The sequence below is a fragment of the Pteronotus mesoamericanus genome, unplaced genomic scaffold, assembly GCF_021234165.1.
Source record: "Pteronotus mesoamericanus isolate MK-2021 breed Mesoamerican mustached bat unplaced genomic scaffold, CSHL_Meso_final contig_291, whole genome shotgun sequence".
Lineage (NCBI taxonomy): Eukaryota > Metazoa > Chordata > Mammalia > Chiroptera > Mormoopidae > Pteronotus > Pteronotus mesoamericanus.
In genome coordinates this window covers 584,583-728,761 of record NW_026555124.1, presented here as the reverse complement: position 1 = coordinate 728,761, position 144,179 = coordinate 584,583, and the positions used below count along the sequence as shown (strand labels likewise).

Sequence of the window (144,179 nt, the reverse complement as noted above, 5' to 3'; positions counted from 1 at the left end):
GAGAGAGAGAGAGCATCTTTGCTTTACCCTCACCTTCTGTGGCTGTGAACCCCAAACCCCAGGCCTGTCATTGGAAACACAGAGGGAAAGAAGGTGTTGATGAACAGACCCTCTAGGGGCTGAAAAGTTTATCTGAATAAATGGTAAAGGAATTGGGGCTGCAGAGAGAGCTGAGCTGCAGAAAAGCTGCTTATTTGTGTTAACAAAACAATCAAACCTTTCCTTAGATCCCTTTATGGCAGATTAAGAAGACTTTGGGGGATCCCCGCATACCTGTCACAGAGCATTTGCATTTCACACTGCAAAACCCCTTTAGATTAACGACCTCCCTATCTGCAAGATATTCTTGTCTTAATAGTCGAGTTATGTGTAATACCAATCCCACCAAGATTAAAGAGGAAAGAATTTCTGGTACAAAATTTTGCTAATGACTGACAAAGACATAAAATCTTGCTGCAATAAATTAACACATGTCTTCTAATATGGACCTACTGATTTACTCAAGGCAAAATTACTCCCGAACCACACACCTGGGCATCGTCGGCCTCCCCTTAGAAATGGAAGGTTTTATATTTATGCTCAGCTGCAGTGAACCCTGAGGACAGCCATCTGGCGCTGCAAGTACCAATAGCCCTGAAGTGGTGAGTGGCATTTCTGTAATGCTGCAATCAATAATCCTGCAGGCGTTGTGCAGTGGAGAAGAAAAGGACACCTCCTTAGGCCCATCATTACCACCTAGGCACTCCACACTCCCCTTTACTGCCCTCCATGCATTAGACATTTTTACCCAATTTGTGAGTGTTACCTGCCTGAAAAATAGTGCCAAATTCTGTGGGTGTTCTCTCCTGGTTGTATAAAGCAGCACAGTGTAGGAGGAGGCCAGAATAGCCTGGGCCCTACCCACGAGGACTCTGACCCTCTGCTGACTTGGTTCAGATCCCAGTTCTACCACTTATTATTCACACGGCCTCAAACAACTGACCTCTCTATGCCTCAGCATCCCCATCTGTAAAGAGTGAGAATTATACCTACATACGTCATGTAGAAGAGTTCCTGGCAGAGAGTAGGACATTAAAGGACAGGTGTAGCGCTGGGCTTCTTCCTTCTAATTTTTCAGCCCAGACCTTCATGAAGAGAAAACAGTTAACCCTCAGCACTCACCAAAATGTAGCACTCTTCGTAATTTTGAAGGCCATGAGCTACACAAGCTGCCTCTCTATTGAGGCATCTATTTCAGCCCGTGCACTGCAAGGAGGGTGCTTCACATCACTAATGGGTGAGCTCAGCCACCTGCCCAGCCTTAGGCTGTCCACACACTCAGAGGCTCTGCCCTAGCAGGCCTCTCCCCTGTTGCAGCATTTCATACGCTCCCAAGTACAGGTAGTTCCTGCAGACTCAGGTGCTTCACAGTTTTGTTGCTTTTTGGTTGCTAGACCTTTTTCTGATGTTTATGGCGTTCTGTCCATCAGCTTTGTGAACATGAGTTTAACTGGTTCAAGCCATAGCCCAGGAGAGTGGCCGCCAGGGGCAGTCTCAGAGGCTGGAACTTCAAATGTGATTAACTCAAAGCCCAAGTCTTCGTATCTGGATTTACCGAATTGGTCCCGACAATGATGAGGATTCCTGATCCACTCCCACCCGTCTCCGCTGCTCAGGTCTGGACTTTAGAACCCGAAGGCCCCTGACAACCCCCTGCTTCCCCCTCCCTTGATTTTGACCACTGAAGGAATATTGGAGTCTGTGATGATGGAGCACTCAGCAGAGCTGTGAGGTAAAATGCAGTCCTGTATATCATGGTGACCAGTACTCCCAAAGCTTCCTCACGGGTGCTTTATGGACCCACCACAAGAACCTCTGGCAGTAAGAAGGGACCAGGCCTGAGACAGAGCTGGCTCCCACCAGTTGCCTTTTGGAATGTAACAACTGAATCGAGAGAGAATGTGGAGGTTAAAGATGGGCACCTGTATCTTGGGTATTAAAGGTTAAATTGAAGTCTCCACATCTCCCTGCCACCCCCACCCACCACACACCTGCATGGCACCAGAAACCACACACCATCCTGACATTCCTCTGCTAGGAGCTGAATCCCTGAAGACCTTCTCTTAGGGGCCTGGGGTATTGCCAGCGGCGTTAAATCTGAACAGTTCCTCAGGACTAAACTGGTAGTCTTATACAATGGGCTCATTCGGCCCCAGGGGAAAGAACTGGAATGCCGTCCCCACTCAGACCCCTCCACACTCCCCCTCCTCTACTGCCCCCTCAACTTGGGACTGTAACCAAGCAGATGGTCCAGGGATATGGTTCCTGGAGATTTTCATCCTGCTTTTCAAAGGTTTGTCATTGCTATCACCAGAACACTGCATCAGCATACTCTATGTTTACCAAACTCCTGCTTAAGAACCCAAGTGACTTTAAGGCCCACGACGACAATGCTTTTTCTAGTCACTTTGCTTTAGCTCGCTGTGTGGTAAACAGAATTCGAAGATGTCCCCCAAGATTTCCATCCCCTGGTGTACATGTCCTGTATAACACCCTCCCTGTCAGCATACCCAGGACCTGTGAATATGATGTCAACTCATTCCTGCAAATACAGTATTCCACCCTGTAAAATGCACACTCACATTTTTGGCCCAAACTTCCAGGAAAAAAAAAATCTTCTGTTTTAATTTTTTAATTCAATTGTTTATTTATCTATATTTAGATTCTTGTTTTTTGTATTGTAAAGGAATTTTAGCATTTATTTTTTTAACATATTATGGTACAAAAAATTTTATGTAACAAATAATACGACCGATTATTGTATTCCAGGGTAATTATTTTGCATATGGATATCATTATTGCTTTCTAGAGTTACACCTTTAACGCATAAGCATAAATAAAAGAATGAAACATGTATATAGATACAGAATTAGTACTACCCATGTATAATGCACATCTTTATTTCCCCTCAAAAATGTGGGCACAAGAGTGTGCATTATACACAGTATTTTGCCATGTATAATGCTCATTTTTTGGCCCAAATTTTTGAGGGAAAAACAAGGATATGCATTATACATGGGTATAATTAATGGGTATAATAATCCCATGTATAATGTGTACAAAACCATGGGCGCACATTATACACAGCAAAATACGCTGTGTATTTGTCATTGCTATCACCAGAACACTGCATCAGCATACTCTATGGCAAAGGGACCTTGCTGATTTAATGAAGGTCCTAATCAGCTGGCTTTGCTTTGAGTTAACCAAAAAAAAAGGCCGTCTTGGATAGGCATGACCCAATCGGCTGAGCCCTGAAAAGAGACAACAAGAAGCAACAAACACTCTCCTTTTGGCCTCACAGAGAGCAAACAACCATGCGGTACACTGCCTAGGATTGGGCCATGTGGACCTGAGAGGAGCCCTAGGAACAGAAAGCAAGAAAAATGGGGTTCAGTCCTACAACCACAAGGAGGTTAATTTTGCCAAAAATCTGAACATGTGGAAGAAAACTCTGAGCTCCAGATGAGAGCGTGGCCCTGCCACATCTTGATTTCAGCACTGTAAGACCCCAAACAGAGGATCCAGTTATCCTGCGCCCAGACTTCTGACCTACAGAAACATTGAGATAACAAATGGGTATTGTTTTCAGTCACAAAAGTAGGGGTAACAATAGAAAACTGATACATTCACCCTGAGGCTTCTTCATATCGCACTATTTTAAGGTAGAGCTTAATGCAAGCCTGTTTCTGTTTAGCTTGGTCCTCTTCGGCCTTTTTTTCCACATATTTCTCATATGTCTCTCCATTTTTGCCTTTGAACTCTTTTTGTCATTTTACCAATATGCTCTCAAGTCTTGCCTTATTATCCTGCTTTGAAACAGTTGTTAATTACTCAGTCCATTTGGAAACCCTGTGTCCCACACCACTGTGACCTGCTAGGTTCTCTGGTAGCCCAGCATCAACATCTGCATCTCAGCACAAGTTTGTTTTTCTCTACTTGTCTTCCTGTCTACAACATTCCCCAAGAAGTGCTATTATGGAGTCCTCAGATTTGGAGATTGTGAAGTTCTCTTGGCTACATCTCTTGAGGATATCCTGGGGCTGGTGTGCCTTGGAATTCCATGTGGGATATAAGCGGCAAAAATTTTAACTGATAGCCTCAATTAAAGTGAAGTCTTGAGCACTGTAAGGAGGGCTTTGACTAAGTATCAGCTGAATGAATGACACCAAACATGCATACAGTAAATGTCTTCTAATGAACCAGTGGCATCCACATAAATGAGGTTTTACTATGTTTGATTTAGTTTGATTTACTATGTTAGAGTCTCTCTATGACTAGCACAAGAGTATGATTAAGAGATTGTAAATGAATGAACAAATGAATGAATGAATGAAGCATTTTACTCAAGCAGCAATGGCCCTAAGGGTCAGTAAGAATGGTACCTTATTAAGCACCAGCTTTCACAGTTCTTTCCCTCTTGACTAAATTGTGTTACCCATTTGAATAAAATTGTCAGCAATATTAGTTTTGCTCAGTTGTTTCAATAAAAAGAGCTCTTTTAAAAATCCCATTTAATTGAGGGGGAAGATATGCTAACTTTTTTCTGTTTATGCCCATGATAGGGAGAATAGCTAGCCATCCAATAAGATCGTAACTGAGACTCTGGAGATGATAGACACATCCACCATGGAGCGCAAATCACCTTCAGGAAAATAATTGGATGCCTGGATATTGTCCCTGCGAAACTCAAATCCAGAGTGGTAACAAGCAGCTTGAAATTTCTTTATAAATATTTTATAATTCTCAAAAATTGGAAACGATCTAAATATCCATTGATATAGGATGAGTTAAATAAATTATGAATACGTCTGAATGGAGTAGTATGCAGTCATTAAAAATAATGGTAAAGATCTATATTTATTGACATGAAAAGGGTTTTATGATATTGTTGAGTAAAATAAAAGCATGTCAGAAAAATAGAACTTACAATATAAGTATAAGAAAAAGTAAAGACAGACAAGAAGACTATGTAATAAAAAATGCTAACCATAGCCCTCTTTGGGGAATGGAGCTCACAGGTGGGGTGACCAAATTTTCTAGTTTGCCTGGGACAGTCAAATTATAAGAGCACTCCTGTTTACTCTCAAAAGTACTCCTATTTATATGATTAAACATGTGGCCACACTGGCTATTGTAGTTTTATTGACACTTAATTCTTGTATTTTTGCATTCCAGCATGGCCTTCTTCTTATCATCCAGAAAAAAGCCATTTTCAATTTGGGGGAAAAACATTTTAGTATGTTCATTTCTCAGTCATTTAAACGGACTATCCCTGGGTTAATTTGAAGTACTTGTGTATGTTTCGGCTCAATTCATTGATGCCCCCTAAACACTAGGCTCTGTGCAAGGCATGGGGGACCCTAGACTAGATTAGTTCCCTGTTCTCCAAGCTGCAGAGTTTGGCACCACTGGCCACTGTCTGTGTACCAAGCTAATTGACTTACGTGCATTATCTCCTTTAAGCCTCGCCACTCAGAGGAGGTAGGCACTGTCATTACTCCCCTTGTGTAAGGGAGGAAGTATCAGAGAGGTTAAGCTACTTGCTCAAGGTTGCACAACCAGAATTTAATGCCAGGAAGACTGTTCCTAATTGTCAACTAGAGTATAAGGTCTGGGGGCAAGTAGCAGACACAAATAGGTAAATACAATACTGTGTGGAAAGTCCCATGATAAAAGTATGCAGAGCGTAGTGAAAGTACTGAGGCTGGGCAGATAACCCAGCCCAGGATGAGGGCAGTTCAGTGTTCTTCAAGGATAAGCAGAAGGAGGAGGTGGAGAGAGTAAACAAGGGCAAATCCATGCAGAGGCAATAGAATGAATATTCGGTATTGATGGAGTGACAAGCAATATGGAGTTAGTGACCTGTTGTGTGCAAAGGGGAAGTGGGGACCAGGCTGGCCCACAGAGGGTCTGGTGTGCCTGCTAAGGAGCTTCACCTGTGCCCAGGAGACAATGGCTGCTTGGGAAAGATGCGAACGGGTCCCTCCTACAGACTGTGCTGAAGGCCACATGGAATGTGAATTGTAGGACTAAGGCCCTGCTGGGTGGGTCAGTGAGCCCCCACTACCTAGTGCCAGGAGGGTTTACTGTGAAGCTATTGAAGTTTCAGGTTCAGGGCCCAGCAGAGTCCCCTTCCAAGGCCTGTTTCTAATTTTGTCTTCATCATTTCGTAGTCTTTCTCTTATAAAGCCCCCTCCCAAAACTGTTTAAGCTTCTGTTCCCCAAACCTAGATCTGTCCCCTGTGAATAGTGACTGTTTTCTTGTGGCAGCTTCCAATTCCCAGCACGTTAGTAAAACTCATCTTCTTTAAATTCCTCTTTTGACTTTAGTTTCTCTTCCTCTTTTTTTATAGAAATACATTGTTTTTCTTAATATCCTACTCTATTCTTATCTTCTTGTTTTCGTTTTGCCGCCTAGTTATATTTGTTACTGTGAAACTTCTGCTGCATTTCATACCATTCCTCTTTCTCTGCTGTACCTCATAATATTTTAAAGTGTAAACAACAACAGAGTCTGGTGAACTGGAAAGAGGAGAATGCTGTGTCGACCCCATCCATCAGGCAGCAGGGCCTTTTGCAGGCAAAGAGCCCTGTAAGGCCCTCTCTGCCCCTTGTTGCCCAGCCTCTAACCAGCTTCTCAACTCTCCAGGTTTCTTCTTTCCCTCTTAACACCTTTCCCCACATTTTCTGCTCATTTACTTTTCTTCTAGTTCTTTTTACTTAGCCTTTGATAGGCCTAAAGTTACTGCTCCAGGTCCTGTCTTTCTGCCAAAATCAAGCTTTGTCTTCTCAATGTGGCAACCATCATGCACTCTAGCAAGCTGGTGATTACTACAGGGTTCCCAAAACAAGAGGCCATTTGGGATGGATGCTAGAGAAGGAAACAGAGAGGCAGAGTCCACATGCAATACGTATGCTCATATGCATATTGACTGCATATGCAAGTTAATATGCAAATCTCATCCCCAGATCTCCTGGCTCAAGTTTGCTCTGAATGCCCATCCTCAGTGTTGAAGCACCCAAATTTTATCATTATCTGTGTCCTTTCCACCCTCCCCAGACCCATACCTTCTGAACCTTCTGGCAGCACCTGATTAACTATTTAACACCAACGACCATATGTCCAACAATGCAACCAATTAGGTGTTCCTATTAGCAGATTAGTTAATATGGTGACCTTATCCATATTTCAGGATATAAACTCCTTGAGGGAAGCAGCTAGTTTTTTGTTTGTTTGTGTGTGGGGTGTTCTTTTGTTTTGGTTTGGTTTTTTGCTGTCTACTAAAACTAAGTAAAAATTTTGTTGTCTAAATGAAAATCCAGTGAGATAGTATGACCTCAAAATGCACCTTTCACCACCTGTGCTCACACGATTCCGCACACTTCCTGGGCTGTCCACCCATCTCCCTCTCTACCACTGGCTTGGAGAATGGGGCTTCCTGTGCCTACTGCTCCATGCTCTCACCCACCAAAAAACCAGGTCAGAGAGCAGAAGAGACATGCACAAAAATGCCTTAGTAACAAGTTCTAGGCCATTGAGTCTCCCAGCAGGGTCAAACACTGTTTCACTTCTGAGTGCATTTTTCACCCTCCCAAGTCAAAGCAGCCAAACAAATGACCACAGGTCCACACTCACAATGTCAGATCAGTCAATAGCAATTAAAGGTCTTGCTTAAAAACTGGCTGGCTGGTCCACAGAACTGGCAGGATTCTTGCTCGGGCTACTGAAGATCAATGTCAGCATATGTATCATGATGCCAGATTGGTTATACTTAGGAAGATGTGTGAGCAGAAAGGTCATGGTGTCATCTAGAGAAAGTCAGCTGCTAAGCCTTCCAGAGACATCATGGCTTGGATGGTCCTGATGAATATATCCCCGTCCAACATCAGACTTCCAACCTTAAGTATTTGAAAAATGGACTTGATCAATAATCCAAGAGATGATCAGACATTCAGTACTAAATTCCAGATAATTAAATTCACAAGAGACTAAAATATAAATACGGACACCGGTTTATTCTTTTCGCATGGGTCATCTCTAGAAGCCAGTTCCCTAACCCAAGTTCCACCCTTTCTCTGTTTCATGCTGAATTAATCATCTGAAGGTTGCTTAGTGGAAAAGAAGTAGAGCTGGGTCAAATCATAACTTTATTTTTAACTTCTTGAGAAACTGCCAGTCTGTTTTCCAAAGTAGCTACACCATTTTACATTCCCACTAGCAGTGTATGAGAGTTCCCATTTCTCCACATCTTCACCAGCACTTGTTTTTATCTGATTTCTGATTATAGCCATCTTGCTAATCTTGAAGTGGTTATCTCATGATTTCCATTTCCCTGACATTGAGTGTTTTCATGCACTTATTGGCCTTTAGTGTATCTTCTTTGAAGAAATGTCTATTCAAATCATTTTTAATTGTGTTGTCTTATTATTATTGAGTTGTAAGAGTACTTTATATGTTTTAGACACAGCCCACTTATCAGATATACATTCCTTATGTAAATGGCACTGATTAAAATATTAAGTCATTTGATCTCCTTCCCCTTTACACTGTGTTTCCTTGTTTCTAAAACTCAGTATTTTTTTTCCACTTTAATATTTCAGGCACTGAAATAATTTTGTTAACAATATGTGTATGTGTTTCTTTTCCCTCTATACCCAAAAGCTAAAATTAAAGCACTGGTGTATCTTGCAACCCAGGATGACTTGTTAAAGGGCATCTCACTGGGTAGCTATGGTTTTGTAGACAGAAGACGAAAGAACCAATGGGAAGAAAAAACTGAAAGAAGCAAAGACCATCTTCAGATGTAAACTATGAATTGTTGGGAATGGAGTGTGGGAAATATTTTTGTTAATATTTCTTATTATAGAAAAAAATTTAAATGCTTTTTTTTTTGTCTGGTACAAGGAAGCCCCTAATTAGGTACCCAACTACCAAGAGTTCACCAGAGATCAGTGGCTCTTGTAGTTTTCATTGATCAGAAATGAAACCACAAGGTGTTAACAAGGAAGTAGAGACTCTAGGTTTTATTTCAACAACCTTCTGTGCACTGGAAAACGATAGAAGGGATTCCTTATAAACTAAAATGACAGATCTGCCAAGCCACAGTTAAGAGCTGTTTTTACTACACAATATGAGCTCTCATCTTGTTAAGGTTCTTCTTGGCGTTAAGAATAGAAAGTCCCACCCCCAAGCAGGCTTGGATACAAAACGGTGGTATGGTGGTCGTCATACAGAGAAACTGCCCAACTGACTGACCACCAGCACCCGTAGAGTTTTGGCAGACCTCAGGGCAAAGGCCATGAAACTCCATCTTATGCTCCTCTGAAATTAGGGGTATATGGCCTCCCATGGATCAGTAACCATAATAAAGGGGACGTTTACTGAGAACTGGCTATGGGTCAGGCACTGTTCTGATCATTTTACATTAGCTCATTTAATCCTCACAACAATCTGTGAAGCACAGACTTTTATAATGCTCCTTTTAGAGATAAGAAAACGAAGGCACTGAGAGATAAAGTAACTTGCCCAGAGTCACACAGTTGGAAGCGGTAAAACCAGGATTCAAATCAAAACAGTTCAGTTCCACAATCCATGCTTTTAACCACTGGGCTTTGTTTTCCTTTGACCAAGGGTCACAGACCAAACCTCACATTCCAGACAACTGCACACAAAGAGGGATGAGGTGTAAACTGTAAATGAATCTATATCGGTCCTTACTTTAGATTCTTAATGCTGAGCAGGACCTTCAAGATGATCTAGTCCAGCAGTTCTCACAAGAAAGTCCACAGACCCCTGAGAGGCCCCAAGACCATTTTGGGAGCATCTGAGAGATTAAAGGTTATTTCATAGTAATACTAAGACACTGCTTGTCTTTTTCACTGTGACGACATTTGCACTAATGATACAAAAGCATTGGTGAATAAAACCGCTGCTGCCTTAGGATGAATCAAAGCAGTGGCACTGAACTGCAGTGATTGTCATTGTATTCCTCATTGCTGTAGAGTAGCAGTTTAAAAGAAAAGAGCCAGTGTCCCTTAAGAATGTCCCTCACAAAACAGTAAAAGTTATTAATTTTATTAAATCTTGGCCTTTGAGTTGACATCCTATGGGATGAAATGGGAAGTATAGAAGGCACATCTTCTGGGTTCCTAGTACAGTGATCCTGGGCAAAGGCACTTGGGTGATTGTTGAGCTGTAAGCCGGACCTGCTGATTTCATCATGCAACATCATCTTTATTTGAAAGAACATCTGACAAGCTGTGGTTCTTCCGACTAGGGTAGGAGGCAGACATCTTCTCAAAAATGACTAAGCGAGCCTATTACTTCAAGAAAAACAATTGGCGTATTTGTTGCAAATGATAAAATTCAGGCTTTCAAAAAAACTGCTGAAGTTTGGAAAATCTGTACCATAGTGAGCTTGACAGGTTCCTAATACTTAAAGGCTTTTCTGGTAGATTTGTAGTGACGTTAACAAGTGTGATTTTTTAATGTTGTATACTTGGTATTGTATATTTGATATTGTATAATGGGATGTGTCAACAATTGGAAGATCTACATGACTCAGTAAACCAAAATGTTCTAATTGATGAATATATGATGTTATAAAACCCATTCAAAATATAAGTTAGACTGATGAATTTTAATGAAACAGTCTGAAAACTCTTTGATACCATTTCATATCCCACATTTCTTAGACTTCTCCTCACTTTTCCAATGATATATCTCTCTAAAATTGGATTTTCTTTATATACTTCAGCAAAACAACATATCACAACAGACTGAATGCAGAGGGGACATAAGAATCTGGATATCTTCTGTCTAAGCAGATACTAAAGCTATTTTCAAACAATGTAAAACAATGCTATTCCTCTCAATACTTTTTAGTTTTGAATATATAGTTACTTTTTTGAAAAAAAGTTATTTCTATTAATATGCAATTTGTTTATTATTATTTTTACAGAATTAATAAATATTTTAAATGTATTCTTTTTAATAGTTAATATGATAAATAAAGACCGAATAACATTTAAATAAATGCTCCTTGGAATTTTCAACAATTTCTAAGAGTCCTGAAAACCAAAAGTTTGAAACCCTCTGATGTAGTTCAACATTTTCCAACCATATTCCAGTTTTTTCTTTAGAAAAAAAAGGGGGGGTTATATGACCTATATAAGTTTGAAAACTCCTGCCTTTAAAATAAATGATATACAGGGTCCAGTAGAAGTAAAGCCTGCTTGAGTGTGGTTGGTAGGGTAATAACATGGGTATAATAATTTATGGTTTTAACTTGAACATTGCACCTAAAATGTCATATGGTGTGCTTGAGTGTGATATTGTTATGTTACAGAATTACATGCTTATGATTTTGTAATAAAAGATTTTGTAATAAAAAGGCGTTATTTGTGCTGAATCCTGCATATGGCCCTGGCTGCTGTGGCTCAGTTGGTTGGAGTGTAGTCCGTAACTGAAGGATTGTGGGTTTCATTCCCATTCAGGGCATGTGCTTAGGTTGTGGGTTAGATTCCTGGTCCTGGTGTATATGATCCCCAGTGCAGGCATGTATGGAAAGCCACCAATCCATGTTTCTCTCTCACATCGATTTTTCTCTCTCTCTCCCTTCCTCTCCTCTTTCCTCCCTCTCTAAAAAGCAGTAAAAAAAAAAAAAAAAAGTCCTCAGGTGAGGATTAAAAAAAAGTATGTATATGTAAAATACATTTTATATATATGCATATATACATATATTTCTATATTGTAGAAATCTTAAGAACCCAAATTATATGCTAATGGACATTGTGATGCTTTAGAGGGAGATGATGGTATACAGGTTTCCCCAAATGTACTTGATTCTCCACTTCTTTATTCATGGAATATTTATTAACATTTTGGAGAACCAGTTTTCTTTGAACCACATTTTGAGAAATGTTAGTTTAGTACTATCTCCTCATTTTGCACAGAAAACTGAGTCTCAAAAAGCGACTTGCCATAAATAACACTACGAATTAGCGGCAATGCTGAGATTAGGACTCAGGTGTTCAGACAGCTAATCTAGCCTTCTTTTCTCCATTATAACCCTGGGGCCTCCCCAAACGCACCTTCACTGGAATGGATTACAGCAGGAACTTCAGTTTATTTGCACCAACCAGTGCTTTTAATCTGCTGCCTTTGAGAGATAATCCTACAAAATGTAACAGAAAATAGATTTCAAAACAGACAGAGATTACTTTTTATTGGAAAGGGATTATCTCTGTAATCCAATTAACTCAGCAAGCCCTGGAGAAAATATAGGCTTTAGATTAGCAAGAGGGGGTTGGGGGAGGGGCTGAGTTAGAAAAAGAAGTTAATTCATATTAACAGGTTGGAAAATAAAGTGCATTTACACTTTCCTTAAATTCTAATCATTAATCTTTGAGGTGAACCAGTAGCTTTGGAAAGAATCTTACAGCCATGAATCCGATAGTTTTAATGCTTAAAATGCTTCCCTGCAGATGTGCAAGTTTGCTTGGAGAGCTGAGTACATTACTCCTTCCTAAATGATAAGTTTATAACTCACTATATTTCCCTCTACTTATTGGCTGCCAGGAAGCTATGAGTCAGGTAACATGTACATCCAGATAACCAAATAAACATTATGATCCTAGAGATGGCTCCCAAATTTCTGGAGATGGGAGATTATTTATGTCACATGAGATTTGCTATATAACCTTTCACCTCTCAGTGGGCCATTTTTGCCATCTCCAAATGAAATTAACCAGCCACTTCCAAATACCCTTAACAATCTTCCCAGGTCTCCAGGCAACTTTCTGTCTAAACTCATGGTTGCAGCTGCTGAAAATCAGAGCAGTGGCCAGATTGTTATTCTGCCTTCCTTTTCAATATCTCCTATGCTAATATGATCAATAATTATGCAGAGGGCAATAATATTAAACCACTTTTATCCCCTGAAGGAAATGCTTATGTGCTCAAGACAGCCTGCATTTTCTGAGTATATTCCAAAATCTCTGAAGATTTTATTCATGCAAGGTAAGTTTGACCTTCAAGTAAACTCATCTATAATTTAAAGTGGCCTCTTTGACTCAAAATCTTCTCCATTTCAATGCCAAATGGATCATCAGCTGCTCTCCAAGTAATATTCGCTCCAAAGGAAGGTTCCTGCTACTGATCGATGCGCATTTTTGCATTTCCACTCAGAGACTTAAGTTCTGCTCTCCAATATGTGACTGTGGCTTAATTGATGGAGGAATGCAAAGAGATTCGCAGGCGGTTGACTACTGTCGACTCATTGACTTCCCTCAGAGAATTCTTTCACTTGTCTTTTAAATTTTCCTTTCTTGTCAAAATTGCAGGTGCAGATAAATGCTGGAATCTTATTTCAATCAGAAAGTGCCAAGAACAAGAAAAGATGGAGAATTTTGATTGTCGCTGAGGACAGAGCCTCAAACAGCTGGAGGCCTTCCATTCTCTTTTAGCTTCCATCCATACACAAAAAAAATGCACTAAGGATTTCACGCAATTTGTGCGGAAGATGAGGAAATTTACACTGAAATGAAGAACCCCTCTCCCAAAATAGCACTAACCTGGAAGAGCACTGCTGGGGGAAGAGACACCTTGAATGTGGTAGGTTCACCCTTTGGGGAAAGGTCAAGGGGATGCCCTGGAGGAAATTCCTGTGCAGCAGTTAGCCGATAATGCATTTGCCTTTCCTTCCAGGGATCCTGAGGGCCAGCTCAGGGATTTTCACCTCAGCCAGACTTTCTCTCTCAGACAAAACAAATGTGTGTTTCGAACAACTTCTGAGTAAACCTGGAAATGGTTATGAGGAGGAAAAAAACCAAACCAACCCAACTCTAACTTAGCTGTCATTCAGAGCCTCTCCCCCGGGGTGGGTGAAACAATGTCTCAGGGCCCACCCAGTGCCTGCTCATTAACCTGCTGCCGCACAGATCTGAAAGAGTCTGTTTCCAGCTGTCTTCCCACCAGTCTGGGCCTGGGGCCTCCGCATCAGAGACTGTGTTTGAGAATTTATGAATCTCCAGCCGCCCACCCAGCTCCTGGCATGTAGTAGGTGCTCCATAATGATAGAAATGTAGCACCTGGTGAATATTTGCTCATGTGTGAAAACACCAGAATCCGTTCCTAGGCCACATTTTTATCCTTCCCTGTTTCTGGTCCTAATCTCTTCCACGCCCCAGCCTTACCCATTTTCCCTCTGCTCTTCCTCTACTCAGACCCACGCTGTCCAATACGATAGCCACTGAGCACTTGAAAACAAAATGTAATATTGATTATATGTTGAAATGATCATATTTTAGATATATGGGGTTAAATGAAATATACCATTAAAGTTGATGTCACCTGTTTCTTCTTCTTTTCTTTTTTTCTAGTGCAGCTTCTAGAAAAGTTAAAATAATCCATGTGGCTCATACTTTACTTCTACTAAACAACAGTGGCTCAAACCTTACTTAGCTCCACTTAGGCCAATCGGTCAAATGGTGACCCCATTGACTTGACCAACATAGTGTCTGTCCAGCCAGACCTGAGGTCCTCCTAGAGTTCCAGAAAGTGCCAGAAACAAGTAACAGGCCACTTCCAACTCTCTCCCCCTCTAGTCGGCCACACCGCAAATGCAGCGAGTGCTTGCAGCAGGGCGTGCTTTGCTGCCCTCTGCTGGCAACAGCCCAGTTCCTGCAAAGTCACCAGGCTCTGGCTTCTCTGGCCTCTCCTGCTATGCTCGCGGTCCCGGTGCTTCTCTGCTTCCCACTTCCCCATCCTTAGCATTCGGTTTTCAAGAGTAGGAATAAGAAGAAAAAGGGAAACTGCACCTTTTCAAAAGGAAGTTGTATTCTGGAGAATGCACGGTTTGTTTGTTGGTTTGTTTGTTTGTTTTTAAGATCCCTATGTGTGTCCTACAAAAACACAAGTATCTTGTATTCTTCATACTTCCCTCAGGATTAATATCACCTGGGGCATTTGCAAAATATACAGATTACCAAACCTCTCTGCTGAAAATGCTGGCTCCATAGTTAGAGATGAAAGCTCAGGAATGTGTTTTTAACGGCACCCCTGGTCATTCTTGTTTCCCAAGAAATCTGAAAACCGTGGCTATGGAGCAGAGCTTTCCACACTCGAAGGCACTCACTGACCACCAGGAGTCTGTTAAATGCAGATTCTGATCCAGAAGGTCTGGGCTGGGGCCTGAGACCTCATACTTGTAACAGGCTCCCCAACAATGCTGGTGCTGCTGACCCATGGCCACGCTTCCAGGAGGAGGTGATAGATACTTAGGATCCACGCACCCTCCCCCTACCATTTGCCCTTAATAGCACACCTGTTCTTTTTAGAATCGCTATGAGGTCTGCTGCTACCTACCACTTCCACTGAGACGCCTCCAAAAAGCCTCAAATTCTTATTTCCTTCCTCTGGAAAAGCAAGGATGCCCCCTTTTGACAGCTCAAAATATTTTCTGTAAAATGCCAGGAGAGGAACAATAGGTATATTTTCTTCCAACAAATTCCCCTACCTAATAGACTATTAATTCCTGTGTATTGAAACCATGTAGGGATCCTGGACACTTAGGCTGAAGAAGGGTGGGGTGGGGTGGGGGGGCAGGGCAGTGACCCAGTGCCACCCTTTGAGGCTGCGCCCTCTGAAAGATTGCCCCCAGAATGGACCACACAGGGGAGCTGGGGCTTGGGAAGTAGGCTGCTGCCTTTAAGTAGTGTCCATGGTCCCCACTCTTTAAACTCAGTTTCTGCCTTTCTTTCTTAACCATTTCCTCCTTGGCACCCGGCAGACATTTTTAGTGCTGTCAGATGGGGCCCTGTCCTGGTCAGGTTGCTACTGCCCCCAGCGGTTCCCAGTGACTCTCCGAAAGTTAGGCGGTGGGGAAGTGAATGTGGAGTGCCTCTGTTGTACTGGCTTTGGTTAAACCACGAGTGTAAACTTTCTCTTTCTAATGGGGAATTTTGGATTTACCCAAAGTTATGCTTGAGTTTTCCAAGACATCATGAGACTGCATCATAAACTGTGCAATTTCCAGACAGTGAAATTGCGTGTTTTAATCAGAAGCCTTTCTGGAGGGGGACCTTAAATGACAAAATGTTACATACGCGTTAAGAGGTAAAAATTATCTGACCATTCTGTTCCTAGCATAGTTTCCAAGGCTTAGAATGAGTCTAACATATATCCACATACCTTATATGCTGAACATTTTGGGTGGGGGGGAATTTGTTTGTTTTGTTTGTTTCAAGGCCAAGGAAATAATCTGTCTTCACAGTTAATACCTTCCCACCCTCATCCCTGCATTTTCAAAAGATTCCTTCCATACTTAGCCACATAGCACGCATTAAAGTCAAATTTCCATAAATGAGGAAGTCACCGAATGCCTAATTACACATCCAATGCTGGAAAAAAAAATATTAAGACTGCATTTACATTGCCAGCTTTCCTTTCCCATTACACAACAGAAGATTTATCCTTTCATCTAGTATGTGAGCATTGCTCTTGCGAGCTTGTGGTTCCATGTAACATATATTAGTATATCATTCACTATTAGCACCAACCTTGACAATCTAGAAGTTATGCCTCTCTCAATGTTATATATAGTCTTTCTTCTGAGCTAGAAACAAACCAAACCAAAAATAATCACCAAATCCCACATCCTGGCTGTCACTTACCCAGACAGAATGACATTGCAACACCCCAGGGCCCCACAGATCTCTTGTGAGCTGTGTGGATTCCTGCCATGGGCTGCACCCACTCAACTATCAAATGCAATTCACTGGCAGAAAGCCCATTTAAACCTTTATCCAGTGGCATGTTTGGGTTTTTTTCTGGACAGGTTGCTTCTGCCTGTGGAAATAAGTGAGTGCTCAGTGATCAGTCATTGCCTAGGGATCAATCTTAGGTCACACCAAAAGTGACCCAACAAAATGTGCAACACACATGTATGCACGTTCACCTATATTAATTTCCAAATGCTTAGACCTTAGAACATGTATGCAGTTTAATCAGAAGCAAAGCCCAAAACTCATGCTCTCAAACTCCAAGGTCAGAAAGTAACAAAAGAAAAACTGCAACCTTTAATTGGGCTGCTGCCAAGGCCTCAGGTGTGTGGGTGTCGCCTACTTTTTCCAGATGTCAGCAGAGAGGCAGGATTTGATAGATAGATAACGTAGCCCTCAACTCTTGGGAACTGCTACTTCAATGCCTGGATCACCTACCGATTCACATTGCTAGCGGGTTCCCAGTGAATGCAGCTGACAGACTGTCGAGCTGAGGCAGCTACTCTGGGGAACGATTTGCTGAGTGGCCCGGCAGAAGTCATCATGTCACGCAGAGCCTCAGCAACCTGCTTGGGGCGTGATCCAGCTTCCTGGGCTCCTTGCCCTGCGCCTCCCGAAACTGCACCAGGATAAACCAAGTCCTGACAATTCAGTGCCCAGACACTGACTTGTGAAGACGGGCTGGACAGGGAGGCCTTGGGGCTTTCTGCTTCTCGTAGCTACTGTCACAAATGCTCCCAATTCTGACTCTCCAGGCTCCTAATGAGTTTTGTGTTTGCAAAAGTGGAGGTAAAAGGTGGAACCCCCAGGACTTCCTGGGGTTCAAAGGATAGGAAAAAACCTACTGCTGATGAATGGCCTTGGTCAGCATGGCCCCTTAGAGCCTTGGCATCAGCTTGTAGCCCAGTTACTGTATAAAGGAGAGGCCCTGGGGCCAGATTTGCAAAGTCTCTGGGACTCTTCTCAAACTCAAGGCTTATGCCTCCCTGGAATGACAGTCATGACCCCTGCCCAGAGAGCCACCATCACACCAATTGAGTAGCATTGATTTTTCTTTCGGGGGGGAGGACGGGCAGATCCCATAACTTATAAATTCCCTGCACTACCCCAGTCTCTGTTTATCACTGTGCTTCTCAAACAGTTTGGTCTGAGGACCCCTTTACACTCTTAAAAATTATTGAGGACCCCAAAGAGCTTGAGTTTATATGGGTTATACCTATCAACATTTACCATATTGCACACATTCCATTACCCACCAGACTGACATCATTACATGTCAAATAGCCTCTGGAAAATGCCACTGTACATTCATGACAGTGACAAAGACAAATAGCATCTTAATATTTTTGTGAACATAGTTTTGACCTCTCAGACCTCCTGTAAGTGTTTTAAAAACCCCAGAGGTCCATGGATCACACTTAGACAATCACTGACCGATCAAATGACTATTTATTATCTTGTCTGATATCAGATTTACTCATCTATTCATTTGGTTCCTTGGTCTCCACCTGCATATAAGCTCCATGAAAGCAATCACTTGATCTTCTTCACCCCTGTAACCATAGTTTCTAAAACAATGCCTGAGATATAATGTGTGCACAATAATATTTCATTACAGCAATGAATAAATGACTGAGGTAACATAGCAAGATGGACCCTCCCAAGACGAGTGCTGGGAATTCTCAGATAATACAGTAAAACATGTTGCACAGCACCTACCACATGGTCCACATTCAATTTCCGTACATTCCCTCATGGCTGAGAGGGTGGCAGACTGAATCCTCCAGGACCCCAACAGCCATCACAGGCCAGGTTATGATCGGGGATCTAGGGTTGTTAAAAGCCCTTCCTTAAGGTAAGATCCCAGAGAAATCCTGGCTATTTCTCAGGCACAGATAATGATCCCAAACAAGAGCACAGCAGAAATCCCTCCTTCCTTGCAGCAGGTTTCACTGATTGAACTCAACTGGGGTCCAAGTCCTTCAGTGCTGACTAAAGCTGACTAGAGTCAACCACTGCTCAATCTCCACTCCACTCTGAAACCTAAAAGAGAATTACCGCTGCCAGAAGATGAAGTCACCAAGTTCTATTCTGAAACAAAAAATTTTAAAGTCAGTTATATGGGACATTTACTGATTGGCAGGCATAGCCAACAACATCCCTACCTCCTGAATGTCCCTCTGCATTGCCTAGGTCCCTAGGTCTACAGGACAGGCAGGTGATCATGCTTCCGTCGCCTCCCTCTGGTCAATCAACACCATACAATGTTTAAAAACATTTTTTTTTAAATACAGGAAGGATGTATACTCTCACCACAGTGTTCCATTAATCAGAAGATGTGAGTTTTGCTCTATAAACTCAGGATGTAGGAAATAAAACATTGATTTTTTTTTTTTTTTTAGCCACTCTCCCTTCTGTCTGGTGGGATATTTGGCGCCAGGTGTTACAGCCACTTTCTCCCCCATGGCAAGCCCAACAGTGGTCACCACTGAGAAGAGCTGCCTCCAGGGGCATAGACAACTTAGGAAGTAGGTGCCTTTCTCAGGGGATGGAGAGTAATGGGGGAAGAGGGTTTATCTTAAAAAAGACAGCCAGAGAAAGCCAGTGTGGCCAGAGTAGAGTGAGTGTAAGGTCAAGGAGGAGGGTGAGGCCACTTCATGTCAGCCTCATAAGCTTTGTCAAGGAGGGGACTTCATTCAAAGTCTGAAAAATGCCATTGGATGGTTGTGAGTAGAGGGGTGGCATTGTTGACTTGCTCTTTGTATACTGCACTCTCGCTGCTAAGTGGAGAATAGACTGTAGGTAGGTGCCAGAGGAAAGCAAGAATTATGGCAGAAAGACCAGAAGACAGGAGGATACTACAGAGGTCCAAAGGAGAGATAGGGATGACTTGGACCAGCAAGTGGAAGTGATGAGAGGTTGTTCCACCAAGATATATTTTGAAGATGGAGCGGCTACAACTTGTGGTTAGACTGATGTGGGTATAAGGAAAATAGAATAATCAATGATGATTCCTGGTTGTTCAACCTAAGTAAATCTAGGTAAATGAACCAAGATGGAGAAGATGGTGGTAGGAGCAGATTTAAGGGATAAAATGAAATTCTATATTGAAGAGGTCTAATTTGAGGCGCCAATTGGACTTTGAGTTGGAAATGTCAAATAGACAGATGGACTTATGCAAGTATGGAGCTCTAGGGTGTAGCAGAGATTGGAGCTAAGATACTTATTTGGAAGATAATGGTGGGTAGACCTCCTCACTAGGAGGTCATAACTCAACTTGTGTGATCCTATCTTTTTTTTTAAAAATAGGCTAAGAATTGATAGGAAAAGTATAATGATAGTTGGGACAACAGAGACAGTTAAACCATCTCTTTATACATTCTCCTTTGTCCCTATCTTTAGCCCTAATCATCAGTTCCAGGAGCACAGGAAAAGTCCCTGTCAATACGGTACTTCAAAGATATACCTTTCTGGGAATATCATTGTTCACAAGAGAAGGGAAATGGAGCCACTGCTGGAGGAGAATGTGAGATCAGAAGGTATTTTCTGTACTGGGAAATATTACTGGTTAATAGACTTGTAGGCTGAGGGGAATGACCCAGTAGAGAGGGGACAGTAATGATACAGGAAAAGAAATCATCGCAGGAGAAGATCTTGGGGAGGCAAGAAGTGAGGGACCAGTGTGTAAGTGGTGTCTGTGACAAAGTGGGATACTCATTGTAACTACCAGGGAGCAGAGCATGTGTGGCCACCAGTGCAGGTATGTTTGAAGATTTTGAGGTCATTCTCTGCTGATTGTTTTTATTTATTCAGTGGGGGGGGGTCAGAACCAGGCCAATAACTAAGAATAAGAAGGGGAGAGCTGATATTGACAGTTTGACAACAGAGGAGAAGGTATAGAGTAGTCATTTCAAAAGAAGAGACTAGCCTTGACCCTGGCAATGGATAGGGCAGCTGGGCAAGGCTGTGGGCTCTCGAGATTCAGCAGAGTTGAATCAATTGTGGGCTTTTCTTCAGTCACATCCAGCGGCTCAGGGGCAGGCAGGGCGTAGAGGGAACGATGGGTTTAATCAGAGCTGAGATTTTGTCAGGGAAATATGGAAGAAGAGAAGGGCAGGTATATTGAATATTATGTAAAAGTGGTTTAAGGGATGAACCACGGAATCCAAATTGAGCAAGGTGAGAAGTACGGACACAAGGAGGTCTGTAGGGAAGTGGAAAAGTGAGGTGAGGTTGGTGGAGCAGAAGTCCCAGGGAGGCTGAAAAATGCTGGACCTCATAAAGACAATGTGTGGGGGGCTTCCCATAGATTTCCCCCGCATTGTAGCACACTTGTTCCCACTGTTCTTGCTGTGATTCCCTAGCATTGCTCCACTTCCTACCTTTCTGTTAGGTCAAATTGAAGTTAGGTTAGTAGTCTCTGCCATCTTGGAGGTATGCCTGCCTCAATTCCTCTGAGGATGAGATTCATAGCTTCCCAGACCTACCTCACTTTCACTAGGGAGAGAGAAACCTATTTCCTTTTGTTCATGATCGTTTTTCTTCTCTTCTCTTGGTTATCTTCCTTCTTACGTCCATCTCTCCCTCTGTGGGTCACCTGAGGCCCAGCAGAAACTTCTCTCCAACCAACCCACTGACTCCTTTCCCTATAGTGCCTCCAGCACCACAGTTGTGTCCTAGTTTTCCTGTCGACTATTTTTCTGTGCATCAAATTAGAATAATGAGTAGGTACAGGTAAAGTTTACAGGAGAAGGATGTGGCTGCCATCCTCTTCACGGGGAATAATTGGCAGTAGTACTAATTCAGTCTGTAATAGCACATGCAGTCAGAGGGAGCGCCTTGCTCTGTGTGCATCTCTTATGACAGCATAATTATTTGGGAACCTGTCTTGCTCAAGAAGATGTCTAATGCAGGGCAATAGCTGGCTCTGGCCATGTAATTAAAAGCCCCAAATTCAAAAGGAAGAATGGATTACTAATCTGTCAAAAGGATGGGAGGGATTTGTTTCAGCACAAACTCAGAATCTCCCCTGGCTCCAAATTTTTTTAATCTGCCGTAAAGTAATTATTTTGTATAATACCAAGACTTTTATTTTAGCAAAGACCATTCACTGTGTCTTGAAACCCATTCTCTCTTTTTTTAAATAATAATACCCTTAAGTTTTAGCTGGACACGTGACCGTGGCAATAAAAATTATATTTTCCAGACTCCCTTGCAGTGAGGTGTGGTCATATGGCTAAATTCTGAGAACAATGGGAAGTGAATTTTGGTCACACTCTTAAAGGTAAGAGATGTGCCAGCCCTTTACCCTTTCCCCTGCTTCTACCCTGCTGCTTGGAATGGCAAAGAACCAAGAGAGAAAGAGTCAAGGTCCCTGACAACCCTGTGGAGCAAAGCCACTATACCTGTCCTGTACCACCTTTGTAAGAGAGAAGTAAGCTTCTCTCTTGTTCAGCCCACTGTTATTTGGGGGCTCTGTTACATGCATCTGAAATAGTATCTTAACAGCCTCACTCATCTCTTTCTTTAGCCAGGTATGTGTCAAACACGTACAACATGCCTAATTCGTGGTCTGAGCTTCCCATTCTTCATTCCATTCTTGAATATATCATTGATAAAACTGTCACTTTGGTGATTTTCTCCTTACTAATGGAAATTTAAAAATTATTTCTAAGATAAGGACATTTCTTCTTCCTGAATGTGTTGTGTCTACGAATGTAATGGCTAGATCCTATTCCCAAATTTCTGGTGATAAATGAATGTCTTTAGGTAAGTCAAATAGCAAGTGCTGTAGTAATTGAACAGTAATCTTTGAATAGTAACCTCTAAACAGTTGTGTTTATTTCTGAGCATTCTAATAGAAATGATTTCCTTTTCAAGATGCCATCTTGCCCCTACCCCATTTGTATTGTTATTGCTAAACCTCCCAATTTTAATTATCATTTAATTATCTTTATCTACAGTTGAGTGCCCCCCCTTCTGTTGGAAAGCTTATTTTACATAAACCAAACCATGGGTAATTACCTATCAAAAGCAGATTTATCTAAATTCCCACTGAAACCAGATGAGGCAGTTCCTTTAAGTCATAAAATCACTCAAAATTAGATCCAGGAAAAAAGGACAGCATTGAATTTATAGAACCAACAACATTATAGTTACCATAGGGAATCAATTCTTAGCCATGTTGGTTTCTGTGGGAGTATGGAATCTTAAGTCTAGATTCATCATCTAGGATGTATATTGTGGCAAATACTATAAGTGGATTCACTCACCCTTTTTTCTTACCTTTACTACAAAGGCCGCTGGAAAAAAATAAAACCTTGTGTTCTCAGCCTCATCTCATCTGCTTGCAGTGAAGACACACCCTGATACAGTTTTGGCCAAAGAGACATATGTAGAAATCTCCTATTTAAAACATGAATTGCCAGTATTTCCTCTCTTAGGTATATACCCGAAAGAATTGAAAGCAGGGACTCAAACAGATACTTGTATACCCATGCTCATAGCAGCAGTATTCACAGAAGCCTAGGAGGGAAACAATCCAAGTATCCATCAGCAAATGACTAGAGCAACAAAACATGGTGTGTACACCCAATGAAATATTGTTCAGCCATATAAGGAATGAATTCTGATGCATGCAACAACAAGGATGAACCGTGAAAACTTTCTGCTAAGTGAAATAAGCCAGACACAAAAGGACAATACTGTATGAGGTACTTAGTGTAGGCAAATGCATAGGGACAGAAAACAGGACAGAAATTGCCAGGAGCTGGGGGCAAAGGCAAATGAGTTGTTGTTTAATAGGTCCAGAGTTTCTACCGGGGGTGATAAAGAAGTACTGGAGATGGAGAGTGGTAGTGGTTTTACGACATCGTGAATGTATTTAATGCCACTGAACTGTACACTTAAAAATGGTTAAAGTGTTAAATATTATGACAACACAATAAAACTATGAATTAAAAATGTATGCCTATTTTGGGGGGGGTTATATATATTTTTTTATTGTTGTTCTAGTACAGTTATCCTAATTTTCCCCCATGGCTCTCCCCTGTCCCGCCCCCCCACCTCCCACAGTCAATCCCCATCCTGTTGTCCATGTCCATGGGTCATTTATACCTGTTCTTTAACTAGACCCTTCCCCTCCTTTCCTCCTTTATTCCCCTCCCCATCCCCCGCCCCTGTCACTGTCAGTCTGTTCCTTGTTTCCATGCTTCTGGTTCTATTTTGCTCATTGGTTTGATTTGTTCATTAGGCTTCTGTTATAGGTAGGATCATATGGTATTTGCCTTTTGCCACCTGGCTTATTTCACTTAGCATAATGCTCTCTAGTTCCATCCATACTGTGGCAAAAGGTAGGAGTTCCTTCTTTCTTTCTGCTGCAGAGTACTCCATTGTGTAAATGTACCACAGTTTTTTGATCCACTTATTTACTGATGGGCATTTAGGCTGTTTCCAGCACTTGGCTACTGTAAATAACGCTGCTTGTATGCCTGTTTTTTACTTAACAAATTGCAAGTCTGGATCTCTCAATTCTGCATTTTGCTTAAAGATTCAATATGCTACTGATTTTAAATAGAATTCTAATCCTATTCTGCATTGTTATTGCTAAACCTCCCAATTTTAATGATCAATTAATTATCTTTATCTACAGTTGAATGCCTTCCCTCCTGTGGAAAAGCCAGTAAAGGTGCCTTTAAGGCAGCTCATTTTTACTCCAAGGCTAACTGGAGATAGAATCAATAATTAAAAAATAAATAAAACCCAGAGGATTGTGGCTCCCTAAATACTGTTTTGCTTCTCCACCTTGAATACTTGGAGGACAGATGGTATATAAAAAGGAGGAAAGATGTACAACTTGGTGCTTAGTAGTGATGAAGAACGGAGTGCTTTCTAGAGGCAGGACATGCCCATGGTGATGAACAAGAAGGAGAGATATTCTTTTTGTTTTCTAATCCTCATCTGAGGACATTTTTTCATTGCTTTTTAGAGGGAGCGGAAAGGAGAGAAGGGAGAGAGAGAAACATCAATGCAGGAGAGAGGCATTTTTAGTTGCCTCTCGTATACTCCCACACCAAGGATCAAACCGGAAACCTATATATATGTGCCCTGACCTGGAATTGAACTCATTCTAATCAACTGAGCCACACCAGCCAGGGCAAGAGATATTCTTTACAGAAGTTGGAGCCGTTCCTCTATTTGGGGGTGTCTTCCCACAATATTTTATCCATCCATTTGGGAAGCGTGTCAATGAGGGGCAATGTCAGCCAGGAGATGGAGCGGTCATCATGGCCTGAGTATCTATGCTCAGGTGCTCTCTCCTCCTCTCCTCTGGGTTCTGTGTCCCTGTTTAACACATGATTCTTACTTGGTAATAATAATAAGCTAACATTTGTCCAGTGCTTGTTATGCCAGGCACTGCCAGAAGCATTTTATACACACTAGCTCATTTAAATCTTACAATATCCCTGTCAGGTATTATTTCCACTTTACAAATGAGAAAATTGGTGCAAAGTTTGGATGATTTGTCCAAGATCACACAGATAAAAAGTGGCAGAGCCAAGATCAGAACTCAGACCCTCTGGCCCCAGATCCCTTGTACTTAACCCTGACTTTATGCTGCTTCTTAGGTCCCATAGATCATTGTTTCCACTAGGTAATATCTCAGTCTCCAATTGTGCTTTAATTTCAAAATATTTTTAACTAGTACCCTCTCTGACATCACCATGGATTGTTTACAAAGGAACAAAGGTAATGTGCATCTGTGTGTGATTATACAAGTCAAATAACTTTCTATTTCAAAATTATATTAATTAGGGTAACATTACCAGCTATTATGGCTACAACCCCCAATAGGCAACTCTTATTTGCCTAACACAATGTAAGTATAATTCTTGCTAAAATGAAGTGCAAAATAGCTGTTCCTAGTCAGATGATGACTCTTGCAAACAGACTTCCATCTTATGGCTTTACCATCTTAGAAACTTGTGGCTTTTAAGGTCATCATGCTTTTCTGGATCAAGAGGAAAGAGAAAGAGTGGGGTACCGATCTGTTAGAGGGTATGAGGAGCCAGGCCTGGAAGTAGCACACCTTATATGGGCCATTGACTACAACTCAGTCACATGGCCACACCTAACAGCAAAGAAGGCTGGGAAATGTCAACCAGCTGTGTGCCAGGGAAAATGAGAAAGCAAGTCTTGGGTGAACACATGGCAGTGTCTCTGCCCTAAGCCTTCCCACAATGCATTTTCATTGTCAATGTTTTTATAGCTCTCCTGAGCTAGAGATTTAAGTCAATGCAATGTGTCATGAGCAAATAGGAGGCACCACACTAAAAAGTGGAGATTTTCCCTAATTCTCCTCTAGATTACATCTATTATTACCTACCCTTATGCCTTTTTTAGCCTTCTAGGTTTTAAAGCTACAAGTAATATGGGACAGTTTGAAGCTTTCACGATTGCTCCCATAGACAGGAATCAGCTAAGTTCTGATACAGTCAAACACATATGCCCCAGCTATCAGCACTGTTGTAAGGCTTGTACCTTAACATCCTTGTGAGAAAACATTATCTTCCAACAAATAAGATCACAATCTCAACCTGTAGGAAACAGAGTTGTAAGTTTAGCCCCTTCTCTGTTTAATTTATATTTTAATAGTCTGGTATGACTTTTAGGTTAACCAAATGCATATTTATATGTCATACCAGCTAAAAAGGGGATGGTACTGGGGTCTCTATCAAAACTAGGAATGACCCCAGAAAGCAATTGGTCTGCATGCCTATTATCAAATAAAAATATATTTATTCCCTGCAGTAGAGTAAGATAATAGTTAAGCTGTAAGATCAATTAAGATGTGGCTTTTAAAACACATTAGCAGTGTAAGATGACTTTCAAAGAAAAATCCCATTCCTTAAAAATCTAGCATGATATATCCATAAATTTAGTTGGTACTTGCTATAAATACACCTCTTGCAACTATGCCAAAAATATGTATTTAAATAAGGACAAACAAGCAATTTTTAAAACTGAAAAGGGTAACTATTATGTTCAGACAATATTATTATAGGTGACTTATTTAATCTTTTTAAAACTTTCTCTAATATTTCTATATTTTAATAATTTATTGCCAAACAAAAAACCAAAAGGAAGAATCCTTTCCTGTCCTTAAAATAAGTACAACAAGTCTTCCATTCTTCAATGAGAAACAGTCACCATTTGTATCTACTTTGGCAGTCTGAGTAGTTCCAAAGTGAACTGAAGGACTTTTAAAAGCTATAGTTTCCCAATGAGAATGGATGAAAATAAATTTTTTAGAGACTGACAAAAGAACACTTTCCTAGAGGATACACACACACTGGTTAGTCTTTTCTGAACACTGAAGATACCCAAAGCCTACTATCCTGACCAGCACTTCTCATTATTAAGAGGCTGAGAGGTGAAGATACTCTTGATGTAGAGAATATTCTATTTGCAGAACCTCCAAAGAGATCCTTTCTTTAAATATTCACTGTGTTCAACGTTCCCTATCACCTCAGGGATTTACTGAGAACTCCAAGAAAGTCTGCTTTGCATCCTTAGGCAAAGTTTAGCCATTTCAGGGAGTTGGTATATGTGATGTGTTTTCCTATGGACAATATGATTCTGTCCCTGAAAATCACTTTTTGTCTGCAAAGTCTTTCAAACTGCCTCAACATCCTTGAGATCAGTGAGTATCAAAACATATCACTTGAATTCAAGCCCATGATTTTTTACATTTATTAAAACATTTGTTTTTATGGCCATATTAGGTGCTAGGGAGTCTTTACCTCACCTATTTAGATGTTACTTAACACCCCAAAAGACTTAGGGGCATTTGAAGCTTCCCCAAGAGGCCAAATCAGGCACTTTGGGCTCTCTCCCTCATTTATTCTGGTATCTTGAGCTGAGACATGTGCAGAGAATTATTATAGTTCTCCATATCCTGTGCTCATAATTCAGTATTTATTTCCAATAAATCCTTTGCATATATAAGTTACCTACTAGCAGATGATGCTTAGGATGAATAACTATGTCTTGGTTATAAAAAAGCATGATGCAGAAGAAGAGATAGGAATTCACACATGATAATGGGTCAGGAAAATGTCCCTACTTCTTGTTGACAGACAATTCTCCATGAGTCCCTTGTGTTTCTGCTCAACCTATGACAGCTTTTATTCCAGATTATCTGTTCAAGCACACAGTCTTTGAAATAGTGTCTCCCTCAAGGACAGAGGGAAGATTTGGTTGTTGTCCAGGATAATAAAAATAATGTTTCTCTCCAGGGCAAAGTTTGAACAGGTTTGCAAGCAACCCTGTTGTAAAAATTGGTGGTTTCCTAAGGTCATGGTCCCTCAGCTTTGATGTAAACTCACTGTATGTTCAGCATCCCCTGTGGGTCTTGGGAGGCAAGGAAAATGCGTGAACACATGAAGATCATGTTGACTACTTTATCATAGGTAGCAAAATCCCTTGTTTTTGACCCAGAAGCCTCATGTCTTATTCTAACATCTAGTAAACTGGCAGACTATCATATTAGCTCATAAGGATAAAATATGAAACCCATCACCATTCTTGACTCTTCTAACAAGAGGTAGCCCACTGCTAGGATGAGGATTCTCCTTAACCATAGTAGAAGGGAATTTAAATTTCACAGGCAAAACAAATAGGTAAGTATTAATGTGTGCCGTCCAGTCTTAATGTACTTGTCTTTGGTGACTTGCTATAAAGAAACATTCCCTGCATTTACCAAAGGACATAGTTAATATCAACTCCACACAGACATATTAATAGTGTTCTCTGAATGTCTTTAACAAATGTAACGTTACTATAAATATCAGCAATGTGAACTGGCTACACACTTACTTTTGAAAGGAGATTTCACCTGAGGGAGCTGGTCTTATTCTCATCAAATAAATCTGAGTTTGTCCAGGAAAAGATGGTACTTCAAGGAATGTACCCATTATTCTAGGGACACAAGAATGATTCAACATCTACAAATCATCAATGGGATCTATCATATTAACAAAATGAATAAAAATCATATGATTATTTCAATAGATACAGAAACAGCATTTGACAAAATTCAACATCCATTTATGACTTTCAAAAAACTCCACAAAGTCGGTATAGAGGGAGTGTATCTCAACATAATTAAGGCCATATATGACAAGCCCACGGCTAACATCATACTCAAAGCTGAAAGTCTTTTCTCTAAGATCAGCAACAACATAAGGGTGATCACTCTTGCCACTTTTATTCAACATAGGGTTAGAAGACCTAGTAAGGCAGTTAGGCAAGAAAAAGAAATAAAAGGCATCCAAATTGGAAAAAAAGAAGTGAAAATGTTACTAGTTGCAGATATCATGATAATATATACAGAAAACCCTAGCAGGTGTATCCAACCTTTTGCATCTCTGAGCCTCAAAGGAAGAATAAGAGCTGTCTTGGGCCACACATTAAATATACAAACACTAACAAAAACTAATGAGCAAAAGAAAAGGTCCTAAGTAAATTTATGATTTTGTGTTGGGCCACATTCACAGCTATCTTAGGCCACATGCACCCTGTGGGTTGCAGATTGGACATCCATGCAAAAATTCATCAAAAACTGTTAACTAATAAATTCAATAAACTTGCAGGGAACAAAATCAATATTCAAATATCTGTTGTGTTTCTATACATTAATAATGAGAAATAAAGAAAACAATCCATTTACAATTGCACCAAAAAAAATAAAATACCTAGGAATAAATTTTCCCATGGAGGTGAAACACCTGTATATTGAAAACTAGAAGACATTCATGAAATAAATTGAAGAAGACACAAATAAATGGCAAGATATTTTATGCTCATGGGTTGGAAGAATCCATATTGTTAAAATATTCATACCACCCAAAGCAATCTACACATTCAATGCAATCCTTATCAAAATTCCAATGGCATTGTTCAAAGAAATAGAGCAAATAATCCTAAAATTTACATAAACCACACACGCACAAACACACAGACATGCATACACATACAGACGCGCGTGCGCACACGCGCTCACACACGAAACCCTTGAACAGCCAAAGCAATCTTGAGAAAGAAGAACAAAGCTGGAAGCATCATGCTCCTTGATTTCAAACTATGTTACAAAGCTTAATGATAATTGAAACAGTATGGTATTGGCATTAAAACAGACACATTGATCAGTGGAATAGAATAGAAAGCCCAGCATAAACCTGTGTATATAGTCAATTAATTTACAACAAAGGAGCCAAGGATATACAATGGGAAAAAAGACAGTCTCTTTAATAAATGATGTTGGGAAAACTGGACAGCTACATGCATATGAATGAAAATGACCACAACTTGCACCATACACAAAAAATAAGTCAAAATGGATTAAGACTTAAATGTAGGCCCTGAAACCATAAAATTCCTACCAAAAAACACAAGGAGTAAGCTCCTTGATATAGGTCTTGGTAAAAATTTTTTTATCTGACGCCAGTTTTGAAGAAACAAAAGAAAATATAAATAAGTGGGACTACATCATACTAAAAAGCTTCTACACAGCAAAGAAAACCTTCAATAAAATGAAAAAGCAACTTACTGAATGGGAAAATATTTGCAAATCCTGTATCTGAAAGGGGCTAATATCTAAAATATATAAAGAACTCATACAACTTAATAACAAACAAGCCAATTAAAAATTGGAAGAAGATTTAAATAGACACTTTTCCAAAGAAAACATACACATGGTCAACAGGTACATGTGTATGTCTTCTAAAGATGCTTAACATCATTAATCATCAGAGAAATGGAAATCAAAACCACAATGAGATATCACCTCATACATGTTAAAATGGCTATTATCAAAAAGATAAGAAATAATAAATGTTGGTGATGATGTAGAGAAAAGGGAACCCTTGTGTGCACTGTTGGTGGGAATATAAATTGGTGCAGTCACTATGGAAAACAATATGATGGTTTCTCAAAAAATTAAAAATAGAACTACAATATGAACCAGCAATTCCACTTCTGGGTACGTATCTAAAGAAAATGAAGTTACATGCACTCCCATGTTAATTGTTGCATTATTTATAGTAGCCAAGATGTAGAAACAACCTAAGTGTCCACTGATGGATTATTGGATAAAGAAATTGTAGTATATATATGCAATAAAATATTATTCATCCATAAAATAATAATGGAATCTTGTCATTTACAACAACATAGATGGATCTTGAGGGCATCATTCTAAGTGAACTAAATTAGATGGAAAGAAATGTAGACCCCTCTTATAAGTGAAATCTAAAAACAAACAAAAAAATAACAAAAAGCAACTAACAAGCCCATAGAAACAAAGACTAGATTTTTGGTTACCAGACTGGTATGTGGGGAGAATTGGTAAAGGGGGTCAAAAGGTAAAAAGGAAAAATAAAATTAAAAAACAACAAAATTTTTTTTAAACTGAGCAACCAAAAGAGATATCACAAAATCTATGCATAAAATATTCTTAATATTATTTTTTAAAAGAAAGAGGAGGAAAGTTGAGATGTTGAAAAACTACTAAATCAAATAATCTTCAACTAAGAAACAATAAAATATCTAAAGACCATATGCAGATATCTGAGTTATAAAATGAACCATTAATGCCATGCCAGCCATACCTAAGGACATTCTGTAATTTTAAGGAAAAAAAATCAATTACTGTCTATGTAAAATGTTTTTCTAAGACTGAAAGAACTAAGAAAACAATTCATGATAGAATCCAGCCATCTTCAAAAGTAATTGAATTTTTATACTGACTCACAAACCTGTGTTAGATAACTTTGACCTACACAGATCACCTAGAATGTAGATGTATTTAATATTTTGCTATTAATAACCACCCAGGAATATTTTAGGAGAGAAATTTGTTTTCAGTGCCTATGCATTCTTTTTAAGGATAATACAACTCTTGATTATTCTAAAAGATGTATAGTTACATTAAATCACATATTTATAAGACATTGTTCTTGCTTAATCTGAAATCTATTATGTATCTGCTGTAAACTAGGAAAAAAGCACATTTAGCAACTTTTAGTTTGCTCTTTACTCTCCTGCTTTCTACTAAAATGATGGAGCCTTATAGTACAGGTGTGCACTATTTCTTATCAGTATTATCATTACCAATGAGAGGTTCTTTAATGTCCAATATGTTTTGGGAGAGGAGTTATCTTTAAAATATACCTTTTAAAATGGACATTGAATTCAACCCAAATTGAAATTTCTTAACTTTTTCTTTTCTTTCATTTTTCAGAAATATCTCCCAATGGATCAAACCCATTAATACTAATAAAAGCTCAAATTATAATCACACTGCCATGCTGAAATACATTTTTACCTGTAGTATTTGCAAAGATAAACAAATTTCAAAAGACACTGTGCTACCAGAGTACATTAAAATAAGCACCATCATATTTTGCTTAATACAAGAGTAAATTGATACAACCTCCACACAGAGCAATTAGGCAATATCTCAGAATTTTAAATGTGAAAACTCTTTGGCTTCTAGGAACTTATCATACTTGTATATCTGCAGCATGACATGTACACAAGGTTATTCACTGAAGCATTGTTTGAAAGAGCAAAGGATTGGGACAACCCAAACACAATGCAATATTGTACCACCATTAAAAAAGAATGGCACATATCTATATATAATAATATGGTATGATTTCTAAGCAAGGTGTAAAGGAGTCTACATAGTATGATAGCATTTGTTTGAGAATTTTTTAATGGTATCTATATACAGGAGTAGGTAGACATAGGTTTATAGCTGTGAGTATGAGAAAGACACAGTTTATTCTTGCAGTATCATTTATTAATTAGTATATTACTTATTATATTATTAACCTACTTTTGCCCAGCCTTATATAATACTTATATACATTAGTCCCCTTTTTATCTGCAGTATCTGTGGGAGAAACATTCCAACACCCCTCAGTGGAAGTCTGAAACCTTAGTTAGTATCTAACCCTTTTTATATGTTTTCTGTATATATACATTCTTTATATATAGGTTTTCATATCTGCTGTCCACAAATTTGATGTCTTTTCCATCTTAACCAAGCACTATCATGCACTATGGCTATAACTTTTGCAGTTTGAGGTGAGACAGCAAAATTTCTTTTTCCTTCTTCACAGTTTCACAGATAAAGTATAAGTTTCATTCTTACCATAGATCTTAACCATAGTATATGATTATTTTTTCTTTTCTTATAAGTTAGGAACTTTCACCTCTTCACTTAAAGGAAGCAATTTATGCCTTCTCTTTGGCATATCCTAATGCCAGCATCACTGATGTTGCTCTTTGGAGCCATTGTTAACTAAAACAAGGGTTACTTGAACACGAGAACTGTGATACCCCGACAATGGATCTGATAACACAGGCAGCAACTAAATGACCACATCGACAGCCTGGAGATGGACAAAGGCATGATTCGTGTCCTGAGTGAGATGGCGTGAGATTTCATCACAGTAACTCACAATGGCGTGCAATTTAAAACTGTGAATTGCTTGTTTCAGAAATTTTCCATGTAGTATTTTTGGACCACATTGACCATGGGTAACTGAAACCTCAGAAAGCAAAACCACAGATAAGGGGGGACCACAGCAGTGAATCGATTTGTGTAGCCTGAACTACACTTCCCAGAATTCCTTTCCATGTACATTTTCAGTTAGAGTGAGCCTCAAGAGACAATTGTGCACAAGATTTGAAAGGCAGAACGTAAAGCAGCAGCCATTTTCATTTTTATGCTTACAAGGTGGAAACAGGCATTTCTGTAACTAACACATATTGCTGCTGACCTGGTGGCTAATCTCTTTGGCATAGGGCAGCAGCCAGGCCTGCAACTGCTTCACTCACCCCTTGATTCCCCTGCAGCTTCTCCAACTCTGGGCCCAGGTAAGTGTTCATTTAGTTCTGTGAAGGGTACCAGCTTCTTCTGCAGGGCTCCACACCAACACAGAGGCAGTGAGAATTGATAGATGTTCCAATTTATCCTTGCAGATTCCAGCTTATGCTCATGGGTTCCAGCTTGCTCTTATTTTACGTCCATCTTCCCTCAACTATCTGTCCTGAAAATTTTAAGCTCTAGCACCAGACATAAAAATAGCCAACTTCTGCAACTGCATAAGATTAATCCCTATAACAAATCTGTGTGTACACATATATATACACTACACATATATACACACATACATACATGAATACATATATATACATAGTATATACATATATACACCTGTTGTGTGTGTGTATACCTGTTACATACATATATATATATATGCATACTCATACTCATATGCAATGTCTAGGACAAATAAGAAATTGGTCTTAGTAGTTGAATCTAGAGAAGACTAGAAGTAGGATGACTAGGAAGGGGGAAGGAAGGCATATCATTTAGGCTTTTAAGTGTTGTACCATATGGCTCTATGACCTGTTTAAAAAAATAAACATTTCAAATGTTTAAAAATTCCTTAAATTATCTTCCTTGAATTTTCATGTAGAGATACAGAAATATTTACCCTTTGTTTCTATTTCTTTAAATAGGGTATGATTTGTTTTCTATATTTTTAAAGTTTTGCATATCACAGAGTACTTAAAGTTAGGGGGAAGGGGAATTTATATGGTTTCTCTCTCTAGAATCAGCCCTGGGCCAGAGTGCACAAAGCTAGTATATTTGTCCTCATGTGCCCGTTGTCTCTTGTTATTTCTAACATCCTCCGTCAAAGGATCCCATTTATGGGACCACCTAAGACTTACAGTACTTTAACTGGAAGATACTTAGAATGCCCCAGGAGTACCAGTCCCTCTTAAGACCTATATGTGATCGGCACAGATAATCAATTATGTAATCAGCATGAAGTACACTCTGTCAAAAGAAGCTCATGTCTGAATGGTTCGTTCAGTCCTCCTCTGACCAACCACACTGCTTACAGTCACAGTTCCCTGGAGGGTTCTTTTACTCAGAACTTTGAAAATAGAATCAGTTTAAAGAATCAAAATAAGACTTGTGATAATAATTATTAATGACTAAATAACCCAAAAACTTTCAGTGGTTCTATAAATATTACTCATTTCTCAGTTATATAATAATAGAAAATATTGTTTATCATATTATCAGGAATTGTGCAAAAATCTCAGCATGCTCTGGTGAATCATCCTGAGGTTACCATCATTTACTTCATTTTACAAATGAAGACATTAAGGCTTAAAGACATTGAAATTTACCCAATATAACCAAATAAGTATTACAGTTGAGATTTAAACCCAGACCCACCTGTGAGTCCAGAGCCCACGCTGTTCATTGGTCCACAGAACTGTCACTGTAGCCCTGCGAAGAAGGTAGGGTGAGTTATTATTATCTCCACTTTACAAAAACTAAGGACCCAGAGGCGATGTAATTTACCAAGGTCACATAGCAGAAATTAAAATAAGGATGCCTGATTCTATATATCACATTCTGGTTTACTTAATCTCAGCTGATTATAACATGTGTACAGGGTGGGGCAAATGTAGGTTTACAGTTGTTGAGATGGAAAATAATACAATAATTAATAAATAGTAATACAAGAATAAACTCTGTTTTGTGTACCCACAACTGTAAACCTACGTTTGCCCCACCCTGTACAAGAATGCATTCTTGTCTGACCATGCCTTCCTTACAGATTAGTAAATTCTTCTGTGAACAGCTGTAAGTAGCTGTTGTGTTCCCGAATGTATGCTTTGCTTTTGTTTGTTTGTTCGTTTTTTGTCCCGGGCATGTGTTATCTCTTTCCAGGGCTTCTCATAGGGCCTTAAGGTTGGCACAGAAGTTTTCAGACTTCTGCAATTTCCTTGTGACCCTTCTCTACTCCTACTGCTACTTCTATAGACTCTTCTCCCCTCCTCCTTACCTCTAGGACATATTATCTTTGGAAAGGTTTGCTTTCTTAAAAAAGAAAAATAATCCCTGATGGATGCGCAAAAATGCAGGAAGGAATGAAGTGCCCTAGAAAAGGTAAGTATGTGGGTAAATGTGTATAAAGATTAGCTGTATCAAACAATATTTGACGTGGTTTGAAATATATAGAACATATATAGAGACAACAGGCCATGACGCAGGAGAGGGAGCTAAAAGGAATTTAAGTGTTTTAATGAAAATAAATGTGTTCATATGCATTTCAAGGAATATCAGAGAATAAATTATTGTCAGAAATAAATTATTAAACACATCTCTATGGTAAATTAATGAAAGTAGTCAGGATCCAAAGTACATATATCTAATATAATTATTTTTAATAAATTATTTAAAGCATAAGTAAATCTATATGCTGGTTCTCATTTCTTAATTTATAAAAATGAAATGTAAGATGTAGCTAAAATAATAGAGCTTTCTAAAACAAGGAACAGGAGATTCTTTTAGTGAATATGTGCATGTATATGTACTGTACTGTTGGCTTTTGGAAATACATGTTTTTAAAATTATGTATAAAATTGAAAAACAATTCCATATATATTATGCTATAACGCTGTGTAGTTAGTAGGAAAAGAAAATCCTTTGAGCAACTGAAGCAGTTCAGGTTGACGATACTGATCCTGGCCATTGCCATGTATCCTGGGAGTACTGAATTTTTCAAGTTACACTGAATAACACCTGCGAATAAATTTTATATGACTTCTTTTAAATTGTCTTGTGTCTTTCAATAAACTTGTTAAAACTATTTATACAAAATTATTTTATAAACATTCTGATTACAGTCATTCCTTATTTTATTTCACTGTATAAATTGTTTTAATGAGTTCTACTTCCTGCTATCAAAAGAACACTATAGCCCAAGCTGGTGTGGCTCAGTGGATTGAGCACCAGCCTGTGAACCAAATGGTTGTTGATTCAATTCCCAGTGTAGGGCACATGCCTGGGTTTCAGACCAGGTCCCCAGTAGGGGGTGTGCGAGAGGCAACCACACACTGATGTTTCTCTCCCTCTCTTTCTCCTTCCCTTCCCTTCTCTAAAAATAAAATAACTAAAATACTTTTTAAAACATTTTTAAAAAGAATACTATAGTGTGCTCGCTGCTGGGGTAATTTACTTTTAATAGTGTGTACAGTGCTATAAGGTCCTTGCATTTTCCAGGATGGTGTTTTCTTTTCTCTCTTGGGATGAATATTAAGAATAACTGAAAAGCTGGAGATGAAAACCATTTTTAGCATTCATTTCCTTTCATCATTCTCTTTGCTTTATTCTCACTAGTCTCTCACTTAGTCAATTATTAGAGGATGAAGAGTTAAATTAAGGAAAAGTTCATTAAAGCAGGAATATGCCTTTTTTTCTTCTTGAAGAGTGGACAAAGGGCAGTTATGAAAGAGGAAATAGAAAAGAAGCCACAGGAGTCACTGGGGAAAAGTGCATATGCAAGTTGAAGATTCTCTTAACTATTAGTATCCCAGTACCTTGGCAAATTCTTTATATAATAACAAGGATATACATACCTTAGTTTGAAGACCACTGCTCCAGGGTATATATTAAGAGAGGAATTATAGGGTCACAAGCTGTACACATTTTCAACTTTACTAGATATTGACAATTGCTGCTAAAGCAGTCAAATCAGTTCATACTCCCCAGCAGCAGTATTTCAACATATATTTTTATTTTTTTAACTTTTTTGTTTTTATAAAGATTTTTTATTTATTGTTATTTTTAGAGAGAAGGGAAGGGAGGGAGAAAGAGATGGAGAGAAATATCAATATGTCGTTGTCTCTCACACACCCCTTACTGGAGACCTGTCCCACAACCCATGTGCCCTGACTGGGAATTGAACCGGCAACCCTTTGGTTCTCAGGCCAGCGTTCAATCCACTGAGCCACACCAGCCAGGGCATATTTTGATTTTTCATTGGCATTGTTTTTTTGTTTGTTCATTTGCTTTGTCTTTCCCTGATTATTAAAATGGTTGAGTACATTTCCATATGTTTATTGGCCATTTACATTTCCTCATGTGAATCTTTTTTATTATTTGCCTTTTTCTTATATATAAGATATATTTATATATTCTGGATACTCATGCTTTGTCACTTATATGCATTTTTCTTACACCAAAAAAAAAGAGCATAATAATACCTTCCTAAAAACATGTTAAATTAATTAATCCTCAAAACATCTCTCTAAGGTTAATATAATTAAGTCCATTTTTCTAAAGAAAAAACTTTTCTAGGTTATATCAAATTGTTTACCATAGAGGATGTACCAATTTTTATTCTGTCATCAGAATATACATGTCTTTTTGCTCCACTTGAAATTATCAGACTTTTAAATTTTTGCCAGTATGATAAGTGTGAAATAAAATCTCTTTGTTTTTTATTTTGTATTTCCCTGGTAATGAATGAGGTTGAACATCTTTTCATATGTTTTCTCTATTTTTGGTTCCTCTTCTCTAAAATGCCTGTATGTGTATTTTGCCTATCTTTAACTGGGTTGTGTCTTTCCTATTGATCGATAGGTTTTCTTTATATACTCTGGATACATGTGACAAGTAGCTTCTCTTAGTCCCATTATGCTGATACTTGATGGAAACAAGTTTCTAATTTTAATATAATTTGTTTTGTTTATGTTTTCTTTTTAGCTTATGCTTTTCTTAAGTTTATTACCTTCCTTTAATTTAAATCTTTCTATGTAACAAGCATACCAGCAAGAAATGCTTGTAAGAAGCATAATCAAATCTAATAGCTTCTTGTCTTTTAACATGTATCTAATTTGTTTATATTTGCTGCTATCAGTGATATATTTAGACTTATTTCTAGCATTTTATATTTTAATTTACTACTTGCAATTCTTCCTATCAGCTCTTTTCCCTTCTTTTCCTGTCTTGCATTAGATTGATAAATTTTTATAAATGTCCTGTAATGTTAGAATCTATAAATTGTGTATCTATTTGTTTAGGCTGTCTTAACTTTAACATGTATTTTAACCATAAAGTTTTAATATACTCTAAAATTATTCTACATTTGTATCCTGTTAAGGACCTTAGTGATGCATGAAACAAAATTGGCAAAATATTGATTGCTGTTAAAGCTGGGTTATGGTAAACTGTTTTAAATGACTTAACATATTTACCTACCCAATGAATATACAACATAATTATACACACAAATGAACACAATGTTAGTGAGGAGAGTTTTAGTTTTTATCTTTTTAATTAAAACATGCAAAATTTCATTGTATGGGGAGGTTTCCAATCATATAAACACATTTCCAGATATACAGGGTCCGGCAAAAGTAAGGCTTGCTGGAGTGTGGTTGATAGGGTACATGAATGTCTCGCAAGAGACGGACAGCAATTTGAACACTTCACCTAAAATGCCATAAGGCATGCTTGAGTGTTATATTGTTATGTTACAGAATTACATGCCTATGATTTTATAATAAAATATTTTTGTAATAAAAAAGGGTATTATTTGTGTCAGATCCTGTATTTTATCTGTGCCTGTCCTCATTGTTTTTTTAGTCAGTTTGTTTGTGTACTACATACTTTTCCTCTGGGTTAAGTTCTCCTCTTGATTTAAAAAAACAATATTCTTAAGTTTCTTCAATAAGAATCTGTGTGAAGTTTTATTCTCCTTTTTTTTTTTTTTGGTTGAATGATAGTTTAACTGGGTATGAAAGTCTAGGTTGATGGTTATTTTTCCTCAATACTTTTGTAATATTACTTCTTTCTCTCCTGACATTGTTATTGTTGACGTGAAGCCATCTGTCCATTAAACTGTAATTTCTTCATAGATAATATATCTTTTCTCTCTGGCTCCTTTAAGATTTTCTCATTATCTATGATGCAATGTACCTATTATATGGATTTGTTCACATATATACTGCTTGGTCTTTGGAATGCACTTTAATAATGTACATCTTTCTTTACTTTTAGAAATTTTTTAATTATTATCTCATCAAATATTGCTTGTTCATAATTTCCTCCTTTTTTTCCTTCAAGAACTGTTAATAGATATGCCTAAAGCCTCCTAAATGTATCCTTCACATCTCTAACTGGTCACTTATAGTTTTCTTTGCATTGGGTGCTGGGTGAATTTCTCACCACTATTTCCCAGTTTACTAATTCTCTGATTCTTTCTGATCTGTAGTTTGTCCAGCAATTGACTTCTCTTTATAAAAATATGTTATTTCTGGTTGTTTTTTATTTTATTTATGGACTTTAGAGAAACAGATGAAGGGAGAGAAAGAGACATAGACAAACATCAATTTGTTGTTCCAGTTATTTATGCATTCATTGATTGTTTCTTGTATGTGCCCTGACTGTAGATTGAGCCTGCAACCTTGGTGTATGAGGGCAACTCTCTAACCAAGGGAGCTACCTGGCCAGGGCTCTCCTTTTTAAAAAATCGATATTGTTCCTTAATTTATCCTTTTGAAAAGGTGATATTTAAGTTGAGAAGTGAAAACCAGGTAAAGTGGCAGGTGTAGAGCATTCTAGGCAGAAAGAATGCTTTGGGAACTGAACATTGTAACTTTTTTTGGAAACCCTGTCTGTTCCTTAGCCAGCACTTATTTTCAATTTGACCTATCTTATAGGCACAGCTGATTACAACCCAACATACTGACTGAAGCTAGAGGCTTTTGTTGCAGTATCCATCAACTCACTACCTAAATTTAAGATGTGAACAATATGATGCACTAAACTTCTGAGTAGCTGACTGAGTCGGTATCACTGAGTAAGTGCACACACAGAAGTAATACAGATGTGCACATACAGAGTAAGTGACATGCAGACACCTCACTTCCATTAGGTCAGTTCAGCCATCATGTATCCTAGGAATAAATGTGGGCATGAGTTGATGAGTAGCAGACCACACGTTGTTAGTTGTTAGTAAAAAAAATGCACATTTTATTTTTAGTATTAATCATATTCCTATGGAAAACAATAAAATAATCTGATAGATATTAACAGAGCAGTTAAATTTCATCACTTAGAACCACCTTGATTATATATAAAAATGCATATTGGGCATTGAAAATCATGTGGCAGCACTCACAAAGATGTGAAGCAGAGGATTCAGACACTCCAAGCTATGATTATGCTAATGTTTCATAATATGATTTGACTTGCAATAAAAACACTTAATCCTGGTTAAATTTGAAGATCTCTAGTTAACTGTAGCTCTCACTCCCTGTAGGTAGGGAAAGTATTTGGGTGTCAGTGGTAGTAGACAACCCTGATGTTATTTTCCTTGTGCCACATCACCTTTGATGATATAGTCAATCCATTTATGCCCCTTCTCTCCCTCTTTACTTCCTCCATCTAGCCAAGTGCCAATCTTAAAGCTGCCTGTTTCAACCACAATCTAGTATTGTATTTTCTGACTGGAAAACTAACATATGCATATATCTTGCATCATCTAATGAAGAGAGATTTACCATCATCCTGCTAGACTGTTACTTCCCTAAGCTCAGGGTGCTGATGCACAGGTAAGTAAGGGACTCTCCTTGGTCTAACATAGCAAAGCACAGTAGGCTCACCGACTCTATGCAAGCTGTCTGCCAACCATGCAGTCACAGCAAATATTTTCCTTTTATGAACTCAACAGTGTCACCTTTGTGTAGCATTCATCTTCTTCATTTCTCATTGTGTTTCTTCTAAAGTAAAAAATATTTAGATCAAAAAAGGCTGACTACATTGAGCTTTAAATTTGAAATTCACTTCTGAAATTTTTTGACGAAGTACGAGTGATGTTAACTTTTTCACATTTTCACATTGCAAAAGAAGAACTATCATATTTTAGGGTTTGGCCAATTCTGGTTAAGTCTTCTTTTTGGATGAGGCAGTTCAAATATGGAAGTCATATTCATGAAAAGAGAGAGCTCTCTCCAATTTCTCCCCAGGAGAAAGCCAGTCCTTGAATATGATGTGCACTTTCTTCAAGAGAACAATATCCTATGCAAGTGGAAATGTTGTTTCAGCAAAGAACCTGTTGTTCTAATTCAATATCCTATTTTAATTCCCTACCAAATGCCTGTATAGAGAGAATGTTTAGTGCCAAGAAAATCTATGGTCTGATGAGTCAACAGGTCAAATCAGCTTTATGAAGTCAAATTCTCATTTTAAAATACTTCTTCCATTTGTTTAGAAGCAGAGTATAGGTATAGATAATGTCACCAAAATTAATTTTTAAAGTAAATGCAAGCTGTTGAGATAGAATGAAGATTGTCATTAGTGAACTTTCCATGGCTTTTGATGATGCCCATGGCCTACAAGGGCTGATACCCATGCCCCCGACATCTCCTCCAACCACCACTCATGCTTTGTGCCGCTTGCTAATTTCCTTTTAGTTGTGCCGGTCTTCTGTTAGCAATTAGAGCAGGCCAAGCTCTTTCCTATATCTGGGCCTTTTCACTTGTTGTTTTCCCAGCCAAGAGCCAAGAATATTTCTCTGCCTCTTCCCATCTTAATTATCACATCTTCAAAATATCTCCTCTGACCACCCTGTCCACAGCAGTTCATCCTCCTTAGTTCCTGCCACAACACTGTTCTTTGTTCATTTCCTGCATAGTTCTAATTATAGGCTGAAACTTCCTTATTTACTGATTATTGATGTTCTGTTCCCTGCGCTCGAATATAAACCCCATGAGGGCAGGAATCTAATTTATCTTATGCACCACCCCAGACCTTATGTGCCGGGCACAGAAGTATACTACCCAATGGAGTCTTCCTACTGCAGCCACTTCAGATTTAGAAATATCATCAATGTGATTCAAACAATAAATGCCCATATGCCTATATGGATGTCATTCAGAATTTACTGTAAAATGGAATTTAGATACTCTGAAAGTCACAAACCCTAGCTTTAGGACTATGAGATTTTTAATTCATTTTTGTTAATTCTGCATAGTGGCCACTAGAGGGAGACATAGCCAAATACTATTAAAAGTCTCAAATTCTAAGACTTTTCTCTCAGAACCCTCCTCTCAGTCTCCCTGAAAAATGTCATCCAACTTCTTTTTAAATAAATCAGAAATTACAGTGGAGAACTCACTACCCTATGGGACAGACTATCCTATGGCTGGGCACCACTCTTACTGAGAAAGTTCTCTTTCTTGTTGATGTTTATGTATCTGCCTCTCCTTGCCTTCTCCTTGCCTAAATTATTAAGAAACTGACACTATCTTGGGCCCCAGTCTGAGCCTAATTATCTAGAATGTTATTTGGAAACTTACAGTTTGCCAATCCCAGCATATCTCACACCCTTCTCATCCTTGGCCATCACTCCAGATAGAAAGTGCCTGTGTTTTCTCTCTTTTGACCCATGGGCCCACTGCTCCCTCCCTCAGCCTTCACACTAACACAGTTTAATGCGCTACCTGGATTCATGCTAGGACACCAGCAGTTTCACCCACCACCACTACAAATAGCAACACAGTAAAAGGGCAAATAATGTCCCAGTGTTGTTATGAAAATAGTTTCAACTTCAAAGATCTCTTAAAGGGCCCTTGGGAATTCCCAGGGACCTGAAGACTACACTCTTTGAGGACTGCTGAACTAGGCTATAAAGCAAGTCTCAACAAATTCAAAAAAAATAGGTACCAATAATACAGACCATAATCTCTGCCCAGAATGTAGTTAAAGTAAAACTCAATTACAAAAAATAAATAAATAAATGTTTCCTAACATTTGGAAATTTTAGAACATTTGTAAACAATCCTTTGGTCAAAGGAGAAATTGTAACAGAAATGAAAAACGTATTTAAAAGTAGAATGATAATATAACTACAACATAACAAAATTGAGATGCAGCAAAAGTAACACTTAAGGGAAATCTGTAGGCTTAAATTATTATATCAGGAAAAAAGACTAAAAATTAATTACCTAAATCCTCAACAAGTTGAAAAAAGCAAGAGAATTAGACCAAATAGCACAGATAATATGGATTAAAAAAAGAAATTGAAGAAATACAGGGGGGAAATGACATGAAGAATTTGATGTCAAACCCAGAAGTTGATTCTTTGTAGATACAAACAAAATGGAAAAATACAATAAAAAAGTAAAATATACAAACATGCAACAAAATAAAAAGCAGAATGGAGGGGACAGAGCAAAGAATAAGTAAACTGGCAGAACCATGGAAATTTACAAATCTGAACCACAGAGAGAAAATGGACTGAAAAAATGAACACAGCCTCAAAGACCTGGAGGGTTATCACAAAGGATGTAAGTTTTGTGTCATTGGAGTCCCAGAAAGATAAGAGAATGAGGTCAGGGCTGAAAAAGTATTAGGGGGAAAAAAAGGAGTTAAAGCTGCCCAAATTTGGCAAAAGACACAAACCTACAAATCAATAAGCTGAGCAACCCCCAAACAGTTAAACAATTAAACTTCCAAAAACTAACAGCAAAAATATCTTGGAAGCAGCCAGAGAAAAAAGACATATACCAACAGAGCGAAAACAACCAGAATGATAGTGGACTTATCATTAGTATCAATGGAAGACAGAAGAAAATGACACAATATTTTTCAAGTGCTCAAAGAAGAAAACTGGCAACCTAAAATCATATCCCTAGTGAAAATATCCTTCAGGAATGAAGGGGAAATCAAGACATTCTGAGAAAGGAAAACTAACAGACTTGTTGGCAGCAGACCTTTCCTAAAAGAATGGGTAAATGAAGTTTTCTAAGCAAAAAAGAAAAGATTAAAAAAAACGAAAGCTGGGATATCCAGAAGGAGGAAAGAACATAGTACACAAATATGTAGATAAATACAATCAGAGTTCCTTCTTTTCAGTCTTCTAAATTAGTTTTATGGTTGAAGCAAAAATTAAAATGCTGGTGTGGTTTTAAATGTATGTAGAGAAAATATTTAAGACAATTACATTATAAATGGAGGAGGGTAACACAACATAAAGATAGGTACAGTTTCTGTACTTCACCAAAACTGGTAAAATAACATCACTATACTTTGATGTGTGTATACTATATAATGCCTAGAACAACCATACAAAAAGATACACTAAAAAATACTACATATAAATCAAAATAGAACCCTAAAAATATGTTCAATAACCCATGGAAAGCAGTGGAAAGTAAATAGAGAAAAAAAACACAGAGAACAAACATAAAATAAAATGGCATATCAACAGTATATAGAACAACTAGACAGAAAATAAGCAAGGATTTAGAAAATTCAACAACATCATCAACCAACCAAGGAGCTGATCAGTATGTATAGAACACTCCACCCAACAACAGAATACACTTTCTATTCAAGTGCCCACAGAATACACACTAAGATCATCCATATCCTAAGCCATAAAACAAACCTCAACAAATATAAAATAATTGAAATCATACTGAGTATGTTATCTGACTACAATAGAATATTGAACTAAAAATCAAAAGTAGAAAAACAACAGGAAAATCTCCAAACACATGGAAACTAAATAACACAATTCTAAACTAATCCAGGGGTCAAAGAAAAAGTCTCAAGGGAAATAAATGCATTGACCTGGATGGCATCTGCTTGCCAGCTCTGAGGGAGCAGGGCAGGGGGCCTCAGAAAACGAACAGTGAGCACTGCCAGCATTTTTGTCTTGCAGAAAGCTGTCCCCCCATGCTCAGCTCCCACCCTGATACCAGACAATTCAGTCCCTCCCCACATGTCCCTGGTACCTTTCAAGCTGCTGCCCTGGCACTGGAGCTCAGAGGGAATGAGTCTAACAAACATGGAGTAAACACTCTTTATCCTCTCTCTCCCACTGCATATAGTCATAAAACCTGGACAGAATGTATGCAATAGCTATTTGAACTCTGAAAAATAATTAGTAGCAGAAAGATCAGAGGAGACATTGAAATACCACTGAACTGTTGAGACATCAGCAAAACTACCTTAGAAAGTAGGGATTTACTGTGTGGATCCAAGACAATAAAGATATTTTCTATTTTCATAGGAGAATGAGTAGGTAGCTAGATAGTAAAGAATAAAAAATATGAACAGAAGACTCCCTTCTCAATATTTCAAGGGTTCTCAGGCCCTTGGGCTTGGGCTAAATTACACCACCATCTTTCCTGGTTCTCCAGATGGCAGAAAGCAGATCATGGACTTCTCAGCCTTCGTAATGAATAAGCCAATTCCAATATACAAACTCTCTATCATCTTTTTATATCTATGTATCTCCTATTGTTTCTGTTTCTCTAGAGAACCCTAATACATGTACGAATTGAGATCTTGGGAGGATAAAGAATTATTTTATTTATCTATAAAAGTTACCTACAAGAAATTCGTGCTGTTTCATGAGGCAATATTTCTTCCATAAAGGAAAGAACACAGACTTCGGATTTAACAAACCTGGATTTAATTTAGAGCTCAGCTATTTTAATAAATTTTATACCAGGAAAATTTTTTAAATACATTGAACTGAATGAAAATACAACATATCAAAATTTGTGGAACACAGTTAAAGCAGTGCTGAGAGGGAAATTTGTAGTACTAAATACATACATTAGAAAAGAGAGAAAAATCTCACATCAGTGATCTAAGCTCCCACCTCAAGAACCTGGAAAAAGAAGAGCAAAATAAACCCAAAGCAAGCAGAAGGAATGAAACAATATGAATAAGAGCAGAAATAGTGAGGATGAAAACAAAAAAGCAATAAAGAAAATCAATGAAACTAAGAGTTGGTTCTTTGAGAATATCAGTAAAAATCATATTCTAGCAACAAAGACAAAAATAAGAGAGGAGACATGTATTACCAATATCTAGAATGAAACAGGGATTAAAAGTAAAACTTGAATCTATAAAATTCCTACAAGAACACATAGGGGAAAAGCTTCTTGATGTTGATCTTGAAAATGATTTCTTGGATATGACACCAAAAACTTAGACAACAAAAGTAAAAATAGACAAGTGGAACTACCTCAAAATTAAGTTTCTGTACAGCAAAGGATACAATCAACAAAATGAAAAGACAACCTATGGAATGATAAAAATTATTTTCAAGCCATATACATCTGATAAAGGATTACTATCCAAAATATATAAGGAATTCCTATAACTCAATAGCCAAACAAAGGACTCGATTTTTAAAAATAGGCAAAGGATTTGAATTTTCTCCAAAGGTATACAAATGGCCAACAGGTACATGAAAAAGTGCTCAACATTGCTGATCATCAGGGAAATGCAAATGAAAGGCTCAATGAAATATCATCTCATACCCATTTGGGTAGCTATCATTAAAAAAATGAAAAATAACAAGGGTTGGCAAGGATATGGATAAATTGGAACACTTATACACTGTTGGTGGGAGTGTAAAATGGTGCAGCTGCTATATAAAACAGTATGAAGATTCCTGGAAAAATTAAAAATAGAACTATGATATGACCCAGCAATCCCACTTCTGGGTATATATCCAAAAGAATTGAAATCAGAATCTAGAAGAGCTCTCTGCACTTTTATGTTCACTGCAGCATTTTTTACAATAGCCAAGATATGGAAACAACCTAAATGTCTATTGACAGATAAATAAATAAAGAAAATGTGGTGTGTACATATAATGGAATATTATTCAGCCTTAAAAAAGGAAATTTTGCCATATGCAACAACATGGATGAATATAGAGAACATTGTGCTAAGTGAAATAAACCAGTTACAAAAGGGCAAATACAAATACTGGATTAATCTATTGATATGAGGTGTTTGAAATAGTCTAACTCATAGAAGCAGAGAGTTTAATTGGGGGTTGTCAGGGGGTAAGAGGAAGAAAAATGAGGAATTCTTCAGTGGGTAAAAAGTTTGTTATGCAAGATGAATAAGCTCTAGAGATCTGCTGTATAACATAGCACTTATAGTTAACAATACTATATTGTACACTTTAAAAATTGGTTAAGAAGGTAGATCTCATATTAAGTGTTATCACCAAAAAAGGGGGGGGTGAGGGCATAGAGAACCTTTTGGAGGTGATAGGTATGTTTATGTTTCATGATTGCATGCATAAATCCAAACTCATCAAACTGTATATATTAAATATGTGCAGTTTTGTATATAAATTATACCTCAATAAAGCTGTTAATTAAAAAAATAAACAGTGAAATAGGATATCACTACAGACCCTTGCAGACATCAAACAGATCATTATTCTAAACTCTACACTCCTTAAATGTATATAAAAAGAAGGAAGTCTTGAAAAAACACAAGCTACCACAATTCACTCAATATGAAATAGATCATTTAAATAGCCTTATTATGATGAAGAGAATTGAATTCATAACTTTATAACTCATAGAAAAGAAATCTCCAGGCCCAGATGGTTTTAGCGAAGAATTCTACCAAACAAATAAGAAGAGTTAGCATCAACTCTACACAGTCTCTTCCAGGAAATGCAAGAGAACATTTCCTAATACACCTTATGGGGTTAGTGTTACCGTGATACCAAAACCAAAGATGCTACAAAAAAAAAAAACAAAAAAAAAACTACAGACCAATATGTCTCATGAACTTAGAAGCAAAAAATCCTTAACAAAATATAAACAAATCAAATCCAGCAATGTACAAAAAAGAGTTACACACGATGACCAAGTGGAATTTATTTCAGGTATGCAAGGCTGGTTCAGCATTTTTTAAACACTCACTGGAATCTACCATGCCAGCAAGCTGAAAAATAAAACTTACATGATCATATTAACTGATGCAGAAAATCATTTGACAAAATTCAATACCCATTTATGATAAAAATAGGAATGGAAGGAAATTTCCTCAAATTTATGAAGAGTATCTACAAAAAACCTACAGCTAGCATTACTGTTCATGAGGAAAAAAAATGTGTGATTTCCTGCTAGGAAGAAGGCAAGATGTCCTTTCTTACCATTCTTATTCTGCATAGTGTTAGAAGTTTTCAAATAATGATTTATCTTATGTCATTCTCTCTTGGATGTGATTAAATACCCATTGTTGAGCTTGAACACTTGTAAGTTGTCCAATACAGAGATGCTGCAGGTGGTCTGTTAAGGTAACCAAGGAGGGAAAAGTTTTCACAAAGCTCACTTCTCCCCACTGTTTGTTCTAACAGGATATGTCTAGAATGCAGGGTGTGCACTTAGCACCTGGAAATCTACAGGCTCCAAGAGGCCGAGACAAATGTTCAGACAAGTGAAGGGAAGGCCATTATGATTTCCTACCCAAAGAGGTTAACGCAGCCATGACTGTGGCCACTCAAAAACCCCGCCCCTGGAAAGGTAAAATTCCCCCCCCCCCCCAGATTTTCCATTTCTTGAGGTTATAATTTATATTTCAAAGGTTAAAATATTCCAGACACTTCAAATCATTGTTTAAACCAAGTTAGATTCAAATAATCTTCAAAAGTTAACTAAAGAATCCCCTTGGCTCTCACCAGCTACATAGTCCTGCCTGTAATGCTCAGCTAAACAGATGTAGTAAGTCTCTGTGCCTGTTTCCACACCTTTAAAGTAGTGATCATAACAATGCCTGTCTTATAAGAACTTGGAAGGTATTAAAGGAGCTAATTCAGGCAGAGCACTTAGGACAGTGTTTGCACAGAGCAAGCCTCCAGAAGTGCTCCGAGCCTCTGCCCATGGTTATTAGGGGGATCGGACTTTCTGAAGGACGTGGAAAATACTGCTTTCTATAAATCCCACTCTGTATCCAGACATGATTAGCCCACACTATGGTTGCTAATCACTATTAACTAAAAGCTGATGAAAAGGAATATTATTTGGAGAGCATGCCAGAGATCACCCCACTTACTGCCTGCAACTGCATCCATTCATGAGTTTTTTCTTAATTTTGTGTGGTTTTTTGTCTGATTTTCATCACCTGCCTGGCCCCCTGAGACATTTGATATTTTGCTAATCTTCTGCATTGGAGAATTCCCCATCACTTCAGCCAAACGGCCATGGTTGATTGGCTGAGAGAGAGTCTCAGAGGAAAAGGAATAAAGGAAAGATTTGAGCATTTGCCACCACTTTATAAGTCACTTACTTAAAAGTTTCATATGTGCAACCTTAAGACTAGGTAGAGGAGGGGCTGAGGTGGGTGTGGCGGAATTCCAAAGATACTTCAGGTTATCTGCTGCGCTGGATGCCTCTGTTCTCCCTCCTTATCCTCTCTCCACCCTCCCCACCACGTGCTGTGCCAGAGACTACATCAACAGGCTGCTTTGCTTGCTGGCTTTCAGTTGGGTTCAGCCAAAGGTGGGGGTCACTGGCAGGAGATGGAGAGGCAGGAGAGAAAAGTCAGGGTGTTCCTTTCCCAGTAAAGTGACCTCAAATGTCTCTACTTTGGTCAGTGACCTAGTCTATACAGCTTTCTATCTGTGGTTTCCTGTAACCACTCCCTCTCACGGCTCCTACAAACCCAGAAGTGGAAATAGAACCTGCTATTACAAGCCCTGGGTAATGCACCATCCCTCGAGGTTTACCAAGACACAGTGGACAACTTTGTAAGTCATCTCTGTAAAATAATACAAATATATATATATTGGTCTGTACCCCTAGTTTCTGACATAGACCTCTTAAAACCCTTGTAAATAGGGCTGCTAGGAAAATCTTTTTTTCTAATACTTAAGTCTTTGACCCACCCCATCCCCCACCACCCATTCCTAAACCAGAACTCCTAAGACCTTTCTACTTTCCTGCATGATGAGTATCTGACACAGAGCTCCTAAATCCCTTGGAATTTCCCAGGGGATCAGAAGGTCTTTCGTTCTAATGAAGCAACTCTTGTTGGGCTCCTTAATGGAGGCTGGTCACCAGAAACACCAAGCCTTGATTAGAAGCTTGGAACTTTCAGCCCCACCCCCATTCTCTGGAAAAAGGGAAGGTGTAGAAGTGTAGTTAATAATACACTGTGGCTATGTGATGAAGACTCCATAAAAATCCCTGAAGTACGGGGTTCTGGGTGGGTGAACACAGCCACATGCCATGAGGGTGATGTCTCCCAGCTCCTCAGGGACAGAAGCTCCTGTGCCCAGGACCCTTCCCAACCTCGCCCTGGGTATGACTTCATCTAGCTGTTCACTTGTAGCCTTTAATATATCCTATGTAATAAATTGGCAAGAGCAAGTAAGCTGTTTTCCTGGGTTCTGTGAGCTGCTTTAGCAAACTATTGACCCTGAGGATGAGGATATTAGAACCTTTGATTTTTAGCCAAGTCAGACAAAAGTTGTGGGCATCCTAGAAACTAATTACTTTCAACTGGCATCTGAAGTGGGGATCTTGTGGATCTGAGTCCTTAACCTGTGGTGCCTGTGCTAACTCCAGTTAGTTCAAAAACTGAATTGAATTGTAAGACATCCAGCTGGTGTCAGAGAATTTGGTCAGTGTGGAGAAACCCACAAACTGGTTATGTGTGACAGTGAAGGAAAACCCAGTCAGTTTTTCCTAGACATTCCCTTATTAAAAGCTCTCCAAATATCTTCATTTAATGGTGCCTTCTATTTCCTAGTACTCTACCTGACAAATATGTTTTTCACCTTTGAACCTAACCACTGGGTAAAGTATAATTCCTGGTACCAAGGGCCAGGGTCAGTAAGGGTAGTAAATTCAAACATCAGTCTGAAAATCCTCAAGTGTACAGAAAATACAACTTTTTCTACTTTTCTGTATCCCAATTTAATTTCTATTTCAGCCCCAATCCTCCAAGGTGGCAGAAACATAAGCTAAATCAGTTCAGGGTCACCCCTGACAATTAAAGTACAATTAAGTGTAACAATAGAACTACACACTAGGAATTTGGGAGCCGGGAAGAGGACACCTAACAGTATCAAAGGAGGAAAAAAGGACTCTCAGGAGCCGCCTGGAGAAAGTGTTGTGTGAGATGAAACAAAAGGATGAATGGAGGTAAGCAAGCAAAGAAAGAAAAAAAGAGCGTGCTAGGCACATGGTATAGCCTCAGCAAAGGCACAGCGGCAAGAAATAGCAGAATGCATAGAAGACTACAAGCCATCCCATGTTGTTGGAGTATAAAGCTCAAGATGGAGAGTGGACAGGAAAAACAGCGACCAGAGGCACCATCATGTGAATCAGCATCCTCCATGACAAAGACAAAAGATTCCTCAAGGAGCCTAAGAGCCAGGATGTCTACCTAAGGCTGTTGGTCAAGCTATACAGGTTTCTGACCTGAAGAACCAACCTTCAACCAAGTGGTGCTAAAGAGGTTGATCATGAGTTGCAACAACCGGCCGCCTCTGTCCCTTTCCTGGATGACCCAGCAGATGAAGCTTCCTGGCCAAGAGGGCAAAAGTGCTGTGGTCGTAGGGACTATAACCAATGATGCGTGTGTGCAGGAGGTGCCCAAACTGAAGGTGTGTGCACTTCGCATGAGCAGCCATACTAGGAGCTGCATCCTCAAGGCCTGGGGCAAGATCCTTGCCTTTGACCAGTGGGCCTTGGGCCCCCAAGGGCTGTGGCACCGTCTTGCATTCTGGTCCTCAAAAGGGCCAAGAGGTGCATGGGCACTTGGGCAAGGCCCCAAAAGCCCCGCACAGTGACACCAAACCCTACATATGATCCAAGGGACCAAAGTTCCAGAGCCCAAGAGGCCAAGGGGCCACCCGTGGCTACAAAAACTATCTCCAGATCCTGCCTTGTTATTAAAAAGATTTTGGATGCTGAAGGAAAAAAACAAAATAAAACAAACAAACAAAAAAAACAAGGACCAGATATTGAAGGGCTCTCTTATATCAGGTTAAGGAGTAGTCCCCAACTGGGAGGTCCACACACCCCTAGATGTGCAGGAGAACATTCACTAGAATACAGGAAGAAAATGTTAAAACTTTTACTTATTTTATTTTTGTGTATGGTTTATAATATACATACTATATTAGTGTCATAGGACATGTTATGTAGTAAAAAAGAAAATATTATGCATACCCTGAAGTTTCAGTTCAACCTCAGAATTCAACCAGAATCTGCCAATTAACTTAGGCTCTGACCAAGTGCCCACTTTTGTGTCATTGGTGACATCCCTGAACTCTGTAATTAATGATCTTGTAAAAGCATAGATCACCACCCTATTTAGTCAGTGTAACAGCAGCAATTACATAAACAAGGCACAGATTTGGTTTCACTGTTAGTATTAGAATGTTTTCTAAAAAGAATGAGCATTTTCTTCCCTTAAGCAGCCTGAGATGATCTCTGAAAATGGTTTGCTATTCCCTTGACCCAGAAAACCCCACAAAATCTAGAGGTTCAAGTCTTCGTGTTTAAGAACAGTTGTGAAACTGCCCAGGCCATCAAGGGTATGCATATCCAAAAAGCCACCAAGTACCTAAATGATGTCACTTTACAGAAACAATGCATGCCATTCTGCTGTTATGATGGTGGCATTGGTAGTTGTGCCCAGGCCAAACAGTGGGGCTGGACACTGGGTTGGTGGCCCAAAAAGAGTGCTGAATTTTTGCTGCATATGCTCAAAAGTGCAGAGAGTAGTGCTGAACTGAAGGGCTTGTATGTAGATTCACTGTCATTGAGCACATCCAGGTGAACAAAGCTCCCAAGATGTGGTGCAGAACTTAACAGAGCCTGTGGGCAGGTTAACCTATACATGAGCTCTGCCTGACACATGGAGAGGAGCCAGCTGAAAAAGAGCAGATTGTTTGTAAAACAGAAGAGGAGGTTGCACAAAAGAAAAAGATATTCCAGAAAAAGAAAAACTGAACAAGAAGTTATTAGCATAAATGTTAATAAAAGAAAAATAATAACAAAATAAAATGAGTGAACATGCTAGATGCAATTTTGATTAAATTTTATGTGTTTTATTAGTGAAAGTTCTACCTGTTGGATGAAATATATATGAATGTATATTCATTGTTGCAATAATGTTAGTGTCAGTAAAATGCTACAATAATCAGTGATGACTATGAAGCTAACAATTTTACATATACGATCAGTTTAAAACTTCTAAATTGTTAAATAAACAGGGAAATAGATTTGTACTTAATATGAAGATTTAGAAAGAGTGTAGGAGCTGGATAAATTTATGAAGAATTTTATATTGTTTTTGAGCCAAACTATTTATAAAATTTATTGAATAATATAATGCAAAATAAAAAACACTCTATTATATAATAATTCTAATATTTACAGAAGTATTTGGTGTACTATCCTGTATTCATAACACATGATAGTAGGTTAGAGGTGTGTTAAAGTTTTATTATTTTATTGTTTATGCTATTACAGTTGTCCAGCTTTTTTCCCCTTTGCTCCCCTCCACCCAACCTGCTCCCCACTTCCATTATCCCTTCACCATTGTCCATGTCCATGGGTCCTTCGTATATGTTCTTTGACTAATTCCTTCACTATCTTTCAATCAGTCCCTATCCCTCCCTCCCCTCTTACAGCTGTCAGTCTGCTCCATGATTCTATGCCAGTGATTCTATTTTGCTCATTAGTTTATTTTGTTCATTAGATTCCTCTTATAAGTGAGATTATATGGTATTTGTCTCTCACTGACTGGTCTATTTCACTGACTGGTCTATGACTTAGCATAACAGTCTCCATTTCCATCCATGCTGTTGCAGAAGGTAGAAATTCCTTCTTTCTCTCTGCTGTGTAGTATTTCATTGTGTAGATATACCAGTTTTTTTCCTCCACTCATCTACTGATGAGCACTTAGGCTGTATCCAAATCTTGGCTATTGTAAATACCACTGCTATGAACATGTGGGCACACACTTTTTTTGGAACTTTTGTTTCAGGATTCTTAGGGTATATTCCCAGGAGTGGAATTGCTGGGTCAAAAGTCAGTTCCATTTTTAGTTTTTTGAGGAAATTCCATACTGTTTTCCACAGTGGCTGCATCAGTCTGCATTCCCCTCAACAGTGCACCTTAGGGTTTCCCTTTTCTCCGCATCCTTGCCAGCACTTGTTGTTTGTTGATTTATTCATAATAGCCATTCTGACAGGTGTGAGGTGATATCTCATTGTGGTTTTAATTTGCATCTCTCTGATGACTAGTGATGTTGAACAGTTTTTCATATATCTATGGGCCATATGTATGTCCTCCTTGGAGAAGTATCTATTCAGGTCCTTTGCCCATTTTTCAGTTGAATTAGATTTATAAGAGTTCTTTATAAATTTTGGAGATTAAACCCTTGTCCACCATATCATTGGCATATATGTTCTCCTATGTGTTACAGTTTTAATTATTTAATTCCATTTTGGCCATGACACTTTCATGAAAAAAATACTTACTTGGATGTTCTTTACATCATGTGAACATGAAATCAGAGCATAATGTCAACTTTGCCACTTCAAAATTTTACTCCTATATCAAGTACCACAATATCCAGATAAGGTTTCATGTCTTTCTTACAGTATCCATTAAATATGAGGTCATAAACTTAATGTGAAGGGGGATTGTATAGATTAAAGATTTCTTTTTATTATTGCACATTAATTTATTAAGGTTATCTGGACAAAATCTTTATACTTGGCTAAATTCTGAAAGCTGCCTGTGGTCAAATGTTTTGGTGCAAAAGTAAGAACCAGAAATCCTGAGTCTTATTCCTAGTTCTAATTTTACACAGAGCACTTAATTTCTTCAATGCTTGCTTTTACATTTACAAAGTGGGACTAATAATTCTAGTCTGCAAAGTACTTTCCTCAGGAGAGAATCATAATTTGAATGCAATTAACTGCTTCTAATTTTTCAAACATAAAATTCTGATGTTCACCTAATAGTAGAAACACAATGTCTCAAACTAATTGTTTCACAAAAGTGATTATTTTTTTAAAGCCATCAATTCATTTTGAGGCAGCTTTATGAAATGGAGATTAAATTGGAACTAACTCAGATAAAAATAGTATTCTTTAATATTAGCCATAACAGCTCGGCCTTATCTCAATAGGAAGGTTGTGCAATATAAGGAGGGTGAGGGAGGAGGTAAAACAACAAAGAGTCAGTTCCTACAAAACACTCCATGGTTTTAATAATTATTGGTATCCACTACTCCTGTAAATTTTCTCAGAAAGCAGCAGGCAGAAATATGCACAGTCCCAGCATAAAATTAATGAACTCATGACAAGAATACCCTGGACATAATAAGAGATTCTACATTGGGGTGTTAAGTGTCAGACTTTAATATTGAAGACCAGCTTTAGGGCCATACCTTGATTTAAATAGAGACTAACAGGGAGGTAGATCATTCAGGTGACACTAGTTACAAATAAGATGCTTTTGTTTGCTCATTGTTAAGCCCTTTATCCCACCTCTTCAGTGTCTTTCACATTGTTCTCTAAAAGGCCAGGGAAACTGAGGGAGAAAAAAATAATTCATGTATTTATCACTTCCCCTTAGAGAGAAACAATTATTTTTATAGTACAGTAATTTTTAAATTTTATTCTCCCTTTCTATTTTAATGTGAGTCTCTAGTTTAAGCAGACTCATAAAATAATAGCCATAAAATCACGAACTATGTCTATAGTCTCAGAAATGGAAGAAGCTAAGGCTTAGAACATACCCAAGTAAAATTCTACAGTCCTCGTGCAGGGTTTTAGGGGCCATAGTTCATAGAATCATTTTATTTAAAAAAAAAATTTATTGAAGTATAACATACAGAAAAATACAGAAGTCCTAAGTGTACAGATTGATAAATAATAAAAAGTGATCACAGCCATGTAGCCAACAATCAGGTCAAGAAATAGTAATCCATGAAAAAAACTAATTCAGGGTAAAAATAAGTCAGAATAATGGTTCACATTGGGAGTTTTCATCTGGGAAGGGACACATCTGCTGGTATGGTCAAAATGTTTCACATCTTGATCTAAATGACGGTTATTATGATAATTTACATATTTAAATATCATCTTGTACTTTTAAGATCCATGCGTTTTCTCTTCTTGTTATAATTCAATAAAAAATAAAATTTCTTAAAGGATTGGTTTTGCCTGTTTTTGAACTACATGTAAATGGAGTCATATCACGTATGTTCTTTTGTATCTTGCTCAACATGTCTGAGAAATTAATTCATATGGTTGAATATAGTTGCAATTCATTCATTTTTATTGCCAATAGTGTTCAGTTGTGTGAATATGCCACAATTTATCCATTCTACTTTTGGGTTATATCTAGTTTGGGACTAATATAAATAATATTTCTGTATATGTCTTTTGGTATATATGTGCATACATATCTGCCAGGCATATATTTTTTTCAATGTAGTTGTATCAATTTACATCACTACCATGAATGTATGAGAATTCTCACTAGCTCCACATCCTCACTAATAATTAGAATTGTCAGTCTTGGTAATTTTAGTCATTCTGGTGGGAGTATGTAGTGAATTTTATTGTTTTTATCAGTGTCCTTGATTGCTAATGAATTTGAGTGCTTTTTCATATATTAGTAGTCATTTCATTAAATTTCTTCATATCTTTTGCCCATTTTTAAATAGTTTGTCTGCACTTGTCTTACTGATTTGAAAGAGTTCTTTATATTCTGGGTATAATTCCACTGGCTTGCCCTTTCACTCCTTTAATGGCGTCTTTTGGTGAACAGATGTTGTTAATGGTAGTTTGATCCAAGTTATCAATCTTTTCCTTCATGATTAGTGTACCTTTTGTGTTCTGTTTATGAAATATTTTTCATCATGATCATGAAATTGTTTACTATGTTACTTTCAGAAGCTTTATACATTTAGGTCTGCAATTTCTTAGAATTTTCCATATGATATGATGTAGGGGTCAGGCTTCATTTTTTCCATATGAATATCCAATTGTACCAGAACTATTTATTGAGTGGGGAAAAGATACCACCTTTCCGCACTGCTCTTAAATGTCACCTTTGTCATAAATTAAATGTCCACATGTATATCTATTGTCAGTCACTCTATTCTGTCCAATTGGCCTATTTATCTATTCTTGCATGAGACTATGCTGTCTTAACTGTAGATCTATAATAAATTTTGATACTCGGTAGCAAGTCCTTCTACTTTGTTCTTCTTTTTCAAAATTACCCTATTTTTGGCTTTTTGCATTTTTATATACATTTTTTAATCACCTTGTCAAATCCACCAAAATAAGGAAACAGAAAGCCTGCTAAAATTTTTATTAGGACTACATAAGTATTAAGGTCAATTCAAGGATAATTGTATTCTAGTGTATGAACATGGTATTCTCCTCCCTTTATACATTTGAGAGTAAATCGAAGACATGATTCCATTTTACCTCTATATAGTTCGATCTATACTTTGTAAAATCAATGATATTCTCTTATATAACAACAGTACGTGTATCAAAATCAGGAAATTAACATTAATGTAATATTATAACCTAATCTGCATGCCTTATTTAAATTCATCAATTCTTTCACTAATATTACCTGTAGCAAAAAAAAAAAAAAATTGTGGTGTGTTTTTTTTTTCTGGTCCAAGATCCAATCCAGGACCATGTATTGCATTTAGTTGTCAGGTCTCTTTAATCTTCTTTCATTTGGAACAGTTTCTCTTTGTTTTGGTTTTCTTTTTAGGAATGCAGGCCAATTTGTACAATATCCTTGATTTAAGATTGTCTGATAGTTCTTCATGATTAGATTAGGTTATGCATTTTGAACAGAAAAACCCATGAAAGTGATATTATCTCTTTCTTGGTGCACTATTTTGAGGTATAAAATGTCCAGTTTTTCCTTTGCCATTAATGTTCACTTTGCTCACTTGGTTAAGGTAGTATCTGCCACATTTCTCAACTGTAAGGTTACCTATTTTCCCCACTTGATGTGTTGGGAGCGGGGGTGGTTGATGCTATTTTAATGGTATTTTTAAACTGTCATTTTCTGATTGTTGGTGGTATATAGAAATTCAGCTGATAATAAATAGTATATTGTTACCCTGTATCTAGAAATCTTGCTATATTCCAACCTCTTTATAATTTTTAGTGCTTTAACCCTTTTAAAATTTTTTTTATTTTATTTAATTTTTTCAAATACATTGGTCTCTGCCAACCCCCCACCACTTTCCCTTGCCCCCTCCCTCCTTCCCTCCCTCAGAAAAGAATAAAATTCTTTTCATTCTAATAATTTATCAGTAGATTTATGAATTTTTTAATATATACAAGTATGTCAGTTGCATATAATGACCAATTTTTTCCTTTTGCTCTAAGCTTTACACATTCTACTTTGTTTTTTGCCTTTTGTACTCGCTAGGACAATATTAAATAAAAATGATGATAGTGGGCATCTTTATCTTGTTCCCAACTTCAATGGAAAGGTTCTGATATTATTTAATATGTTATTTGCTATAGCTCAGGTTAGGGAAGATCCTTTCTATTTATGGGAATTAGAATTTTTTCAATCATGAATATATGTAGTATTTTACCAAATACTTTTTCTCCATTAAATTGGTTCTACTTTCCCTTTATTCTGTAAATATAACTAATTATATTGATAAACTTTTTAATGTTAAATCAACTTTGCATTTCTGGAATAAACCCAATCTAGTCATTCTATGGTCTTTTCTAGGTATTTATTTTTAAAACAAACTGCAGTTACCCCAAATGTTTTGTGTTTTGTTTTTTTTTAATTCAGTTTCCTTTTTCCAGACACTGGCTACACAACAAATCACCAAAACTTAATGACTTAGAACAACAATATTTTTGCTTCTTATGTTATTTATCTGTAAAGAATTCCAGAGCAATTCAGCTGGGCATTTCTGCTCAAGGTCCCTTGTGAGGTTGCAAGTCAGGTTGGTTGGAGTTAGAGTTGTTTCAAAGGTTTTCTTACTCTCATCTCGGGGACCTAGGCTGGAGAGGCTCCAATAGCTGGCTATTGGAACACCTTACGGATGTTCCACAAACATACCCCTCTAACTCTGTATGGTATCTCCAGCATGGCATCTTCAGGATAGCAGGACTTCTTATAATAGCAGATCAGAGTTCCAAAGATGTATGTCCTGAGAGAGAAGCAGGGGTAAGCTGTGTTTAGGGACTTTTATGATCTTAGCCTTAGAAGTTACACAGCATCATTTCACCGTACTATTGGTTGAAGCAGTTACAAAAGCACATTCAGTTTCAAGGGTTGGGAATATAACCCTATCTCTCTCTTTTTTTAAATTTGTATTTATTGGGGTGATACCGGTTAACAAAATTATACAGGTTTCATGTGCCTAATTCTATAACAAACCATCTGTACACTGTATTGTGTGTTCACCACCCCAAGTCAAGTCTCCATCCATCTCTCAACAGAGGAGTGTCAAATCACATTGTAAGGAGAACATATGAATTAGATATATATTGGCAAGGCCATCTTTAGAAAATGCATCCTGCCACAGCACCATCCCACAAGTCCCACAGCCACCTTACACACTCATTCATGTCTGCCATTATACCCTGCTCCAGCCTGTCTACATTAGGTGCTATACCTCCTTTTTTATCTTTACCCCCAGGAGAATAGCCCACCTTTATTCACTGTCCTTCATGTCCAGACACAAACCAGAGTCCCACAAACTCACTCTTAAGGCCAGTCTCTCAGATATCATCCTTACAGTTTTGGAGCGTGAGGAAAAACCCCAGTGGGCTGGGGAAATAGGTACCACAGGTCACCCAGGTTAGAGGTCCTGAGAAATGCCGCTGTGCACTTGGGACAACTGGACAGACCCCTGAATGCCTCTTCATGACAGTGTGCCAAGAACGAAATTCGTTCCCTAATGCTTCAAACAACTCCTTAGTGAGGGCCTCTTCCTGTGTTAGGAGCTGGTAGCGCAATGATAAAGGAAGAAGGAACTCAGTGGAAAGATGAATCTGTAACCTTGTCAGAGCATGATCCACAGATTATAGGGAACATTAAAGGCTGTTAAGCCAAGAAGTAAGGTGATCAGGTTTGCACCTTAGAAAAATCATTGTTATGTTAAAGCAAAGCTATCCCTGTTCCTTACTGCCAGGAACAATGCATCCTCAGTGGCACTGTGTATACAAAATCTCCACTACAATGTATAAACCTGAGGGGGATTTCTTTGATATGAAGTGTCTTGGAAAGGGAATCATCAAGACGTAGCTTTTTTATGTACATGTCAGCAAGCACAAACTCAAGAAACCATACAATAGAATGGAATTTGCAGAAGATAGAATTAGGAAGATGAGTAGCAATGACCTCAACTTCTAATGAATTTACTCCAGATTCTGGATTATTCTTCACCACCCTGTCTACGGGCTAATTTGATTCCTGAGCTATGATAAATGGGCATAGCAACATCCTTTGTAAAATACTTCGAAAATGTCTCTGATTTATTGAAAATGCCATGGATGCATGCAGCAAAAAACTCCTATAAAGTCATTACAAAGGTGCTAAAGTATTTTTACAGTAGCCTTTTGTGGAATTCAGAATGGTAGCAACAATTCCTGGTAGGACTGTCTTCCTGCACCATAAGCGATATTGGACAAGGAAACTGTATACCTGATTGATTCAGGAAATCAAAGTAATAAAACTGCCAGCAACTGCAAGGCCAAGTGATTAGAAGGCTAGTTGAAAATTTAAACACCCTTTTTACTCATTAATCTCCAACTGCTAAAGACAAACAAAAAGCAAAATTAACATGATTGTAAACTAAGCACTTGTGTCCTGTGGCTACCACGTTGGCCTGCTGAGAGGGAATGAGTTGATCAAAGCCAGTGATTCCGCGGAGAACTGTGGGATTAGTGCTGCTTCAGGGAGCGCACAGCCAGCATCCATTACCCAGCCTGTTTCAGGAACAGGTGAACACCGTAATTAATCTTGGCTTCAATTTGGAAGGAAGCAGGGAACCTACCTGCCCTGTCCAGAGTTTATATGTTAATCTCCCAAGCTCTGGGAAAAAGTTTTTAAATTGACATACAGACTTCTCCTGCTCTTCCGAATGTATAGAGAAGAAACAATTGGGAGGTGTTGCTGGGTTCCCTAACTTCAGGCAGTTAAGACAAGATGCCTCCCAGGAAAGCTGTTGATTGCCACCTTGCTTGATTTGATGCATCTCAGCGCGCAGGGCAAAGGCTCTTCCAATGAAGCTAGCAGGTTTTTCAATGCAAGAAAATACTCAGAGATGCAGGGGCCTTACCCACAAACATGCACCATAAAAATCCATGTATTTAGAATTGGAGTTGCCTTCAGGGGAAAACTCATCTAGTCAATGGGCTCTTGAATTGCTTAAAGCTTATCCAGGACTTTACACATTATTCTAGATACAGAAAAATGAATAGGCATGTGCCTTGTCCCCACCTTTGAACGAATATCATATTTTTTTTAAAAGCAATAAAATGTACAAATGAAATAGCTGCATCAGCGATAGAAATTTCACATTAGGAACACTGACAATTTGTGCTAAAATTTAATGCTGAATGAACTGGGTACCAAAATAAAACCAAATCACAGAAGGCAATCCTTCTTCTGAGTGGAGACAACAATTTATGAAAATAAGTAAGAGATGCTAGAAGGTGGCCTCTGACCCCCTAACATGGAGTGGCAAAGGCCACTCCATCATTGCAGGTGGTTGAAAGAAAAGCAGGTTGAGAGGCCCCTTCGGAATTGTAACACTTGGGTGCCCCTACCTCTTCCACACCCTCAGAGATGGCCTGAGACCCCAGGGGGGCACAAGCTAGCCATCCAAGCATAAAGCTGTAAAACGTAAAGTCCTTTTCCCAGAGACCCTACATGTTACTAGACATGTGGCTTCACTATGACAACCTTCCCCATTCCACTCTGCTCCACTCCCACAATTCTGTAACAAAATACTACATTTCTGAAATGCAATTACCGCCAGCTTTTTCCCCCATTTCATCTGGATTTGATGTCCTACTATTAAAATTTTAGTCTATCTTAGTCAGATTGGACTGTTATAGCAAGATACCAGAGACTGGGTGGCTTAAACCACAGAAATTTCTCACAGTTCTGGCGGCTAGAAAATCCAAGATCAGTGCCAGCCGATTTGTGTCTGCTGAGAGCCCTTATCTTGGTTTGCAATAGCTGTCTTCTAGTTGTCTCCACACAGGGCTGAGAACAAAGAGAGAAAGCTTTCTCATGTTTAATCTTATAAAGGTACTAATCCCATCATGAGGACTCCACCTTCAAGAACTAATTACCTCCCCAAAGCCCCATCTTCAGATTAGAATTCCAACAATGAATTGGGATGGAGGGGTAGGGCTACACACAAACATGCAGTCCCTAATAGAACCCATATCAATTTCCGACAACTGGACAGGAATCATTGACAGCAAATTCAACCATTCTAGTGTTGTTCAAAGCAGGTAGGGACACTGCATAGCTGCCACCAATCATGCAACAGGGCTTGGGATGAATTCCACATGGTCGTTCAGCTTGAGTTAAGAAGTAGGCCTTTAATGGGGAAATTTACAAGGAAAAGATGGCTTGGTTTCAGATCTTCCCATCATCCCAGAGAGAAGGATGCTATGGCTAGGTGCTGTGTGTGTTCCAGTGTAAGGAGTTATCACCTGAAGAGACATATTCTTAGAGTAAAATTGTGAGAAAGGAGCCTTGTCAGATTGTGAACAAAGAGACTATTTAGAGCCAGGGCAACTAAGTTTAGATACCGGCTGCCAAACACCTAGGGACCCCAGGGGCCCTTAGGAAGTTGCAGCCCCTTTTGGTAGGGGCCATCCTGGGAAACTAAGTTTGAGCATAACCTCTCCTGCTGGCAGAAGGGGAGACCCTAGCTCCTCCTGGCATTATATGTTGGCAACCCCAGTGTTAGCTCCCAAGGTCATTTTTGGGTGATTCTACCTAAAGCGCCATATTCTTCTAATCATTTTTAATAAGTGTTAGTTGTAACCTTCTAATGACCAATGTGAATAATACCATGCTACAACAATCTTCCAGGTAAAGGAAAAGTTTTGAGTAAATAAAAGGTTGTTCAGAAATGAAAGTTTCAGTGGAGTAGCAGTATAACATTCAGATACATCCTAATATTAAGTCAGAGGGAAAAGGCAAAATGGAGATAGCCAAGCAATTGAGGAAAAGGAGGAAGAGATAATGAGGTGAAGAAATATATGACGGAAATATATGTCCAGAAACTTTTTCCGGACAGACCTCATATATTATATATTATCTACAACAAAGAATACCATGTTACTGTTAAAAAGAACAAAGTAGCCTGCCGCAGACTGGGTGGGTAGCTTAAATAACAGAAATTTATTTTCTCACAGTTCTGGAGGCTAGAATTCACTCAAGGTGTCAGCAGGGTTGGTTTCTTACGAGGCCTCTCTCCTTGGCTTGTCGATGGCCATCTTCTCCCTGTGCCTTCACATATTTTTCCCTCTTTACCCATTTGTGTCCCCATTTCCTTATAAGGACACCAGTCTTATTAGAATAGGAGACCCACTAATGACTTCATTTAAACTAAATTATCTTTTTAAGGACCCTATTTCCGAATACAGTCACATTTTGAGGTACTGAGTGTTAGGGTTTCAACATGTCAAATTTAGGAGGACACAATTCAGTCCATAACATTTACTGCCATGGAAAGATATTTATGATTCTTAGGTTTAAAAAAAATCAAGGAACAGAACAACATGTACAGCATGATTCCCTTTCTAAAAAAATTTAAAAAACAATAAAAGCAAACCGTCTGGTATATGCTCCCATGCAGTTTGGGGTATATTGAAAACATTCCGTAAGAACAGATATTCAACTGTTAATAATGGCTCCCTGAGGAATAAAACAATGAAAGGGGGTGGGGTACATATTTCCACTTTTTTTTTTTTTTACAAGCATGGGTTAATTTAATAATTGGAAAATTTCAGCTCAAAAAAAAAATACGGCTACAATGTCAATATCCCTTCCTCCCCTCCCAAAAAAGGGAAATATGTTCTTCCTTGAAACAAAGTGTCCTTATTTAAATGAGGGTAGGGGCCTGGCATTCAACCCCAGGTAGATTAACAAAGAGAAGAAAATTGGGAAGAAAAACAACTAAAACCAACACTTTGACACCATCTTAAACATTGGGGAAGAAGAGACACAGGACATACACAATTGTCTCTGTCTGCCAGCTGAGAAGAATGAGTGACTTGGGGTAAAAAAAACCAAGTGTTAGAAAATAAAATGATATTTCTTCAGATTCATATGTTTATACATACTCTTCTCATTTAATTTTCTTGCAAATCCTATTATCTTCATTTTATAAATGAGAAAAGGGCTTTTTACAGTTAATTTTCTTGAGGTTGCACACCAGTATGGAAGCAAAACTAGAACTCAAATTTGGGTCTCCCTCACCCTGAAGCCCATGCTAGCTTCTACTCCGCGCAGCCTGAATAGGTTTTGTCTTCTTCCTGTCACCTGCACCCAATCTCTACTCCCAAATCTTGCTAATTTAGGTAGCATCCCCTCTCCCAAGTTTAGGTGGCTCTCTTTAGGCCCCCCTAAATCCCCTGACTCCATTTGTATCACAGACCATAAAGTAGTTTAATGATCACTGTGTATGATTTTTCTCCTCCAATGTACTGTGAACTATTGAGAGCAGCAATTAAGTATCACGCGTGCCTGATGCATGGTAGGTGCTTTAGTTCTGCAACAGAAAGGTATCATTTATATTTGATTGTTTCCTGAACTTCATAAGGTTAAAAAATATATCTGGTTTTATGAATATAAAAATATAACTGGTATGCACCATTAAATCACCGGAGCCTAACACATACCTGGTACAGACTAGGCTTTCAATAAATATTTTTGAATAAATGAATAATTCTATAAGTAATCTCTATTTACTGTGACTCTGAGTCACATTCCAAGAAAAAAACAGCCTCTTGACGTCCTTTTTCTTGTAATGATTTAGTATTTTATATTATTTCTACACTTCAACATTTTAAAATTCGTCATTATTTTCCCGTTTTCATCCTTACACTCACATGGAACATGATCTCCACTATTTGAAAGTGTGAGATTTTGATTCTGACTTACATTTATCCTCCCACTGCAAACTGCTAACGATTCCTTTTAACCTCCTTCGCTTGACTGCCACAGTGTCCTGAACGTCCTCAATAGGAGGACGGGGGAGGTACTTAGAGGTAAACAATTAGCCTCCATTTACAAACTTGCTTTTCCCTAGGGTAATTGTAAAGTTACACGTTCCTGGATGTGAACCGCTCGTGACAGAATCTCCTCAAGAAGTGGACTGATAAGGTATGACAGGACTAAAGATAGAGAATAACAGAAGAGTTAAAACAGTATTTGCTAGACAAAGTTCTGATCTTTTAAAAATATATGATACAGACCCTCATTAGAGAAACAAGAAAAACATATTCCAAATTACCTTCCAAGCAGTTTGCCTGGATTAGGTCCCACAAAGAAGGGGACCAAGCGCCCTCTCGCACGAACGTTTGAAGCCTGAGGCTGTGCCCCTGTGGGCGGGGCCAGAGCCCCCTCACCGCGCGCGACCTAAAGGAGGGGGCGGGATTGGAGGCGGGCCCGGGCTTCTAGGGGCGGGGCCGCGCGGGCGAGGGGCAGGCTGGGAAGCGGCGCCATATTGGCGTCGGCCGCGCTGTATTGTCATAAATAGAGCCGGTTATGTAGTGTTTTCACTACTCGGTTGGGTGCCTCGGCCGTAGTGAGTGAGAAAGTGAGCGAGTAAGCGAGTTACAAGCGACTGGAGGAAAGTGGACAGAGAGAGAAGGGGAGAGCAAAAACGGGACTCCAGAGCGGGAGACACTCGCCGGTGAGGGAGACGCAGGAAGCGATGAAAGAAACGTCTGCGTAAGTGGTGGGGGGCGGCGGTTGAGGTTGAGGCGGCGAGGGGTGGGCTGAGGTGGTCGGCCTGGGACTTCGTTTACGTGCGCTGTCCGGAACTCGCCGGAGTGGTCTCTTTCCCCGCTCCGGTCCGGTTGGCAAGGGTACCTCCCCTACACCCAGCAGCTCACCTGGCTACCCCCTGCACAGTCGGGGACTCCAGGAGTCGCCATCTGCCTTCGGCTGTCCCGCATCCAAGGACGCCCCTAGACTAGGATGCTGCGGGAGAAAGGCGAGTGTGTCCGTGGGGAGAAATTGTCGGTCACTCTCCTGCCCCCAACACTGTCTGAACCGGTCTCTTCTCCTGCCTGCATTGGCGCAAATACCATCCCCCTACTTCCCCCTCCTCCCTTCCGGACCCGCTGTCTCCAGGTCTTCAGGAGTGAATGACCTATCCCAGCTCGTCGCTCTTCAATGAAGGCTGTGGCCTTTTCGCCCTCCCCAACCCTCCCCACCTACCCATAACAGAACCTACGGGTCCGTACCGCCTGCTCACACTTTGATAAGTCACAAACGGTTTCCATGCTTGGCAGAAGATTTTGTTGTACCTTATTACATTTTGGTTTGTTAGGAAATAAGGGGGAAAATGTAAAGAATAACAGAAGCATCATTTGTGTGGACAACATCCATCTCTCCCAAAGCATAACATTGTATGTGTCTGTGTAGACACGTATCTTTATCTAAAAGAAATCAGTCCAAATACATGTGAAGGATTCTCTTTCTTCCTAATCTTGTCAAATTCACCTCTCTCCCCAGAGTTCCCCACAGTCCTGAACCTAATGGTTATTGCTGCATGTTTTTTTTAATCCTATTATTACATACTGTGTATATGTCCATAATAACTGGCATTGTTTCTGAGCTTTATATAACCAGTATCACACTTGTCATTCTGCATCTTCTTTAGTGCAGTACAGTATCTCCGAGCTTTGTCCATGTTAATATTTTTAACTCTAGTTATTAAGTCATATTAACTATTATATTGTATTCCATTGCCGGGTACACCCTAATACAGTTCTTTTCCTGTTAGTGACTATTTTAGGTTGTTTCTAGTTTTTAATGTTACAGCATGGCAGTGAACATTCTACATGTTGTGCACTTACACAGGAATTTCTTTAGCAGGCTTACCTGTAAGTGAAATTTATGGAATGTATGGATTGAAGGGAATGTGGAATTCTGTTGCTTGCTCTCCCCCCACTCACCGCCCCCCCCCCCCCCCCCCCCCCCCCCCGCCCTGTCCAGAGGATTGCGGTTCTGAAACATAGACTGGGAATTTTAGTGCTAGTAGGAACTTAAATAGCCAACTTTTTTCAGCATAAATATAAAAAAGCAGCCCCACAATCATGATTAGTGTCAGAATTGTAGTTCTGGAAGGGAGCATGGAATGGTGGAAAGATGTTATGTTGGGTTTTGGAGTTCAGATTTTGACTCCTATCTTTTTGGATCTTGAGTACTTACCTGTAAAGGGGCACTCAGGGTTATTGTTAAGGTTAATTGATTGATCAAATATAATTAGTCTGTTCCATCCATTTACCATGCACAAACTATACCAAAATGCCTCTCTAGCTGTCTTAGAGGTAAAGGCAGGAGAAGAGACTGGTTCAGCAAAATAAATACCAGAAAAAAGTTAAAAGTCACTAGCATTGATGTTTCCCTTTTGTTTCTTTGAGTCATTTTGGAAGGTATATAGACTATTTTATCTTTCCTTTGATTCTCCCTTCTAAAGAAATTTTAACCAAAGAGCATGTAATAAGCCAATGTTTTGACCAGTTAAAATTCAAAAACAATTAAACAGTCACTGTTGTATTTTTGTGTGTTCTTGTTTGTAGGGCTAATTCATTCATTTAAAACTGTTCTTTGAGATTACATTCTCACTATAGGTGTTAATGGTCCTTCATGAAAGGATGGCTAAGATGTGTGATAGGGTTGGTTGGTGATTGTGTTGTTTGTTTTCACCTTCCCTTTTCAGTATAATTAAGTTTTACCAACCCATATAGGTCCCAAATTTTATTTCGAAATTATTAGTCTGTAAATCCAAAATCTCAGATACTCTATTGTGCTGTATTCAAGACTATAATTTACTGATGGCTAGGACCTTTTTAAGGATAACATATCCTGTAAAGGGTTGCCATTTAGCATAAAGAACTTGATAATTATTCAATGTGAAATTGGCCTGAGTACCAGTCTAAATGAAGGAACAATTAACTAGAGTCACAAAATGAGCCAAGCAAAGGATGTTAATTTAGGTATCTCAAAGACAAATCCAGTTGTGATTTCTTTTTAAAGACTATTTCACAAGGACCTTCTAATGGAATGTTTTTATTTCTTTCCTGAAGAGGGGAGAAACATTGTTTTACTTAGAGTTTTTTTCCAAGTGGCTGACTGCTTTCTCAGAGATTGAATCTAGATGGTACTTGACTTAAGTCTGTAGGGTATAGTGGAGGTGGCCCTGGCCCAGCTCCCATTCAGGCTCTTTGCATTTGGCTGAGTGGTGTTGGCACAGTTGCCCCAGTGCCAACACATGCTGCTTTTGGCTTGAAAAGACATCCTAACCATGCAAGCTGGAGACAGTATGAATAGCCTTTCATCAATATAAACACAAAATAAACCTTTTTTCCTTTTTAAAAAAGTGCCTGCTCTGACTGCTAGTACTAATAAGTAGACTTTTAAGGTAGCTAAATTAATGAGTGGATTGAGAGATTCAGTGTATCAGTATGATATGATGCTTAACATTTTTTTCTGCTGTTTCATTTTCTTGAACAGAAACACCGTGCTGGACAGCCAGCGTCAGCAAAAGCATTATGGAATCACCTCTCCAATTAGCTTGGCATGTCCTAAAGAAATTGATCATATTTACACACAGAAATTAATTGATGCCATGAAACCATTTGGAGTGTTTGAAGATGAAGAAGAATTGAACCATAGGTATGTCACTTAAAAAATGCAAAATATTTTACAGTATGTTGTTTAATGATTCTGCAGACATATATCAGGTAGCTACTGTGTCCCTGCCTAGGAATTTAAAAGGAGGAGGAAATGAAGAGAAATCTTGACCCTCCTGAAGCTTACATTTTAGGTGGAGGTTAGGGAAGGAGACTAACAATTAGACAAATAAGTAAAATAAATCATGTTGCATGTGATGAATGCTGCTGAGAAAAGAGTAGTGTAAGAAAAATAAAGCTGGAAGTGGAGATTGTCAGTGAAGGTTCCATTAACAACTCAGGGAAAATTTGAAGGTACAGGATGGAACTATGTGAATAGTTGAGGGAAGAGCATTCTAAGCAGAAGGTTTGAGGTGGGAGTATACCTGCTTTGTTTAAGGAATATATAGCAAGGTAGCCTGGGTGTATGAAGCAAGGTAAATAAGCAGGGAAATATGGCCTTAAAGAAAGTGAGGTGGAAAGGTGTTTGGAGGGGAAGGTAACTTAGGACATTGTAAGCTGTTAAAGAAGTTTTCACTTTTACTCTGAGTGAAATGGGAAGCTGTTAGGGCTTTGACCAGAAAATTGACGTGATTTACTTATGTTTTAACAGTCTCAGGCTCCTGTATGGAGAATATTCTGAAGTGGGATCAAGTCTGAACTGGGGAAACTAGGTAGAAGGATATTCTAAGAATCCAGGGAGGAAGTGATGGTGGTCAGAACTAGGGGAATGGCAGTGGCTGTGATAAGAAGTAGTAGAATTTTGGACATGTTTTATAAGTAGAGTTTGTAATGACTGTGGAATGCAAGAGAGAGAAAGGGGGAGAGGGGATCAAGGATGATGCCAAGGGTTTTGGTCTCAGCCCCTCAAAGGATAGAATTTCATTACCTGGGGAAGGCTGAGGGAGAAGCAAGTTTAGACAGATCAGGAATTCAGTTTTTCATGTTATCTTTGAGATACTTAAAGTCTACTTTTCTTAATGTGGATTTGGATATGCCATTGAGTACAAATTTATTTTAATATCAAATAGCTTTTATTAAGAATATACATCATAAAAATTAGCCAGTAATTAACTTACCCTTTTTAATTATCCAAAGATCTATGGCTTTCAATGAGAGAATGCAAATCTCTATTATTACCACATTGAATTGATTTTATTCTATAGTAAGGCCCAAAAAGTTGACAACTCATTTGGCCTTTGCCACCTTATTGAAGGTAATTTTGACTTTATTAGGCTTTTTGAATTTTGAAAATAGCTCAAAGACCCAAATACTATTATCACATTTATCGTCTCTTTGGAACTCTTAGGGACCTAAGAATGCCAAAGAGATGTGCCATGTATCAGCAGATGTGATCGCATTAACATGTGTATAATATGCTTTTACCCTAACAACAACACGAAGGTACTGCCTATATGTTTAATTATTTTTAAAAGTATTGTCTGTTTGTCTGTTTGTTTGTTTGTTTTAATCTAAAGCATGCTATTTTTTATTATAGGCTGGTTGTTCTTGGTAAATTGAACAATTTAGTAAAAGAATGGATTTCCGATATTAGTGAGAGTAAGGTAAGACTTCAGACTACAATGAATTTGTAGTTTCTTTACATCCTGGTCTTTCGTCCTGGTTAAGATGCAGGAGTTGAGAATAATCTTAAATACATTAAAACTGGCTCTTTGGTATACTTAGTAATAAATTGGTCTAAAATTCAGACAGTTAAGTCTCTCAAAAAAATGAGAATTTACCCCAGAGGTAGCCAATGTCTAGCTAAAATTTCACATAAATGTTTTGCAGGACTCATAGTAGTGGGCCACAATTTAAAAATAAAGAGATTTTACTTAAAAAGCCAGATTTCAGGCTTCTTGTGAAATTCCAGGTCTGGCAATACTAGGCCTGCCTTTGTGGAAGGCAGGAAGAGGCTTGAATGGAATTGGTCTCCTGCCCTCCAGGAATGTCTCATAGTTTCCACCACTCCCTACCCTCTCAGAAGAAGCAGCTGTCATTTATCAATCAGGTTCTGTATTTCTTATGGGTACCTCTCATTTGCATACCTGCCTGGCCCCTGAGACATAGGAGTTTGCAAACCCTAATTTATAAGTACACAACTTTTTCTCCTGTGGTAGCCTAACTGTTTGTCTCCTAAAATCGACCACATTTTTCTTACTTTCTTAGTTTTTTTAATGTAATTGAATTTTTATTTGGGAATCATCACTATGAATATTATTTTACTGTCTGTACTAAAATGAGGTAGGACATGTTCAACTGGATGGTACTATTTACCCCCTAAGAGGCCCAAACTGTTGTCTTTTAATTTTTTGTTTGTTTTTTATAGTTTTCCCATCTTGCCCTTAACAGCCATCAGCTGTAAGTTAATGTCTCATAGCAGTCAGTGCATTTCTCTGCAAACTCCCTTTCTAGTCTTTAATCTGCATGGGTTTAGAAATTACATAAACACCTATTAGACTTCTTTTCTTTACAGCTTTTATCATTTCTTTCTATACCTATGATACATATTTAAAATTGGTTCTTTTAAACAAAACTGTGAATAAGGTTGTAAGAGAGCCTGCTAAATCTGTAGTCACTGCATTTAAATAAATGGTCTTTATGCTGTTTACTTTTGTTGTCATATGAATATTGGCTCATTTCTGAGCTCTCAGCAGGGTTAGCAATAGTTGAAGTTTTCATATAAGTTGAATTCTGATCAGGTTAAGTGCTAGTCATGAGTTATAAAATTTATGTTAGTTTCTCTGCTACTAGGTGATCAACTCCTTAAGAGAAAGACCTGTCTCATTCACCTGTACAACCCCAGGACAGGGCTTAGGTATTAAATAAACATTAGGGAAACCTGTTGCCCCCCCTCTAATCAGCTGTAATTAGAGTGGGTGTGCAAACCATATACCCAACTTGCTAGAATTATTTTGTAAAAGCAAAGTAACAAGGTTCATAATTTCTTGTGTATGGTCTTTATGTCAGCTACTGTGGCTGTGCAGAGGTCTTTGCTTCCATCCCCATTCAAGGATGCATTCAAGATAAGCCATGTTATTATGTGCAAAAAGAACTAGATTAATTTGTTGGGAGATGCACCTAATTTTCTTACTGCATGGTTTATTTGCACTTAAAGGAAAAATCAGCAGAATCCTGTTTCAAAGTCAAAGGTTTCTTTTTTAACTAATAAAATTGCTTTTTATTTCATTTTAATTACTAGTGCTTTAATCTGCAAGAACCAGTAGCTGGTTTTTATTTAATGGTTTATGCGTAAAACCATTGTTAAAAACTTGAAACTTTGCCACAATCTGTCTTTTTTCTAAAGCTAAGTAAATAATTTTAAAAAGTTTAAATTGGTTTTAACACCTTCTACTGCATGGATAAGGTAATTGGTCATTTTCTGTATCAGTTATATTTCCCTTTCATTTATTCATGTTTTAGTTTGTAAAATATCTGAAGGACTTGAGTTTGATCGAAGATAATTTGAATATTCTACACACAATTGACATATTTAAACTTTAAACAGTCCAGAACTACAAATCATTTTCTTTTTAATCATTCTGTTTTTTAAATGTTTTTATTTTATTTTTTTGTGTAAAGTATATTTATTTACATTGTCTCTTTTGAAACAACAGCCCTTTGAGAAGACTGAAGTTGTAATGACTTACTTCCTGTTTTCCTATCTTGCAATATTTTTAAGGCTAATGCTACATAATATAGTATAATTAAGAACTGAATGTGTTCTGGCTGGTATGGCTCAGTGGATTGAGTGCTGGCCTGCAAACCAAAGGGTCGCTGGTTTGGTTCCCAGTCAGGGCACATGCCTGGGTTACAGGCCAGGTCCCCAGTAGGGGGCACTGGAAAAGCAACCACACATTGATGTTTCTCTCCCCCTTTCTCCCTCCCTTCCCTTCTCTCTAAAAATAAAATAAAATTTAAAAAAAAACAAACTAAACTAAATTTAATGCTAATTCATCCCAGTTTAATAAAGAAACTGAAATGAAGCTCAAAGAGATTAAATCACTTTAAAAGGAAAGAAATAATGTAGAGAAATAAGTGAACCTATATTTTGAACAATAGACTTAAATATTACATTTATTATTTCATTTAACAATTATAACAAGGCCACAGAGAGGTTTCCTATCACCCGTAGTCATTTGTTTATCTGATGTTGCTTGTTCCATCTTTTTCTGACTAGCTCTTTCCATATTTGCTTCTAGTGATGCCCTCTTCTCACCTCTTGGCTTCCATTGTATCCTGAGTTCTCCTGGTTTTCCAGTCTTCTTCTTGGATGTTTCTACTCAGTCTCCTTCATGAGCTTTTCTCTCTTTTGCCATATTTTAAATGACACTATTCCCCTGGGTTTTATCCTTGGCTGTCTTCTTTCTTGTGTATATCACCTCCTATTATTTCAGTGTTGATGGTTTCCAAAACAATATCTTTAAACCTGATTGCTTCCCAGAATTCATGCATCTGTATTCAACCACCTACATGCTATCTTTTTTCTTTTTTACTGTTTTTTTGTTTTTTTCCGTTACCACTTATCCCCTTATGTCTCTCTTCCCCCAACCCCTGCAATCACCACACTGTTGTCCATGTCCCTGAGTCCTTTTTCCTTTTTGCTCTATCCCTCACCCCCTCTCCCCCCTGAGCTGTCATCCTGCTCTATCTATGAGTCTGTCTCTATTTTACTTGTTCAGTTTCTTCACTAGATTCCACATATGAGTGGAATCATGTGGTATTTGTCTTTCCCTGACTGGCTTATTTCACTTATCACAGTGTTCTTCAGGTCCATCCATGCTGTCACAAAGAGTAAAATTTTCTTCTTTTTTACAGCCAAGTCGTATTTTTCTTTTGTTGGTGACACTATTACAGATGTCCTCATTTCCCCCTTCCTTTGCCCACCTTCGTCCATCCTTCACCCTCACCTTTCCTCTGGCTGTCTCCACACTTGTCTGTGTCTCTGAGTTATGCATGTATGTTTTTTGGCTAATCTCTTCACCTTTTATCATCTAATCTTCCTCCCCTTACCCCTCTGACAGCTGTCAGTCTGTTCCATGTGTCCCAAATCAAATCATTTCATTAGGTTTGTGGCTGAAATATTTTACTCTGCAGTTCAGTGTGTTACTTTTTCATAAATCATGCAAGAATCATATTCTTCAAAGTAGGAAGGTATGAAGGAGGAAGGTAAACTAAAAGATCCTGGCCTCTGTATCCCTTTGAATCACGCGAATCATCCAATTTACCCACTCTGGCTATAAAATTATTTGTGATACCCTTGAAACATTAATATCCATTAAGCAGAGGAAGTAACAAACAACATCCTATTATACATATATTGTTATTCAAGTTATTGGCAAATATTATTCTTTGGAACCTGTACTGGGCATTTTGAGGAAATAATAGAAGTTGGAGACATAGTTCTCACCTTCCAAGGAATTTAAATATAGTCAAAGAGATAGAACTTAAACATAGAGGAAGAAAGGTCATTAAATATGGTATAAAAGAGGTTAACGATAATAGTAAAAGAGTAACTGAGGGGAAATAAATAGCTCATTATGGAGGGGAAGATAATTAGAGAAGTCTTCATAAAAGAGGGGGAACTTGAAGAGAACTTTGAAAAATAGATGGTATTGAGAGAACCAGAAAGGGTGGGCAAGCATTCAAGGCAGGGAAAACAGCGAATGCAATGGTAAGGAGACCAGATTATGGGACATGTTGGCAGTTGGAGCTTCAGAAGAGAATATCAGGAGAAAAGGCTAGAAAGATCCATAGGAGCATTGTGTGTAAATCCTTAGGATCCAAGGATTCTCACCTCAGTAGTCAGGGAAAAATGCATTGGCAAATTTTGAATAGAAGAGTTATATTGAGTAATTTCAGAACATCAGTCAGTGAATTTTGTACAAAGTGGAGTAAGAGAAAATAAAGACTATAGGACAAGAGGATAGTTTTATGATACTATTAAATAGCCTAGAATTGGTGTGGTAGTTGAATATAAAGGAGATGACATAAGAGATGATATAAACTAAGAATTGTAAGCCAAGAAGAATGACTGTAGGTATGGGCAGAAAGGGAAATGAGGAACAGAAATAAAGAAATCAGGAGAGATACCTGGTTTATCATAGAACTTTTTGCTCATTTTAGGCATGGATATTGAATTGATCAAGAATGTCCAAGTGAAAATATCTGATGGGCAGTTAGAATTGGCTCTAGAGAAAAGTGAAAAGTAGCATTATAATTCTAGTACAATCAAAAGGATGTTAAAGTTCTATTAGCGCTCATAAAGAAATCATGTCGAGATGACCTCTTGCAGAAAGGTTGCTGAGCTAGAATTGAGAAATTAAGCATATCTGTCACAAAAACCAAAGGGCAGATGGGATTAGTCAAGAGTATGATAATGTAGAGAGCTGAAGGCCCATTTATTTGGTAAAGTTCCTTGTGACTCTTGAGATTGTTGGAGCCAGAGACAGGCAATTGTAGGGGACAAGTAGGATCACATGATAAGTAGTTTTTCTTAAGATAGAAATGTGCACCTGTAGTGGGCATGAATTTGTATTGTCTTCCCTCTAAGGATATCCTCATTACTTTAAGCTGTAACCAAAAGACCTCTGAATATTTTTTACAAATCTCAACAAAGTTGACAAATACAACATACATCTCTAGCATTTGGCCAATTTTTTGCTAAATAATTTGAACAATTGAATCCTTTTGTTTAATTTTATTTTAGAATCTCCCGCCTTCTGTTGTGGCTACTGTTGGTGGTAAAATATTCACATTTGGTTCCTATAGGCTTGGAGTACACACCAAAGGTAACTGCTTTTCTATGTTCTACTGATAAGCACTTCCAACAACAAACTTTTATTTGTTCATAATTTAAAAATACAGAAGAAAAAATTCCCATTATCCCACTCTTCAGAGCTAATTATTGTTAACATTTTTCTATATTCATTACATACTTTCTTGTACATGTGTTTGTGTGTACTTAACAAAAATATAATATATCATACATTCTTCTGGATAAGAAATACTTTGAATTGCAGGAGCTGACATTGATGCACTTTGTGTAGCTCCAAGACATGTGGAAAGATCTGATTTTTTTCAGTCATTTTTTGAAAAATTGAAACATCAAGATGGCATTAGAAATTTAAGAGTAAGTATCCTCTGGTATTTAATATTTTGACTTTGTTAACAAATAGCTGTAAAAGCTAGGGCTTATGATTGTTAAGATATTTCCTAAGAAGTTACTGTATCTTGTTAAAATAATGTATAATGACTGAGAACATGGGCTTTATAGTTTGACAGATCTGGATTTGCATCTAGAAATCTAGCACGTATTAACTCTTAGATTTTTGATCAAGTTACCTATTATCTCAGAGCCTCTTTGCTCATTTGCAAAATGGAGAAGGGGTAATAACATTTTTATAAGGCTTCTTTGAGGATTGATGAGATAATTTACACATAAATAAAATTCAATTAGTATTGAATAGTAACTCTTTATATGTGTATATCTAGCCATTATGTCAATAAAATTTAAGCACCATTGATTCATCAAATACTGGCCTTAGCCCCACAGATACAATGGTGAACAAGACATAGTTTATGGGAGGGAGACTGGAGAACTAACTGAATGAATACTTTTAATACAATCTGAGGTGCTAGGATCAGATGAAATTTAAAAGATCTTTGTTATTTGGATGTCTGGAAATGGAGGAAATTAAAAATTTGCTATGTTGAGGGGTTAAGGAAGGCTCAGAAAGACATTTCTTTTAAATTCAAACTATATTGACTGTACTATTTTTTTGGTAGATCAGTTATGAGTTCTGATTGTATTTTAATTTCTAATAGTGCTCTTTGTAAATGATCAGTTTTCAATTTAATCTCCACAAATAGTTAAGTCTTAGGTGATAGCAGTTCTGTGTGCCAGTTTATAATGTATATTTTTAGGAGGAGAATAGGTTAGATAACAGCTGTCATAGACATTTTTTCTATCTTAGGTAACACAGTCACAAAGTAGAAGTACTTACCTAGAATGTGAAACTAAGTACATTTTCACTTTTTCCGTTGAGGCAAAATAAATTTGGGAACAAAGGTATTCATATTATTGGCAATTAGGAAGGGTGTAGAAAGGTTTATACCTTATATATAATTGTTTTCTTATTTTCTAGGCTGTAGAAGATGCTTTTGTACCGGTTATAAAATTTGAATTTGATGGAATTGAAGTAAGTGTTTTAAGTATTTTTCTGGCTTTACAATTGAACTATTTAACCCATAAGGGATTTTTTTTTAGTTGTTTTTTTAAATCAGACTTTATTAATTTGAAGAATCAAATAGCCTTTAAATAGTCCCTCATCTTTCTCTGTCCTTTATCTATTGACTTCTTTCTCATCATGGAAAATGAACCAACTTCCATTCCTACCCCATTCATCTCATTTCCATGACCTCCTAAAATAGTAATATTTTTATAATTTTGCCTGAAACAATATTTAGTGTTTACATTATTATGATCTTACAAATAATGTTCAAAACTGAGCACAAAGTATCTAGATTACCTTTTTTTACTTTGTGGCACTTTGTTTTCTTAGGAGGTAATTGCTCTGAGATTTGTTTGCTTGGGCTTTAAATTTAAGACTAATTCAAAACCACCCTGTCCTTAGTTGTCTAAATCACCTTTAAATAGATTTAGATTTCTCAGGTATTCTGTAATCATCCTGAAAAAATATCTCAGTCTTCTCACCTATTCCAGTCCACATTTACCATTCTCTGTGGCTAATATGCTAATATAGAGCTGTCATCCTGACATCTTTTTTTTTCCCCTCCACTGTCATCCTGGAAATTTCTTTTTGCCTTTCTCTAGAGTTTTCTTTCTTGACTCTCATTTTAGTGGCACTCATCCACTAGCTTCCTGAGAAAGAGCACATGTTTTTGAGATCTAGCATTTTTAAAAATGTCTTTATTCTTTTCTCAAGGGAAATTGGTAGTTTGGCTGAGTAAGGTGTTCCACATGGAAAATAATAGTTCTCAGAATTTTGACAGTCTTGCTTTCACTGTCTTCTAGCTTCCATGTTATATTGAGAAGTGTAATGCCATTTTGATTCCTCATCCTTTGTATGTGATCTGTTAATCTTTTTGGACACTTGCATGATTTTTTTTCCTAGTCTTCACAGTTGTAAAATTCATGGTAATATATATTAGTCTGTGTCTTTTTAGTCAGATGCTAGGGTTTGAACTCGTATTCTTCAGTTCTTGGAGATTATATTGACTTCTGTTGGATTTCCTGCCTTTGTTTCCTCTCTCCTCTCTGGAACTCCTAATATTTGTGTATTGGACCTTGAGGATGCCCCCTCTTTTTTTATTAATCTTTTCCATGCCATTTACTGGCCATACCCACTTTTTATGGGTTTCTCATCTTCCAAAAATTTTTTTTTCCATTTCTGCTGTCATATTTTTAATTTCTAAGAATACTTTTTTATTCTCTAAATATTTCTCTTAACTTATGTATGTATTTATAGCTTCTGTTCTTATTCCCAGGTTACAATATTTTTTTGTCTTTGTTTTCGTAGATCTGCTGAGTCTGTTACTACTTTGCCCATCTGCTTTCCAGCTTTTGTAATTTTTGCTTTTGTCTTGTATTTTTCTTTGTCCTAGTGGATTATGTCTTTAAAAACAAAATAAAACTAAACAAAAAGAAAACAAAATTTTGCTGGTATTTTAGAGTTGCCAAGAGGAGGTGAATGTAAATGCGTGTTGGATCTGCCATCTTTATCTAGAAATTCATAAGATTTAAAATTTTTTTAAATCAAATTAAAATGCTTTTGTTTAATTTGAAGATTTAATTGCCCTCACAAAACTTTTCAGTGATTTCCCATGTGAGATTGCCTACATAGGCTTTTTGAAGTTTTGGTAGAATTTCCAAAACTAGTAATTACAACTTTTTACATTTTTGAAGTGGGGAGGGGGAAGAATGGACTAGAAGGAGAAAAAAAATAATATTTTTCTCTTTTTTTTACATCTTCCAAAGATCGATCTAGTCTTTGCAAGACTGGCAATACAAACCATATCAGATAATTTAGATCTAAGAGATGACTCTCGACTGAGAAGCCTTGATATAAGGTGTATTCGCAGCCTAAATGGTAAGCTTCTAAAAAGACATCTGAGCTACCTTCCTGAAAAATTTTTAACAAATTGAGATCTTTTTGTGGAACTTTTAATGGACTTCTTTAAGGAGATTGAACTAACAGTTTAAAAATGATGGTGTCATTTTCTTCATACAGGTAATCTGATTACATTTAAGCATCTTTAAAAGAAATTTGTTTGAATGTTGTTTATGTTTTTAGTAATGGTTCTCAAACATATTGGTCTCAGGACCCCTTTACACTCTAAAAATTTAGTAAAGACCCCAAAGAAAAAATCTTCTGTTTACATGGATTATATCTAATGTTGACCATTTAACATGATCAGTCTTTACCATATCAGAAATAAAAACTGAGAAAATTTTGAAGGTTTACTAGTATTAGTTCATTTTAAAATAACCATAGTGTATCCATTATAAGTGAATATAAATACATTTTTATGTGAGCAGTGGCTTTTTTTGCATCTTTGCAGATATTTTGATATTTGACTTAATAGAAGACAGCTAGATTTTCATATCTGCCTTGTAATCAATCTCTTACAATATTTTGTTTTGATTGATGCATAGGAAGAGAATCTGACCTCTTAAAGATGTGTAATTGGAATAGGGAGAAGTGTTTTAATAGATTTTTCAGATAATGGTGGATATTCTTTGATACTACACTAAAACTTGACCATGTGACAGTTTTTTTCTTTTCCACAGCTTTATTGAGGTCTAATTATATACTGTAAAATTTATCCTTTTTATGTGTACAATTTAATAGTCTTTAGTATATTCAGAGTTGTGCATGACAGTTTAGACAATTTTAGAATATTTTCATCATTCTCAAAAGATCCCTCGTACCTATTTGCAGTCATTCCCCTTTTCAAACCCCTGGTCCCAGACAACCACTAATATACTTTCTATTTCTATAGATTTGCCTTTTCTGGACATTCGTATAAATGATTTCACACAATATGTGGTCTTTTGTGTGTCTGGCTTTTTTCACTTAGTACAATGTTTGTGAATTTCATCTCTGTAGCATGTATCAGTAGCTTGTTCATTTTATTGCTGAGTAAAAGTGATCTTTTTTTAAAGGTTAGAATATTGAAGCTAAAATCCTGTCAACTTTTTATACTCTATTACATTAAAAATCCATTGATCTGTCTTATTCTTTGACTGGATCTTTTACCTGTGCATGATTTTTTACTGTCATGCCTTGATCTTTTAGAAAATACTGGTTCACAAAGTTATTTGGCTCCACTAAATGTTAATTCACATTTCATTATAAAATATCCAAAAAAATCACATTCATTAATATCACCAATTTTTTATCAGAAAAGGGTTTTTTCCCCCATGTCAGTAAATTTAGAAGTCTTTTAAGTATCAGAATGCAAGCTCACAGTAGCAGACACTAGTTGTCCAAAATTCTGATTTTTACTTGGAAGCTCAAATTTATTATAGTCAACAAATTTTGTCATTTGTTTTCCTTGATGCAAGACTCAGTTTGTTTTTAGAAAATATATGCTACATATCTAAGTGTGAATAACTATAGTTTGCCCATCAGTCATTCCAAGTAAAACTGGTATTTCTCGATGAAAGCAGGTAGTTGAACTTACCTCAAACATTTTCATATATCTGCACAGTTTCTTTTCCTGTCTTCTAACTGCAAATGTGGGGCAGTAAATATAGGTCGTCTGCTTAGTAAAATGTTGCCACAGCTTTGATTCACTGCTATGGTACCAGCAGTTTTCCTCACTACTGCCCTTTGTACCATGAGTGCAAATGTTAATACAGTGAAACAGGCAAAGAAAGCCTTAATGTAATTACAAAAATATTGGGTTGGCCAAAAAGTTTGATTTATTTTTCTGTAAGATGGCTCTAGTAGTGCTTAGTTGTCTATAACTTCATTCAAAACAATTTTGTTAAATTATATTGTGACAATTGTCATATCAGCATGCATTTAAAAAACAAAAAATGGGTGAATTTTTGTGTAGCCATTTTAATATTGAAGATGGAAGAAAATAATACAACATTCTCAGCATACTATGTTTTATTATTTCAAGAAAGGTAAAAACAACTGAACTGCAAAGAAAGATTTGTGCAGTGTATGGAGAAGGCGCTGTGACTGATTAAATGTGTCAAAAGTGGTTTGCAAAGTTTCGTGCTAGAGATTTCTCTCTGGACAATGCTCCATGGTCGGCTAGATCAGTTGAAGTTGCTAGCGATCAAATCGTGACATTAATTGAGGACAATCAATATTCTACCATGTGGGAGATAGCTGACATACTCAAAATATCCAGACCAGTAAAGTTATTGGTGAAAGTGAAAAATGTGTCTTTTATTTTATGGGAAAAAACTCAACAAACTTTTTGGCCAACCCAGTAGGTTTGATATAACAGATTCCCAGGGGTCCACTGACTGTATTTTGAGAATTACTGGTTTATAGTATCTGTTGTTTAACTGAATCATTGTGTTTTGCTGTACTTCCAGAGTGCAACAGTAAAGCACAGTGTTTGTGGATAAGGTTTGCATTAAAGCAGTAACACTTTTATAACTTGGGGTCATTTGACTAACAGTAAAGTCAAATGTGGAAGAAAGCTAAAAAGATAGACGTGTCTCTTATTTTAGTATTGGATTGCTTTACCTATGTGCTTTTGAATTCCAAAAGCAAAGTGATTTTTCATATATAAGTTCTAAATTTTGAAGACAGAAAATGAACCCTGACATTTTATTACCTTTGATATTTTTAGCATTTAAGAATCTGGAGGTTAGAAAGACATTCAAGCTGTTTTTGTTGCATAATGAAAAATAAATGCTTTATCTTTTTCAGGCTGTAGAGTTACTGATGAAATTTTGCATTTAGTGCCAAATAAAGAAACTTTTAGGCTCACACTAAGAGCAGTCAAATTATGGGCAAAACGTAAGTATCCCAACTCTTTTATTTTTTAATTATAAAATCATAATTTTCAGATGCTAATGATAGAAGCAAAGATGAAAATCCCTGAGTATATTGATACTGGGGGATTGAGGTCCAATAAGATTGGAGAAGCAGTTTCTTTTTCAGGTGCAGTGGTTATGGTGCTATAATGTGTGACTTTGCCTCCTTCTCCCTTGGGTGAAAACTGAAAAACACCCAACTGTCCATCCTAGGTTTCAGCCAGGCAGTCAGAATGAGTTAGGGCTTGAAGAGTGCAACCCTCCCAGGTCTTTGAGCTCTCTGTGGGCAGTACCATCTTACTTATCTTTGTCTCCCCTTCACCAGCAAAGCTTATGGTAGATGTTTAGTAAATTTATTAAATGAAGAATCTACAGTGATAGTTTTAACTTGTTTTTACATTGTAACACTTTTCTAATAAAACCTGGAACTGCACTAGTTGATATATTTATATATGACATGGTTGACAGCCTAGTCCTGAGTTGGCAGAGCACATGTGTACAGTTTGTAACTACAGAAATAGTACTATACTTCTGGCACCAGGTTTTACGTAGTTTAAAACGGTGCTTTCCAATGAAACTTTCTGGAAATGATAGAAATGTTTCCTATCTCTGCTGTCCAGTACAGTAACCATATGGCTACCAAGCCCTTGAAACATGCAAGTAAGGAACTGAATTTTTAAATGTTATTTAATTTTAATTAATTGTAAAAGAATTCTAAGAGAAATGAAAAGATATGTTCACACAAAAACTTAAACACAAATGTTCATAGCAGCATTATTCATAATAGTCAAAAAGTAGAAACAATCTCATGTTCATAAATGGATGAACAGATGAACCAAAAATGGTTTATCCATAACATGATGTATTATTAGGCAGTAAAAAAGGGATGAAATATTGATATATGTTACAACATATATGAACATTGAAACCATTATGTTGAATGAAAGAAACCAGTCATAAAAGACCACATATTATAAAATTCTGCTTATCTGAAATGTCCAGAATAGACAAATCTATAGAGACAAAGTAGATTACAGGTTGCTTAGTTTAGGAGGGTTGGTGGGCACGTAAGAGGGCTGTGACCGTTTAAGGTCTCTTTTGGGGATGATGAAAATGTTCCAGAATTGATTGTAGTAATGGTTGCACGATTAAAAGCCATTGAATTTTATACTTGAAGTGGATGACTCTTACAGTGTACAAATTATTTCTCAATAAAGGCTGTTACCAAAAGGGAAAAAAAAGATAGCCATATGTAACTTGTGGCTGCCATGATATTGGATAGTGCATGTCTAAATAGAGCTTAAGTGAGCAGAATTTGTCCCTTAGCTCAGTTACCTTGTTTGCATAGTCAGAATAAAGTAGTTTGCAGTGAAAGGATATCAAACGATTTGTCTTTTCGTTACAGATTAAATTAAATACCATGTTTTGTTCATTCTGGGATACATATTTTTAATGTTTAACATATCTGAAATTGATCATTTGTATTTTTCTCTTGCTTGTTTACTGGGATATAAATTGAAGGGATCTTAGGTTTTATGAAATATGGTAATGCTTTTTTATAGATTGCTGTAAGAAACAATCGTACAAGAAATGAGTAGTATCAATGGTGTGCTGTACTTTATGGGAAATACCCAAATTATACAAAATACTGAAGTTAGTCCCCGACTTTATACCTGATTTTAAAATGCCCATGAATATGATTTCTAATGAAATGTTTTTTCTTCCCTGCTTATACCCTCCACATACTTTGCCTCTTTTTTTTTCATTTCTTTCTCAACCATAAATGTTGGGATGTGGGAGATTCCAAAGTTGTATCAGTAGAGCCTAGGTGGGCAGTCAGAACTGAGGCAGGGAATGGGAGTGTCTATAATGGAAGGCAGAGTAGCTTATGGTTTACTAATAAGACTATGGGCCTAGCATCAAGGTCTGCTTGTTGATTTTAATGTTTCTATAAGGGAAAGGATTTCTAATTAACAGTCTTAGGAAGGAAGTAATCCTGTTCTTTACTGTTGATTGACATGGATACTAGGTCCAAACAAATAATTAACAAATATATTAATTTTATAGGACGTGGTATTTATTCCAACATGCTTGGATTCCTTGGTGGTGTCTCTTGGGCAATGCTAGTTGCGAGAACTTGCCAATTATATCCAAATGCAGCAGCTTCTACTTTAGTTCATAAGTTCTTTTTAGTTTTTTCCAAGTGGTAAGTATTCATATGCATACTTTCACTATTTACTAACCTCTGCCTATATGTCAATTTGTTTGGAAATTTAAAAGCTATGCATAGACTCATAGACTTTTTCTGTTGTCTAAGTCCTTTTTTAAATTAGAACTTTAAGCCCTGGCTGGTGTGGCTCAGTGGATTGAGTGTTGGCCTGTGAACCAAAAGGTCACCAATTCAGTTCCCAGTCAAGGCACATGCCTGGGTTGAGGGCCAGGTCCCCAGCTGGGGGCATATGGGAGGCAACTGATGGATATTTATTGCCGTTTCTTTCTCCCTCCCTCCCCGCTCTAAAAATAAATAAATAAATAAATAATCTATCTTGAAAAAAGAAAATTTAAAAACATCAAAGTTGTGGCAACAGTGAACACCAGATGGCGCCTTCCAGGGGTCTGTAAATGTTGCACCTTTAGCTTGAGAGAGTGGTCACAATCCTAGCGAATACTAGCTATGTGGAGGTGGTTTAAGATGTCATACGTAAAATGGAGTTGATAATCATAGCTATTGCAGCGATTTTTTAGGAGTATTTTCAATAAATATTAGCTGTTGCTGTTATTATCAGAGTTAAATCCATGAAAGTAAATGAAAAGGAAGGGAAAAATTCAGATTTAAATCAAATGCAGCTAATGGGCAAGTATTTGCCCTTTCAGAGAACACTGCTTTAAAATAGGCAGCCTTTAACTTTGTATACTTTCTTTCCTTTCCTATTTTTTTAATACGAAATACCCCAAAAATTTGCTGTGTGAAAGTTGGAACGAAGTCTAATGATTTTAACATTTTGTGTAGTTGCTGAAGTGAGGTCCTATGTGAGTTAATTTTCTTATTCATGTTAGGGAATGGCCAAATCCTGTGCTGCTGAAGCAACCAGAAGAAAGCAATTTGAATTTGCCTGTTTGGGATCCGCGGGTATGTGACTTGCTATAAATTTTCATTAAATCTTTTATGAAAAGGACAATTCTCTAAATTACAATCTAAAGATAATTCCTCTTGTGTGCTCATCTTCTGTTTAACTATAGTCCTTTCTCTTCCTCTGCTGTGTTTTTGATGCAGATGATGTGTTTCTCCAACGATAATCCAAATGTTATGTCATTAGAAACCCCCATATAAAACTAGATGAGTGGGTGTAGCAACCAAAATGTCATAATCCATTGTTAAAAACTGCCTTACAAATAATTAGTTTCTAATAATAAAGTACTGAAGTATATAAAAGATTTGCTTTGCAGTGCAATTTAAAGCAGATTCATTGTTCCAAGATAGCATAACTCTCACTCACCTTGCATTTTAATTTGCTTTTAGAGTAAGCGCTCATTTCTGTGAGTAACATAGAGAAAATTGTCCTTTGAGTTGGTGCAGAAAGAGGATTGAGAGCCATTGGACCAGATAATACTTTCTGCATCTATGATACTATATTTCCTTGTTCTAAAAGACCATTGTTTATAAGATGTACCAAGAGTTTAACAGTTTTTCAGGGGAAAAATAAACTTCTGCAGTTTCCTTTGACTGTCAGTTGCATCTGACTTAAGAAATAAATATAGTTGGGGAGTGGAAATGTGCTTCTTAGAAATGTGGAAATGAAGTATTAAATTTATATTTCATATTCTTCAGTCTTTTGGGGAAATCAAGTAAGAGAATAGATCATTTATTCTGCCTCTCATCTCACAGGTAAATCCATCAGATAGGTATCATCTAATGCCCATAATCACCCCTGCCTATCCACAACAGAATTCTACGTATAATGTGTCCACATCAACTCGAACAGTAATGGTAGAAGAATTTAAACAAGGTAAACCTGTTGGCCCTATTGCCCTTTACATAGCCCCATGTTTTGGTTGATAACGATTTAATTCTGTATTGCAGTTATGCCTATTATTTCTTAAAATTTTTTCAAATGTGTATTTATTTTTCCAGTAATTGGTTTTCCAGAATTTATGGTAATATTAAGGCCAAAAATGGAGCCAGCCCAATTTGGTTGAAACTGATATTTGTGTTCTGAGAAAGAACATAATAAATGTACATTATTTTTACTCAAGAATTTGGTGGAGTTAGAGGTTTGGGGGTAGGATAATACAGTAATACAGTAGATGATAATATGATGGTCAGTGTTCAAAATCAGTCTCTCAGTCTGCCTGTCTCTCTTTCTCTCTCTTTAAACTTAGGTCTCGCAGTCACAGGTGAAATTCTTCAAGGGAAATCAGATTGGTCCAAACTACTTGAGCCACCAAATTTTTTTCAAAAGTATAGGTATTTGAAATTTTTCATTTTGTGTATGTGTGTAAAGAAGAGAATTAAACTTAGAAAGTTAATATATGCTAAATGACAGTTGGCACTTACATTTCAGATAAGGTAAAGAATAGGTTAACAGAAACCTAAATGATGAGAGAATTTCTATTTTGTATTAGTGTCTAACCCTGTGTTAGTAGTGGGTTTTTGGTTTTGGTTTTTAGTGAATTATTTTTTAATTGAGGGTCTGGTATTAATTTTGTAAAAACAGAGTGTTTTGATTTTCATAAACTATGTGCCTGGATTAGTACTTTTGTTCACTAGGAAGGAGAAGGAAAAATTAATGATAGAAAAACAGACACTAACCATGTTTACGGCTTTTTTTTCCCTGATTGTTGCTGGAAATTCTTCATAGACATTATATAGTACTGACCGCCAGCGCATCGACAGAAGAAAACCATCTAGAGTGGTAAGACTTGTATTTCAAGTTCTGTACCTACTGTATGGTGATAACATTTATATGGTGTTTTATCATTCATTTATAAAACACTTTCTCTATTTTCAAAGTTATTAACTCATTGATGACTGTTGTACATGACCCTGGAGCATCAGTGTCTAAGAAATGCCATCAAATTAATGTTTCAGAATCAGAAGTGACACAAGATAATATGTGAACAGATCTTTGCCTTTTGTCACCTTTCAAAGTCAGGGGTTTTTTTTCAACATTTGATTTTCTTAACGATGCCTTTTTGTCATCTATTCATTTTTAGAGAGAGGGAATGGGAAGGAGGGAGAAAGAGAAACATAACTGTGAGAGAGAAACTGATCAATTAGGTTGCCTCTCGCATGCTTCCCCCAACTGGGGACTTGGCCTGCACAGTGGTAAGACTGTGCCCTGATGGGTAATTGAACAGGCAACATTTTGGTTTTCACACTGATGCTTAATCCACTGAGCCACACCATCTAAGGCTCAAAGTCAGTTTTAAGCAAAATTAAAACTTAATTAAAACTAGAAGGAAGAGACATTTTATGTATTTTTATTGTTTATTTTTAAACCTTTTTAAAGATTCTATTTACTTTTAGAGAGATGGAAATGGGGGGAGAGAGGGAAACATCGATGTGTGAGAGATACATGGACCAGTTGACTCTCACACGCCCCCAACGAGGGACCTGGCCCACGAGCCAGGCATATGCCCTGACCAGGAATCAAACCCATAACCTTTCAGTTCACAGGCCAGCATTCAGTCCACTGAGCCACTCCAGCCAGGGCTTATTTATTCTTTTAATTTAGGAGATAGTAGTATGAAAGGTTTCAGAATTTTTTAAGCCTCTGTCAACAGAGAGGAGGTACTTTGGTCAAGGAGCAGTGCATTCTTCCTGGTGCATGTAAATGTATTTCCTTTCCCTCTAGTGTACTGACATCCATAGCTCCATCAGGCAGAGGCTGTTAGGCCACCAGAGAGGATTGTGCTTTCCTCAAGTCTGACTTCTGGAAAAGGAGATCAGAACAATACTGTCTGTCTTCTGCTTCAAGGGTTTAATGCTTATTTCATTGACAATAAAAAGGACCCTAAAGAGAAACTTTTCACTAAAACAGAGTGTTTCATTAGTCTAGATCGGGGGTCAGGAAACTATGGTCTGGGCCAAATCCAGTCTGCTGTCTCTTTTTATAAATACAGTTTTATTGGAACATAGCCACACCCACTGATTTATATATTGTCTATGGCTGCTTTTCTGCTACAAGGCAGAGTCAGACATTTGCAACAGAAACAGAATGGCCCACAAAGCCTAAAACATTTATTATCTGGCCCTTTACAAAGAAAGTTTGTTAGTCTCTCATTTAGATTACTCTGAAGAATAATTCAGTGTTTTGTATATCTGCTGCTGAAGCACACACAGTTATAATGTGTAGGCTTTCACTAGTGCTTAAAGAAGAGTAAAAATATTCTTGTAGGTATTCCTTCTAATTCATAAAATCATTAATATGATAGCTGACAGCAGTCATTTCTTAGGTGAGGTAGAAAAGTTGTAGAAATCTGATGAAACTTCTGATTTAGTAGTAACTGATCTGATTTTAGTTCTTTTTAAATGCAATACCTGGTATCATTTTATGAAAATAAGAGCATGTATATTTCATAAATTAAGTGTCAGTTATTAGTTTGGGGTCACATTATTAGGGTTTAGACATAAAATTTGAAAGTGGAAAAAGATAAAGAGACAGATGAACCATGTTCAAATTATAACTATTTTATGGTCTTTACAGGCAACTATTTAGATCAGGGATGCATTAAATAGGTCAGTTCTTTTTAGAAAGAGAAGGGGGAAGAATTCACTAACTGGTTATTTACTTGAATGGTGTTTTAAAGAGTCACTAAATATGAGACAATTTTTTAAATGAATATATAAAGCATCATAGCTGACGTGCTTTTTAGTTTACTTGGGTAGAGCTTCCAAATTTAATATGGAAAAATATTGTCTTTTTTTATTTTAGGGTTGGATTGGTAGAATCTAAAATTCGTGTACTTGTTGGAAACTTGGAACGGAATGAATTTATTACTCTTGCACATGTAAATCCCCAGTCATTCCCAGGGAATAAGGAACATTATAAAGAGTGAGTTAATTACTTTTTAATACTGTATTTTCTAAATAATGTTATTTGACATAGACACTGTTTAAAAACAGTTGTGAGACTGTTTAACAAGCATTGATGGGGATGATACATTATGTTTTTGAGTAATCATACATTAAAACAAAGTACATGCTATGTTGATAGTCCATGGACTCCAGCAAAAACTCCATCACAGTATTTGGAGCAGCTTTAAGTGTATATTCAGTAAGTCATTTTCAAAACCATTTAGTTCTCTTTATAACACCACAGTATAATTTACCAACGTTCTTGGTGTCAGTTGTAAGAATCTGGCCAAACCATTGAAATTTATATTTATGCTTCCATAAAGACCAAGTTTTAATTACCAAATAACATCTGTAAAATTGTAAAAAGTTAATGAAAATTCTTAAATTTTATTTTATAGCAATAATTACGTGTCAATGTGGTTCCTCGGAATAATTTTTCGAAGAGTAGAAAATGCAGAAAGTGTTAACATAGACTTGACATATGATATACAGTCATTTACTGATACAGGTAAGACCTTGTCATCATAGAGCTATTGTTCTCAACTTTGGCTATAATGCAGTATTATCTGCCTTGGATCTGTCTGGCTATATTTTAAAAATTCTCCTATTGGTTAAGTGAATATGGCATATCCATATTATGAAAATCTATGCTGCTATTAAAGGCATGATGAAACAATTTCCATGACACATTTTGGGGGGGGGGGGAATGCAGAATAGTGTGTATAGTGCTGTACTATTTATATAATTAAAAAATATATGCATGTTGTCTTATAAATAGAGTATGAGGTCTGTCCAGAAGGTATCCAGCCATGTATTCTGAAAAATAGAGACATTTATTGAAGAGGGTACAAGGTACAGGAAATACTGTACAGAGGACAATGATGCCTCAGTCCCCTTCAAAAAGGCACCTTGGGACCTCCCAGTCGTCATCAGCTGCCCCATCATATTTCCTGAATCTCATCGATGGTCTGATATCCCTTCCCTTTCAAAGGTGATTTTAGTTTTGGGAAAAGCCAGCAGTCGCAGCACACCACATCTGGGCTGTAATTGGGGCTGAGTCACCTGAGTGATTTGATGTTTCACCAAAAACCTCTTGAATGAGACATGATACATGAGTGGGCACATTGTTGTGACGAAGCTGCCAATCGCTAGTTGCCCCATAGCCGTAGCCTTTTGAATCATCCAAATGGTTTCCACAGAGGGATGTTTAAGCTTTACACAAAATTTGATGCAGATTCGTTGCTCTGTTCACTCATTTTGAATGCAATGGCCACATAGTACACATGCTCACTCAGTGACATCTACTGCCCCCACTGATTAGTACAGTAAAGTCATTGTTCATGCATGCACATCCCAGCCCACTCTCCTTGACTGTCAGGTTACATCCACGTCATGCAAACTATTCTTGTTATATTAACAATGGCTGGACTTATTCCAGGCAGACCTTATGTATTTCTGAAAGGGTATGTAGTTTTTAAAAAAAGAAACTGGCAGAACTAGTTGCTTCTAGGTCAAGGAACCAGGTGTATTCGGGATTAGGGGTGAGGAGACTACTGAATACTCTTGAAGCCTTTGAGTTTTGTACTGGGTGAATGTATTACCTGTTCTAAAACAAAAAGACAACTAAAGATATTCTGCAGCCCTGACTGGTGTGGCTCAGTGGATTGAGTGCTGGTCTGCGAGCCAGAAGGTCAGCAGTTCGATTCCCAGTCTAGGGCACATGACTGGGTTGTGGACCAGGTCCCCAGTGAGGGGTGTGCGAGAGGCAACCACACATTGATGTTTCTCTTTCTCCCTCCTTCCCCTCTCTGAAAATAAATAAATACATAAATAAATAGTCTTTTTTTTAAAAAAACCTCTATAGGTGATTCTTAGTGTGCATAGCCAGGTGTAATCACTAATAAAAATCACTTGATATTTTTTTAACATGAAATAAATGTCAGTCAATACAGGCTTGCTGAATGTTTGGAATTAGTGAAAAGAATGTCTTTCACATTTAGTTCCCTAATAATACCTCTCTGGGATATCTTAATATATCTGTTATCTTAATCTAGAGTTCTCTTAATCTGGAATAGTGTGCATTCATACTCTTACTATTCTTGGTTTGTGAGCTAGTCCTCACATTTCTCATAAAAATGCAGATTCCTGTGCATCACCTGAGTACTACTGAATCACACTCTAGGAGTGGAGCCAGAGAGTCTGCAAGTTGAACAAGCACACCAGTGACTCTTTTATCAGCAGTCTGGAATGAAAATGTACATATAAATTTTCCCATTATAATTTGGCCTCAATTTTCAAAAAAGAGGAGGTTGGGAAACTATTTATTATAAAATTATTAAATGCTCTCCAGGTAGAGATACTGAGACCCCAAGAGATTAAATAATTTACCACATTTCATAGTAGTTACTAAGCCTTCCATCCCTGTCTTCAGTAAGTTTGTAATATAATTTGCTATTCACAGTTAACATACATTAAATAATTTACATGGTAGTTAATATAACTGATTTTCTTACAAGGTATGAAGAGGACTAGGATGGGAATCTAGGACTGTGTATTCCAGTCCCCACAAAGGCATCTGGGGCTGTTGAGCCTCCTTTCCCCACCTGTACAATAAGGATGTCCTTGTAGCTGGTTTCCAACATCTGACATTCTATGGTTATGATTGGTGTACTAAAAGAAGCTTCATGGAGGGGGGATGTTCGAATTGCACCTTGGGTTATTTGGTATTAAGATGAGCTTAGACATAGGTAAATCATTGTAAGAAGAGATTTTTCTTTCGGGAAAATAGCACAAAACAAGATTTGGATAAAACCTTTTTTTCATACATTTATATTGTTAATGAGATTTGATTATAGGAAAGTGTTAGAAATTGGACATAAGAAAACATAGTCAGAACTTAAATAGAACTGTGACCTGGTGAAAATGTTTTAGAAATATTTGTTCTGTAGGAGGAATGTATGTGTTTTTGTAGTGATGGAGAATATGCACCTCAGGAAAAGAAAACAGAGCCCTTGATTCAGGAAGAAGTTTCTGTTTAACCTATTGACATTGTTACAGTGTACAGACAGGCAAACAATATAAACATGCTAAAGGAGGGAATGAAAATTGAAGCAACTCATGTTAAAAAAAAACAACTTCATCACTATCTTCCAGCAGAGATTCTTCAAAAGAAGAAAAAGGTGAGTTTGTAATCTTAACTTTCCAATATGGTTCCTGGGACCAAATTTACATTCTGCCAGTTCCCACACCCTTTGAGAAGAAAGAGGGGAAATACAGACAATTATAATCTAATATCAAAATCTCACCTTCATTAATCACAAAAGATTATTTATTTTATATGTACTTCAGAATTGAAGAGTCATTGTTCTCATTGGCTTTTTGAAATCCTAAAATCTTTCCCCTTTTCAGCAAAGTCTTTCTGATGTCAATCGAAGTTCAAGTGGACCTCAATCCAAAAGATCATCTCTGGATAGCAATTGTTTGGATAGCTCCAGAGACACTGATAATGGAACACCTTTTAATTCCCCGGTGTCTACAAACAAACCTTCCAAGCCTGATAATTCTCCTTCAGGAGAAACAGAAAGGTCAGTATTTCAAAGTTGTCCTTTCAGTCTTCTTTATTTAAAGATAATAGAAACTTTCCTGTGCCTTGCTAAATACTTTCTTAAATTGTTAAATAATGTAATTTTATTTTACCAGTTGCTAGTCTAGAAATAACTGAACTACTTCTGATAATCCTGTGGGACATGGTATAGGTTTATGAATATGTAGGATTAGATTAGTGCAGAGACATGCATGTTTTCTGTTAATTTTTTTCTCTTAATTCTCACTGGGACCTCTGCCCTTTTCTCCCTTTTTCTCTTTTTTCAGTGAAGTAGTAAAGTAGGAATGCTTGAAAGAAGTAATGCTGAATGTTAAAAGTGCTTTAAATAAGTAAAATTTTAATCATTTAATGATGATAATTTAACACTTTTAGCAGGAATAATGCTGAGCCTGCTGCTGTAATTGTGGAAAAGCCACTGAGTGTTCCGCCAGCTCAAGGACTATCTATTCCAGTCATTGGTGCAAGTAGGTGTCTACTCTCTTGTTAGTAATGATCCTACTACATAATATATTTAATTATTAAAATCTTTCCTTTTTCCTTTTCAGAAGTTGACTCGGTAGTGAAAGCTGTATCACCCCCAGCTGTGTGCACCATTCCTACTGTAGTAGGACGAAATGTTATTCCTAGGATCACAACACCCCACAACCCTGTCCAGGGACAACCACATCTAAACGGAATGTCAAATATAGCTAAGAATGTTGCACCCAAGAGATCCCATTCCCCACCTATAGATGGGTCTTCAAAGAGGTTGAAAGATATAGAAAAGGTAAAGTTATAGTTTTAATTGTGATTCAATAGTTGCTTTTTTAAAAGTTAACTTTAAGAAAATACTGAAGAAATCAGAGTTCTTCATAGCCATCTTAGTGTTCCATTAGGATTTGACTGTTCAAAAAGAACATTTACCCTAACCCTAAAGGAACAGTTCTAATTGTTCATCCTAAATTCAGGTTATTAATGTGTCTGAAAACTTGAATGATTAATAAGTTTCTCCTTGACTTACACAGAAGTCATTATTGGTAACTAAACAGACATATTTATTGTGTTATAATGTTTATCTCCTGTGTGTCCAGTAGAGGGTGGTAAGACTTTTTTTTGTTATAAACTGAATTGTTTTAACCAAAAGATCACTCGAACTGTAGAAATTAAGAGTGGTCATTAAATTCAGTCTAATATAAATTCTCTTCTGTAATCAACTCATGTTTGTAAGTAGTTTTTTTTTCTATTTTTTTATTGACACTATTACAGATGTTCTTCATTGCCCCCTCAACTTCCCCCCACCCCACCCCTGCCTTTACTACATTGTTGTGTGTGTTCACGGGCTATGCATGTATGCATATATATATATATACTTTGGCTCATCTCTTCCAGTCCCCCCCATCCTGCTCCTCTCTGCAAGTAGTTTTAATGATAGCCTAATCACTAATTAGTTTCTCAGTTTATATAGATTTTGTATTTTTTGTAGGTAATAATAGCAATCATTTTAATGTTTATATTTTAGTTTATTCGACTTGAATCAAAGTTTAAGGAATCGCGTGCTGCTGAAAACAGAAAAAGAAAATCAGTGGTAAATATATTAATAGTGTGCTTCAAAATACTACTTTTAATGAATCATGTATCAGGAAAAGTACTGTATTTGAAAGTGGATCAGATCAGATCTGTCTGTAAAGTTTTGTTATTTAATGTAGAAATAAGTATTTGCATATAGGAGAGAAAGTTTTACATTTGTATATAACTCTTCTGTTTTTAGGATACCATTGGGGGAGAATGTATGCCTATTCCAACTATTGATACATCACGCAAAAAGGTAACAGATAGTCTAACTCATAGATGATATACATAGGTTAATAGGAATAATGTACATATACAAAAAGCTTACTAAGAGCCTATCACTGGGTGAAGGAAAAGGGTAGTAAGATTTTTGTCCCCATCCTCAAAGACCAGTCGTATAGTTGAGAATTGGGAATGGAAATAGCAAACAAGGTACAAGGTATATGATCCTAAATGTATGTGCTCAAAAGTCTAGAAGAGAACCAAGTAAGTTAAAAAGACTTCATGGCTTATTCAGATTATGTTCACCCTTTTTTTTTTTTAGTCATCTTTAAAGAAGAAGTATAGTGCCCAGCAGTGTAATTTCTTACCAACAGTTGATAGTATATCTTGTTGTGCACCACTGCTTACTATCAAAATTTAGGTTTGATAGTTAGGTTTCGTACTTACTAATATTTTAAAGGAATCAAATGTACCAGTGTACATACTAAGTACCTTAAAACGTAAGCTAAAGAGCCTGTAAACCTCAATTTAAAAATTTATTTTTCAATGAATTACCATTGAATTTAATAATATATTATGATTAAGCATGGTAAACTGATAAGCTGGTCCTCAAAAGTCAGCCTTGTGTAAATCAGAGGAATCCCTTCTTTGAGAGTTTACAGTGAACAAAGGACAAAATGGCTTATTTTAACTCCCCTGCTCCTTTAAAGAATAAAGTGCTTCTCATCACAATTAACTGTCACCCTGGCAGGTTCCCCAGGATGTATTGGCCATTCTAAAGCAGAATAGAAAATGTCCTCATATTTTCTATTATTTGTAGAATTTGTAAAATTTCTTTTAACATAAGAGTTATAAAAAAATATGGGTATATAATTAAAGTATGAGTGTGATAATGGACAAAAAAGCTTTGAAATGGATATTAAAGGATAAAAAGCATGACATGGCATATCTGGGTTTTGCTTAAAACATTTCATGTATAAAGGGTAAGGGTATAAACTAAACAAATATGGCAAAATATTAATGTCTCAGTCTTGGTTGTGATGTCTTAGTCTTCATTGTCCTATTTTCTGTTTTTGTGTGTTTGAAATTTTTTGTTATTTTGAATGGATGTGGATATCATATAGATACTTGTTTGGCCAAGATAACACACGAAGAATTAACTCTTGCAGTCATATCTTGGCACACTAACCCACTGTTTCCATCGCACAACTGTCTGTGTTTTAGGTGTTTTTGTTTCTCAGTTTTTTAAACTTTGCCTTCATGATACAATAATCGTTAGTGTTCTCAAAAGCCCTCAGATAGATGTCCCTGAATTTCACCATCACTGAAGTTACCTTGCCTGACTACAAATTGATTTTTCCTGAAAACTTGAGTATCTCACAGTGTTCTTCATGAACGTATTACAGAAAACTAGTTGAGGGATGTAACCACATATCAAATTTTTCTCTGTAACACACTCATTTTAAACATTACACCCCAAGAGTTTAATGTTTAGAGACCAAGCTCCTCCGATTTCCGTTTACCATGGCCTGACTTTGAGGAGGACTGTGTTCTTTGTGTATTTCTCAGTCCAGAAGTAGTGACTGATTTAACAAAGTCCTCTTTCCTTACATCACACTCCTCACACCTCCACCCTTTTCCTATCCCTTTGCTTTTCACCTCTGACAGTAAAGTCCCCAAAATAAAGAAATACTTACGAACATTGGAGAAAATACTCATCACATAACTTGAATATTTGGAGCTTAAGGGATTTGGAAAAACAAAAAACTCAGTTTTATGACTGATGTACTACTTGGGCCTTATATTTGCTTTTCCTTCTTTGTTTCTATTTCTTTCTAATAGAGACTGCCCAGTAAAGAACTACCAGATTCATCATCTCCGGTTCCAGCAAATAACATTCGTGTCATCAAAAATTCCATTCGACTGACCCTTAATCGGTAAAAGCAGTGCCTCCTTACTTAGGTGAATATGCAATCATTAGTGACAAGAGGCAGCCACTGTTTTAAAAATAGAAGTGGCTGTCATATATAAAATAAGGAGAAAGTTACAGTCATCAGCCTAGCAACCTTGAAGTGGTTTTTGAACTCTCACACTTTGACCTGCAGATGCTGTAGCATCCTCTCATTGATTGCTACATACACTTCTCTGAGGATCACCTGCTGTGAAATTGTCATCTACAATATTATGGCTTTGTGTTGGAGGTTTCACTGCCTTAACTTTTGATGCTTGTTTCTCTATAATGGGAACCAGTTCTTGGCTCTTTGGACACTGATAGAACAAGTCCTGAACTCCCTTTTTTTTTTTTTTAATTTGTCTTATGTTGTAATCATTGTATAGAATTGAAAAGGTTGAAAACAAAAAAAAAAAATTGTCTTGTAATTTTCCAAATGTTAACGCATTACTTTAGCATTGAAGCCACTTTGTGAAACCTGAGATAAATGAATGTGAGGTATCTTTTCTGCTTTCCTCATTTGTGTAAATGTACTTATTGTCTGTTCTGTTGATTTAAATTATTTTTTTTCCAGATTGGCACCTGGAATATGTAAATCTTTTTTGTGCCTTTCTGTCCAAATGTTGCATTGTTACCAGGGAGGATTAGCCTAGTGGTTACATCAGAGTTGGGCACCATAAATTCTCTATCTTTTGCCTCCCATGGAGGCCTTCAAAATGCATCTTGATTAAGAATCAAAATAGAACCAGGATACAAGTGAGTATATGAGTGGTGAAATTGTTACATATCCTATCTCATGCCATTCTTTTTAGCTGACAGGTATTTTTTACCAAGAAGCAACTCATTCCAGCCTCAACAATAAGATACCTTTGAGTACAGCAAACTTGTATTTTTGAGGTGTAAAATTAAATTGGCATGGTAACTCCTGACCATTACTTACCCCACAACTTCAGACATTATCTTCACGGACTAGGCATGCAGAAATAAGCAGTGGAATTTATTGAAACCTAAAGGCATTTTTGAATGACATTGTTACCAACCGTTAATTGGCTCAGGACCTTTGTAATTTTTATTTAACTATATGAGTTGTCTTTTTTTACACTGCTTTTTTCAATGCATTTCGTAATATTTTTTAAGTTTCATGAATGCATGCTCAGTTTATTAAAATCATAACCATGTAATTCTTGTAATATGTTGATTCAGTGTTTTGTAAATGAAGTCGTATGTATTTTCAGAGTATTTTTGTATGTACTGTAAGATACCATCTTTTCAAAGAGAAAACTTTAAAACCTTTACGTCTCTCTTTAGTCTAATTTTTTAAATATGGATTATGCTTGAATTCTTCTTAAAATGAAAATGTATAGATTATACAGCCAGGAATACTGGTGTATATTATCTTCTTCAGCTTTCACTCAGCATTTAGTAGATCCAGTAGAAAAAACACAAAATGGTACATTTGAATAGTGCCGAGAAAATACTTGGTTGTGTATTTTATAGGACTTATGTGGGACACCTTTTAGCCAGTGAAGGAATAGCAGTCCATTTTCTCTTGTGAGCCCTTTACCATTGATTGAAATATTTGAATTGATTGTGAGAGCAGCATCCTTCTCCTCCAGCTCCTGTTCCCATGATCCATGGGCCTCTGAAATGAAAATTATAGTTTTTAACTTGTACAAAGGAAAACTTCTTCAAAGTAAAAAAAAAAAGGGGGGGGGGGAACAATGGTTGTTCCATCATTCACTTTTTAACACAGCGAAAGGCAAGAATGAAATCCCACAACCAAGTTATAGCTTCCTTGGCAAAGCTGTTCTCTTAGCTGAACCTTTTCCTTTATTCAAATATTTTCAGATTTGTTCTACAGATACTGTATTTGAGCAAAAGTGAATCATTCTGAAAGGACTAGGTAATTGTCAACTGACTTCAAACTTTAAAAATTCTTTAGTAAGGAATTTGATTACATTTTATGTGATGTGTTTGCATTTCTCTATTTAATGTCTGCCTTTTACCTCCTCTATTATCAGTCTTCAGAGTCTCTTTAAGAATCCCCTGTATATCCCTGTTTACCTGTATTATGTAAACAGATTCTTTGGAGTGAATAGTGGAGCTTGTCTTTAATAAGAAAACAATAGGCCTACCCTTTGTACCATAATATAGTCATTTCTCTTGTTTTCAGAGTCCATTCAGCATGGGGTTAAGACATAGTCAGTGGTTCAAGTTGGACCTCTCAAAGATAGCATTCTTCAACCTGTTTGTTAACTGGGGAGTTGAGATGCTTTTAAGATGGTGGGTTTGGTCAGAAATGAAGTTTTTTTAATCGTGCACTGTAGGTAGAATGTTCAGGACAGTTTGTTACTATCGTAGGAAACCTCCATTGTACTAGTTCCAAGTAAGTAAAGGGAGAGTATGATGGGGGGCAGGGAGTGTTGCATATATTATGAGGGACTAAGTAGATACGTTTGATTTCAGGTGTGAAACTACCTTGAAATACATTTTTTTAAGTCAAATAATCTGTTCATTATGTAGACACGTTCATTTTCACAAGGGTATTAAATTTTAATCTCATTTTTCAGCAACTGACTGGCTCTGAAAAATAGTGTATGAAAATAATTACCTGCTAGTTTACCCTCAGGGATAATTTGAGAGATAAAGTTTATAGCTTAAAACCTTATGAAATCGGGGCAGGAGAATGAATTTTGAAAGTCTGTGTTGGTGCTTACAATAAGAGTAACTTTGTCTTAAGGCAGCAATTGAGTAATATTAAAATGCTTACTGTGGGGGCAGTGAGGTGAAGATGCGCAATGCTGAAATGGGCTAACCTTATTTTCCACTGTCCACAGCTTTGAAATCAGTTCCTAACTTGGGTGTCATGGAGCCTAGGGAATCCTTTGCGAATGAATAGCTTTTGTTTATATGCATTTTTATTGGGGGAGGGGCAGAATTCATCACTTTCTCAAAGTGGTTCCTGACCCTAAAAAAGAGGGGTCGGGGAATGGTTAGGAACAAAACTGTACAGAATTGATGAATCCCGGACTCTTGGGAATTTTTTTTCCATAAGACTTTTCTGTGGTATAGTTCTGAAAATGTACTGTGGCTCTTAACCAGTAAAGTGGGTTGATGGAAGATGCTGGAACACCAAATTTCTCTCCAAGTTTTTTTATATATTTCAGGTGAGACATCTTAAGTATTTAGAAGAATGCTTCCTATTGGATTTATAAATCACCTCATGTTAATTTAGATTCATCAACAGGGTCAAACTCTAAATTCAACAAATTTCTAAGATTGATCAGAGTAGAATAGCTTAGAATAACTATTAGAAATAGTAAAAAGTACAAATTAATCATTAAAAATCCTAACCATTTGATTTCAGTATCATTAAAGTCCTCTTGTTCCTCCATGTTTATGGTTCAGACCAGAACATTCTGAACAGACCAGTAAATAACTCTTCAATATAAAAAAATATTTTTTATAAATAAAAGAGTGAGAGAGAGAGAGAGAGAGAGAGAGAGAGAGAGTGTGTATGTGTGTGTGTGTGTGTGTGTGTGTAAATAACTATTAAATCTTCCAAAGCTTAGAATTTAGGTCATAATGATAGTTATAAATAGTGCAGATGATGGAAGAAAACCAGTTTCAATAATGGTAACTGCGTATTTCCTTAGAATTTTTTCAAAAGAATTGTACACGGTCAGATCCTTCCCAAATTCCCTATTTTTTCTGAAATTTTCTGATATAATTTTATATTTGAAATTAGTATAATTTTTAAGCTATTGCTACATTTTAGCAAAGACCCACTTAATTACCTTATAGAATATCTTTGAGGTAAATGGTGCTACATCACTCCACAGTGTTATGTAAAATGAATGCAGCTGCTTTACCATTCTAGGTAGCTGTTTGTGTAGCTCATATTACTTTTTCCTGCCTTTTATTTGGATTGTCTTATTAGTTGTACACATGAACCGCGTTATTTGTCTGGAATAAGTAATCAAATAAACTTGCTTTGATAAATAGGTGTTGATGATTGATGTTATTTGGAAGTAACTTAAATGCACCAAACATCTTTACTTATTTTTCAAACTGACAGCCAATTTGGTCTTTACCACTCCATCTGTTTTGGACAGATGAATCTGAAAGCAAAACTCATACTCAATTCCCCTTACAAGAATTGCTTCTTAAACATTTATTATTGAGCAATAATAAATTGCCCTCGCGTATTAAGGGCAGAATTTTCTCAGTCTTGTGGTGAATATCAGGTGACCAGAGTCCTCTACTAATGGCTAGGCAGAGGTACATTTAGCAATCATACCTTTGGTACTGTCTACAGAAATACACTTTACAGAGCTTGTTACATTCTTGTAATGAACAGTGACTTGTTTTTCGCCATTCCACATATCTTGAATACAGGTACTGAATTCACAAATAAGAACCTGTGTCTTCATCATTTAAGATCTGTTGTAAGCCACTCATAGTACTAATGAAAACACATTTGACACTTACTAGGCTAATTAGCAAGGCTGCCTGTATCAACTGAGCAATGGATAACAGAAGGGCCCCTAGTACTCACTGGTGAAGCATGGTCTTCTGATTGGATAGCCCGCTCACCATCCGTGGAATGTGACTTTCTGACTAGGACAACTCATTGCTCCAAGGATATAACACAGTTGTCCCACTATGCTGAAATGTTTTAAATTAAGTGAGCATCGTCATAACAGGTTCTTTGTGGATCCAAATGCATTAAAGTGTTAAGGGCAAAATAGAATTTATTTTAAAGTACATGTACTAAAACTATCTTTAAAACCATATGATCCAGCCAAGTTTACCTATTAGTCCTTAAAGAGATATACTTGTAAATTCTTCCTTAACAATCTGATTATTGACATTTGGGGCCTAATAGCTGTATAAAGCCTTCCATGCTAACTTGGCCATAGTGAATCATACATTCCCTAACATGTTACTTGCACCTTTTAACATTTTAATTATTCTGTGTAATGTTCAGTTTACCTACTTGCCTTGAAGAGGTTGTAGGTTTGAGAGTAGTAACCTTTATCCTAGAATCTGTGTAGTGGCTGCCAGAAAATGCTGAAGAAGAAAATGCATGAATCCTGTCTGGTGGGTGGTTTTGAATTTTTTTTTTTTTTTAAATTTGAATAGGATTATCCAGAAGAGAGGCCTGACAAAGGACCTAAGATGCAGAGGCAAACACAACTTAGTGAAAATCATTAAGACCTATTTTTCAAACTTGAATTGTAAAGTTTAGTAAGAAAGGCATTTACATTGCAAGCCAGAACATGCATACACACACGAATGTGTATATATAATTTATATTTGTAATATGTGTAATACAGGTTGATACTTATATTTCTCTTTAAGTGCTAGTTGTGATTTAACTAAGGTGATTTCACAACCTCTCCTGAGTCATGAACCTACAGTTGAAATACATTGCATTTGGAATTCTTTTCCCCTAAAGTTCATCTCAAACTTGGATCATCTTTCTTTACTCAGTCTGTTCTAGAATGCAAACTGGTACAGGAAATACTACTAGAAAGGACAGTATGAAGCATGTGAAAGAAGTAGATTAAGTATATAGAGATACTCCTTTCTCCCAAGGAAAAAATGTTACCTGGGAAACTTAACATCTATCCATCAATCAATTTTTTTTAAATGTAAAAGCCAAAATTCAGAAAGAACAAGAATTGGGACATTTGGACGGTATTTATTTTGGTAGTGGTCAGTTGACCTCAGCTGGCCAAGAGGTGTCATCAATCCCTGGAGGGTGAGCTGGAGGTAAACTGAAGAATGACAGCTAACCAAGAGTCACTCATAGGAGATGCACAAATTACTCGTTTAGAAAAGCTCATACAGTATCTCGGCCTGGTCCAGGAACTCGAAGATACTAGGAAATTGAGGTCCAAGAGTAAAAGTATTACTATCTCCTGAGAAATTCTAGATCATAATTATAAAAGTGCTCAACATTTACTAAGCATTTAGATGTGCCTTTTAGAACATTGTTACTTAATCCTTAAAATAATCCTATGAGGTAGCAGTTACTACTTTACAAGTGAGAAAATTGAGGCTTAGAGATTATGTGACCAGTTCAAGATTGCACAACTATTAATTGGCAGACTCAGGAAGTACAATTCAAAGCCTAGTGTTCAGCCATATCTCCCATTTATGAAAGCAGTCAGATGTGTGGGTCAAAACCCTGCCACCTTGTATTCTCCCATGGAATCTGGAACTTGATTTGAGGTAAACCTGCTCAGCACCATCAGTGGTCATTTGTGCTGGGCTGTAGGGGGCACTGTGGCTTCCTGCAGAGAGCCCCAGGCTGAGTCAGGAAAGCCCAGTTGTAGCCAAGCACTGCCACCAGCATCTGGGTGACTTTGACACTCAACCCCTACTGTTCTTTGTTTTCTCCCATCTGAAAACACTTGCTCTTCAAATCTCACAGAGAAGCTATGGCATGAAAATATTCCAAAAGGTTAACTGAGTTCTACAGACAGTTAATCTCCCAGCATAACAGCTATGTAACATTCCTTAGCCATCAGTCTAAGGTGGAGTAGCAAGAAAAGGGATGCCAGAGAAATAGTGCCAAGAAAAAAATGAAAATGAAGGTTTACCTGATAAGCTTGATCATAGTGAACGGAAATTAATGTTTCTATCATCTTGAGAATAACCAAGTAAATGTTTTAAAATGACACATTAATTTTAGGGAAATAAAAGGCCAAATAAAAAGGAACTATACAGTGTGTCACATGGCTCAGCTGTCAATATTCATATAGTTGTAATAATGTAAGTAGAGAATATTGAACTAGCCCCAAATTGTAACTATACTGAGAAGGTGGGAATAAAGAGAGGAAGGACAGGGTAAAAGTGAAATCATCTTCAGTGATAGTAAGTAGAAACTGTAAAGTCTAGAATAGTGTAAGTACATTGTTTAGAAATAATAAGAGAAACGTTAATAGAAAACTAGGAGAAACAGAAGAAAAGCCTTAAAACAAAAATAATTGCCCCTAGGGAGCAGAAATCTGGAACAGGGGGAGGAAGGGACGAGATGACTTCTTTAAAAAAAAAAAAAAAAAAAAAGGCTTATAAGACATTTTGACTTTTAACCAACATATCCACTAACCAGTATGCAGTTAGAGAACGTTGTGGACTGTGGAGCATCTGTCCTTAGGTCCATCTCATTCCACCTGCAGACGCAGATTCCAGCTCCTACTGACTATGAGAAACTGGAAAGTACTTAATTTCTCTCTGCCTCAGTTCTTCTCTGCTAAAAAGTAGTGTTTATAGTAACAGAACCTACCTCAAAGAGTTACTGAATGGATTGAAGGAGTCCAGAAGCTCCTGACACAAAGTGGAGTTCAGTAAATAACTTTGAGGCATTATGGAGTTTCCACAAAAGAGCACATCATACACTTTGCATGGCACTTGACCCATTATGGGTACCCACTTCTAAAAACAAACCAGAAAAATCAGGAAAGAAGGCCAGTGTCTGTCTCCCTATCAAGACCAACAATAGATCTCAACCTTCCATGAATGATGTAGAGATAGTGTTTCTTGCCCTGCCATCAAGCCTTCTCCAAGCATACTTCTTAAGACAGTTGTCTTAGTTGAAAAAAGTGTGTAAGACTCGTTAATTCTTACAGGGTTTCACTGATTTGTTCTTCAATCTACTTAAAGGTTGAAATTACTTCAATCTACAATAGGTGCCCTGGCCAGAAGGCTCAGCTGGTTGGAGCGTCATCCTGTAACACCAAAAGGTTGCAGATTCGATTCCTGGTCAGGGCTACATGCTAGTTTACAGGTTTGATCCCTGATCCCAAGTTGGGGCACGTACGGGAGTCAACCAATTGATGTTTCTCTGTTTCTCTTTCTCTCTCTCTCTCTCTCTCTCTCTCTCTCTCTCTCTCTCTCTCTCTCTCTCTCATGAATAAACATATCCTTGGGTGAGGATTTTTTAAAAAATGGTTACAACAGGTTAGGATGAGACGACAGGCCTATCAAGGCTGCCCCTGCCAGTCCAGGACTACTAGAGCACCTAGTAGAGCAGGTGCACCATCAATGTGCAATAGACACATCCTCTGATTTCAGATCAGACTACATGTGTAAAACTCCACACGGAGAAATGGCCACAGGAATGATCTAAAGCCACACCCATTCCCAGATATACCTATACCTCATTACTCCCACCTTTCCTGCGAGCGAGACAAGACTGTCTAACCCAGATCCCAAATCACTTCCTGTCAGGGTTTCACGGCAATTCAAAGAACTTCTAAGTACAGGTTCTTTCCAAATAGATTGGTTTCTTGAAACTCACAAGAAACCAAACACCAGAAAAAAGGGGATTTCTGAAAGCCACCCACTAGGATAGCAACTGGTACTTGATAGTTTCAAATATTAAGAAAAGAAAAAGAAATCGGCGTTGATTAGGCAGTATCTAATCTCCCTGAGCACAGGAAATGAAGGCGATTGAGCCTGATTTGCACAGGAGGCCCTGAGGTTGCACAAAGCAGCCACTCCTCCAGCAAGGCCCACTCACTGCCTTGCAGAGAGACGCCTGTTTTGCCTGCCTCCAGCTGAGCACACCAGAGGGAAAGCACCATTAAATTCCCTGTGAGCTCTGAGCCACTTAGCTGCACCAAGGTCACCAGGTGAAGGGGATGGAGAAGGAGAGGGAAGAATGGAAGAAAGGACAAGATCTATTTGACAAGGCTAAGTTAATGGGGCTAGTGTGAAACAGTAGCCATGAATCTATTCATTTCATAAATGTTTATCAAACCCTAACATTCACCAGGCGTTGAGGTAGGCACCCAGGACACAAACAAAAATCAAACTTATTTCTACACTGATGGACCCCTCAGACAGGGAAGTGGGTTGATAGCTTGGTGATATCTGCGTTGATCAGAGATGGTGTTAGGGAAGAATAGCCCCAGGGTCAAATGTTGTAAGGCAATAAGTTTTCCAGGCAAAGATTTGGGATAGGTGGGAGGGTGGAAAGCAATGCAGACGAACATGCATGTGCAAAGGATGAAGGATCTGGACATCAGATATTGTAGTAAGGGCATGTGCAAGGAGTATGGATGCATTTGGGTAAAAGAAGAGGCTAGAAATGTAGGCAGAGTCCTACTAGCTGCAGATGGTAGAGGCAGGAAGAGAGTGAGGCTCCTGCTATGGTCCAGCTAAGAAATGGGGAGAGAGGAAACCAGGGCAGCAGAGAGGGGACATTTTCCAAGAGTTTTCTGAGGTAGAACAGATGGGGTCTGCTGACAAACTGGGTTAGGGGAAAACGTAGAGGCTAGTTCCATGGGTTACAAGACATTGTATTGTCATCACTTCTAAAAATACAAGAGGGAGGGTCGGGGTGAAAGGATCAAGAATTCAGATTTGGCAGTGTTGGATTTGGGCTTCTTTAAATTCATCCATATAGAAATGTGCTGTAGACAGTGGGAAACACGGGTCTTCAGCCCAGGAGAGAGGCTTTGGCTGGGTTGTCTTTTTAGATGTATGTTAGGGGGGAACTGGCCTCACAAGAGGGCTTCTGCTAGAGAAAAAGGGAGGGAGCGGATTATTTGATTGGTTGGCCTGAGGAAGGCACCGAGCATGCGCAGCTGGCGGTGTGGGGCAGGGGAGCAGTGAGGGTGGGGAATCACCCCCTCTTGATCTGTCCATGGGCTGAGTAGCACCCCAGGACTGCAGTGTGTTAGTCTGTAGAGTGAACCACTTGGAGCAGACCCAAAGCCATGGTCTCCAATCAGCTTTGTCAGTAATAAAGTAAAGGTTTTGACCTCCATCTGTCCTCTACAAACTCAGAAGAAAGTGTTAATTACTGAAGCCATTGTCAAAATCCCCAAAATATTAATGTATATTTTGTTTGTTGTAATTTTTTCCCCTCTGCATTCCAAGCAAGTGGTCAATCCTGTATTAGTTCGTTTCCTGAGATGACTTTTCACAGTGAAAAAAAGCAGTCGCTGGTTGTCTGTGCATGGTGTTCCTGGGGCAGGAGCTTTGGGAGCTGCAAGTGGAGAGGAAAGAGATTTGGCCCTGGGATTGAGAAGAGGGGAAAGATCAGCAGGTCCCCAAGGGCTGCAGTCGAGAAGCTGCTCTGTGTCAACTTGCTGGGCAGGTGACATGTCCTCAAAGAAGGCAATTGATGATCAGGATAGTTAGGAAGTCTGGCCTCCAGGCATAGGAGCACTAACTTTGCCAAAGATTCCTTTGCTTCAAGCAGCAAGGCCACTGGACCTGAAGGGATCATGTGGTCAAACCAGGGAACATCTCAGCAATCATCAGCCAGAACCAAAGACCAATGGCTTTGCCTACAGGGGCCTCCCTGGAAGAGCCAACAGTGGCACACTCCTGGGTGGAAGCGGGGACAGTCAACAATTCCTGAGATTAATTTCCTGCCAGCTCTGTAGAATGAGGCCTCTTTGTTAGATTAAAGTTAATATAAACAACGAAATCAAGAAATGTGTTAGTGCTGACTATGGGAATTCAGGGGGCATGAAGCTGAGGAGTATGAGCAACCTGGGCAACCTCAGATTTAGGGGTATGTGAAGAAAGAAGGGCCAAAAAAGTGAAGTTAGCAAGACAAGAGATGCTAGAGAGGAGAGTTAATAGCATTAAATATTGCATATGTCAACTAAGAAGGATTAAAAGGTAGCCATGTGATCTGACATTTAGGATGACCTTAGCAGAGCAGTGGAGGTGGAAGTGAATACAAGGAATAAAGGTCACATTCTCGAGAAGAGTAGCAGGGGAAGGAGGGAAAGATCAGGGGTCATAGATCAAGGTGGAGGGAAGGTCTATTTTATTTTATTTATTATTTATTTTATTTATTTTATTTTGTTTTGTTTTTTAGGGAAGTTTTATTTCTAACTTGGGAGATTACTGAACATGCCTGAAGGTTGAGTAGAAGAAACTAATGGAACAATGATAGATACTTTATAGTGCTAGATCCAGAGGACAGGAACATTTACACATGCTGAGGAACTCGCCCAGGCCCAGAGTAGGAATATGGGAAGGAGGGGAGAAATGGTGGAAAGCATCTTTGAAGGTGGCCCCAGTGATCCCTGCCTCCTGGTATTCACACCCTTGTGCAGTGCCCTCCCCTTAAGTGGGGCTGGGCTTATTGACTCACTTCTAACAGAATGCTCTACAAGTGATGGTATGCCACTTCTGATATTTGGTTATAAAAAGACTGTGGCTTCCAACTTGGGCACTCTCGTCTTTGCTCTCCCTTGGCTCACTCCCCCGGGGGAAATCAGCTGCCATGTTGTAAGGCAGCCCTATATAAAGGCCCACATGAGTGACCTTAGAAGAACATCCTTCAGCCTCAGTCAAGCCTTGAGACCACTGCTGCCCCAGCCAATAGCTTGACTGCAATTTATGAGAGACCTTGAAGGAAAGACACCCAACTAAACCACAGCCAGAGTTCACAAACTGTAAGATACTAAATGTTAATTTAAGCCAGTAAAACTTGAATGCAGCAATAGATAAGTAATAAGAAGTAGATAAGTTTGCATGCATGGAAGGCAAACATTTGTGGAAGCATATGCCTGTAAGCCTTTCATTTTCTGTGCTGAAAACAAGTTGAAAAGAGGAACAAAGTTTTGCCATGGGCACAGCCGAAGATGGGAAATTTAGCTGGCTAAGGGGATGCATGAAGGGATGAACCAGCCCTTGGCCAATGTGGCTCACTTGGTTGGAGCATCATCCCCTAGATGGAAAGGTTACAGGTTCAATTCCTAGTCAGGACATATGCCTGGGTTGTTGGGGCGAGTATGATAGGTCCCTGGTTGGGGTGTGTAAGAGAGGCAGCCAATTGATTTTTCTCTCCCGTCCCCCTCTGCCTCCCTTCACCTCTCTCTAAGGTCAATTATCATACCCTTAGGTGAAGATAAAAAAAAATGGACCCAGTACTCTTAAGGCACCAACTGTGACTAGTGACAACAAAGTCGAAGCTACTGAGATACACATTTCAGGAATTGTCTACCATTTCAACATCCTGAAATAGACGAGAAAGAGGTTGTTGAAATGACCAGGATAGAGAGATTATAAAATGGAGTAGAAAGCCAAAGAGTCAAGTCAGTCGAAGATGCTAGCAAGAGATAGGCTATAGGAAGGGAAGAGAAGGTCATTAAAAGGTCACGGTTGGATGGACAGAACACAGTAGTCTAAATGAAATTGAGGAGCTGAAGTGATGGGATTAAGAGTGAGAAGAACCAAAAGGCCCAGACCTGTGTTCAGAGGGGAGTAGTTCCTGGGTAACCAGACAACTCAGGATGTACCCAAGGGTGCAGTTTTCTAAAATGGAGTGCACCCTGCCAGCTCCTCCAGTCTAACTCAAGCTGGTCTGAGCTCCCTCTGTCCCACCACCATGAACACCATGCTTCAGCCACAAAGGACTCCACTGGTTCTATACTTGTCACGTCTTCCTGGTTTGCCCTCCCACCCCCATCTTTCTCCAACACATTCCTTTCAACTCTCAAGCTCCAACTGACATTCAACTTCCACAGTGAGGTCCTCACAAATGTCTCATTCTGAATCAATGTCCCCCCCACCCCCAGCCCAGGAGTGCACCTCTCACAGCCCTGTCATTTGCCACTTGTTATCATTAGGTTTTTTCCATTGGAAGGTACATCCTCAGAGGATCAAAAGCATGAGCCAGGATCTTTAGGTTCCTGATGTTCCCAGCAGAATGGCTGATTCACCGTCAGTCAGTGCTTTGTACTGAACTGGTTAAAGTAGGTAAATAAGCCTGAAGATGCTGAGCTGACAATATGTCTCCAAAGGAACTCTTAGATGAAAAAGGCAGTGGGAAAGAGCTATGATGAGCACTTCATCCATTGTACATGTGCCAGTGCTCACAGCTGTACAAGTGGATTTTGCATCGTTTGGAAATCTAAGATTCAGACACTTGGCCACAACTTTTGTCTTTACTCCTCCCTGCAGTCTCCAGACTAAATTCTATGAATATGCCGATCACTCCCGGATTTCATCTCCAGCCAACACTGTTCCCATGCTAAACTTTAGACAACTCCCACCTGCCTATGTGGCATCTCTAATAGACCTCTCAGACTACACATAGTCAAAAACAAACTCCCAAATCCTCCCTGAAATGAGTTGCCCCCACAGTTGTCTTTATCCTAGTAAATGGCAAATCCATTCTACATTTAGATCTAAAAATCTTTGACTCCTCTATTTCATACATCCACACCCAGTTATGCTGTTGGCACTTCCTGACAGCTCTACCACTAGAGGGTGTCTAAATTCAACCACCTGTTCTTCCAGCACCTGCTGGCAGCCACCAGCACCTGTTACCTGGATACCATCTTCACACCTGCCCCTGCACCCTCCGCCCCGCAGCCTAGTCTCAGAGCAGCAGAGAGTGTCCTTTCAAACGTAAACCCCATCACTTCACTCTGCAGCATAAAACTTCCTAGTAGTGCCCCACCTCAGAGTAAAAGCACCCACCCTGATGATGACCTACCAGGTCCTGCAGGATTCAGTCTCCTGTTGGTCACTGCTCTGATTTGTAAAAGAGCTTTTTCAGATAAAATTCAGATACTATACAGTTTACCTAAAGTGTACAATTGTGTGGCCTTTTGCATATCCACAGAGTTGTGCTGCCATCATCTCAGCAAATTCGAGAAAACGTCCATCATCTCAGAAAGAAATCCTACACACACTGGCCATCACTCCCCAATCTTCCCCCCTCCCAGCCCTAGGCATCCTGTTCTCCATAGACTTTCCTGTCACCATAGATTTGCATGTTGTGGATATTTCCTATAAACCTCTCTGATTTTATCTCCTACTCTTCAAAACCCCTCCTCCACCTTCCTGCCCCCCAGCCCCACCCCCCATGTTGGCCTCCTGATGCCCCCAACACTCCCAGCACACTCCCTTCTCAGGACTTTGCTCTACAGTTCCTTCCACCTGAAACCCACTCTCCCCAGATCGCCTCAGAGCCACACTATCCCCTCTTCATGTCTCTGCTCAAATGCCACTTTCTCCAGGAAGCCTTCCCTGACTGCCACACAAAGCAGCACTCCCACCATCCCCTTACCCCCACACCCTACTTCATTTTTCCATGTCAGTCATCATTATATATAAATATATCACAATAGCATATATAATAATTATATATGATATTATATGATATCATTGTTAGTGTCCCTCTGCCCCCCATGGAATATAGACACCGGCGACTGGGGTGTTATCACTTTTGTACCCTTAGTACCTTAAACAGCATCTGAAGTATACTCTGTAAATATTGTTAAACAGATGGCAGAAGTGGGATTTAAATGTGGGTCTCTCAGACTCCACAACCTAGACCCTTAATCATTATACTCTGCAGATCTCAGAGAACAGGAAGGATTTGAACAGGTGGTAAAAGGCAGAAAGCTCTAATGCCCATGCTCAGGGTGGTGGATCCTAAGATACATCGCCCAGCTCTGCCTCAGGTTGGGGTGCTCATCACCCACTGCTGGGAGTGTCGGCAGCAGTGGCTGGGAGCTGCGTCAGCAGGCCGTGCCCCTGCCTGAGGAGATCCACCTCATCCACAGCCATGGCCCCTTCCAGAGCGGCCTGGGTCCAGAGGTCCATTGCGGGTATAAAGCCTGCCCAGGCTGCAGTTTTAATGGGCCATTTTAGTTCTAGAGCTCCTTGTGGTATTAGCTGAAGCCTTCATTCTGACAGCATTGAAGTTCAACTTTTCCCTCTGTCTATCCTGTTTCCTTCTCCACCCCCTTCAGGTGTTGATCTTGAGGGCACCTGCCACACACCTTGTATATACAAATCTCTGTTGCACAGCCTGCTGCCTGAGGAGCTCAACCTGATGTTCAGCATAAATTATCCAATGGTTTCTTGGAAAGGTCACAGGATCTGTGGGTACTAGACACAGAATAAACTGGGCCTCTGACAGCCATGCCAACAACATGATGAACCAACCCAGTGTGTGTTGGAATGAGTCTGGCTCATCATATCCCTTTTTAAAAAGTGGAAAGGACAAGGATGTGGTGTCTGTGGTCCATGATCAGCTCCACAGCTCTGGAGCATCTCTCATGTAAAAGCAGGTCCATTTCTTGGCCAAGCAGTCTGTCTTGTGACCTCATACTGCTTAGCAAAAGGTACTGTGACTCAGAAGTCATTGTCTCAATCAAAATTTCCTCTTAGCTACGTGTCCCACCTCCACACCAACACAGTGGTTATCAACTCCTCCCTCTTCTGGAGCATCACTGCTGGGTGGAAGGAAAGAAGAAAGGAGAAAGCAAGTCAATCAAGAAATGACAACCTCAATAAGGCAGCAATATCACTACCTGAAGTCTAGAGATGAACAGGCAAAAATTATTCAAGTTATGCTTGCCTATCACCTTTTAGTTGAGTAGGAAAATAAAAGGTGGTACCCTTAATGTGGGAGAAGCTTGAGGGCAGGTATCAGTTATAAGGAATAGTAAAGGCCAGTACTCAAAGGAGACTGTGTGCCAAGCTCTGTTCTGAGCACTTTTACATATGTTGAATAGAGAATGAGATAGGTACTGCTATTATCACCCCACTTTTGCAGATGAAGAGGCTAAGGCACCGAAAGCTTAAGAAAAGGTTTAAAACTTATGAAGACCACAGAGGTTATAAGTGGTATTGGCTGCTATATTACACTGCTGGCGTGTGTGATTCGGGGCTGAAGTCAGGGCCTGGGGCTCACTGGGATACACTGACCACATTCCATACCTCTTAGGAGCAAGCAGAGGTGAGCTGCCCACTAGAAACCTGTGTGACAGAGAACACACGTTAAGAAGGATGGCAGGGCCTTCTCTGAAAGACCTTCTTCTTCCTGTCTGGTGTCCAAGGGCCACGTGAGTCTCCCCCTGGCTTGATTCGTGGTGTCTGCTTCTGCTTTGATGCATTCATTCTTTCCAGATTTTTACTTGCTTTCCATTTGCTCACAAGGGAAGGCCTGCTAGGGCGGAAACATCACGCATGAGTTAAAGGAGAACAATGGGTGCTGCGTGCTGAGGAAGCCTTGAGTGTGGTGGCTGTATTGTGGGTTCCTGAGCTTCCTCCACGCAAGATCTGATTACCGCCGGTGGAGACATCATCACTTCCTCCCTCAACAAAAGGTACTAATAAAAGAGACTTTTGCTTTCATGGGCCAGCTGGCCACTGGTTGATTAAAACAAGATCTCTTTAGACTGGTAATTTACTTGTCTTTTCAGAGTATGATTATGTCCCTGTACCTACAAGCCCCAGCTCTTCCAACACACACCAAGGAACTTAGCTCTGTTTCCCCGCGGGCATCTCTGGGTGGTGTTGCTTATTCTCAAGATACCTTCTTTAACCGAAAAGCATGGTGATCACCTTAGGTCCCTTATGAGATATGAGAACACCTAGGTTTAGCTAGACCAATGTTTCTCAGGCTGTTTTCATTATCACCCCTCTAAGGAGACTTGTCGGATCATCACCCTTCTGAACCCCCTGACATTACTGTGTATCAGCATATCTCAGGGCCACAAACCATCATAATAGCTAAGATATTTTTTACACACTCAATATCACCTGTTGAGAACACACGAATTAGAATCAGCAACTGAGTTCCCGAGCCTGGTACTTTCTTCCTGTTGTGTGGTGGTTGCTGACATCCTGCTCCAACACTGCATTTCTTGCTCATGGTTGTATATAAACTCCCATCTACCTCTTGAGGTCAAACCCAGCCTGACGCAATTTCATACCCTAGGTAATTACCAAGAGGAATGAGTGCCTATGTCCACCAAAGGCCAGTACAAGAATGTCCATAGCTGCTTCATTCATAATAGCCCCAAACTGGAAACAATTTAAGTGACTTTCAAAAGGGAATAGATCAATAAATCAGGCTGTATTCACACGATGGCATAGCACTGGCAGCAAAAAGGAACAAACTACTGCTATATATAACAACATGCAAAAATTGCAAAAACATAATGTCAGTAAAATGAAACAGATGAGAAAGAGCATTTATTGTATAATTCCATGTCTATGAGTCCACAGTGATAGTCAGTATAGCAGTCACCTCTGGCAAAATTTAAGGGAAAATTTTCTTCTCTATCCTGATCTGAGTGATAGTTATGGAGCAGGTTAAAATGTGCATGCTTATATAAAAATTCTAACTACTCTATTTTGCTATGTATAATGTATATTTTTTGCGCAAATTTTTGAGGGCAAAATAAGGAAGTGCATTAAACATGGGTGTAATGATTACATACCATGGGTATAATGATGGGTATAATAATCTTGTGTGTAGCATTATACACAGCAAAATATGGTATGTGCTTAAGATGTATGCACTTAACTCTATGTAAATTATATCTTAAATATTAAAAAGGCCTTGAAAGCTCCTAAAAAAAAAAAAAAAAAAAACTCAGCCAGGGCTGCATGGTAAAGATGCAGATTTTAGGGTCCTATCCAGAGGTCTACTCCATGGGGTGGGGCTAAGAAACAATCTTCTCCCCGCCCAAGTAATGCCAATGTAGTTTGTCCTGGAACTACACTCTAACACACTCGTGGTCAAGAGTTTCAGCAGAAACTGGCTCCATTAGTTTCTAGGCCCATGTTCCCCTTTCATAAACCTAAAGATCTTGGACTGAATAGAACAAATATAGCAAAATGTCTCTGAAAAGCTGTGAAGAGTACAACAGAAATAAACCCTGTTGTCTCATTAGCTTAAATTGAATCAATGTGCAGAAAAATTGGCCCCAGGATAAAGGTTGTGATGTTGGAGGCAAGGAAAAAGGGCAAATAAAGGGACTCCTAGACTAACCAGGTTTTAATTGTGGCAATTGAGTACTCGGGTTCTAGCACAGGCTAAATCACTGTGTAGTGGAAGGCAGACAATCATATTTGGACCCTAGTACTATCCCCTTCTGTTGTGAGCTGTGTGACTTTGGGTAAATTACTGAACAGGTCTGATCTTCAGATCCTTCTTTGTAAAATGGAAACAATAGAATTTACTACATGGAGTTGTCTTAAGGATCAAAGGAGAGAAAGCATGTACAGGCATTGCACCATGTGTAGGGGAAGAAAAACATCTTTTTCCTTCTATCCTCCTAGGCTCTGTAACTGGGGCCCTATAAATTAGACTAAGAAAAAGAAGATTAACAAGAGAAAAACAAACAAAATGTTATTAAGATGTGCGTGTACATACACATGGGAGTACCCAGTAATAAGTAACTCAAAGGGGTGGTTGAAACTTGAGATTATATAGCATTTTAACAAACAAACAGTATGCTTTTAAAGAAGTGACAAAATAAGGACTTGGAGTTTCTAGGGCAGCAAATTGTGGGAAGGCAAATATATGAAGGAACTAATGGAAGATAAGGGCTTGTTAGTAAAGTGTCTTATGCAGCTTCCTCTGGTGCCATCTGTGGGCTGATAAGGGTCTAGAGCTGTCTCTGGTAATTAACTTCCATCCTTTCTGGTGGAGAGGGGAGAGGGAAGCCTTTAGGAATTTCTGTCCTACTTTTAGGCAAATAGGGGGAGACAAAGAGCTTTTCTTCTATATGCTTCTTCCCAATTGCTATCAGCTCAAAATAACCCTTTTACCAAAGTGGCATATTTGGAGGTGGCATATTCTTCTATGCTTCATTCATATGTGGTGTGCAGAAGGCGCTTCCGTGTGGCTTTCTTCAATTTTTCCTGAAATTTAAATTCCTGTTTGCACTAGCTTCTGCCCCTTATTCACACATTGACTATGTCCTGGGCCCCTATTTGGGACCAAACATTGTACCAGGAGCTGAGGCTGGAGGGATGAATGAGATACGGATTTATTTATCACAATAAATAGGGTGGGTAAAATAACCTGAAGGACAGATGCTGGATACTCTGCACAATGCAGGCACCCTCCACCCCAGTCTTCAGGGGTCAGGGACAGCTTTTCAGAGTTCCCCCAAGCTGAGTGTAGCAGAATAAATAGAAGTTGCCAGAAAAAGAAGCTGTTAGGGACAAAGACCTGGGGTGAGGAGGGGATCTAACTGAGTAAGCTTTCTAGGTTCTCTTTCATGGGGCGCACGAATTCCAAAGCCTGCATCGGGTGAGAGATTGTCTGTGTGTCAGGCACTGGGTCAGAGACCGCTGAGAAATATGAGGAAGACTAAGATAGACCGTGTTCTCAGGAGACTCATCATCTGAATTAAGCCCTCCCTACCCACTAGTGTGGTAGAAAGCAGGAGCTCAGAATTACACACATAATTTGTACTTGTCCTATGCTGCTAACCAATTACTAGTTCTCAGAGGGGAGGAAGCAGGTCTTGGGTGTCTTTACTATTTGTCACAAGCATCTAGCAATAGTCTCTGACCATGGCAGGGTCAGCAAGCAGTGCTGACTGGCCACACACAAACACCTCTATCCCCCTTAAATTACATCATTTATGAGGTTCTGCTTCCTGGAAGTCAATTGCAGGAAACATTCATGAGTGATATAAATCACACTCCCCCTCAGGGAGTTCTGCAGCATCTTCTCCCAGTCAAGAAAACGTGATTCTCTGTGAAACTCAGTAACTTTTCTAGGGTAATGACACGTTGGTTCATGCTCAGTGGCATGCTAGTAAATGTTTAAAATGGTTTCAGCGCAGCCTAAATGACTGTGTAGTGGAAGGCAGAGAATCATATTTGGACTCTGTCACTATCCCCTCTTGTTGTGAGTTTGTGTGGCACTCCAAGAAAAAAGAAAAAAAAAAGTCCTAATTTGTTTTCTAATTTCTCTGGTGTAAATATTCGCACTATGACTAATTTCAAGCTGCCAATGCTATGTCACTGAATGTGGAGCTGGGAAGAGATGTGCACAGACAGCTCTTGCAAGTGGAAAGGAGCCCTACTCACACACACCAGTGAGTCATGCTCTTCTTGGACCCTGAAAAACTGGTTCCTTCATTTAGTCAACATTTTCTTTTTACAGGTGAGCACTTATTACAAAACTGTACTTAAGCAGAAAGGATACAATGGTTAAAAAAAAAAAAAAACAGGAAAGGAAAGGATACAATCCCTGCTTCCATGGAGTTTACAACCTGGCAGGAGGGACACTAGAATATAAATTTCCAGTGGGGACAGTTACTACAAAGGAGAGGCTGGTGGTGCTTTGAGAGCCTGTGATGGGAAATTGTCCTGGTGAAGTAGGTCAAGGATAGCTTCCCTGCAGGAATGATGACTGAGCTGATATCCAGACGTTGGAAATGGCATGTGAGACAAATAAGTAACAGGAAAATCATGGAGAGTAAAGGGAGAGAGGATAAGTGTGACTAGAGAAGGGAGACAAGGGTGGACTGGGATCTGGTGCCAGATGAGGAGGCGGGTATAGGAAGAGGCCATTATATCTGTTAGGGATTGTGTTTGGTTGTAGTTACAGAGACCTGAAATAGGAGTGGCTTCAACAAGACTGAAATTCATCATTTCTCACCTAAAAGGTGTCCATAGGTAGAAAGTAGGCATCTTTATCCCAAACTGCTTCCACCATTTCTCTGCCATTTTTAGTGGTAGTGTCCACCTTCAAGTTGTCCTCATCCTCTCAAGATGACCCCTGCGGCACTATCACATCCACATTCTAGACAGAAGGAGAGGAAAGGCATAAGGCAAAAATGGCAAAACTTCCAGCTCAGTCTTTTGTAAAGGGCTTTCCCTAGAACCTCATCTTAAGTACTTCTACAAACATTATCCATCCCTGGCTGCAAGGAAAGCTGGAAAATGTAATCTTTTCAGCTGGATACATTGCCTCTTCCAACATGGGGATTTGGTTAGCTAAAAGAAGGGACACATTTCAGATGCCTCTGAGATTTCCCAAGAGTAGATGTTAGGGAGGCATTTGGACACAGGCCTAGAGCTTGGAGAAAGGTCTGTGTTGGAGAATAAATTTGTGAATGCTCTGGTGGCTGAACCTGTGGGCATGAACAAGATCTCTGAGGAAGGGAAGTGCTAGGATAGAGTCTTAAGAAACTCCAGCATTTGATGGTCAGTAGGGAGCTGAGCCCACCAAAGAGACAGAGAAAGAAAGGGAGGGATGGAAAGGGAAATGTGAGGCTATGACACCACCATCGTGGGGCACACCCCAGTCTGCTGGGAGCGAAGAAAGTCTCCTTGCAGAGATTAGTGAAAGGAGGATTGTGGGATGGGGAAAAGGATGAGGGAGAAATAGATTCACTGGTTCCCTCAAATCTGATGCCCTGCCCTGCCTGTGATTGAGTTGTTGAACTTTCTTTCTGTTATATGAGACTTCTAATGAACCCCCTTTTTGTCCATGTCATTTTAATCCTGTCCCTTTATAGGCAAATTGAGGCCTAAGAAGTGTGAAAGATAACTCCATCCTGTGTGTCATGTGAAAAGAGGAAGCAGCTGCTGGTTGTAAATGAGCCTCAGGTTTTTTTTCTCACCTTTACCGGGTCCAGTTTGGGGTGAGTCTTAATTGTCAGCTCTCAAAGTCAGATCTGTGTCTTCCTAATGTGTGACTCATAAATGGCCCCATTTGTGTGAATGAATATTTGTGGAATTTTTATTCCACATGGCATACTCATTCTTTCAGCACTCTGGAAGCCATTGGCTTGGTCAGTGTAGGGTTCATTCAGCTATTTGCTTAGTTAGACTTGAGTTTGTTTAGTTACTTACTTCCCTGCTTCTCCTCCCCTCAATCCCTCTCTTAATGGCCCTGTGGCAGAAGCACCACATCAAACATGTTCTAGTTACTGTGACAAGTAGACCCAAAGGCAACAAAGAGACAAACAAAAATAAAGGGTCATGGCTGATGGTTGTGTTCTGACCACGATATGTACCTAAGAGTAGGGCCAGTCTATGTCCCAAAGAGAAAAGTGTTAATCGTTATATAAATGACATTTCTGAATTTTCAAGGTGAGGAATCAACTAATTATCTATACAATAATTCAACAAACAGAGCTATTAAACAAGTTCTCTATCCCTGTGCCTGAGAGGAATAGCAAAATCGGATCTGGCCAACTGGAAGAAGGATTTTTAAGTAATAGGGGAAGGGCAAATAAATCTTTTTTTTCTTTTTTTTTCTTTTCTTTTTTTTTTTTTGGTGAGGGGGATGGGGGATGGTTTGAGTAGAGAGGACAAATGGATAAACCATATCTAATGTCCACATGCCTTAGAGTTCCCTAGTTACTTTATAAATAAGAATGTGCAACACACACATCCTTTCTACATCCACATTGGCCATCACTGGCCATAAGCGTCTCCAAACCAATTCAATTATACGTGCAGAAACCATCAACTTTACCAGTGTTGGAAGTAAACATGGAAGGTAACTCAGTCCTTACTCAGTTCACTGCAGGAGGAAAGCATTTTAACACAAGCCGGTTTCAGCAGCCAAACTATCATTTACCCCTGTCTACTCTCTTAAGAAGGAAGCAGGCAACTGGGCTGAAACAGGAAAAGTGAGTATGGAATTCAGGAAGGGCGATATACAGTACTTTTCAAACTGAATTTTTTTTTTTTTTAATCTGGGAAGAATTAGTCATGAACAAATGTTAGATTTCTCATTGGTTCAAGGTTTAATGTAAATGGTAGATAATTGATAGGTAATTGTCATGAGAGATTATCTGGTCCTGAGAAATCTTATCACCATGCACCATGCTTTGGTGAAATGTCCACACACTTCCCCACTTTAAAGTCTTTGATTGCAAAGTTTTGGCATTCAACCCTTTTTGACTTCCCCCTTAAGAGGCATAAAGCTGTTGTTTGTTCTAGATCAGTCACTGAATTAAACAAAACTCATCTACCTCTAAATAAACCAACTTGCTCCTTGAGTCAACCTGTGTAATTTTCATTTATGTCATTAGTTATTGGAGGGGAGAAAACCTTCCAATGTGTAACTTTCAAAAGCCTCAGTCACTCCCTGATAGAAAATTAAGAGTTTAGTGATTCATAGCAACTTTTTTAGTCCAGAAAGATGTTTCTGATTAAATGACTAGGTAGTCCCTTATATACTGATTATGTATTCCCCTGGGGCATGGGGCACAGCTGGGCCTCTACCCTAAAATGTCCCCTCCATTCCACTTTAGTTTGGGTGCTCAAAACTTGTCACTTTCCCCCCTTCATAACAGCAGTACCTTTACCTTAGGTGAAGGGGGGCAGGTAGGGAAGGGTAGGCTTTCTTTGGTTAATACTTCCACTCAGAGTTCCCACTAATATAAAATGACTGCCTCAATGTACTCTTTTCTCCTGGGACCTTCAAACCTTTGCTTGGAGAAAGCATGGAAAATTACCTCAAAGGCAGGATGGGAGGCAGTATTGTGTCAGCTAAGGACTTAGATACTACCTGGGTAACTCTGGGCAAGTAAGTTTAACCTCACTGTGCCTTAGTTCCCATATCTACAAGATGGGCCTAAAAATGGCACGCACTTTAAGTACCTAAAATATTAGCTATGACAATGATGATCTATCTCTATTCCTCTCTTCTGCTGTCCTCTGATCCTGTGAGGATGAACTTCTCAGTTTCCTAAAACTTTCTTCTCTCTGTCTCTGTGCCTTGCTCTCCCTTGACATGAGCCTTCTAGAATGCTATTCTCTCTATAACAAGAGAATATTCTCTCTTGTTATAGAGAGAATAGCATTCCCCCCAACTTCACTCATCTACCTTCATCTAACACAGTCAGGTTTTACCTTAGACATTGCTTTCCCCTGGAAACTGTCTTTGACCAGTCACTCCCCAAGTCTGGGGTGAGTGTCTGCATAAATATACCAACCACCCTCTACATATCTGTTATCCAGCACCTATCACATTGAATTGCAAGTGCCAGATTAGACTACACTCCCTGAGGACTGGCACTGTGTCTCTCTTGTCCAAGGACTTAGCACACTTTTGATAAATATTTGTTGAATGGTAGGGAAGCAAAATGAGTCTCTCTGGCATGAGGACTATTTTATTTTTAAGAAACAAAAAGCCCAGGAAGAAACTTTGACTTTTCTCCCTTAAAAGAATTTTAAGAACTAAAAGAATTTAGAGGGCTTGCCCCAGTAAGGGAGCTATCACCATAAATAATTATAGTATAATATGAAGTAGGTATGGTGGGGGAGACTCAGCAGAGCTTGCAGAGCAGTGTCCACTTTGTGTCTCATTGTCTCTGCATTTCCATTTTCATGTGAATTGCCTTCCTCCCCTTTGAAGTCCCAAACCACTACCCCCTTCTCCTTAGCTCAAGATGACATATAAGCCTCAACTGCCTACATTGCACTGGGGCCCCATATTCTTTTGGAACCCCCCCATATGTATGTACATATTAAATGTGGTTATTTTCTCCTGTTAATTTGTCTCATGTCAATTTAATTCTTGATTAGCCACAGGAACCTAAAAGGATAGAGGAAAATTTATTCCTCCCCAACAGGTGGCCCCAGTGTGAGACAAACTTAACTGGCTGGATGCTGCTCTCTCGGGGGCAGTATCCTGGGACATTTGACGAGGCTCCACAGAAGGTCATATTCTTACCATGTAGTCTCCTGGATCTCTGCCCGCAGCATCTGTTGGCAGTGAGAAGTGGTAATTTCTAGACCAGCCACAAGAACCTAGAGGGGTAGAGGAAAATTTCTTCCTCCCTGACAGAATTAAGGAATGAACCGATTGATTGACAGATGGATAGATAGATATATAGGTAGACAGATCTAATGCTCAAATGTTATTTATTTGCCTTTTAAAAACTGATGACATTCAATGCCAACAGCTCAAAAATTATTTGTTTCACTTAATTCTATCTTCACATATGTAGTAGTAAAATACTGTCAGGGTAACAATACCAAGGAGGTTCTTTTAGGTATTTTTTTTTTATTTTAACAGAGGACAAACAGGAAGGAAAAACAGGAATTGAATCCCCTAGCATATAGTCATGTGTTTCTGTTTCTCAGAGCCTCAGTTACAGTGAAGATGTGAATGACATTTAGATATAAAGCTAGTGACTTCGCCTCCCAGTCTCTGGTGAAATAGGGTATTTCCATTTGATAATCACTGCTCTAAAAATGGCAATAGTGTGTCGTCACTCTGCTGAACAGAACTCCAGGCCAAAGGAATTTCCCTGGGAGCCCTGCTTCACCTGTGTCCCTGGCCCCTGGGAACTGTTTGTCTGGTTTCTGCCCAATTCTGAATGTGAAGTTGTTCTCATCTCCCTCGATATACAGGCCACTGTCCTAGACACTGAGAAACAAAACAGTAGGAGGTGGGCATGGTGTCCATCTATGAGGGAGCCGAGGGGACTCAAGGATACAGGGCCAAGGAAGGGAGGACGGCTTTGTCCATAGAGTGGGTGACTGGAGAGGCAGGGAGTGCATGAGGCGGCAGAGAAGGTGGCTAAACTGAGACAATCTCCTTTTTGACAAGTTGACAGTAAAGCCAAGGAGGCAGATGAATCAGGAGTGTGTTGGTAAAGCAGGAAGGAGGGAGCACATTTGTAAGGGAAGGAGGCAGTTAAGGAGGGGCGACTGAACTATGTGAGGGCGGGGGGGGGATAGTGAAGGGAGGAAAGTACAGTGGGAGGCTGGAAGAAACCAAGATCAAGATGGAGGAGAAACTGACTTGAGAGAATTTTTCTTCCTCCTAGACCTGGGGATCAAGACAGAGACAGATTTTCAGGGAAGAGAAAAGCATACGGAGTTCATGCTGGGGATGGGCACTCCTGGGACCAAATGCCTTGCATTGTGACTTGGAAGATGTTAAAAGCCTGCCTAAGCTCTGCTTTCATCATCTGCAGAACAGGATTATTGATACTCATCTTGCAGATGCAGCGTATCTGTTGCTCTGGCCCAGGGCTTGTGGCTGCTACGTAACTGATGGCAGCTATGATTATTCTGTTACTCACCTCAGGAAAGCAGGAGGCAAAGGCATCCATAGCAGGGAAATAGGGAGAGAACAGTTTGGGGTCTTAAAGAAAGAGAGCCACCATGGGAATAAAACAGATACACAAGAAGAAGGTGACTAGAAGGAAGGCCAAGAGGCAGTGAAGGACGAGCTGAGGTCAGAGGGCAGAACTGGGGCAGCCTTCTGGTAACTCTGGGACTTGAACTAGTGGGGCTCAGCAGCCTGAGAGGGAGATCCACATTTTCAAGATGTGGACATTTCCATCAACACTGCATTGATATTCCAACTGTTAAAAGAAGTGGCTGATTTAGTCTTAAGGAAGCTTTTCTTTTGATCATGATTCTGCTCAACAAAGTGTTGAGGTCATTTCCAGCCTCCTCTCTGCCACTCTAGGAAGGACTCCCTGTTTCTCAAACCTATACCCTAGAATCAGGTTTTCACCACTGTTTAGTTAGAGCCACCATCTTTGCATGTGTGGAGAGGTGGGAGTGGAAATTACTAAGGAAGAAAGAGCCAGATATGGCCGAACAGTGGCTGATGAGGGAGACCAAGCTGCAGCATGCCTTTGAGAAGTCACCTTATACTGTTTGTTCATCATCTCATTTTGACAACCTGAGTATCCAAGAACAGGGTTTCTCAACATTAGCACTATTGATATTTGGGGCCAGATCATTCTTTGCAAGGGAGAGGGGCTTGTCCAGTATATCGTAGGGTATTTAGCAACATTCCTGGCCCCTGCCTACTACTAGATGCCAGTAGCAGCTCTCCCCACACTGTTATGACACAAAAAATATCTCCAGACATTGCCTGATGTCTGGGAAGGGGTGGGATGTAGCTACCTATGGTTGAGAATCACTGCCCCTGGGAGGGCAGTGATAACCCTTGAAATGAAGCGTCCAAGTACCTACATCTCATCACTTTGAACTCAGCTGCAGTGATCTATCTCCCTCCTAACAGTTCTCCAGGGACCTTCTTCCTGACCAACAAATCCGCGAGCTGTTGCATCACCTTATCTAAGGAGGCAGAGCTAAATGATTGCAACAAAGTAAATCTGAAAAGCAAGAGCTATGGAAAGAGAGAGGCATTTCATCAGGAGCAGTTCCTGTTTCACAGAGCCTGAGAACTTCCACAATCTAGGAAGCTCATTTAGGAATGCTGATGCAAAATTCTAGGCACAAAACTGCTAGGGTCCCTACTGGGGCTTTGGAAGAGGCTGGGGCAAAGGGAGGGGCCTTGAATCTCAGGCTTCATTCGTTTCACCATGAACCTGCTTCTATGAACCATGCAAACCTGGTTCTTTGCTCAATTTTCTTCTCTTGTCTGAACTTTTTTTTTTCTTCAGATTATTATGTTGGATGACCCCACATATGACATCCAATGTGTTTTTCTCTTGTAATCAAATACTTAAGACACTATCCCATTTGCTTCTTTTCTTGTTTCCCAGAAGTGATTGAAGGTGAAACCATACTGCTTTCTCCCCCAAGAGGTGAAAAACTAGCCTGAGACTATGTAAAAGAAGCCTTCTAAATATTAATTTCCTAGACCATATGGAAAATGAAATTGTTCTACATATTAAAATAGCCTTTCTTCAAATTCTTGTGACTTACTAAAAATGACCATTAACATTTCCAGTCGGTTCCATTTTGGTTTTGGTCAGCGTTTCTTCTGAACTGAGTTTCACTCACAACTTTGGTGACATTTATCCTTCACTTCCTTTTTTTTTTTTCTTTCTGATGCCTTCTGGGACTGAGGTCGAGGGATGTATTTCTCTTGTTGGCATAACAGCTTCTCTCTTTAGTTAGGATTGGCTGAGACCTGATACTCCAATAATGTCAACAAGTCATGTTTTCCTTTTCAAAGCATTCTCATATTTACTCTTATTAATGTTATATTTAAGAACCTCTTGCCCTGACTGGTGTTGGCTCAGTGGGCCGGGCTAAGTCCCGCAAAGTGAAAGGTTGCCGGTCTGTACTCCCAACCAGGGCACCTGCCTGGAATGCAGGTTTGGTCTCCAGTTGGGGTGCATGTGAGAGGCAGCTGATCGACAATTCTCTCCCTTTTCCTCCCTCCGTTCCTCTCTCTCTAAAAATAAATAAATTATATATTTTTAAAAGAACCTCTTGCAAATGCAACATAAACCAGTCTTATTTGGGAATCCAACAATAAATAAGTCCCTCCCCTCACCCTAAAAAGTTCACAGTCTGATAGGACACGTAGGTATACATAAAAAATGAGAATAATAATCGTAATGGTAAGAATAATAATTTGAATATTTATTATGTTCCTATACTGTTGAAGCACTTTACAAACATTAACTCATAAAATACTGGGCGATTCATGATATATGTTTTAATGACAACTAATAAATGTTATAGGCACTATTAATCACAGCTGTGATGAAGAGCTGTCAGGAAAACTTCAAGGAGCAGGAGAGGTTTCAACCGAGCCCTTGAAATCACTCTGGTTTAGACAGACAGAAATGTTCCAAAGCATCACACAGACACTTATTTCTTATCAACCCCTTATCTTCTCACACAATATTCAAGGCCACTTACAATAAAAAAAAAAAATGGAGCCACAAAAGAATTGTTAAAACAAGAATTAAAACACAAAGATCACATGAAGGACCAGAAGAGAAAGCTGTGTGAGAGAGTCTAGACTAAGAGTATTTCTTAGAATGGAAGTAAAAATCTAAGTGTCCTGGTAACTTAGGTATAATGAGTTTCACATCTTCAACTTCTTCTTAAAAAATATACCCACTTGCTCTAAACTCTAAGAAAATTCACAGAGTGAAATCTTTAACCGAGGGGGTGGTGAATGGCAATAGAAATTGTTTTCCACAGATACAGAAAGGTCTTTAATGCACCTGTTTCTTATGTTAAATTATTGTCTTGTAATGGCATTTCCATGGAGAGCTGAGAAGCTGAGATCTAAGAAAGCACCTTTCTGGTGTCCTAATTCGCAGGAGAGAGCCCAGAACAATACTTTTCAAACTCTCCTGTGCATCCCGATGGCCCGGGGATTCTCATTCAGTGGGCCTGGGTTGGGGCCTGAGGCTCTGCATTTCCAACAGTGGAAAGGCAAGGGCTCACAGCAGTAGTTTTCAGCTGTGACCAGGCATCAGAATCACACACAGACGGCTGGTCCCCATCTCCTGAGTTCCGATATAGCAGTTATGGGGTAAGGCGAAACACCTGGCGTTTCTTTCTTTTTAAAACCACTTTATGGAGGTATGATTGACATACAGAAAGCTGTAGATGTTTAATATATACAACCTGATGCGTTTGGAGATAAGTAGTTATCTGTGAACCCATCACGACAATCTATGCCATAAACATACCCATCGCCTCTAAAGGTTTCCTCCTGCCCTCTTTATTTATTATATTTTGCTAATAAGCATTTGCATTTCTGAAAAGTTTCCAGGTGCTCCTCACACTGCTGTCACCCACTACCACTACCACCACCACATTTTAAGAGCCATTGGCTTAGCACATTGGTCATAAATGTGAGGGGTCTCTCCTGGACTTTGCAGGAAAGTTAGGGGTCATGGGTAGAGAATTTAGGATGAAAGTACCAAGATGTACCTTCCAAGCAGGTATTTTGTGAGCTTAAATGAAAAGGGATCCATATGCTTTAGATGATAAAGATAAGGACAGTTAGCTTTTGTTGACATTTTCTCTGTGTATCAAACTAAGGGTTGAACTCACATTTTCTTGCTTGGCATCTGGCACGAGCGGCAGAGTCGGTGTTTGATGTGGAGCTGAGGAGCTGGCCCTCAGGCTGTGTGCGTGCCAGGAGCCAGTGGCCCATCTCTGCATCGCTGTGGTCTGCAGAGGTACCTGCAGGAAAGGCCAAGTCGGCCCTCAGGAAACACTTTTAGATCTGGACAAGTAGTCACTACCGAGTTCTGCTTCACAGGGCTTGCAGGAAACAGCCAAAAGAATTTGGGGGCAGGTGTTAACAATCATGTCTCAACCACAAAAGTACCTGAATATAGAACTGAGTTTATCAGCCCTGGTGCACAACAAACACCTGGATGCCTGGGACCCATCTGGAGAGAGACATTTTTAAAATCTCCCAGACAAGGTTGAGAATTATTGGTATAGGTTTGATTTGGGGCAAGAAGAATGGGGGTTGGGGAGCCAAAAACAAAACTTATCAAACAAAACACGTACTCCCGGAATGAATCTCTTGAGGGTTTGCCAAGTTGGTCAGATTGGTTTCTGTGCCATTCTTTTGAGCAGTGGTTTCCCAGTTTCAGGGTGCATCAGAATCACTTGGGGGCTTGTCAGAGCTGATTTTGGGCCCCAACCCCAGAGTTTCTAATCCACCAAGTCTGGGATCAGCCCAAGAATTTGCATTTATAGCTCATTCCCAGGTCATGCTGAGTCTACTATTTCCAGAATTTAGTAGCTTTGCTATTAAGACCTTAACTACACATAGAGAAGGATGCCTATATTTCATATTTTCTACCTTGTCTTGGCTTTTTTTTTAACTGGAGCAAAAACATGCAAACAAAAATGAAAACATTGAAATAGCCCATGATCTAATGATAAACCACAATAAACAGCAGCTATTTTTTCTACCCAATAGACATATGTGTGTACAGGTTTTCTGTCAGAAATTATGACGGTCCTATGAAGAGCATTTTGCATCTAGAAAGATATTTATCATTCTGTTCCAATGTCCTTCAGATCAAAATCTATATATTGTGCTTTGAGCTTAGACCTACAACAAAGTTTATTTCTTTTAATAATACCTTCAGTGTGTTTAACAAAAGTAGTTTTAGAAAAGCTATATCCTGCTATTGAAATAAAAGTTAAAGAGGCTATAGCCCAGCTAAAATGCTGTTTAGGTTGAATGGTAGAGGTATTATTTTGGTAAAGCCTCTGAAGAAATATTAGAAGTAGGATTTCTATCAACCTACAGAGCTTGCTTCATAAATGTTTTCTGCTTAAAATCTCAGAGTAATAATCAAGACATACCAAAGACTTTTATTGTTAATAACCCTTTTCTCAGCTGAGTGAAGTCGAGAAAAGCAAACATTAAGAGCTGAGTGCACTTCCAATTTGCTTGTCCCCCACATGTGGGACAAGAGTTAGAAAATGAGCCCAGACCTCCCAGCAGGTGATGGCACAGCCATTGGATGTGGTGGTATCATTTGTAGACTAAAAGATTATACAGTAAAAAGACAGAAAAGAATGAAAATAACAACTTAGGTCACTACATTAAAGCATAAAAAGCACAAATGAAGAGGCAAAACCTCCACACTGGGCCCTGACTGGTGTGGCTCGTTGGGTTAGGCATTGTCCTGCACAGCGGAAGGTCGCCAGTTGGATTCCCAGTCAGGACACATGCCTGGGTTGCAGGCTAGGTCCTGGGTTGGGGGCGTGCAAGAGGCAACCCACTGATGTTTCTCTCCCTCTCTTTCTCCCTTCCTTCCCTCTCTCTAAAAATAAACAGAAAAAATGTTTTTTTAATCCCCACAATGGGACAGGCAAATAAAATTAATGAAAAGCTGATGGAACTGCTCTGAACAGTGAACTTGAAATTAAATTCAGGAATCAGTTCTTAAGGGAGGGTGACTGCTGGCAGTCCCTAAAGGCTGGCGTTTTTGATGGAAGATCCTCAGTCGCTGCTCCAGGTGATGAGCCTCATCCTCATCCTCAGAGGTGTGTCCTCAGGGGCCATTCTTGCTTTTGGCCATCTGTGTACAGGGTCCTTCAGCCTTCTCTTCACTAGACAGCCCTGTCCTTCCCATCACTATGGCCCCTGAGGCACACCCAGTCAGCACCCACATGCACAGCCACAGGTCTTCCCTTCTGGCAGGAACACACCAAGGGGCAGAGGGCAGTGTTCTCAGCCTTGGATGCACTCCTGAAACGAGCTGTCAGGGCTTCGCCTGAGGGCTTCTGATGTGCTTGGTCTAAGAAGGGAACTTGGCAGCAGCTTTGTTTTGTTTGTTGCTTTTTGGCTTTCCTTTTTTTATTTATATTTTATTGATTACGCTATTAAAGTTGTGCTGATTTTTCTCCCTTTGCCTCCCTCCACGGAGCACCCCTCACTCCCTCAGGCAATTCCCCCACCTTTGTTCATGTCCACGGGTCACAAGTATAAGTTCTTTGGCTACTCCATTTCCTATGCTGCACTTTACATCCCCATGGCTATTCTGTAACTACCTATTTGTACCTCTTAATCCCCTTACCTCTTCACCCGTTACCCCACACTCGCCTTCCATTTGGCAACCATCAAAACACTGTATCCATGGATCTCTGTATCCATGATTCTGTCTCTGTTTTTCTTGTTTGCTTAGTTTGTTTTTTAGATTCAATTGTTGATAGATTTGTATTTTTTGCCATTTTATTGTTCATAGTTTTGATCTTCTTTTTCTTAAATATGTCCCTTTAATATATCATGTAATAATGGTTTGGTGCTGATGAACTCCATTAGTGTTTTCTTGTCTGGGAAGCTCTTTTTCTGCCCTTCAATTCTAAATGATAGATTTGCTGGGTAGAGCAATCTTGGCTGTAGGTCTCTGCTTTTCATGACTTTTGAGTATTTCTTGCCAATCCCTTTCTAGGTTGCAAAGTTTCTTTTGAAAAATCAGCTGCCAGTCTTATGGGAACTCCATTTCCCATAAGTTACCCCTGTAGGTAACTAACTTATTTTCTCTTGCTGCTTTTAAGATTCTCTCTTTAACTTTAACCTTTGGCATGTTAATTATGATGTGTCTTGGAGTGGGCCTGTTTGCATCCATCTTGTTTGGCACTCTCTGTGTTTCCTGAATTTGCCTGTCTATTTCCTTCACTAAATTAGGAGTTTTCTTTCATTATTTTTTCTAATAGAGTTCCAGTTTCTTGCTCATTCTCTTTTCCTTCTGGCACCCATACGAGGCGAATGTTTGACCTCTTGAAGTCACCCAGAGGCTGCTTATACTATCCTCATTTTCTTGGGTTCTTTTTTTCTTCTACTTCTTCTGAGTGGTTGTTTTTAATTCCTTATGTTCCATATCATTGATTTGATTCTTAGCTTCATCCACCCTACTGATGTTTCCCTGTAAATTTTTCTTCATTTCAATTAGTGTATCCTTCATTTCTGGATATATTTTATGTAGCTGAGGTCCTCACAAAGTTCCTTGAGCATTCTTATAACCAGTGTTTTGAACTCTGCATCTGATAGATTGCTTATCTCCATTTTGTTTAGCTCTTTTTCTAGAGTTTTGACCTGTTCTTTCATCTGAAAGATGAACTGTTTTTGTCTCCTCATTTTGGCAGCCTCCCTGTGTTTGTTTCTGTGTATTAGGTAGAGCTGCTTTGACTCTGTGTCTTGATAGTGTGGCCTAATGTAGTAGGTAGCCTGTAGGGTCCAGTGGTACAGCCTCTCCTATCACTCAAGCTGGGTACTTGAGGTGCACCCTTCATGTGAACTGCATATACCTTCTTCTCACAGCTGAGCCTCGGTTGCTTTTGGTAGATCAATGGAAGGCATTTACCCAGGCCAGTCAGCTGCAAGGATTGGCTGTGACCACTAACCACCAACCTCTGCCCTCCACAGAGGATCAGCTGTGCAGAGGTTGAGTGGTGGTGTTCCAACATGGTCTGTAGCTTTCCACTGGGTGTGCTGGCCCTGGGGTTTCCCAGGTGGTGCAGGTCAAGGTCAGCCCTTACCTATGTTTTACCCACAGCCACACTGCCTGAGCTATAAACCAATCTGAGATGGCTGCTACTTGTGCTGGGATTGGAGATTCCCAGGTGAAGCCAAGCTGTGAGTCTAGGATGGTTGTTACTAGTGCCATGCCTGGGGTTCACTGAGGCCAGTTGTTGCTTATTTGATAGGATTTAGGAAGTTGTGAAGCATGAGACAAGACCAGCCATTCATATGGAAAAGCAGCTTGGGTGGGCCCATAACTTGGGTGTGGCAGAGTCTCTGGTGACCTCCATGGCAGGTCAAATGACGTTAGCTGGGTTGATTGGGTATCAGATATTGCACTAGCTTGCCATCTCTGTGGGGGAAGGGTTTAGAAGAGGGATAATAGCCTCTGCTCACCTTGATGCCAGACACTTCAATCCCTTCATTTATGCTATTGGTGCCTTTTGAGCTGCTATCCCAGTTACAGCTCAGAGGGAGTGAATGTGAGAAGGTGAGTCTGTGTGTGGGTTCTTTCAGAGGAACTGCTTGGGGCTCCAGAAGTTTCTTCCACCAACTCAACCCCTGCTGGTTTTTGCAGCCAGAAGTTGTGGGGATTTATCTTCTTGGCACTGGAACCCTGGGCTGAGGGGCCTGGTGTGGGACTTGGACACCTTGCTCCTGAGATACCCCTCCCAAATTTTTATCCATCACACATGGGTGAGAGACTAGCCCGTTACACATCTGTGCTCACGCCTGGATGGATGTAGTTTCTTTAATTCCGCAGTTGTTATACTTCCATTCAACTTGATTCCTTGTAGTTCTGAGTGATGGTTCTATATTTTAGTTGTGATTTTGATGTAGTTGTGTGAATAGACAAGCCATGTCTGCCTATGCTGCCAATTTGACCAGAAGTCCCTGTTTGTTTTTTTAAGTAATTTTTAAATTTTTCATTTTATATTGGACGTACAATATTATATTAATTTCAGGTAGTGCACAATATAGTGATTAGATATTTATATAACTTATGAAGTGATCACCCCAATAAATCTCATTTCTACCTAACCCCATACATAGTCATTACAATATTATTGACTATATTCCCTATGTTCTACTTTACATCCCCATGACTATTCTATAACTACCAGTTTGTACTTCTTAATCCCTTCACTTTTTTCACCTATGTCCCCAAACCCCTCCCATCTGGCAACTGTCAAAATACTATGTATCTATGAGTCTGTTTCTGTTCCGTTTGTTCATTTATTTTATAGATTCCACACATAAGTAAAATCTCCTGGTATTTGTTTTTCTCTGTCTGGCTTATTTCACTTAGCATAATATCCTCTATGTCCATCCAAGTTGCTGCTGATGGCAAGATTTTATTCTTTTTATAAAAATGAATGTTGAGTCATAGTCCATTGTAATAATGAACCTCTTCTTCTTTATCCATTCATCCCTTGATGGACACTTAGGTTATTTCCATACCTAGGCTATTGTAAATAATGCTGCAATGAACATATGGATGCATATGTCCTTTTAATTTAGTGTTTGGGGTTTCTTCAAATAAATACCCAAAAGTGAAATTGTTGGATTCTTCTTTGCCTCTTGTTATAACCTCTGTTTTAAAGTCTATTTTGTCTGGTATAAGTATTGCTGCCTCAGTTTTTTGTTTGTTTGTTTCCATTTTTATGAACTATTTCTATCCATTCTTATAATTTCAGTCTATGTGTGTGTCTTTTGACCTGAAGTGACTCTCTTGTAGACAGTATATGTAAGGGTTTTGTTTTGTTATCCATTCAGATACCACATGTCTTTTGATTGAAGCATTTAAGCCATTTACATTTAATGTAATTCTTGATACATATGTATTTATTGCCATTTTATTATTCATATTTTCCTTTTTTCTTCTTCCTAAAGAAGACCCTTTAACATTTTTTGTAATGCTGGTTTGCTGATGAACTTTTTAAGCTTTCTCTTTTCTGGAAAGCTCTTTATTTGACTTTTGATTCTAAATGATAACTTTGCTAGATAGAGTAATCTTGGTTGTAGGCCCGTATTTTTCACCACTTTGAGTATTTTGTACCAATCCCTTCTGGCTTGCAAAGTTTCTGTTGAGAAATCAGCTGACAGTCTCACAGGAGCTCGCTTGTAAGTAACTAACTGCTTTTCTTTTGCTGATTTAAGATTCTTTCCTTGTCTTTTACCTTTGGCATTTTAATTATGATGTGTGTTGGTATGGGCCTCTTTAGGTTCATCCTGTTTAGTACTCCCTGCACTTCCTGGACTTGTATGTCTATTTCCTTCACCAGGTTAGAGAAGGTTTTGTCACCATTTTTCTTTTTCAAATAGGTTTTCAATTCCTTGCTCTCTCTATTCTCCTTCTGGCACCCCTATAATGTGAATGTTGTTATGCTTGATGTTCTGGAGGCCACTTAAACTATTCTCATTTTTTGAATTCTTTTTTCTTTTACTGTTCTGATTAGATGTTTCTGCTTCCTTATCTTCCAAATCTCTGATTTGATCCTCAGCTTCATCTACTCTACTGTTGATTTCCTGTAATACAGTCTTCATTTCAGTTAGTGTATTCTTCACTTCTGACTGGTTCTTTTTTATGGTTTCTATATTCATTTTTATGTTTCCTATCTCTTTGTTGAAGTTCTTACTGAGATCATTGAGCATCCTTATAACTAGTGTTTTGAACTTTGCATCTGGTAGATTGCTTATCTCCATTTTTTTTAGTTCTTTTTGGGAGTTCGCTATGTCATTTCATTTGGGACATGCCTCTGCATTTGTTTCAATGAATTTGGTAGACCTGCTACGTCTCCTGGTCTTGGTAGAGTGCCCTCATTGTAGTAGCTGTCCTGTGGGGCTGACTGGCACAGCCTTCCAGGTCACCAATATGGATGCTCCATGTATGACCCTGTGAGGGCTCTGTTCACCCTCCTGTTGTAGTTGAGCCTTGATTGCTGTTGGCATGTCAATGGGAGGGATTTACCCCCTAAGCTCTCTGCTTTGAGGACTGGCTCTGACCAAAGTGGAAGAGCTGCTGTGCAGTGGCCAACCTCAGAGCACTTCAGCGAGGCTCTGGTGACCAATGTGTCTGCCCCTTGAGTGCATTGCTGGTGGAGGTGGTTGAGTGGTGTTCCCATGTGGTCTGAAGCTGACCACCAAGTACATTGGCTCAGGAGCCTCCAAGGAGGAGCAAGCCAAGATCAGCTGCTATCTTTGCCCTGCCTGGGGCCACCTGGCATGAGCTACATGGTGATCTACAGATGGATACTACTTGTATGGGGCTTTGAGATGCCCAGAAGAGGTCAAGCCACAAACTGTGGTCAGCTACCATTAGTGGTAGGCCTGGGACTAGTTAGCAAGAGGTACAGGGCACACTGAGGCTAGCTTCTGCTTTGAGAGATTTTTAGGAAAGTCTGCAACATGAGCCAAGACAGAATGTTTGTATGGAAATGCCACTGGAAATGGCTTGAGTGGGTCCACAAAGTGGGTGGAGCAGAGTCTCAGGGAATCACCGGGGCAGGGCCAATAGTGTTAGCCAGGTTGATGGAAACTCAGATATGGCTCCTACCTGTCAGTTCTGTTGGGGGAGAGCCCAGGAAATGAACAATGGCCTCATCCAGCGCTTCTGTCTGGGAGAAAGGTGCCTCTCCAGCCTTCACCAATGCCAGACCATTCAGTTCCTCCCTGTATGTCCCCAGTGCCTTTTCAGCTGCTGCCCCAGCCCTGGAGCTTACAGCAAGCGAGTCTGAGTCAGTCCATGTGCAGGCCCTATAAGAACATCCGGGACTCCAGAAGCCCTCTGTCTCACTCAGCCACAATCTCTGTTGGTTTTCACACCCAGAAGTTATGGAGACTTCTTTTCCTGACACTGGAACCCTGTGCTGGGGAGCATGGTGTGGAGCTGGGACCCCTAGCTTCTCAGGGAATGTCTGTGCAGCTAAAATATCCCTCTGGATTTTTAACCCCCACCCCCCACACACACAGGGTGTGGAAGCAAGCTGTTTTGTTTCTCTGCCCCAGCTTCTTCCCTATATCCTCAGTTATAAAACTTCTTTTTAACTAGATTTCAGGCAGTTAATGATGGCTGTTCTGAAGTTTATTTGTAAGTTTGATATGATTGTGGGAGGTTCCAAGTACCCTGTTTACCTATGCTGCCATCTTTACTGTAACTCCCAGCAGTTTTGTTTTTTAACTGAAATAAAATGCATGGACAAAAAAGTGTGCAGCTCAGTGAACTATCAGAAATGTATATGTATATTTTATTGGCTTAACCATCACTGAGGTAAGCATACACATGGGCGTACACACCCACACACAAATGTTACCAAAAACCCAGAAACCTTCTTGTGCCCTCCCTATCTCTACCCATTTTCTCTATTCCAAAGGCAAGTCTTGTCCTGGCTTCTAACACCGCAGAGATTTAAGATTTTCCCAATTTTATGATATCTCATGTTTTGAAGAAAATCTTTTATGTCAGGTTCCTTTTACTGAATATTATATTTGTGAAATTTATTCATGTGGGCAGAGCCCTAGTTTGCAAACTTTCAATGCTGTTTGATACTTCACTGTATGAAAATACCATGATTTATTAATCTATTCTACTGCTGATGGGCATTTGAGTAGTTGGTAGTTTGAGCCACTGCAAATAATAGTTACACAAACATTCTTTTGGTGCACATGTGCACGCATTTCTCTTGGATATAAACCTACGAGTGGAATTGCTAGATCACAGAGAGGTGTTGGTTCAACTTCAATAGATGCTGCCAAACTGCTTTCCACAGTGGTTTTACCATTAGCAATGTTTGTGAATTTTAGTTGCTCGACATCCTAGCAGGAAAGAAGTATTTCAAAGGCTCACTGCAGGGGGGGAACTCTGCTGAGCATATGGTTGAGAACCACTGGTGCCATCGTATTTCATACACTTTGGAAATGGCATATGGTCTCACATAAGGTTGGAATAGTGGGGGTCTGGGGGTATAGTGTGATGTTTTTACAACCACTGAAGAAGCAGACAGGAGAGATACTTTTATTTCTATTTTGCTAATAAGGACACTAAGACTCGAAGCACATTGACTTACCAGAAGTAACAGAACAATATAGTGACAATCAGCACTAAAAGCCAGGACTAAAATCTACCCCTTTGTGTGTCCCAACATACAACACAACATTATTCATTAGATGTCCAATGTATAGAGGTTTGGGGCAAGCCAGATGCCAATACCCCTTCTCCATTGCTCCTCTCCAAGAGTTTAAGGAAGAAAAGACAGTGGAGTGACTCAGACTTTGCCCATAAACTTAAGTCTATGGTCATGGTTGTAAAAAGCACGTACTCTCTTCCTGCAGACAGAGATGGATGTAAATTAGCAGTGTGTCCCTTCAGGAAGCTCCACAACTAGGAGAGTGATCAGTGTTCCCTGGAGCAGTATGGCCTGGGAGTCCCTCAGACAGACTGCCTCTGACTCTCAGCCCCTCTTGATCCTCACTGGATGACCTCGAACAGAACTCAGTCTCTCTGAGTCTCAATTTCCTCAGGGTAAAATGGGAACAATACAGGTTTCCCTTGCATTTCTAAAAATACCGTATTTCCATGAAAACTTTCATAAACCAAAATGATGTAAACGGAAGAAGCAATTACTATTAACTTATAAAGAGACATTTTTCAGCATTCCCAAGCCCAAAACTCAATGCACACCCAATGTCTTTATTTCCTTCACCATGATCGAAATGCTTAATTCTGTCCAGTTTTACACTGAGCATAACATCCATACAAGCTCTGTTAGGCTTTTCCAATACCTTAGGATACATCTTGTTAATGGATGCACAAAACAAACCAAGATGAAACTCAAACACTCACAGACACAGGTCAAAGCTCTGGCGGCTGGATGCTGAGGTGCAGAGTGTGGTTCCTGAGGAAGGAGGTTGGTGGTGCCCTTTTCCCTGCTTGGGATGCATGTTTTATTTGTAAAAGCAAAAATCCTCTTCAGATTTCTTTTGGTTAGCAAAAACCAGTACAGTACTGATGTAGGTCTTCTGTAAAAGTGAAATGGCAGAATGCAAACTTTACAAAAGTGGAGGACATCTATAATATACACTTACGTTTTCAAGAATGAATAACATATAAAAACCTAATACTTATAAGCATTCAATCTGATGTAGATACTCTCTTTTTTTTAGATCTTATTCATTTATTTTTAGAGAGAAGGGAAGGAAGGGAGAGAGAGAAGGAGAGAAACATCAATATGTGGTTGTCTCTCATACGCGCCCAACTGGGGACCTTGCCCACCACCCAAGCATGTGCCCTGACTGGAAACCAAACCGGCAACCATTTGGTTTGCAGGATGGCACTCAATACACTGAACCATGCCAGCCAGAGCTGATGTAGATAACTCTTAACATTACCAGATAGAGCCCATTAGCCCTGAATCATCAACTTTTCCCTTTCTGCTGGGTCTTTTTCACCAATGTACAAATGCGGTTATTTCTCTTCTCCTTAAAAAAACTCAGCCCTACTTCTTTCTCTTGCTTGAGTCCCATTTCTTTCTTCCATTTAAAACTAATGGCCTTCACAGGCAAGCGCCCATCAATGAACGGGTGAATAAAAAAGCTGTGGTACATATATACAATGGAATATTATTCAGCCATAAAAAAGATTTCATAAGAATGAAATCTCACCATTTGCGATAACATGGGTAGACCTACAGGGTATTATGTTCAGTGAAATAAGTTAGTTAGGGAAAGACAAATACCATATGATTTTACTTACATGTGGAATATATAGAACAAAATTAATGAACAAATAAAATTGAAACAGATTCATAGACACAGAGAACAGACTGATGGTTGCCAGAGTGGAAGGGGGCTGAGGGAGCTTTGTGAAAAAGGTGGAGGGAATAAGAAGTACAAAATGGTAGTTACAGAATAATCATAGAGATGTAAAGTACTGCATAGGGAATATAGTCAATAATATTGTAATAACTGTGTGTGGCGCCAGGCAGGTAGTGGAAATATCGAGCGGAACGCTTTGTAAAGTATATAATAGTAATGCTATGCTGTACATCTGGAACTAATAATACCATTGACAGAATAATGATATTAATTAATAAAATAATATTGAATGAAAACTGTAATTGCGAAAATAAAAATTAAAAAAACAAGATTACCAAAAAAACAACAAACAAATGGCCTTCAAAGCATTGTTTGTATTCACTGACTGCAATTCCTCCTCTTTACTTGTTCTTGAACATTTCCAACGAGACCGTCACCCCCACTACTCCACTGACATGACCTTTGTCAAGGTTCTAGATGACTTTAATTTTGGAGGATTCTCAGTCTCACTTTATTTGATCAATCAGCATCTACAAGCACAGTCAATTTCTCCCACCGCCGTGACATGTCTCCTTTTCTTCTAGGACAGGCACCACACTCCTCTAGTCTCCTTTTATCTCCTTGGTTGGCCCTTTGGGCTTTTTTGCTGTTTTCCTATTTCATTCAGTCATAAACAGTAGATTGTTCCAGGACTCGTATCTTCGACTTCTCCTTTCCATCTACTGTCAGTTCCTCAAAAATCTCATTATGTCTTGGCTTGAAATGCCACATATCCACTGATGACTCCAAAAAGTTCATCTTCAGCCGTGAACTTGGCCCTGAATTCCAAACTCATATTATATCTGACTGCCTGCCTGGCCTCTCCACCTGGACATCCTACAGGAATCTGGAGTGTGAGTTCCACAACAGAATTCCTGATTTTCTCCCCAACCTGCACCTCTGATGGCTTCCCTCTCAGTTCACAGAAACTCCCTTTTCCTAGTTGCTGAAGTAAAAAACCTTGATGTGAGGGCGGAGGAGCTAGATGAAAGAAGGTGAAGGATTAGCCAAAGAACATGTATGTATAACACACAGACACAGACACAGACAACGGTGTGGTGCTGGCTGCAGGGTGGGGCAGGGGCGTGGGCAGGTGTAAGGGCTGGGTGTAGGTGGACAGAGAGGGAGGAAATGGGGACATCTGTAATAGCGTCAACAATAAAAAGAAAGTAAAAAAAGAAAAAGTAAAAAAACCCCAACAACCTTGTTGTTCTATTTGACTGCTTTCTTTCTCACACTCCACAACCAAGCCAGTAGCAAATATTTTGAGTCAAAATATATTTTGACTCTATTTTCAAAATATATCCAGAATCTCATCACTTCTTACCATCTCTATTTTTACTACCCTGGTCTATGATACTTTTTTATTCTTCTTATGTTATTTTAGTAACCTCCTATCTGGCCTCCTCTTTGTCCTTCACAGCTTATTCCCAACACAGCAAATCAGTTCATGTGACTCTGAGGCTTAACTCATACAGTGGTTTCCCATCTTTTTGGGAACCAAAGTGCTTATAAAGGCCCTCTCTGTGATCCCCCCACCCACACACCCATGCCTTTCTGACCTCGTCTTTTTCTACCCTTTGGTGTGCTCATCCTGTTATTGATTCAATCACAGTGGCCTGCTTGTTGATCCCTAAACTTGCCAAGCATGCCCCTGCCTCCGGCCTTTGCATTTGCTCTTCTTGATGCCAAGAATGCTTCTCTTCAGATAGCCTGTGCCTCTTCTCCACCTCCTATAGGTCTTTATTTAAATATCACCTACTCAGTGAGTACTTCCCTGACCACCCTACTTTATAGTGTATCCCTCTTTGTTTTCTCCCTTGCACTTCTCACCACCAAACACAACACACACACACACACACACACACACACACACTACCATGGTTTATCTTGTTTAATGCTTAGTTTTCCCAGTAGATCGTAGAGGGTACAAGGGCAGAGTTTTTGTCATTTCAGTTCACTCCAATTTCTCCAGCACGTGGCGTGGTGCTTGCTTACAATACAAGCTCAGTGAATATTGGTTTAATGAAGGAATTAGTCCCTGCACACAAGTGGAAAAACAAAACAAACAGCCTTGATAAAAGAGATCCTGGAGGAAATCCCCACAATTTGGTTGGCATGAAAGAAATACAAGTTATTTGAAGGGGAAAATAGTTTTGGTTTTCCCTTTTATTTCAAAAAGCTCTATTTAACAAAGACTAGCTGTTGCCTGTCCCTGTCAAATCTTTAATATACTTTAATGAAAATGAGAACACAGAAAAGAATAAAGAATGGGAGCCCGGGGGAGGGGTGAGGAAAGAGGGAAGAGAAGAGAGGAAGACAGTTGAAGGGCAGAGGGCTCCATGGAATGCATGGCCCACAGGGACTGGGCTTGCCCTGGGTCTTCTCCGCCTCAGCAAGGTCCCACAGCAGGCTTCCTGCCCCTGTCTCAGCTCTCCGGGCCCTCCCAGGTTCCTCCCTCTCCTTAACCTTCTGGCTGCTTGCATTGCTAATGAAGCTGTTTTTAGGTTGTAACACAGCCTGCCCATCTAAGATTTTTATCATACAATGGCATGCATGAAGAAAGAACATAGAACTTTTTACAGCCAGTGTAACCACCATTTCTCCCCCCGGAGTGGGAGAGGGTGGGAGGGCTGCTGACTGTCCCAGTGTCTGATAGGAAAGGGGCGGTTGCTTTCCTTAATGGCATACCTCAGTGACATCAGCATGGCCAACCACAGCTGCAGGAGCAGCTGGCAAAGGCAGATGAGACAGCCACTCGGCTGGCATGATGTAAGGGCCACCAAAAACTGTTGCACCACTCAACCTGCCACAGCATTTGCCCTGCTCTGGTTAGGAGAGCTCTTCCTTGGGTTAAGGGGCTGTGTCTCTAGGGGTTGCCTATCAAAGCCCCAGATGTCCTGTGGAAGGCAGAGAATCTAATCCAAGACAGTCTCTTGTATTTGCCTGGGCAAGAGTACAAAGAGAGGCCCACAAAATATATATTTAAATGGTTAAAAGTTATAAATCAAGCCAATGGACCAATAGAGCCCGTCCTCCTACCCTGAAAACAACCTAGAAGGCTGGATTCAGATTTAGAATTCTCACAGTCTTTGGGCTTCCCTGCCAGAGTTGTGGCCCATGGAGGGCCAGCCCGTGGTCCCCAGCCCATGTCTGGCCTCCCTTCTCTTCCCAGCCTGGCTCCATCCCACACCACAGGGCCCCCCACACATGCAGGTGATCATCCCAGTCTGCACCTCCGAGCTCTGCTCCTGTCCCCTAGGCCCTAAGGACTCATCACCTTATAAAGAACGGCATGACAGGAGCAGGCTTCCAAAGTGCAGGACTCAGTACGTGGGTCCCTTTTGCCTAGGTCTAAGGGAAGCACAAGTTAGAAACAGGCAGGACAGACAGACAGGGCCCCATGCCCAAGGCCTCTGGCCCAGAGAGCGGCTGCTTGCCCCCACCATGAGCTCTACAAGCACGTGCAGCTCTCCCGCCCCGTCCGTTTTCCAACAAGCTTTGTCTCCCTTAAAAAACCGTCCCCCAGGCACCCGCCAGTGACTACCCCAAAGCTTGGTTCCCTTTCCCACACTCCAGTAAGGTCACCAGCAATTTCTAAGAGGCTAAATCTAAGGAACAGTTTTTGTTCCTTGTTTTATTGTTACCTCAGGAAGCTTTGGCCCTGCTGATCGCTCTCCCTTTAAAATGCTCTTCCCCCAGCCTCCGCGGCACCACATGCTCTGCTCCTGGCCGTTTCTTTAGCTGGGGCTTCTTCCTTGAAACCCCATTTAGGTGTGAGTCTTCCTCCAGCCTCATTTCTGACCTTCCTTTCTTCCATTCTAGACTCTTTCATGGGTGCTAATGAGGCTGGGGGCAGCCTAGGAAAAACTCTGAGACTGAGCTGCTGTTACTGACCAGCATCCAGTGTCCTGGTTGCCAGGAAACACCTTTTAGCACTTAGGTAGGATGGCTAGTAAACCAAGACAGAGAGGAGGAGGGAGACATGTCCCACCTACCAACTCAGCAGTCCGGAGCCTGGTCCAATAACATGGCCAGGTGTTCCAACACCACGGAAAGCACCATGCTAGCCCCAGAGGAGGGCAGTCCTTGCAATTCTATGTATAGTTTTCACTATCTGGGAAAGACAGCCTTTGAAACGGTATTCATCCCAAAGCCCGAAAGGTGGAAAAGGGCCCACAGTGCCAAAGGAAGAAGTCCCTAAAACAACTTTGGCTAATTGTCTGCCTCTGGTCACTGTTTTACGTGGGAGTCCCTAATGCTTACAGAAAGAGCCTGTAAATAACCTTGGGTAACTGCCCCAACTTTAATTAACTGCCTTCTGTCATGTATCTTTTTACAAGATGAACTATTGGAGTCTGGACCAAGCTAAAGATTCAGGCTAACAGACTCCCACACATACCTAAGTTTGGGTAGTGATGTCCCCCCAGGAAAGCTGGTACTGCCTTTACCTGTCAATCAATATGTAACTTCTTCACCCCCATCCCACCAACTATATAAGTCCTCAGAAAGAACGGTCTTGCTCTTTCTGGCCACCAGGCCTCTGGTCACCATGCCCCCTGGGCCACCCTTGCTCTTGCCACCCTGGCTCTTGCCTTTCACCCCCACCTCAGCAAGCCCTGTTCTCTTCCATGAGAATATATCACCCATAAACCCTGCTTGCATGCTGAGAGACTGGCTGATCTGTAATTCTTTATTGCATTGGCAAGAAGAACCAGGTTTCTCCTGTTAACACTAATGGCCTCAAATACTGTCCCCACAGTCAGGGGAAACCTTATTCCTCCATCCTCACAGCCACCCCAGAAAGAAACAGTCCTGGAGCCCCTCTCCTGGCCATCTTGCCACAACTCACCACTCTCCTCCAAAGCCCAGATAAAGGAGCTGATGGGAAATGACGAAGAAAGACTGCACAAGCTCTTGTGACAGCACAGCTAAGCCTGGCAGTGTCCCCAGTAGACCAGGAGGGCTGGTAGCTGGGGTGGGGATCTTCTGTTCAGTGGAAAGATGTAAGAAAGCCCAATAATGGCTGCAAATTCCCAGCTGCATTTTCCAATTCAAATTTATCAGCACTGAAGTTGATATATCGACCCCAGCAGCGGCCTGATCCTACTTCTCAGTTGGTTCTGAATTCGGAAGAGGGAGATTAATTTGTGCCTCCCCATCCAAAATGCCACACGTGGCCCACAAAACAGGAAAGCTTAAGAAATAAGCACAAAGATAGGGCTTTGGAGATTTAATATATATCCCAAGAGAAGGATGTTTCAGGTATGGCCGGAATATGAGGTGTCACTGCTTTGGTAAACACAGGACTTCTGGGCCCTTAAGTGCTTTAAGACACAGCAGTTTAATGAGATGGGTGTCACAGGGCCTCGGCAAACCCGGGCCTTTGCAATCTCAGCGTACACAGGCTGTGCAGGCTTTTGCAACTTACGGATCTAAGCAGGTGTGCCCAACATGGGGATTAGCTGAATCTTTCCATCACTTAAAACATGCAGAGCTTCAGCAAACACATTCTTTAGGCATTAGTGGTTGGGAAAATTTTTTGTTGCTCCTGTGATATTTCTCAGGCAGGAACCCAAAGGAAGCTAAGTTTCACATGAAACTTCCTGTAAAGGGAGCTAAGCTCCACCTGCGTGACAGCTGTGGTTCTCAAACTCTAACATTCATAAGAATCACAGAGATCTGGTGATCTTGTTATGATAGTTTCCTGGGCTCCCACTTGCAGATTCAGTGGGTCTGGGTTACAGCCTATGAATCTGCGTTTCTAACAAGTTTCGAGGCGATGCTGATGTTGCTGGTCTGAGAACAACTTCAGTACCACTGGGTTAGAATATATTGGTTATGCAGTTCTAGCTTTAGGTTCATTAAACCAACTGCCTGAAATTCCCTTCCTCTTATGTTATGTTGAACTGAATGCAATTTTAGAGCCAAGGAGTGAACTGAGGTGGAATTAACCTCCTAATTTCTTAGGAATCACCTACAGGCTCCTAGAATCACCTTCAAACCCCACCACGTGTATCAAAGTCCTCTCTAGATTTGTTACCTAAGCCTGGCCATGGCTTTGGTCAGAGACTTATATTTGAAAGTTCAGCCAAAGAGGGTGGTGGCATTTTGTCAATTAATAGATACAGGAAAAGGAATCTTTACTCTATAGGTAGCAGGCCACCTTTTCGGGCATCAGTGAACTTGTTAGTCAGTCAAAGGTTAGCAAGAAGCAAGAAAAGGCCTGTGCCAGGAATGTACACTCTGAGAATCAAAGAGGAGCTGGATCGGTTTAGAAACCAACAACGGTGTTTTTTTCCTTGACCAAACTCTAGTCAGATTCTTCTGAACTCTCTTCTCAACTAGGACTTGACTTTTGGGCTTCCATGTTCACCTCTGCACTTGTTTCATTTTAACAAGAATCCAGCTAAGTCATTTTAGCCAAAATCCCTCACCCTCGATAGTCAGTCACCCCTGATATCTGATCGGGTTCCTCATCCTCCGCCGTCCTCCATGTGATGTCTCACCACCCTGGCCTGCCTTCAGCAAGATTCCTGTTAAGAAAGTTTTGCCAGAATCCCCCATTACCCCTGATTTTTCAGTTATTTTGCATCCACCGACCCTCCCCCAACCCTGCTTTTTGGATATAAAGTCCCACTTTCCTTTGTTGTATTCAGAATTGAGCCCAATCTCTCCCCTACTACAAAACCCCATTGCAGTGGTCCCTACTCCCATCCCAATGGTCCGGAACAAAGTCTGCCTCACTGTGTTTTGACAAGAGCCATGAATAATTTTTTTATTTAAAAAAGTATTGATCTTAAAGTCAGAATGAGAGCAGTTGGAGAGAAAGGTAAGTAAAGGAGTCAGGCTGATATTGGAGGGCAGTGGTCAGCAGGGAAAGCCCAGGGTTCAGCTGGGGACACACCTTGGCTGTTTGCAGATAGTGTCCATCCAGATGGGCCAGCACCAGGCCTTACCACCCCCGCCATGG

At 39.1% G+C, this 144,179-nt stretch overlaps 1 protein-coding gene and 1 pseudogene across 2 annotated transcripts; both read left to right on the top strand.

Moving 5' to 3' along the window:
* Positions 1-51,865: 51,865 nt before the first annotated feature.
* On the top strand, positions 51,866-52,446 carry LOC129072014 (60S ribosomal protein L18-like; annotated as a pseudogene).
* A 13,809-nt stretch (positions 52,447-66,255) lies between these two features.
* On the top strand, positions 66,256-98,516 carry PAPOLG (poly(A) polymerase gamma). 2 transcript variants are annotated; one of them, XM_054575416.1, is made up of 22 exons: positions 66,256-66,513; positions 69,307-69,468; positions 70,963-71,029; positions 76,174-76,255; positions 76,487-76,596; positions 77,612-77,665; positions 79,465-79,576; positions 82,388-82,477; positions 84,562-84,700; positions 85,552-85,624; positions 86,381-86,501; positions 86,875-86,959; positions 87,354-87,407; positions 89,430-89,549; positions 89,971-90,080; positions 92,630-92,751; positions 92,981-93,156; positions 93,552-93,640; positions 93,722-93,942; positions 94,675-94,740; positions 94,924-94,980; positions 96,789-98,516. In XM_054575416.1, exons 1-22 carry the CDS (start codon positions 66,497-66,499, stop codon positions 96,885-96,887), a joined length of 2,226 nt encoding a protein of 741 aa, XP_054431391.1. In that variant the 5' UTR covers positions 66,256-66,496; the 3' UTR covers positions 96,888-98,516. The 2 variants fall into 2 exon arrangements, with proteins under 2 accessions (XP_054431391.1, XP_054431390.1); XM_054575415.1 differs by having other exon boundaries at positions 93,549-93,640.
* The last annotated feature ends 45,663 nt before the right edge of the window (positions 98,517-144,179 follow it).

What these genes read in the sequence shown, in the direction of transcription:
- PAPOLG (XM_054575415.1), top strand. An exon ending in TGCCTGTTTGGGATCCGCGG is followed by an intron (nt 85,625 to 86,380) that starts GTATGTGACTTG and finishes CTCATCTCACAG; the next exon opens with GTAAATCCATCAGATAGGTA. An exon ending in AATAAGGAACATTATAAAGA is followed by an intron (nt 89,550 to 89,970) that starts GTGAGTTAATTA and finishes TTTATTTTATAG; the next exon opens with CAATAATTACGTGTCAATGT.